Below are 144179 nucleotides of genomic sequence, written 5' to 3'. Positions count from 1 at the left end.
GGAGTAGGCCATCCGGCCCCTCAAGACAGCACTACCCTTCACTGTGATCATGGCTGATCATCCACAACCAGTACCCCATTTCTGTCTTCTTCACATATCCCCTGACTCCGCTATCTTTAAGAGCTCTATCTAACTCTCTTAAAACATCGAGAATTGGCCTCCATTGCCATCTGAGGCAGAGAATTCCACAGAATCACAACCCTCTGTGTGAAAAAGTTTTTCATTTCAAGTATGTCCTTCCTCAAATTAGGAGACCAAAACTGCACACAATACTCCAGGTGTGTTCTGACAAGGGCCCTGTCCAACTGCAGAAGGACCTCTTTGCTCCAATACTCAACTCCTCTTGTTATGAAGGCCAACATGCCATTACCTTTCTTCAATGCCTGCTGTATCTGCATGCTTACTTTCAGTGACTGATGTACAAGGACACCCAGATCTCATTGTACTTCTCTTTTTGTAACTTGACACCATTCAGTTAATAATCTGCCTTCCTGTTTTTGCTACCAAAGTGGATAACCTCACATTTATCCACATTAAACTGCATCTGCCATGCATCTGCCCATTCACCCAACCTGTCCAAGTCACCTTGCATCCTCATAGCATCCTCATCACAGTTCACATTGCCACCCAGCTTTGTATCATCTGCAAATTTCCTGATGTTACTTGTAATCCCTTAATTTAAATCATTAATATACTGTATATTATAAAGAGCTGTGGTCCCAGCACCGAGCCTTGCGGTACCCCACTAGTCACTGCCTGCTATTCTGAAAGGGACCCATTAATCCCTACTCTTTGGTTCCTTTCTGCCAACCAATTTTCTAACCATGTCAGTACTCTAGCCCCAATAACATGTGTTCTAATTTTGCCCACTAATCTCCTATGATGGACCTCATCAAAGGCTTACTGAAAGTGCAGGTACACTACATCCGCTGGCTCTCTCTTGTCCATCCTCAAAAAAATCCAGAAGATTAGTCAAGCATGATTTCCCCATCATAAATCCATGCTTACTCGAACCGATCCCCTTACTGTACCCCTACGCGGCCATACGATGCCCGTACACCTCAACATGATCATGAGGTCACGTAATTTGCGTGCCTAGGACACGTAAGTGGGACAGGCCCTTTGTTTGTCTCACCCATTACTCTCTAACTGAAAAAGGGTCTGGACCCGACACGACACCTATCCATTTTCTCAGAGATGCTGCTTGACTCGCTCAGTCACTACAGCAAGTGCATCTACCAGAGGAAAGTAACTGGCAGTCAGTGGGATTCAGTAAACTGGGGAGTGCACACGGTCTGCCCTCGCCCATTAATTAGGCAGGTTCAGGAGCCGGAGAAACTCGGGACCTCTGCGGCAGTCTCACTCACCACACACCGCCAGTCGGACTCTTTCCTGAGTTTCACCTCCTGAACTTGTTCCAAAAGTCACCTCATTTTCACCAGTGTCCTCTCCCCGTGGATCACGGATTAAAAGACTGAAATTCCCGCGGTGAAGAGTTACCCGTCCCGTGTAATTGGCGTAATAGTATTCAATGTTCACATTCGTGTCTCGGCGCTACCAAAGCACCCCATAGAATAATATACAACTACCTATTATTGAACACAAGAGGGCGCTGTTACTTTTTCTAATTAGTTTAATTAATTAGTGTGCAACTTTTTGCACTGACGAGTTATGAATTCCTTCTCAATGATATATTATCTAAATCTGTGCCAACTTTCAAGTAGATATCAGACAAGGGTCACAAAAGTTAAATTCTAGATACATTTTCGATGTTCAGCCCACGGCCTATGAGCGTATTCACTGCTCACATTTATATAGAGCGGGGCTTTGCACCGCTGCGCACAGTCCAGATCAGAGAGTCCGGTGTGGCTCCAACTGGTAAACCAATGGCACCAGTCCCATTACCACATTGGACCCGGACGTTCTGGGCTGGGGGATGCGGTTTTGGGTTTTAAACAATGGCAATAATAACTCATTTTGCAATTAATTTACTTTGTACTTTCGCTATTTTATCATGCTCATTCAGGTAAATTTTATAAGATATTGTAAAGAGTCCCAGTGTTACACAGTGTGGCTTTTCTCCCAAATAGCACCTTTCTACATCTATCTATCTATACTATTACTAAAACTCTCATCTTGACCACTTAGCTTTTTAAAAAAAAAATTGTGCAAAACAGGTATCCTTTATCGCTTGGATTTTTTCACCACCTTAACAGCCTGTCCCACTGCGGCGACCTAATTCATGAGTTTAGAAAAGTTTGCCCTCGACTCATACTCGCAGCCTGGTCGACACGAGGTCCTAGGAGGCAAAGCTCGTTGGGAATAAAAAGGTAAGTAAACCGACCTGTAATGTTAAATTCTCGCTAAACTTTATTAAAAGTTGTCTGGCTTCTTAAAAGTGCCTCCACTCTTTCCCCCCCCCCCCCCACTTCCCCTTTCACTCCCCTTCTCTCCCCTTCTCTCCCCTTCTCTCTATCCCCTCTCCTCCCCCTCTCTCCCCCCCTCTCTTCTCCCCCCTTTCCTCTCCATTCTCCCCCCCCCCCCCCCCCCCCCCCCACCCCACCCCCCCCCCCCCCCACCCCCCCCTCCTCCTCTCCCCCCCCCCCCCCCCCCCCCTGACTCCGTGCTCTCTAAATGACTTATGGTTGCTGTGCTAGCCATCTCTGTAAGATGCCGGCCTTTTTTTCTGGACCGAGAGAACTAACAGTAGTGATTGTCACGGCTGTGTATATTCCACCTGACGCCAATGTAAACAAGGCGCTCTCTCTCCTGCTGAACACCATTAACGAACAGCAGCGGGATCACCCCGAAGGTGTTCACATAATCGCAGGGGACTTTAATAAGGCCAACTTGAAGACTGTACTGCCGAAATTCTACCAACATGTCAAGTGTTCTACTAGAGGGGTGAACACGCTGGACCATGTCTACACCAATATCAAGCACGCGTATAGAGCCATCCCCCTCCCCCAACTCGGACAGTTAGATCATCTCTCCCTCCTGCTCTCTCCAGCCTACACCCCCCTCAGACGCAGTGCCAGGCCCACCATAAGGTCTGTTACAACCTGGCCTGAAAATGCACTCTCCAATCTACAGGACTGCTTTACACAGACAAACTGGGACATATTCGAACAACAGGATCTGGAAACTCTCACAGAATCGGTGCTGGACTATATCAAGTTCTGCATCGGAAATGTGACTGTAGACAAAAACATACGGGTTTTCCCAAACCAGAAACCCTGGATGTCCAGCCAGGTCCGCACACTCCTCAGAGCCCGCGATGCTGCCTTCAGGTCAGGTGACAGAGCTCTGTACAGGGCTGCTCGAGCCGATCTGAAAAGTGGTATTAAAAAAGCCAAGGCGGACCATAAGAGGAGCATAGAGTCCCACAATAATACACGGGAGGTATGGCGGGGCATACAAGACATTACCAACTACAGAGGCTGTGCCACAAAGTCAGAAGACCTGAGTGCGCCGCTGGCAGAAAAGCTAAATTGCTTCTTCTCCCGCTTTGAAACACCACAACAGCAGCACTCACCTGCTACAGCCCTGTTTCCACCCTCACCTAGCTCCTGTACTACTCCACTCACTGTCAGGGAACACGATGTCAGACGGGTGCTCCTGGCAGTGAACCCCAAGAAGGCTACCGGCCCAGATGGAGTCCCTGGTAAGGTGCTCAAAGCGTGCGCCCACCAGCTCACTGCCATCTTCACCAGAATTTTCAACCTCTCCCTGGCCCAGGCAGTTATTCCGTCCTGCCTAAAATCAGCCACAATCGTCCCTGTGCCGAAGAAGTCTACCATCACCAGCCTTAATGACTACCGTCCTGTGGCCCTCACTCCGGTAATCACGAAGTGCTTCGAGAGGTTGGTCCTCCAGCACATCAAGGACTACCTACCACCAGACTTCGACCCCCACCAATTCGCCTATCGCCAAAACAGATCCACAGAAGACGCCATTACCGTAGCTCTCCACTCTGTGCTGAGCCATCTGGAGCAGGGGCAGAGCTACGTCCGGATGCTCTTTGTGGATTTTAGTTCAGCCTTTAATACTATCATTCCGGACATTCTCATTGGTAAACTGGTGACTCTCGGCCTCCCCACTGTCACATGTGCCTGGATAAATGATTTCCTCACAAACCGGCCCCAGACTGTGAGACTCGGCCCCCACCACTCCTCCACTCGCAGGTTGAGTACCGGTTCCCCACAGGGCTGTGTGCTAAGCCCCCTCTTATACTGTCTCTACACCTACGACTGTAGTCCGGCCCACAACAACAACCGCATCGTCAAATTTGCTGACGACACTACTGTGGTCGGACTTATTTCAAAGGGAGACGAGGCAGCCTACAGAGAGGAAGTCCTGAAGTTGACAACCTGGTGCTCAGAAAACAATCTGGCTCTGAACACCAGGAAAACAAAAGAGCTCATTGTCGACTTCAGGAGGCACAGCACCGACTTAGCCCCCCTACACATCAACGGCGAGTGTGTGGAGAGGGTCAACACCTTCCGGTTTCTCGGCGTCCATATCGCTGCTGACTTCTCCTGGATGGACAACACGACGGCGGTCATCAAGAAGGCTCAGCAGCGGCTGCACTTCCTGAGGGTCCTCAGGAAGCACAACTTGGACTTTAACCTGCTGCTGACCTTCTACCGCTCGTCCATCGAGAGCCTGCTGACATACTGCATTACAGCATGGTATGGCAGCTGCACCATGGCAGACAGGGAGAGGCTTCAGAGGGTAACCAGGACAGCGCAGAGGATCATTGGCTGCCCTCTCCCCTCCCTGATGGACATCTACACCTCCCGCTGCCTTAGCAGGGCAAAGAAGATCATCAAAGACAGCTCCCATCCTGCGTTTGGACTGTTCGACCTGCTGCCCTCTGGAAGGCGCTATAGGTGCATCAAATCCAGGACAAACAGACTCAGGAATAGTTGCTTTCCGAGAATTATAACTACTATAAATTCAAATTCACACATGCACTGACTACACCGCCCAACACGGACTTCCATCTGTATATATGTATATATGTATGTAGCGCCGCAGAATTTGTGCACCTATTCCCCCACCCCCCCCATCTCCCTTCTGTTTTTTGTTTTTTCTGTTTCTTGTTTTTTGTGCTAAATTGTATGTATGCACTGAGTACGAGCAGCTTTCAGTTTCACTGTACATGTATAGTGACAATAAATGGCATATCTATATCTATATCTATCTATCTTTTACCTTCCTGTTCATCGTGGATGTGAATTTCAGACAGCATTCCCCTGCTTTCCCGGGCCCCCGCTTTTGCGATGTGTTTGTGTGTGAGTATGTGTGTGCAGACGGTTGATCTGGCTCGTGGTTTCATCGCTGACGGTCGATCCAGCTCGAGGTTTTTCAGGCGAGTGAAGGTCGAAGACTGTCGCTGAAAAGTCGCGTTAGGGGGGCCTTTAACTCACCATTCTCCTCTCTCTAAGCATACCAAATTTGGTTCCAATTGGAGGAATTATACAAAAGTTCAACAGAATGGTCTTCTCGCCTGACAGTCACCATGAAGGTAACGTCTCTTCCGCTGGAGAATAAAGTCCCGGAGGCGGGACTGAGTCCGTGAGCCACGCTGATTGAGTCCGCAAGTGTGGAGTCGGGACAGCCGCTGAGTGGAGTCGGGAAAGCTGCTGTGTGGAGTTGGGAAAGCCGCTGTGTGGGGTCTGGGAAGCTTCTGTGTGGGGTTGGGAAAGTGCAGTATATTATCTTTTATACCAATACCTTTGTATCATTTGTAACTTTTATACTTTTTTGTGTATTTTATACTCTTGTATTGAAAATTAGTCTCTGATGACTGAGAGACCTCTAAAATAACAGTGGCTGGGTCTATAGCTTTGTGTATCAGAGCTATCACATTCCATTGCTCCGTGTAACACCACTGGTGAGATAATTAAGAGCAATAAAGAGGCCCAGGATCTATGCATGCTTGTACTAGCTTGCCTCTGTTAAGATAAGACTGAAAAGGGGCCTCTGGGACAATAGTGGAGTATGTGGTTGGGATCTCTCCCCCTAGAGATAACATTGGATTTTGTGTCTAAGACATTCCTGTGTAGTTACATCAGAGCGATAAGGAGGCCAAAACATCGTGGAACACTGGATGTTAGCCTAGCAAGAAGCAATTAGCATAAATCAGTTTGACAGTTATATGAGGCAGGCGAGACCAACAAAGAGGGTCATGTGATATAACCATTACGAGTGGACACCAAGGTTATAGGTTTCTATAAACCACAGAACTAGTTGTGCCTCGAGACAAGCTGTTCTAGTATAGCTATGTGGCTGGCATCTCCCTGAAATGATGGACATTTACCCAACCATATCATGTATATAAAAAATACAGGATGAATCCAAACTGCCCAGTGTCCATCATAAAATGCTCAGTTTGGTCTCTGTCACTAAATTTTATAACAACCTTGATCCAGAGACAAACAAAATAGCTGAATTCCAAAGGTGAGGCGAATGTGATTGGCATTGATGACATGACAGTATTTAACAGGGAATGAGAATATGCAGGAGTGGGGATGCTCTGGGAATGGAAGATAACTGATTAGAATTAGCTTCACTAGTGATTCACGTAGTTAAGACCCAATTCCCCAAATCCTTGTGATTAATTTCCCCATATCCATGTGACCCATTTCCCTGAAGCCAGGTAATGATTCCTGATAAGTTTCAGTTTGAGTATTTGAGTAAAGGAGCAGGGAGGTTCTACTGCAGTTGTACAGGGTCTTGATGAGACCACACCTGGAGTATTGCGTACAGTTTTGGTCTCCTAATCTGAGGAAGGACATTCTTGCCATCGAGGGAGTACAGAGAAGGTTCACCAGACTGATTCCTGGGATGTCAGGACTTTCATATGAAGAAAGACTGGATAGACTCGGCTTGTACTCCCTAGAATTTAGAAGATTGAGGGGGGATCTTATAGAAACTTACAAAATTCTTAAGGGGTTGGACAGGCTAGATGCAGCAAAATTCTTCCCGATGTTGGGGAAGTCCAGAACAAGGGGTCACAGTTTAAGGATAACGGGAAAATCTTTTAGGACCGAGATGAGAAAAACATTTTTTTACACAGAGAGTGGTGAATCTCTGGAATTCTCTGCCACAGAGTGTAGTTGAGGCCAGTTCATTGGCTATATTTAAGAGGGAGTTAGATGTGGCCCTTGTGGCTAAAGGGATCAGGGGGTATGGAGAGAAGGCAGGTACAGGATACTGAGTTGGATGATCAGCCATGATCATATTGAATGGCGGTGCAGGCTCGAAGGGCCGAATGGCCTACTCCTGTACCTATTTTCTATGTTTCTATGTTTTGTTTCCCTGTATATATATGTGATTCTTACTGTTATGTGTTTCTGATTGGGCTACAAGGTTACCACCCTCTGTAAGTTGCTGCCCACTGTATCGATCTATATAAATAGGTGATTAGTTCATTTGCACTTGCTTGCTTTTCTGTGCTGTCTGCGCGAGGCTACTGAGATTTGAGTGAGTGGATCAGAAATTAGTCGGGCGGTGAATAAAGTGTTTGTACTATAGTATTCGACTCAGTGTTTTATTGAACCAGACTGTGGGGTACAAGAACCGGAATCGACACCCGTATACTTCAAAGTAGTTATATAAAAATAAATCAATAAACTAGCAAGAACGGCCTTAGATTGGAGCAAAAGGACAATTTATTTAAATAAAAAAGAACCTAGCAAAGATAAAATGGGAGAATCGCATTGCAGATAAACCTGCATTTGAAGTTTTGAATACGTTTATTGGCCCAGTATATATATATACAAGGAATTAGCCTTGATGCTCTGCAAGCAACAACACGACATACAGTAACAATTAAGAATGAGACATAAAACATTAAACATTAATAACAAAACATTGCAGTTTAAACCTTTGAATGAAATAAAATGCCAGAGCAAAATAAAGCCACTGACGCTTGGTTGTTGAGTAGAGCTAGTACTCGTGGCAAAAAGCTGTTTTTTTGTCTGGCTGTGTCGGCTTTGACAGTCCGGACTCGCCATCCAGAGGGAAGTGCTTCCATGAGTTTTTGGCCAGGGTGAGAGGGGTCAGAGATGATCTTACCCGCTCACTTCCTGGCCCTTGCAGTGTACAATTCATCAACGGGGTAAAGTTGCAGCCAACAACCTTCTCAGCTGATCGGACAATTCACTGCAGCCTCGGGATGTCGTGCTTGGTGGCTGAGCCAAACTAGGCTATGAAGGAGAAGGTGAGGGCAGACTCTACGATGGCAGTATAGAATATGATGACCATCATTGCCTGTGATAGATTGTGTTTCCTCAGCTGCCACAGGAAGTACATCCTCTGTTGGGACTTTTTGACTGTGGAGTCGATGGTGGTCCCCATTTTAGGTTCTTGGAGATGATGGTTCCAAGGAACTTAAAGGACTCCACAGATGCGGCTGTGGTGTTGTTGATGGTGAGTGGGGGAAGGGGAGGGGGAGCTCTCCTAAAGTCTACTATCACTTCCACCGTCTTAAGAGCTTTGAGCTCCACGTTGTTACGAAGGCACCAGCTGTGTCACTTCCTGTCGGTCGGCCGATTACTCCCCAATCTGGATCAGTACAATCAGGGTTGTGTCGTCCGAAAATTGAGAAGCTTGACTCCTCTGTCTGTGGAGGTGCTCAAAAGCTAGCATTCAAATGAGAAATTACAAAAAATCAAGGCCATCATGTCAGCGTAATTGTGAATGTTACGTGTAATAAGTACAGGGAACCCAGGAGGTTTGCATGTAGAGGGTTGGATAAAGTGAATAAAAGGAAACATTTGGGACATGTAGCGAACTATAAATATGGGAGGCCCATTGAGAGTATAAAAACTGTAGGGAATGCTTAAAAATAAATCAGGAAGACAAAGGGAGGTCACAAAATACTGGCTGACAGGATTAATGCAAAATCCAAAGGATTAAGGACAATTAAATAACTGGAGAAAGAAAATGGCACATTGGGAACAATCTCTGTGTGAGGCCAAATGGCAAAGTGAGGTCTTAATTGAATATTTTGCATCAGTATTTACAAAGGAAACAAGGTTTTGTATTTGAAGAACTGCAAAGAGAAAGATAAAATTCTGGTGCAAATGATTGAGGGTCTGCAAGGAGGAACAATGGAGATTTAAAATAAACAGCATGTTTCTGACAGATCCGGACCCTGGAAGTGAATAAAAAGGGAGGCAAACTCTAGCAGAAGAAATGTGTAGGAAGGAATTGCAGATGCTGGTTTAAACTGAAGATAGACACAAAAACAGGAGTAACTCAGCGGGACAGGCAGCATCTCTGAAGAGAAGGAATGGGTCTGAAAATGGGTGATCCATATCTCCCCTAACTCTCAGTATGATGAAGGGTCGCGACCCAAAATGTCACCCACTCCTTCTCTCCAGAGATGCTGCCTGACACTCCAGCTATGATTGTCTTGAGCTCTAGCAGAATAGCCATTGTGAGAGAGGCTGTGAGTGTGTGTCTTCAGTGAGGAGGATAAACAATGGAAATGTAAAATAACTTAAGGTCTTTCTTACTTTTCTGTTAAGCATTATTGCAGTCAGGATTGTAGTTAGGGTTGTTTCTGCTCAACCTGCAAGGTGAGGTGAGGTGAAATTCCTGACTCACTGGTGATTCCATCTGTGATGAAGTGTATCCAGTTGCATCAAGCAGTCAGAGCTACAGTTAGAGCCGGTCTGAAGCAGCCATGAGGCTGCAATCTTTAGAGATAGGAATTTTAGTGAGGTGTTTATACCCAAGGTGCAGGCGCCAGGTAGCTGGGTGACCACAAGGAAAGGCAGAGAGGATAGGCAGAAAGTCCAGGATCTACCTGTGGCCATTCCTCTCATTAACAAGTGTATTGTTTTGGATATTGTTGGGGGACGATGACCTTAGGGGACAGTGGATTGTCCAGTGAGGCTGTATGGATGGATTTGCAAATTAAAAAGGTTGTTGGTTATTGTAGTACAGCCCCTTCTTCCCCTACCCCAAATAGTTACGGGAATTAGAGGAGGAAAAATGTAGGGAATTCAAAGACAGCTGCAGGAATGTTAGGGTTGTAATATTGGGAGATTTTAAACTTCCAAGTGTCGACAGTGACTGCCATTGTGCTAAGAGCTTGGATGGGGTGGAATTTGTTAAGATTCTTCGTGATAGGCTGTTCTAGATTGCACGGCATCCAGGGAGAGCTAGCTGGCTGGATAGAGAATTAGCTTCATGAAAGGTAGGAAAGGATGATGGTGGAAGATTGTTTTTCAGGCCGGAGGCCCATGACTAATGGTGTACCTCAGGGATCGGTACTGTAAGATCTCGTGAAAGTACTCTAACTTAAAACATTATCTAGACTTACAAGAAAGTGCAGATGCTGGAATCGGGATCAATAAACAATCTGCCGGAGGAACTCCATAGACTGAGCTGCATCAGTGGAGGGAAATTGACTGATGACATCTCAAGTTGAAACTCTTCATCTCGACTGAAAGAGTAGAGGGGAGATAGCCAGAATAAAGCAGTGAGAGGAGAGGTGGAGCAAGAGCTTGTACATGGTTGATGGATCCAGGTAAGGAGGGATTCATTGGCAGATTGAATCAGATGGAAATAGTGATAGGGGGTTGATACGTGAAAGTGAATTGGACAGAGGGGAAGTGGTTGAGAGGGCGCAGATGGAAAGTGTGAGGTGCACAGATGCAGTGGACGGTGAAGGGAACATAAACTAGGTTAGTGTGGGCTGTGTGTGATTGGGAATGGTGGGGAGATTAGAAGGAGTTAAAGAGTGTCAGAGGGAGGCAGGATTCTTGAAATTGGAAATTCAGAATTCTTGAAACTCAGATTCTTGAAACAGAATCTGAGCTCCTGGTGCTCTTGCTTTCATTTCCCCCCTCCCTGGATGTGAAGGAGGCCGACGATAGACAGATCAGTGTGGGAATGGGATGACAAATTAAAATGGCTACAGGATCTCCATTGCCGTTGCAGACAGAGCACAGCCATTTGGCAAAACAGTCGCCTATTTTACACATGGTCTCACCAAAGTATAGGGGACTACATTCAGAATGATAAAGGTGTGATTGGAGGATGTGCAAGTGAATCCCTGCTTCACCTGGAAGGGCTATTGAGGTCCATTTGTGCTGTTCAAATAGCACAATAGCTTACACATAGGCAACATCTGAACATTACACAATGCAAATACTGGGTTCTTATGCCTGTTCAATCTGTATGAGAAGCTGTTGAAATAACTAGGAATTCGTTGACTTATTTCCCTTTCCCTCTGTGTTGTTGGAATAGCTACCCAACTAGTCCAGTGTTTAAAAGGAGTGAACTGGGACATTTTGTTTTATGGGAAAGATGTAGAAGAGAAATGGAGGACATTTAAAGGGGAAATTTTAAGAGTACAGAATCTTTATGTTCCTGTTCGGTTGAAAGGAAACAGTAAAAATTGGAAAGAGCCCTGGTTTTCAAGGGAAATTGGACATCTTGTTCGGAAAAAGAGGGAGATCTACAATAATTATAGGCAGCATGAAGTAAATGAGGTGCTTGTGGAGTATAAAGAATGTAAAAAGAATCTTAAGAAAGAAATTAGAAAAACTAAAAGAAGATATGAGGTTGCTTTGGCAAGTAAGGTGAAAGTAAATCCAAAGGGTTTCTACAGCTATATTATTGCAAAAGGATAACGAGGGATAAAATTGGTCCATTGGAGAGACAGAGTGGGCAGCTATCTGCAGAGCCAAAAGAGATGGGGGAGATATTGAACAATTTATTTTCTTCGGTATTCACCAAGGAGAAGGATATTGAATTATGTGAGGTAAGGGAAACGAGTAGAGTAGCTATGGATACTATGAGTTTCAAAGTAAAAGAAGTACTGACACTTTTGAAAAATATAAAAGTGGATAAGTCTCCAGGTCCGGACAGGATATTCCCTAGGACATTGAGGGAAGTTAGTGTAGAAATAGCCGAGGCTATGACAGAAATATTTCAAATGTCATTAGAAACGGGAATAGTCCCCGAGGATTGGCGTACTGTGCATGTTGTTCCATTGTTTAAAAAGGGTTCTAAGAGTAAACCTAGCAATTATAGACCTGTTAGTTTGACTTCAGTGGTGGGAAAATTAATGGAAAAGATACTTAGAGATAATATATATAAGCATCTGGATAAACAGGGTCTGATTAGGAACAGTCAACATGGATTTGTGCCTGGAAGGTCATGTTTGACTAATCTTCTTGAATTTTTTGAAGAGGTTACTTGGGAAATTGACGAGGGTAAAGCAGTGGATGTTGTCTATATGGACTTTAGTAAGGCCTTTGACAAGGTTCCTCATGGAAGGTTGGTTAAGAAGGTTAAACTGTTGGGTATAAATGCAGGAATAGCAAGATGGATTCAACAGTGGCTGAATGGAAGAAGCCAGAGGGTAATGGTGGATGGCTGTTTGTCGGGTTGGAGGCAGGTGACTAGTGGGGTGCCTCAGGGATCTGTGTTGGGTCCTTTGTTGTTTGTCATGTACATCAATGATCTGGATGAAGGGGTGGTAAATTGGATTAGTAAGTATGCAGATGATATCAAGATAGGGGGATGTTGTGGATAATGAAGAGGATTTCCAAAGTCTACAGAGTGATTTAGGCCATTTGGAAAAATGGGCTGAAAGATGGCAGATGGAGTTTAATGCTGATAAATGTGAGGTGCTACACCTTGGCAGGACAAATCAAAATAGGACATACATGGTAAATGGTAGGGAATTGAAGAATACAGTTGAACAGAGGGATCTGGGAATAACCGTGCATAGTTCCTTGAAGGCGGAATCTCATATAGATAGGGTGGTAAAGAAAGCTTTTGGTATGCTAGCCTTTATAAATCAGAGCATTGAGTATAGAAGCTGGGATGTAATGTTAAAATTGTACAAGGCATTGGTGAGACCAAATCTGGAGTATGGTGTACAATTTTGGTCACCCAATTATAGGAAGGATGTCAACAAAAATAGAGAGAGTACAGAGGAGATTTACTAGAATGTTGCCTGGGTTTCAACAACTAAGTTACAGAGATAGGTTGAATAAGTTAGGTCTTTATTCTCTGGAGCGCAGAAGGTTAAGGGGGGACTTGATAGAGGTCTTTAAAATGATGAGAGGGATAGACAGAGTTGATGTGGACAAGCTTTTCCCTTTGAGAATAGGGAAGATTCAAACAAGAGGACATGACTTCAGAATTAAGGGACAGAAGTTTAGGGGTAACATGAGGGGGAACTTCTTTACTCAGAGAGTGGTAGCGGTGTGGAATGAGCTTCCAGTGGAAGTGGTGGCGGCAGGTTCGTTGGTGTCATTTAAAAATAAATTGGATAGGCATATGGATGAGAAGGGAATGGAGGGTTATGGTATGAGTGCAGGCAGGTGGGACTAAGGGGAAAAAGTTGTTCGGCACGGACTTGTAGGGCCGAGATGGCCTGTTTCCGTGCTGTAATTGTTATATGGTTATATGTTAGAGGCAGGGGAGCACGCTAGAGTTGCTGCCTTACAGCGCCAGAGACCCGGGTTCGATCCAGACTACGGGTGCTTTCTGCATGTTCTCCGCGTGATTGCGTTGGTTTTCTCCGGGAGCTCCGATTTCTTAGTTAATTTAAGTTAATTTTCTTAGTTAAATTGTAAATTGTCCTTAGTGTGTGTATGTTAGTGTAAATGTGCGGGGGTCACTGTTTGCGCGGACTCGGTGGATCGACGGGTCTGTTTCCGCGCTACATCTCTAAACTCAACTGAACTAGGAAAATATATGCGAACAGAAATGTAATAATAATCCGACCACAACGTGTCATACATTCATTCTCTGTGGTATTTATATCGGTTTATGTCGCCTAGGCAGCTACTACCAGCTGTAAATTTAACACCTACTGCATAGAAATAATGTTAAAGGTTGGACATCCGAATCCAGTTTGGTGCCGGAGGGCATACATCTCCTGCTAGAAAAAACAAGGTGTTGTCTTTAATGTCTTTACATGTGCTTGATATATCAGTAATCACTCCGAATTACACTGATTACAATCTACATTTTTAAAGCTAATTCAATCACTTTCGGCAAAATTGAAAGGAAACATTTTCTTTGAACTAGGTTTCCAAATCCCGTCGTGACAAGCTGCAGAGACAGTAGCAATGTTACAAAATTTTGAGATTTAAAAAATCAAGTCTGCAATTTATCCCATCAGATAAAGCATAACAATAAGTTTAATTTGACACCTAATTCACTTTCATATCTCAAGCAATAAAAAAGTTATGGCCATTTTCATACTCGGAAATTAGCATCTTGTTCCCTATTGATTTTCTATGGACATAACAAAAAAGCTGTGATCGTGGACAGTCAAAAGCCCATAACCTTCTTAAAAATTAAGAGAACTGAATGAAATTTTCAGTTATCATAGATTGAAGCATTCTGAAACAAATATAAAATAATCTTACTTGGATGACCTGAAATTAAAGCATATAATTTGTTAGTTACCTAATTGTAGCTAATTTCAAACTTCAATTACTAGTCTAAACATCTATCCATTTCTTAATAAATGATTAACATTTTTAAATAGCCTAAGTGTCCAAATAATATTCACAAGTAATTCACAATAAAACATGATTTTTAAATCTCATTTATATCAATTTATAGCTGCGGATCATTTGCTGTAAATGAAGCGGCTTTCTAGTGGGTTCTGTGAACGCGCTGGTTTAGAACATTCACATTGCGCTGGATATCAAGTGCCCAGAAAAATACGGGGGTTTAAAGCGCCGAGCTGCTCGCTATAGAAAACTTAAATCACAGAGTTATATACAAGCCCCATTAATGTGTGGCTCCATACCTGGTAAATAAAACCCTGGCGCTGCGTGCGGAGTGAGAGAGTGATTTTTAAACACATAAATATTATACAAGGCCATAAAACTAATAATACCTTTTGCGACGGGGTTTTCAGCGATTTTCCGGGGGCTGAACATTTTCGATAAACAAGTAAAAATGGCAGCAATAATTAAACAAGGGGTGATGCTCAGCCACGATTCTATTTTTGTAACATCCTGCTCCGCAAGGAGCCGCCGAGGGTAAAGACGTCCCACTGCATGGTCGTAGGCCGGGACTTTAGTCCTACGAGAGCCACAAAGATGTACACTTATAGAGCGGGGTTTCACACCGGGGCTGTTGATCACAGAGTCCCCAAAAACCAGCGCCAGTCTACCATTTGGATTTTACAAATTTAAGACGGCCAATATTTTGCATTCCAACCTCTTGTATCCTGCTCCGTCGTGCACCTCGGTTGTAAGGGACGTTTAAAGAGCAAGAATGGACCTGACTTGGAGGGGCTTTTGCCCCAAATAGCAATGGGCCATTGGAAGGAGACAAATGTCGGCCACATTTTGCATAATCTTGTATAACTTGCGACCTCGGTTGCCCGCTGTGGAACTGAATAAGGGCCTTTGGGATTATCATTGCCTTAGTTTATCATTGCCTTAGTTATCCCCCCCTTCACCTTAACCTATAACCCATCTTGATTGTGGGAGATCAATCATCAAATTGTAAAGCCTTCCATTTCTATTGTTGTATCTGATACTGCCCTATTTTTCTGTTAGGGGAATTGCAAATGGAAGGCTTGACAATTATGTACAAACAACCCTACCTCTGACCTCATGATGAAGGGAACATCACCAATGAAACATCTGGAAATGTTTGGGTTCAGACACAACCAAGATGATTGGTGTCTCCCACAATTAAAATCGACTTCATCTGTGCAATGTGTACCTTCAGCCATGGGCATGCTTTCCACTTGACCGCCATTGGGTTCACTTTTCCAAGGACACGTTGATGCCTCACTCTGTTAAATACCGTCATTTCATCAATGCCAATCATACTCACCTCGTCGCTGAAGTTCAGCTCTTTTGTTTGTCTCTGGATCAAAGTTGGAATCGAAGTAAGGATGACAGTGCCCAAACTAGGCATTGTCAAGCAGGTTAACAGTGAGTATGTGTCACACAATGTAACTGTGCATGACATCTCCCTTCATTTTGATGATGGGCATTGGGCAGTTGGGATTCATCCTGTTTTTTTTATAAACAAGATATACCTGGGCAAATGTGCATAATTTCAGGGAGACGCCAGCCATACAGCTGTACTGGAACAGCGTGTCTAGAGGCACAACTAGTTCTGTGCTTTATTGGAACCTATAAGCTTGGTGTCTCCAGTTAATTTAGCTGATGTTGCTACTTGTGGACTAAACTGATGATGAAAGGTTCACGTCCGTGACGAGGGGAGAGGAACATAATCATTGGGCACTGAAATTCCTGGGATCCAGGGAGTTTTGTTTAGTTTAGTTCATTATTGTCACACATACTGAGGTACAGTGAAAAGCTTCTTTAAGAGAAGACTACATGAATACAGTCAAGCCGTCCATGGTGCACAGATAAAAGACAAAGGGTACAACATTTAGTGCAAGAAAAAGTCCAATTATACATAGTTCAAATGTCTCCAATGAAGTAGATGGGAAGTCAGTACCTCAATCTAGCTGATGAGTGGACCATTCAGTTGCCTGATAATTGATGGGAAGAATCTGTGCCTGAATCTGGAGGTGTGCATTTTCAAACCTTTGTACCTCTTGCCTGATGGAAGAGGGGAGAAGAGGGAGTGACCAGGGGGGGGGGGCACTGCTCCTTGATTATGCTTCTTGATGCTGAAAATACTCATGGCAGCCAACGCTTTTAGTTTGATGACAAGGGGTTTGAGAAGGAGATTATGATCCTCTCCTCTCTCCCGGCCGCCAGCAGATCAGGGCCGTGAACTCTGGATTCCAGGCCCAGTTACCCACCAAGAGTCTGAGAAGGGTCTTGATCCTAAACGATACCAATCCATGTTCTCCTAACCCGCTGAGTGAACCAGTTCTTTGAACCAGCAACTTCTTTGTATCTTTGCTTCTCAAAATCAGTATTCTTGATTACACCAGCAATACAAGGGACATGCAAAATGTGGTCATATTATATGAAATGAATGCTAATGTAGAAAGGTGCTCTGCTAAAAGGTATACCACTGATAATACCGTACTTGTTTACAGTACAGACAAAAATCGGCATTAACGACATAGCAAATGATTTGAATAAATAATAATAAGTGTCCGGGGGGGGGGTGGTGATTGGCAGTCACCGTTGTTGAGTAGAGTGACAGCCCCCCCTCCCTGCTGGTTCCAACCTGTATGGTCCGTTACAAAACAGAGGGTTTAGGCTGAGCGCCCTCCGCAGACCGCTGCTTCAGACTCAAAAGGGGAGCGAGGAACCGGTCAATTTTCCCACCCTTTCTTGAGACGTTTGCCAGGCCAACAGAGGTGGTACGATGCAGGTTATACCAAGGGACAGATGAATGCAAAAAGAGACGCTGTGGTCATCATATAAATATATGAAATGAATGCTAAAACACGTTAGAAAGGGGGCTGCTGGCTCCGAAGGTCCTTGGGTGCAGTGCAGCGTACCATGCTGCTAAGTGCTGACTCCTCCCTGTATAACACATCGTTGTTGCAAGGCAATTTGTACCTGAAGATGAGTACCATGTAGGATATTAGGTGAAGAGGGAGTAGGCAGTCATGTGCGAAAGGTTAAACCTCACAGATTGGGGTCTGCCAGTATGTTGCAAAATCCAAAACAGTTTTGATGGTATAACCTCTCCCTTAGTGTCTCGAAGGGCGGAGTGAAGTCCGTTACAGGATATAATACCAATGTGGTAATGGGACTGGCGCCGTTGGTTTTTACCAGTTGGAGCCACACCAGACTCTCTGATCTGGACTGCGCGCAGCGGTGTGAAGCCCCGCTCTATATAAATGTGAGCAGTGACTGCGCTCAGTACCGCTGATCCGCAGCAGAACCGCTGATCGGGTCGCAGGAAGAAGAGCACAGCCGACTCACCCGGACTGATCGACCATGCAGTGGGGTGTCTTCACCTTCATCTGCGGCTCCTTGTTGCTGTGTCTGCAGCTTGTCGTGGCGAAATTCGGTAGGTAGTCAGAAATAATCGTTTTACTGGGAACGTAGCGGAAAAGAATGGAGTTAGCTTAAATAAAATGTAGATTGTGATCAGTATTGATTCTGACACCAAAGGTACTGTCTGACTCACAGAGTTAAGCCCCTGTTCCACTTGGGCAACCTCCACTGCGACCTCTGGCGACCTTAAGCGACTAAAAAAAATCTAGGTCGCGGTGACCTACGACCTCCCATGACCTTCCTCGACTATGTTGAAGACCTCCCTTGACCATGAAGAAGACTTCCTTCGACCTCCTTCCACTATGTTGAAGGCTGGCTTCAACCATGTACGTTTTACTCGAGGATGGTCTCTGGCAAATTGGTCTGTGAATGAGCACGACCCCCTTCCGACTCAGAGGACCACACCGAAAACCAACAATGACGAGTGACGAGTGTCTACAGCTCAAATGATCACCTGATAAAATGATGTTATATCTGCATTTTTTTCTCACTAAAAAATGACTCCCAGGTTTTTTTTAATAATTCTGAACCAAGCAAGCAAGGAATCAACCAGTTTGGAGGATGTTAGTAAAAATACAACTACTGCTGTTTGCAGTAGCCCTTTTGCTTCAGCAGCCTATTAAGAAAGTGAGAAGGGGAAGAGCAAGGATGAAGAGGAAGCACAAGAAAAGGTCTCAATGGGTGAATGGAGATGATGTGATGGACTGTCCCAGTACACCAGATGACTGGAAGAGAGTGGCGCTGGGCTTTGACAAAAGATGGAACTTTAAGCACATGTGGGGCAGTGGATGGCAAGCATGCCATTCTTGTCCCTGTCCCTGTACCCCTCATTTTCCTTTTCGTACAGGATGGCATTCTGCTGGAACCATTCCTCAAGGTCCCCCTCCTGCTGCCTGGTGAAGGTGCAGGGCATAACCTTCCTCCAGCCCTCCCTCACCACCAATGGGGCATCTGCCTCTGATGCTGTGTCAGACAGCTTTGCTGCCTTCAAATGAGGCAGTGAAGGATGGGGTGGTGGTGGGGACATATACTACTACCCTGGTCTCCTCCTCCAGGGGTCCCTCATGCAGGGCTACCTCCTCCTGCACTATCACCTCCTGTGGCATCACCTCCTGCCACTCCTCCTCTTGGGTGGGCAACACCTGCATGGCCGGCTTTTTTCCGGGTTCTGCCCTCCCCCTGCGCTACTGCTTTTTTGATGCCATCACACGTCTCCTCTCCAAAAAACTCTCCAGCTATGAATGAACATGCCTTGGAGTGACAGAGGTGATGTTCTGCAGTTTATATTACCTTTTTTTATACTGATCTTTTTTTAACCCCAGAGCTATTACCTTCGACTACCTTCAATCACCTTCAACTACCTACGACTAGCATCACGACCTACTATGACCGGCTTCGACTAGACCTATGACAAAAAGAATATTGATTTTTCCCACGGTAAACCTATTTTTAGTCCCGGTCAATTTTTAACATCTTGACAAATACACCGTGACCTCGCTGAAGCCTCGACTATGGAGACCACTCTCGACCATGAAGGAGAGTGACGAAGACCTCCTACGGCCTCGTCGCGACAACGGGTCGCAGGCAAACTCGCCAGAGGTCGCGGTGGAGGTCGCCTAAGTGGGACAGGTGCTTTACTCCATCTTTTTGTGTTCATTTTTTACATTCCCTTGATTTGATTTAATTTGATTTGTCGTTTTCACACACTCTTCCATATCTCATGTTTCCCTCTCCATTGACTATCAAACTGAAGAAGATTGTCGACCCGAAATGCTGCCTGACCCACTGACTTACTCCAGCAGATTGTGTCTATCTGCAGTGTAAACCAATATCTGCAGTTCCTTCCTACAAATTGCATTTCAGTTTCTTTGCCTGGTGTTACTTTCATTTATTAGTAAAGATTTTCATTGAGATGTATTCATCGAATGCATATCAAGATTTGATTTATTGATTTATTAAGCAATTTTAGGCAACATCTTGCATTTTCCTAGAGGGGTCTGCCTGCCTTCCGCTTCCCAAATGGGATTTGGATGTCCAAGTTTCAACATTATTTCTATACAGACATGTGTTAGGTTTATATACAATAGCTGCCAAGGCGACATAAATTGATGTAAGTAACCACAGAGAATGAATGGATGATACGTTGTGGTCGAATTATTATTACATCCTTACTCGTATGTTTTTGCCTAGTTTAGTTTAGCTTAGTTTAGAGATTCAACGTGGAAATAGACCCTTTTGCCTGCCGCATCCAACCAGCGATCCACGCACATTATCATGCACACACTAGGGACAATAAGTTAACCAATCCAATTAACCTCCAAACCTATATGCCATTGGAGTGTGGGAGGAAACCAGAGCTCTGGGTGAAAACCCACGAGGTCACGGGGAGAACATACAGACAAGAACTCGTAGTCAGGATCAAACCCAATTCTCTGGAGCTGTTTAGGCAACAACTCTATCGCTGCCTGACTGGTTGCAGTCGACTAGTTGTACAGCTATTCCAACAGCACAAAGGGAAAGGAATATAAGGCAAAGAGTTCCTAGTTATTTCAACAGCTTCTCATAAAGATTGAACAGCCAGGAAATTGAATAGCACAATTGTTGCCAATAAACACATATTCTGCCATAAGAACACAATATATATTTGCATTGTGTAATTTGCAGATTTTGCCTGTTTAATCTTAAAATAGTGAGCAACATCATCCTTTGAAATGTTGAAGTGTTGTGATATAGCTTCAGGAAATCTAAAACCCAATTTGATGCGTCGCAATGTTAAATTCGGAAGAGTGACTCCAAAATGTGAATATTCCCATGACTGAACTGGGACAAATTAGAATAACGTGTATTGACTTGCCACATCTGAGATTCTGTCTATTTCAGGAAACAAATCTACACCCCCCCAAGCCCCCCGCCCTAAACTGCCCCCACCCACTCGTCCACCGCCCTCATCTCCCTCATCCCCTGCTCTTCTGCTCCCTCTCTCTCTCTCTCTCTCTCTCTCTCTCTCTCTCTCCTCCAAGACAGGACAAGGATAACAAAAAAAAAGACCCGATGGAGGGACTCAGTGATCTGACAGCATCCTGTGGAGTGAAAAGAACAGTCAATGTTATTTTTGCATTGAGTCGTTTCATCTGTATTGAAAGAACTGAGGGGAAATAGCCACTATTAAGGTGGGGGAGGGAGCGGGTGGAGATATGGAGCCAGAGTTGGCAAGAGGAAGGTGGATACAATTCAGGTGCTTTTTGTTTTGCAGGTAACAATCAGGTGTGGGAGGGAAGAGTTGGGAGAGTGACAGAGGCTGTAGAACAAATGTAGAACTAGGAGGTGTAAGATGTGGCGTGTAGGAAAGAAACTGCAGATGCTGGTTTAAACCAAAGATACACACAAAAAGCTGGAGTAGCTCAGCGGGACAGGAAGCATCGCTAGAGAGAAGGAATAGGTGATGTTTTGGGTCGAGACCCTTCTTCAGACTGGTTAGTGATAAGGGAAACGAAAGATATAGACAATGATTTGGAGGGATAAAGAACATTGAATGAAAGTTATGCAAAAAAGTAACAATGATAAAGGAAACAGGCCATTTGTTGGGTGAAAACGATAAGTTAGTGTGACTTGGGTGGAGGAGGGATAGAGAGAGAGGGAATGCTGGGGTTACTTGAAGTTAGATAAATCAATATTCATACCACTGGGCTGTAAGCTGCCCAAGCAAAATATGAGATGCGGTTCCCCCAGTTTGCATTTAGCATCTCTCTGACAATGGAGGAGACCTAGGACAGAAAGGTATAATCCCTTTTGCATACCGATCTGTCTATCCACAGCATCCTCCACTTCCAGGGAGAGGGCAAATGCAAGTAAGAGCAACAGGAGTTCAGATTCTGTTTGTCTAGTCTATGAATACTCCAATTTCAAGAATCCTGCGTTCCCTCTGTCACTTTTTACCTCTGTCTGTATCTGTCCATCAGTCTCATATTCTTCCCGCAGGGACCTCTCATCCACTTCCCATCTGTCAAAACTCAACTCCCTTTCTTTCATTTCATTTTTCACCCTCATTTCCAATTAAATTCCATTCCCTCCTTCACCTACCAACTCACTATTTCCAACTGATTCAATCGGCTAATGAACCCCTCCTTACCTGGATCCATCTATCCTGTGGCAGCTCTTGCTCCACCGCTCACACCCTTTGACCTTATGACCTTCCGTGCAACCTCCCTATTCCAATTGTTTCTTGGCATCATGAACTGTGCTTGTTGAACAATTATGTACTTACACAATTGCTACAATTACATGCTTTGTATTTTTTAGGGGAATCAAATCGTTGCTACGATGGGCTGTCTCGTGGAACCTGCCACAGATCCATAACTCGCTACTACTTCAACCAAGATCGGCAGTGTGCAGAGTTTAGATATACTGGCTGCAATGGCAATGATAACAATTTTGAAACATTAGCATCCTGTAAATATTATTGTGAAGAATCATAAATGTATCTGTTGAATGATGAGCCCCATACACAGCGGTAATAACTCATAGTCTTTATTGAAACACAACCGGAGGAAACATTACATGCTATTGTCTCCATGGTCAGCATCTAGTCTGGAAGTGAGACGGTGACATGCTATATTAATAGTTCAGGATAGGGATGAAGATCTGGACTGGACTACATATGGTATGTGCACCATGCATAATATGTGTGGTGATAGATATAGCAAAGGCAGACGAATATGGTTAATCTACATCCTTCCTCTTAAGGAATTAACCCATAATAAAATAGATATCATAATCGCGTGCAAAATATATGTACCACTGATTACATGTGGTAAGTATAAGTAAGCTGAAGGGAATAATACCAAAGGCCGTTCAAACGTAGTCCTGGTACTTTGGGTTCGGCCTGCAGGTGAGACCTGCACGTGTACGGTACAGTCCTGCATTTCCTCCCTTCTCTGGAGATGAGATCGGTGCAGGAGAATGAAGCAGCATCCCCGGCGATAAAACCGGAGATCTTGGCAGGGGTCGAGGTGGCGTGGTCATGGGCGAGACGATCGGATCAGAAGCAGATGGCAATGGTGGTATGATCAGGCCTACTACAACCAAGATGGTATGATTGGATGGGGATGGAAGTGTGCGTGTGTGGTCAGGATAGTACAGAGGTGGTGCTGGTTCATTAACAGGCAGGATGTGCTGTCTATTACGTCTGTAGGTGCTGCCATCAGCATTGACCAGATATAAACGTGGTTCAGGAGCAGTTCCAGATATTATACCGAGGCGGTCGTGACCCTTTTCTGTTTGTAGACGGACCACCTGTCCCATGGCTAGTGGTGGAAGTGGCCTGCTCGTTTTGTCATACCATCTTTTTTGGACGTCTCATTTTTGTTGTAGCTTGAACTGGATTTCGGATGGTCATGGCTGTCCGAAGGGGGGGGGGGGGGGGGGGGGGGGGGGGGGTGATGGGTGCAGTCGCACCCCCCTTTGTTTCCACAGTAAAAGATAAAATCCTGAGTGAAAAAAAAAAAAATTGGGGCACAATCTTTTTTAATTCTACACCAGGACAGAGGGAGCCTTGCCTTTGGGCTCTTTGGTCCTCTTGCTGCGAAATATGAGGGCAAGGCTTTCGAAGATGGCGGCAGTGGCAAACTTCTCCCTGGCCACGTTCTCGATCACCTTGGGTTCGAATGTGCAGTGCTCGAAGAAACTGTCCAAGCCCGAGTACGCTCGGGAGAAGCGGCAGCTGAGGTTGGAGTGTGAGCACCGCAATCTGCCTTCACCAACCCGCCACTTGAGTGGCTCCTTGGAGCGACCTGCTGCTGCTTCTCAGGGCACTGCTGGCATGGTTACTTGTGCACCCTGGGATACTGCTGGCGTGACAACAAGGGAAGAGGAGGGGAGAGGAGGGGAGGAGAAAGGAGGGGGGAGAGGAAGAGGGAGAGGTGGGAGAGAGGAGAGGTGGGAGAGGGAGAGAGGGAGAGAGAGGAAGAGGGAGAGGTGGGGAGAGAAGGGGGGGGGGAGGAGGGGGGAGGGAGGAGGGAGAGAGGAGGGAGGAGAGGAGGGGGGGGAGAGGTGGGGGGAGAGGAGCAGTGGGGAGCGGGGAGTGGGCGTCAACCAAAGGAGGAGGGAGGGGGGTAACGACATTCGCAGCATGAACAAGACGGCACAGACTTCAAAGTTTGTCTGATTTTTTAAGATTTTCATCAATAACTCGAGAAATAAAGCATGACATTTTCAGCTAAGGCGTTTTGGACTCCGCGTCGTTTTTTCGAGACGATGTGATTATACACAAACAAACACACACATGAACAAACACACACACGAACAAACACACTCACATCCAAGATCAGATTACTAGACCAAGTGGGACCCGTTGGGTCCCATCCTCTCAACACATGGTTGTGGGGGAGGGGTGGTGGCCTGTGGCATCACACACACACTATCCAACCCCCCCACAGACACACACACACTAACCCCCCCCCACACACACACACAAATTAACCACCCCGTTGATATTATATTAATAGTATTCATTTGCTCCTTTTACCCCATCCCCGCTATATCCCCTCACGCATAGCTCCCCAACTCACAGGCGCATCTAGAGAGGGAGAGGGAAAGGAGGAGGCGGAGAGAGGGGGGAGAGAGAGGGGGGGGGGGGGGGGCAGAGACAGCGAAAGTGAGGGGGGAGAGAGAGGGGAGAGGGGGGGAGAGAGAGAGGGGTGAAAGAAGAAGGGGGTAGAGATAGGGGGAGTGAGAGGGAGGGGGGGGGGAGAGGGGGGAGGAAAGAGGGGGGTGAGAGGGGGAGGAGTGAGGGGATTGAAAGGAGGGAAGAGTGATGTGGAGAGAGAGGGGGAGAGAGAGAGGGGGTGGAAGAGAGAGAGGGGAGAGGGGGAGAGTCCCGGGCTGAGCCGAGGCGGGGACAGGGGAGGAGAGAGAGGGGGGAGAAAGGGAGGGAGAAAGGGAGGTGAAATGTTCAAATGTCTCCAATGAGGTAGATGGAACGTCCCGATCCAATGTGGTAATGGGACTGGCGCCGTTGATTTACCAGTTGGAGCCACACCGGACTCTCTGATCTGGACAGCACGCAACGGTGCGAAGCCCCGCTCTATAGGGTGATTTCACGAAAGGTCACTGGAGTGTTGATCCGCACCCACGTGACCGAAAATTTGAAGTGGAGTACATGCTATGCCTCCGGTACATGTTAGTGAATGGGAAAACACGCACTTTCACATGGTGTGTGTGTATGGGTGTGTGTGTGTGTGTGTGTGTGTGTGTGTGTGTGTGTGGGGGTGTGTGTGTGGGTGTGTGTGTGTGGATGTGTGTGTGGGTGTGTGGATGTGTGTGTGTGGGTGTGTGTGGTGTGTGTGTGTGTGTGGGTGGAGTGTGTGTGTGTGTGTGTGTGTGTGTGTGTGTGTGTGTGTGTATGTATGTGGGTGTGAGTGTATGTGGGTGTGTGGTGTGTGTGGGTGTGTGTGTCTGTGTGTGTGTGAGTGTGTGTGTGTGTGTGTGTGTGTGTGTGGGTGTGGGTGTGGGTGTGTGGGTGTGGGGTGTGGGTGTGTGTGGGTGTGGTGTGTGTGTGGGTGTGGGTGTGTGTGTTTGGGTGGGTGTGTGTGTGTGTGTGTGTGTGTGTGTGTGTGTGTGTGTGTGTGTGTGTGTGTGTGTGTGTGTGTGTGTGTGTGTGTGTGTGTGTGTGTGTGTGTGTGTGTGTGTGTGTGTGTGTGTGTGTGTGTGTGTGTGTGTGTGTGTGGGTGTGTGTGTGTGGGTGTGTGTGTATGTGTGTGTGTGTGTGTGTGTGTGTGTGTGTGTGTGTGTGTGTGTGTGTGTGTGTGTGTGTGTGTGTGTGTGTGTGTGTGTGTGTGTGTGTGGGTGTGTGTGTATGTATGTGTGTGTGTGTGTGGGTGTGTGTGTGTGTGTGTGTGGGTGTGTGTGTGTGGGTGTGTGCTTATAAATACTATTAACAATTCCAGCAACGATAGCTTCTGGAGAAAGGTCATTTAGCAAACACATGCTGATTAAGAATTATTTAAGTTCTACAATGTCTTAGGAACGTCTTCTGGATTTGGCCAGGCTAAGTATTCAAAATCAAAGTCAATTTTATTCGTCACATACACCCGAAGGTGCAGTGAAATGAATTTGCCAGCAGCGATACACTTAAAAAGAGCCCACAATACACAATAGAATTTAACACAAACATCTACCACAGCATTCTTCACTGTGGTGGAAGACAATAAGGTTCAGCCAGTCCTCCTCCTTTGTTCATCCGTGGTCGGGGCCATAACCCCTCCGTAGTCGCCACTACAGATGGCCCAATGTACAGGTCCTGTCGTTGGGATGATCCAAACTCTGGCGTCGGGACGGACAAACATATTCGCGGCTTGGAGGTCCCGACTCGGCACTTTCCTAACGGAGACCGCGGTTTCAGGATGTTATAGGCCACAGGCCGGCGGTCGGAGATCTTCTATGGCGATCCCCGGCGAGGGATCCCAGGCTCCGGATGGTAAGTCCACGCCACGCCCGCAGCTAGAAGCTTGGCAGACCACAGCCCCACGATGTCAACGTATTGAATCAATACTATTGAATCAAACATTGCCAGAACTATAAATTATCTTGCTGTGTTTGAAATTTTTCACAAAAAAGGCCAGGAACTCTTTATTTTAAGTCTAGTATTTACTTTATTTAAAGTAAATTCTAAACCTATCTACCTTCTTTTACTTTTTTACTTTTTACTAATAATTATGTATTCTGATGATCTGATCTGCTATGAAATATAAAAGGGTGTTTAAATGTGATTTTTTTTCTCCTTATCTATATTGCAGCATTAACAAAGATGTTCAAAACACATGTGCTTTCTGATCCTTTTATTTTATTTATATTTATCATGGAGGGATTAGAGGAGCATAAGGCCTCAAATGCAGAAAATCAACAGATCGCTCAATTCCAGCCCTTACTCATCATCCATACCCCTTTTTGCTTTGCAGGCTACAGCTCATGTCATAAAGCTGCAGCATAGTGGATAAAATAGGATGACTAATGGAGAAGGGGAAGGGGCCTGAAAGAAACTTTGTACCCACTGATAAAATTCCTCTGAGGCCCTGCATATACACACACAAACTGTATGTGTTGTGAATCATGTCTTCCAAGACGTGCACGTATAGTGAAGCATTTCTCAAGTTCAGCTTCACAAGCATTGTTCAAAGATCCGTGGTCAAGCCGCAATGTGTTATCTGTGCCAAGGTTTTGAGCCACGAGAGCATGAAGCCCAGCAAACTGAAGATCCATTTGGAGTCTTGTCACAGCAACCTGGCGGGGAAGGGCGTGGACTATTTCAAACGAAAAGAAGCCGCACTCAAGGGTTCCCACATCGATTCGATGGGTCACTGCGCTTGTCAAATTGAAGCAGAGTTGGAGGCTTCATACCGGATTGCTTATCGAATCGCATAGACTAAGAAACCTCACAGCATCGGTGAAGATCTGGACTCCTCTCTGGTAAATCTTCCCTTAGATGACGGCTCTCCTGGATGCTACGCCAGATACTGAATGCCACTTCCACGACCACCTTCTGGCAATTACTTCCCCGGACTGGACGACCGCTCTCGAAGCAGCAAAGCTGATGCTGGGGGAACAGCAGTCAAACAAGTTCAGGCAGCTATCCCTTTCGAATGACACAGTCAAAAGTCGAATCTCGGATACGAGTAATGATATTCTGTTGCAAATAATGAGCGCTGTGAAGAGCAGTCCAGTGTATTCACTGCAACTGGACAAGTCACCAGATGTTGCCTCATGTTCCCAACGGCTAGTCTACATTCGTTACCTTGATGGAGAAGCCATGAAGGAGAAGTACCTGTTTTCTGAACCATTGGCTACTGCCACTCGGGGAGAAGATGTGTTCAGAATGCTGGAAGACTTCGTCATCAAACATGAGCTTGGCTGGAATGCCTTGTTGGGGTGTGTACAGATGGGGCACCTTCCATGGTTGGTTGCAGATCCGGCTTCAAAGCCTTCATGAAGGATGTCGCTCCCCATGTCTCCTTCACCCACTGCATGATACATCACCATGCTGTAGTGATGAAGACTCTCATTCCTGGTCTTCGAGAAGTGCTTTCGGATGTGGTGAAGCTTGTTAACCACATCCGAGGGAGCGCAACAAACTCAAGAATCTTCAAAACGAAGTGTGAAGAAATGGGCACCGATTTCACTGTTCTGATATTCCACACAGAGGTGCGCTGGCTTTCGCGTGGTAAAGTTCTCAATTGTGCGATCCAACTTCGAGAGGAGATAGCGCTGTTCTTGGAGACAGGGTGTACTGAGAAGGAGAATCAGCTTCATGAAAAGATGCAGGATGAACTGTTCATGGAACGTTGCTTACTTGGCTGACTTCATCGCCGAGGTGAATTCTTTGAACCTGTCGCTTCAAGGAAACCTCCCAATGCTACAAACCGCTCGTGACAAAGTGGCAGCGTTCAGGAGGAACCTTTACCAGAGAAAAGTTCAGGACGGTGACACGATTATCTTCTCTGAGATGACGACTCTCCTGGATGCTACGCCAGATGCTGAATGTCACTTCCACGAGGAGATCTCAAACCACCTTCTGGCAATTAGTGAAGCCATCGAACGTTACTTCCTGGACTGGACGACCGCTCTCGTAATGAATGAATCATCCGACCCTTTTCCGGTGAAAACAGTACCATCAGCAATATTGACGTGATTACGAAGATTGAATTTTACCGAATTCGTGAAGATGCGCAGCTCAAGGGTGACTTAATGGAACAAGAGCTCGCCAAATTTTGGCTGAAAGTGAACGACTGTCCTGTTCTTTTCAATAGGACCCTGACCCTATTGGTTCAGTTCCCCTCAACCTATTTCTGTGAGGCTGGCTTCCTAACTATGGTAACTCTGAAAATGAAGGTATGCAAGAGGCTTGTGATCGACGCTGACATGAGGTGCTGCCTGTCGAGCATTCGGCCTCGTTTTGATTGCCTGATGGCTGCAAGGCGATTCAGCCATCCCATTGACTGGGCATTGGCAGACACGTTTTATTAATCGGGCTGTTTTTTTTCCAATTTTTGTTTCGGGGGTCACGGTACTGACCAAGAATATCTGATGGGGCTAGACCAGGCCTCTGCACGACGGGTTAAACCTTTTCTACTCGCCCCCCTGGCGGTCCAAAGCAAGCGCTGTCAGCGGAGGGCGCTCAGCATCGCCAAGGACTGCTCTCACCCCAACCATGGACTGTTTACCCTCCTACCATCCGGGAGGCGCTACAGGTCTCTCCGTTGCTGAACCAGCAGGTCGAGGAAACAGCTTCTTTCCGGCGGCTGTCACTCTACTAAACAACGTACCTCGGTGACTGCCAATCACCTCCCCCCCCCCGGCCACCCCCCCCCCCCCCCCCCCGTCGGACACTTTTTTTTTTTTAATTCAAATCGTTTGCTATGTCGCTCTTCAAGGGAGATGCTAAATGCATTTCGTTGTCTCTGTACTGTACACTGACAATGACAATTAAAATTAAATCTTGAATCTGAATCTAATAAGTAAGAGGCCCCTAAGGCCCCACTCTTACGTAGGTTTGGCCTCAGCGAGGCCGAGCGGGCGACCCAAATCTTGCGGATGACTGGCCTGGGTGACCGCCGGTCATCGGCCCTGCTGGGCGATATGCTGGCCCTTATGGGCGACCACAAGCCCTATTTTATCTTTAAACATGCCTCCCTGCAGCTGCTCCTGTCGGACATCCATCCGCCTGCAGCTTACCAGCGACCCTTTCACTGACATGCGAGCGTGGGTGGGCGAGCATACCGATCAACTTTGGATGGCCCATCAGCAGGCCCTGGATGCACTGGAGATCCTCCCGGCAGCGCCGGGCAGCACACAGCAGGTCGGTGTTCCAATTGACCGCATCTCTGCCGCGCCTAAACGCCCTCCGCGGCGGGATCCGGCCACCATTGCGCACCCAGGCGCCGGCGTAGTCCCAGCGTAGCCTGCTGTCAATTCCTTTGGAGGCCACCAGAGGTTGCTGGGGGTTAGAGCAGCCCGCACCTCCACCTGTTTCTTCAGACGCCAGCAGGGGGAGCTGGTGCTACTATCACAGCCGCTGGGGGCCTGCAGCTCGTCAGTGTCGGCAGCCCTGTACTGTCCTGGCAAACGAATGGGCCGGCTGTCAGTGACTGCTTCAGCGGTCGGCCAGATTCATCGCGTGCTTGTGTGGGGTCACCACACTGGGGCTCGTTTCTTCGTCGACACCGGGGCAGAGATAAGTGTGCTGTCCCCTTCTAATGGCAATGTCTGTGCCGGTAAACGCTGCCCCCTCCTCACCGCGGCAAATGGGAGCCCAATCTGCTTATATGGGGTGCCCACGCTCTCCCTCCACTTCGGGGATGGGCGCGTTTCATGGCCCCAAGGCGGACGGTGGTTGGCGCCCTTGTGGGGACTATTATCGGCTTAATGATGCCACCATCACTGGCAGGTACCCAGTCCCCCACATTCAGGATTTCAATGCACACCTAGCCGGGGCTACGGTGCTCTCCAAGGTCGGCTGGTGCGTGGTTACAATCAAATTCCCATCCACCCCGACGACATGCCCAAGACGGCCTTCATAACACCATACGGCCTTTTCCAGTCCACTGCCACCCAGCTTTGTGTCATCCGCACACTTGCTAATGTTGCTCCTAATGCCCTCTTCCAAATCATTAATATATATAGTAAACAGTTGCGGCCACAACACCGAGCCTTGCGGCACTCCGCTCACCATTGCCTGCCATTCTGAACAATTTAACAAGATTAGGGTCAATCTGATTGTAATCTCAACCTTTCATGCCCGACTACCTATAGTAGATGTTTCATATCTTTATTCCATATATGTACCAGAATAACAGTTTCATTGAAAGATGAGGCATAATAAGACTGTTCAGCCTGGCATGTGTGTTTGGACCCTGACAGATCTATTAAATAATTCCGTCTTTTCTGCCTTTCCCTCACAGACACAATTTAATCTCCACCATGAAGTTATTGTTGGATGTGCTTCCACCATCCTTTCAGGCAGTGTATTCCTGACCACAGTAACTCGTTGCACAGAAGACAAAGCATGGTAGTATCTCCAGGAAACACTGTATTGAGTCAAGAGGACAGCCCACTATCATCATGGGGACTGCAAACTTAAGATGGTGGGGGCAACGCGTGGAGGAAAAGATCGATGCCAGTAAGAGGGCTAGTGACTTACCACCTGTGCCCTCAGAGACACACTGGGTTGACTGCAGGTGGCACCCGGGGTACGGAGTCTGAGCGATGGCGCCGGAGGCAAAGGTATATCACTGGCTGATGTCAAGAAGGTGTGGGAGTGGGTTGTTGGAGACCCTGCAGCAGCCTGGGTCTTCATTAGATCGGGCACCACTCCAAGTGGACGGATGAATGGATGCGGCCTGCAGTGGCTCGGAGCAGTGGAGCAGCAGTGGAGGACATCGACACTTCACCTGGTCAGGCCGAGCCCTACAAATCTGACCCAGTGCTGCCGTCTGGACAATGGGCCTTTATAGCCAGGTTAGGTTAATATTTTTCAAACTTTTCGGACCTGAAGGGTGCAGGGCGGTGCCAAAAATGTGGTGATTTTTGTGTACTGACTCAGTGTGGTCTGTCTTACACTCTTATACCTAATATGATTGTGCAGCACATTTCGTGGGATTGTCACTGAACTGTATGCAAAAAAATAATTTTACTCTATTTAGGTACACATGACAATAAAATAACATTGTACATTGAATCATTTGAATGTGATGGGACTTTTAGGACCTTATTTACTCCAAGGAATGAGGCAGGATCTTATAGATGTGTATAAAATCATGAGGAGAATTGATAGGGTGAATGCACAGAGTAGTTTACCCTGGGTATGAGAATCAAGAATGAGAGGTCATAGGTTTAAGGTACGAGGGGAACGATTTAATAGAAACTTGAGGGATAACTTTTTTCATGGAGAGGATGTTGGGTATATGCCAGAGGGGGTTGCAGAGGCAGGTACATAACAACATTTAAAAGTCATTTGGACAGGTACATGGATAGGAAAGGTTTGAGGGATATGGGCTAAACGTGAACAAGTGGAGCCAGTGTAGTTGGGGCATCTTGGCCAGCATGGACAAGTTGAGACGTTTGGCCTGTTTCCGTGCTCCATGTCTTCAAGGCAGATATAAATGGATAATGTATTTTAACCCAGTCAGCATACCCAGATTTTGAAAATAAATAGGTCAATTAATCTATATTTTAAATTATAGCATTTGTTTCAGCCGGTATCAGCGTTTTACTGATGAAGATACAAGGAAATGCAGATGCTGATTTACAAAAAGAGACACAGCGTGTTGGTGTAACTCAACGGGTCAGGCAGCATCTCTGGAGAACATGGATAGGTGATGTTTCTGGTCAGGGCGTTTCTTCAGACTGATTATGTTGCGGGAAGGGGGAGAAAGCGGAGAGAAAGGAAGAGAAGAACAAAACCTGGTGAGTGATAGGTGGATACAGATGAGGGGGCGGGGGCAGGGGAGGAATGTGTTGATAGGCAGATGAACATGGACCAGAGATGAAAAGATGTGCATTATGAATTGTGAAGCTAGAGGAAGCGATACCAGTAGAAAGAGAGGGGAGGGGAGAAATGTGTGCATGTCTCGACAGGGCACAGAGAAGAGAGGGATGAAAGGAGTGGTGAAAGGGATGGGTTATAGCTTAGTTACCTAAAATTGGAGAATTCAATGCTACCCAAGCAGAATATGAGGTGCTGTTCCTCCAATTTCCATGTGGCCTCACTACGTGGCAATAGAGGAGGCCTGGGACAGAAATGTTGGGATGGGAATGGGAAGTCCAATTGAAATGGTTAGCAACAGGGAGATCCAGTAGGCCTTGGCGGACCAAGTGCAGATGTTCGTGAAAAATGGTCGCCAAGTCTATGCTTGGTCAAGTCGATGAAAAGGAGGCCATATCGGGAACACAGGTTACAGTTGATGGGGATACAGGAAGTGCATGTGAACATCTGTCTCACCCAGAAGGACTGCTGACATTCCTGGATGGATGTGAGGGAAGAGGCATAGGGTCAGGGGTTATATCTCCTGCAGTTGCAGGGGAAAGTACCTGAGGAGGAGGTGACTTGAGTGGTAAAGGATGAGTGAACCAAGGAGTTGCGGATGGAGCGATGAGATGTTGTAACACATCTAACCTCGCCCATACTTTGACAGCTAGGCACCTGTCAAAGCAAAGCCACTGTTCGGTCTGAATGTCTGTTTTTATTTCAATTTTTAGGCCTATTTTAGATATGGTAATTTTAATTTTTAAAGCTATATGTATTCTGTTTTTATTAACCGCACTGATGGGAACTGATTGAGAAACAATTTTTTTGTTTCATCTGTGTATGTAAGTACTCAGTTAAAATGACATTAAAGTAAATACTGAATACTAACTGGTGGCGGCATCACGTTGAAGGTGCCAGAAATGTCGAAGAATGATGTGTTGGATACAGGGGCTGGTAGGGAGAAATGTGAAGACTTGTGGAACTATATTTGTTCTGCCCGGCCTTTAACTGATATTAATTTCCTTAAACGAATTGAAGAAGTTATAACAGGAAAAAGAACAATGTTTTATTTGTGCCAAAAATAGACTTTAGACTAGAGATACAGCATTGAAACAGGCCCTTCAGCCCACCAAGTCCACACTGACCATCAATCACCCTGTACACTAGCACTATCCTGCACACTGGGGACAATTTACAATTTACAGAAGCCAATAAATCTACAAACGTACTTTTCCCTGAAATGTGGGAGGAAACTGGTGCACCCAGAGAAACCCACGTGATCACAGGGAGAATGTATAAACTCTGTACAGACATCACATCACCCGAGGTCAGGATCGAACTCTGGTCTCTGGCGCTGTAAGGTAAGCTACCACCACGCCACTGTGCCGCCCTGACACCACTTTGCCGCCCTGATTCCACTTCTTCTTCTTCTTGCGTGTGGCATGCACAGCCTAAAGTTGTAGGACAACTTGTTCCATTTGACCTTATTTGATTGTGCACGCCGGGTTGATGGCATTTGTCGAAACAGGGCAGACCACTGAAGATTACAATCTCCCACCCCCTGACATCAGTGCCACCCTGACACCACTGTGCTACCCTGTAATAGATTTTTACTTTATCATACCTTTTCTTTATTATATCTAAGCAAAATGTTTTTTTGTATTTTCTCACCTTTATGATTTTCCCATTGTTGTAGATGCTAAATCGGGAAGATGGAAAGGACCATCACATAGTAAGGGAGAATTGATTGATATTCCAATTCCCAGGTGCATTTGGGATATTTCCAGCAATTTTTGATAGTTGATTAAGGCACACATCTTGGACTCACATGTTGTTAAAACTGTTATAAAGAACTTTGAATGTCTCTGAAAATTAGAAATATTCACAGCTACTAAATCCCAAATTAATCTTATGTTTGAAACATTATTAAGGAGATTTTATTTGTTGCTCAAAATAAAATACAAGGAAATACAAACAATTGAATACATATAACTTAACTATTAATTCAAAAATGTAAATTATTAAGGCGGTATCTACCTTATTTGGTCATTCCTATCCATTGAAATGGGTGGTGTCACTGACCTACTTCAGATTCCATCTGGAATCCTTGAGAAATCCAACATTAACTGGAGTTAAAATATAATAAAAAAGGAACTGCAGATGCTGGTTAACCAAAGATGGACACAAAATGCTGAAGTAACTGAGCAGGTCAGGTAACATCACTGGAGAAAATGGATAGATGACATTTTGGGTCGTGGCCCTTCCTCAAACTAACTACTTCAGATGAACTGGATTAACCAATTCAGATTAACTGGAGTTATACTGACAGCATCAAGGACACTTCAGGATGATGGAGCTTTTAGGCCAACAGCTATATCGTAAATCTGGCCCTCCACACAAAAGATTATGCTTCACAACTCTAAAGTATGAGGGATATTGATCCATAAACTGGTACCTGCAAGATTCAGATCAAGGTATTTGTTGCTTTCAATTGGCCTCATCCACTTCCACTACTCCCTTGTGATCTAAGCGACCCTGCACCTGAATAGCAAAGTGAACAGTTCATTTGAAAGGGAAGCAGAGGTGTTTGAAAATGTATTCAATCAACCCCATACAGAGCGTGATGTACAAAGTTTGTACATTCTCCCCGTGACCACATGAGTTTTCTCTGGGTGCTCTGGATTCTTCCCACACTCCAAAGGCATACAGGTTTGTAGGTTAATTGGCCTCGGTAAAAATTGTAAATTGTTCCCAGTGGATATGTAGGATGTTGCTAGGGTACTGGGATCGCAAGTCAGCATGGACTAGGTGGGCTGAAGGGCTGTTTCTGCGTTGCATCGCTAAATCTTTTGTTTGCTTTTCACCTCCAGCCTTTGTCACTTACTCCACCCATCCGCTAATCACTCCCTCTCACGCACCTGCATCAACCTATCACTTCCCAGGCTTTGTCTCACTCCCACCTTTGTTCCAGTCCCCCCACCCATTCTATCAATCTGAAAAAAGCTTCCTGGGCGAAACCTCGTCTGTCCATTCCGTCTACAGATGTTGCCTGACCTGCTGAGTTCCTTCAGCGCTTCGTTTCTTTCTCTTTAAGGGAGGGATGTAGAATATTTCTGAGGGACGGAAGAGGCAACTATGGTACATTGGCAGGCTCCACCAAATCTTCTGGGAAGCACAGGAAATTCAGTATGCTTCTGTGAAATTGAATTTTAGCGAAGGAGCCTAAACCATATAACCAGTCCTTATTTTCACCTGCAACCTAATGCAAATCTGTTTTGGGTGTCAGCCAAAGAAATTTCAAAAAATTGTCTAATTCATTAGTGGAATAGTTATTTTACAGACATTTGGTGTTAAAATTGGGCTTCTCTAAATCTATTTTATGCTTGTAAATTGGCAAAGCGAGATCCATTTCTATTCAATGTTATTACATTTAAACATACCTTCAATAGATATTACCGCTGAGTAAAACTGCATCTTCAACGTTGAGTCAGTAGACTCTGTCATATAGAAGACGTATTTTTGTTGTGGTTTTGAACAAACAAAAGACGAATATTTAAATCTGAGTCTATGCTTAGCAAAGAATGATTGTTAATCCAGTATTAGTGTTGTGTACAATGTTGTAACTAAAGTGCGTGGCTTATTATAAGTGACTGGGACAGCATGAATCAGGTGGCCAGTCCAACAGATGTTAAAGAGGCGATAAACACAATGATAACGGACTTTTGCAGCTTAGGGCTACTGACGTCAGTATGATCCACTTTATTAATAAGTGTAATTTTAAAATAAACATAAAGTATGTTTACAGGAAAGCTGACGAACCAAAGGAAGGATATGTGGGTTTTTAATAATATATAAATATATATTCTTTGGAAGGTGCGTATGCAATTCTAAAACAATATGTTTCGTAAGAAAATATTTTCTCTCCTTCCACTTAATGAACAAATCTGTTAAAGCTCATGATTTAATCATATTACAGATTAAAATATTATGGAGGCCCTTTAAAAGAGCTGCCGGTAGGCTGAGGGATCACTGGCTGTGGCAGTGAAGTGCGGGAATAACGTGGACAGCAGCAGCAGCAGCAGCAGCAGCAGCAGCAGCGGAGGCGGCGGCGGGAGAGCATCGGACTTGCATCGCTTGAAACTGGTGAGCCCATCCAATGCACTGTCCGCCTCTTCGCATCGTGACATGGTTTCACCGTTTCCCTTTTTTGTTTTAATTCTTGGTTCTATACTTTTAACATTGCAACTGTTTTGACAATTTTATGAACGGAAGTTTGTTTATTTTTTAAGACAACTATTAGAACCTGGGATGGAGGAGTTGACAGATAAAGACCGTGCGAAAATGGAAGTAGACCAACTTAAGAAAGAATTGCCTTTAGAGAGGATGCTGGTAGGAACTCATGTTTATGATTTCAGAATGATAGCATGCCAATTCTTGCATTTCCTGTTGCAGCTTTGAGGAGTTGTAGATATCTTATATCACCCAATTGTTAACATTAATTTCAGCATTTACAAACAAGTTGCCCAACTGCATTAATGAATTCTGCTGAAAGATCAAGAATGTGAGAAACTAATTTATATTTCATGCAAGTCTGATACAGAGCTAATCTTATGGCATGGGTTGAATCGACATGCCATGTATTACTAACAACTGTAATCTTGTGTAATAAGGACAATTACTAATAGCCACTCAGCATAGAGATCTATCTGGCTGATCCTGATTAAAGTAGGCTTGGTGTGTCTCCCTCCTCCCGACTTACAACACATATAATGTCACACATGAAGATAAATATAGAAATGCTGGAATACAAACCATATATTCACATCGCAAATTATAGTAATGCTGCACTATTCATACCATAGTATCTGAAACATAACCGTTACCCTGTCCCACTTAGGAAACCTGAACGGAAACCTCTGGAGACTTTGCGCCCCACCCAAGGTTTCCTTGCGGTTCCCCGAGGTTCCCGGAGGTTTTTGTCAGTCTCCCTACCTGGTTCCACTACCAGCAACCTCTGGCAGCCACCTGCAACCTCCGGATAACCACACGGAAACCTTGGGTGGGGCGCAAAGTCTCCAGAGGTTTCCGTTCAGGTTTCCTAAGTGGGACAGGGGCATAAGGCCCATGTTGCATTTACCAGTTGTAACTGGCACTCTCATAGTAATAGGTGAGAGAAAACTATCTCTAAGATCCCCATGATAATAACCAGATAGTCTGGTTTAGTGATGCTGGTCATGCCACCAGGATTAACTCTCATCGCAAAACCACACGGTCTACACGATGCCCAGAGAGGTCGCGTTTGGTAGTCAGTACCCCCCTGCCTCCGCGGGCCTCACCCCCTGTCTTCTGAGTCCCTCCGGGGGCTTTTCCTACCGGCTGACCAGGGGTATCGCACTAGGTGTAGCCTCCAGCCCCCCCATCCCAGTGGCCCAGCACCCATTCCTGCCGCCCCACCCCGATCTGTTTCTTGTAGTGACTATCTTGTTATTAGGCCACCTGTTCCTCATTGCTGTGTTGTTGTTGTGCTCAGTTACCTCTCACCCCCCCCGACCTGTTTTGACCCAGTACCGTAGTGCGAGTCTTGACACGGCCCCCGGTGCCAATGCCTAGGCGCACGCAGATCCCGACTCCAAGTCGTTGTACACCTCCGTTGATCCCTCGCCTGGGTCATGGGGGTAGACCCCCGCTTTTGCTACCCCCGTCAATCCCTCCTATCACGGTTTGTGTTGCTGCCTGGTTGCTGCCTGTGATGGTCTGTGCGCCCCTCCCTAGCACAGGTTTCCTCGTCTTCCTTTTTGTGCTGGCCCTTCTTTTGCCCTGACTTCCCCCATTGTCTCCTCTTTGATCCTTGTGCGCCTCGGCTGCTCGGGCACCGTTGCTTCCGCCACCCCCCTTCTTTATGCCGGCTTCACTTCGCTTCGCCGACATATCGCGATGTACCCCCCTGATGACATACGTTCATCGTTCACGTGCATGGAGAGACTTCGTCTGGACGATCGCAACCTCGCCGTGCCTGGGTGGCTCAGGTAGTTCCAACCTCGCTGGTGGTCTTTCCGTATTTTCCTCCAGCGAAGAGTTGTACCCCCTCAGCGTGGGGCCTGTTATGACAGTGTTTTGACTAAGTCCTGCCCACAACCTGTGTAGAGCAGCCCGCGTCTCAGAGCTTCACGTCTTTGTCGTCCAGTCAGCAGTAGCCTGCCTGTCTATTATTAGGTGTGGTGCAGCCAGCACAGCTGTTCACATCTCGGGCTCAACGCTGCCCATCTATGTAACTACCCCCCCCGGGTCCCAAGCCATCGTATACCCCTCCACGAGAACTTCAGCCTCGTGCATCCTGCAGGCGCAGTCGCATCTGTCGAGGGGAGGATGAGATCCAGTACAACTTAGCTCGTGACGGCCGTTTTCCTTGAGCAGACACCCAATGATCCCACATTTAATCACAGACTATTTTCGCCGGACTTTAACTGGACGCGCCCCCGCTGCTGCATACACCGACTGCCACGGTGGGGAGAGCAGGGACAGAGCACGCCGTTGAAAGGAGTAAAAGCCAGATGGCCACCCAACTGGAGCCTTCGCCAGGATTGTAGTAAATGCTAAGGATTAATTTCAATTATTCGATTTAAAACGTTAGTGAGGTCAGGTTTAGGTGGGACTTTTGGGGGAATGCTCGGGTCGCGGGGCCAATCGGCATGATATATCTCCTTAGACGCATATGGAAATTAATCTGGTGAGTGAGATTATAAATATGTCGACAAGGCACCTGATGTATGATTTGGATCGTATATTTGAACTCGTGTGCTGACTGATACTGGCGTCGCGAAGACACGCACTCGCGCGGACTGGCTGCCCCCCCCCACTACCGCCGTTCCCCAGGGCCCCCCCACCCCCCCCCCAGCCACATAGAGGCTTGAGTGTCCCAAACCACTGGGCGACGCAAAAAACCGAAGAGAGTCCCACCTTGCCACAGCCACTTAGAGGAAACTTTGTACACTTTAGTGCCTCATGACGATCAACAAGAGGCTTGTCGGAAGACAGATAGCCACCTTTTGGGTTGTGGTGTGACATCGCCAACACCGTCAGCATCAGTTGCCCCAGTGCCAAAATCACGTGCCACCCGTTGGACAAGCAGCATGAACTGGCTACAATAAGAGAAGACTAACAATCCGTTAGCACTGAATGGCATGCCTAGTGTCAAAATTATAACAATTAGCCATTTGTTCGTGTCCCCCCAAATCCGAATTGCTACGACTTTTCCCCGTCTTGGCCTCGACCGCAGGCACTCCTTGATGGCCGTCGGATGCCACAATGGTATATCATTCGTACTCGTCAGCACGCGAGTTCGTGTCCTTTACTCACGGGGCCAACCGACTGTGTGACGACTTTTCCCTGGGGTGGAGTGACAAGCACGACGGGGATGGTTTGGATTGACTGGAAAGAGCTCAATTTGGAGTGTTGAGATGCTAGCACGGATGAATGTGTGCCTAACGCTTGGCATAACCAACGCCGCACCACCGTGTCGGGCTGTGAGTGCAGGCTTCTATGTGCCACCACAGGGGGACAATGACTGATACACCCCCCGTTGTCCACGAGACGCGAGACCCTGCTGACCCCTACCTTGCGCGCGACGCTACACCCATGCGAGAAATGCGGGAGGGCGTCGCACTTTGTTCCTGACCGGGTCCTGTGTGGATGAGCACAACATCTTGCCATATACAAACTTACCTGGACTTGACCCAGAGGAATCTTTTTGGTGAGCGTCGTTGTCCGGACGGAGGGGGGGGGCCCCCGATGGTTAAGGTTACAGCCGATTGTCAGAGCATGGATTACCCTGTACGTGTCCTGCTGAGCTGCTCGCGCCGGACTAGTTGCGCTGCTTGCGCCTTTTCTGTCGCTGTGTCCTGGGGCGTGCCTCCAGGCCCAGGCCCACTGGAATCGAACCCTGAGTCAGAGACTCTGGAAACTTCAAACATCACCCTCACCCCCGCACATTCCACGTGCACTATGACCCACTAGCAATTTTGTTATTATCTGCTTTCCTCTTGGGGGAACCCTCTCTACACACACCGGTTTGCGGACGCCGCACAATGTCACCACCTGCCCCCGGGGTGATACAACGTAGAAGCCTCGTAGAATCTCCAGCTAAACTGCCCCCTAGCGACAGCCAGGTTAGAACGTGCGATGCCCAGGTTGGCAGCGACCGACGACCCAGGTGTTGAGAGTATACCGATCCACATCCCTTCGTTAAGAACCAAAATGCAAAAATACACCCCAATACAGACAAGAGTGTTATAAAAACAGAAAATGTTATAAACACTAAGCAAAGCAAATTTCCAATCTTTCTGATCTTCCAATCTACCTCCTTGTGGCTCTTGCACTTTTTTTTTTTAAAGCGCCCTTTCTTTGTAGCTGTAAAATTATATTCTGCACTCTATTTACTTTCTCTTTCACACAACCTGATATACTCATGTATGGTATAATCTGCCTGGATAGCATACAAAGTAAAGTTGTTCATAGTATCTCAGTAATGGGACAATATAGACCAATACCAATAGCAGGCAATATCTGTTTAACGGAAATTAGGGTTAACATTTTATGTCAAAGACCCTTTGTTAGAACTGGGAAATAAGGAAAGTGAGTTCATTTTAAGTTATAGAGTGGGTGGGGGGTGGGTAAAGCAATCCATACATCAATTCCATTACTCTCCCGTCTCTGCATCTTAAACTTAACTTGTTTCCTTTCTTTGTAACAGTTTTTCATTGAATATTCATATAAGACCTGTGTGTGTTTCTAGCCTTTTCTGTTTTTATTTCAGATTTCCATCATCTACACTATTAACTTTCTATCAAAAGTGGTATGCAGGCAATGCAGCAGTAATAGGATATTGCTTTATTAGTTAAAGAAATAGGCAATTTTGCTAAAAGTCCACTATCTCTACACATTATGTATCAGGATAAAGTATAATAGAAGAGAACAGAAATCATGACATGCCAAAAATCACGACATGCCAAAAATCACTGACATTGGACAAAATGAACTATTCCTAGGAGTAACAATTAGGACATATTTTTTATTTTTAAACAGCTTTATAAAATAGTAAGAAGGAAAAAAATTACATTTTCTAGTATCGTCAAAAGTTTCTCTCATTTCTTCACAGCTAATTAGGTATTTAGATTAGAGGTTAGTTTACTCTAGAGATGCAGTTTGGAAACTGTCCACGCCATCACCCATACTCTAGTTCTATACTACACACTAGGGACCATTTACAGAAGGCAATTAACCTACAAACCTCGTATCTTTGGAATGTGGGACAAAACTGCATCATCTGGAGAAAGCCCATGTGGTCACAGGGAGAACGTGTAAACTCCGTACAGACAGCACCCATAGTCAGGATCGAATCCGGTCTCTGGCGCTGTGAGGCAGCAACTCTACTGCTGCATTACTGTGCCACCCTCAAGTGTTTTTTTAAAATGTGATCACAATGTAACTAATGAAATTGAATAGTTTAATTATTCATTTCATAGTTCCACCCCGTACTCTGTTACTTGTTATTGGTACAGTGGGCCTAATCTCATGGAATGTAGCTGGGCAAGTGGTTAAAGTCTTAATGAATTTTGGAGATTGCAACCATAATCAAGGTAGTTATGGAAAGAGACAAAGAAGGTCCAGCAAATAACATGCTCAGTCCTGATACAGTGATTGCAACCCAAAACGTCAAATATCTCCCCTCCTCCATAGATGCTGCAGGACCCTTTGAATTTCTGTAGCGATTGTTTATGGCTCCTCAATTTTTCTCTTCCACTGAAACTTTAAACACTCACCTAACTACATTCCCTAAGATTAGGCCCAATGTTGTCCCTTCTCTGGTAGGACTGGCTCCAAAAGCTCTCCTCGATGCACTTTTAATATTCCACTCCATTCCCTGCATATCCATGTGCCTATCCAAATGTCCGTTGAATGCCACGATTGTATATGCCTCCACCACCACCCCGGTAATCTCAGCGCAATCTCATCTTTTTTTTATCTATGTTATTAACACCAACACTAGGCAGCATGGTGGCATAGTGGTAGAGCTACTGACTTACAGCGCCAGAGACTCGGGTTTGATCCTGACTATGGGTGCCTGTCTGTACGGAGTTTTGTACCTTCTCCCCGTGACCTGCATGGGTTTTCACTGAGAACTTTGGTTTCCTCCCACACTCCAAAGACATCCAGGTTTGTAGGTTAATTGGCTTGTTATAAATGTAAAAATGTAAAAATGTACAATTGCCCTTTGTGTGTGTAGCATAGTGTTAATGTGCGGGGATCGCTGGTCAGTGCGGACTCGGTGGGCCGAAGGGGCTGTTTCCATGCTGTATCTCTAAACTAAATAATGAGAAGCACAACCTCTGGAAGTTTGCCTTGTTTTGGAATGCAAGGATCTGTGACATTCTTGACTCTGGGAGAGAACACACCATTGTTGGAATACCCTTTACTGAGTCTCAAGATTGGTGGTAATTAAGAAGAGAAAACTCTCTTCCCAATGTTTCTCATGATTATATGGTACTTTGACCATTAGACTATTGCTGTGATCTTAGAACATTGATCTTGGACAAATCACACATCTTTTCACTTTAATGTCAGGAAGTCTTTGTTTGGATTTTGTTGAGTGGGGCCCAGTGATCACTTTGATTCCTCATTGACCTTCACACTTATCTGGTTCAGATCCATAAAGCTGATATTGCATGCTGAGTACATCCTGTACCAGAGTAGCTAGTCAAACCTGTCAAGTTTTTGGAAAGATTCCATAACATATTTTATTCTCTATGTCTCAGTTTGAACCAGACTTTATGGAACCTTTGTATCCTGTTGATTTTGATTGTAAGGATAAATATAACTCAATGTTATGGGAGGCTTCTTATTTTGGCCACGGTTACTCAATTTCCATTATAATACAGCAAAGAAATGTTCCTTGTTATTCTGATCAATGAATCAATGAGTAAAGTGTGTGAAGAAACATTTGGTTGCAGTCGGACATATGGCAAATGACTTCCTAACTGATCACTTGCTGGGAGAATGCAGGATTATCTTTCCTTGACCTAATGGCTTAGCTCCTCCTTCATCTTCAGAGCCCAAGGGAAATATCAAGGGATAGGGGACTCAGTTCCTTATAGCACCAGAGTCGAATATTTGGCCACACACAGATGTGGTGATGAAGGTGAAGCACAGAACATTTGACAGTGAGAGACTATATGTTGCAATGTATCTACCGAGCAGCCCATATTCCCTCCCATGGTCCAGACTCTGAAAGTATAATTAGCATACAGGAAGATCATGCTGCATGCTGTCAAATAACCATTTTTGCAGTTGCGATACATCGTTTCAAGAGTTTCTGAGGAAAATATTTGGGTTAACAATCTTCATCAATGACATTCCTACCAATATCTAGTTAGTTCTGTTCAGTTGTTTGATATTGAAGCAATCCAGGTCGTATATAGCAGGACCTGGAAAACCTGCTGGCCTCAGCTGGTAAACAGTAAGTAAAATTCATGGTAAGCAGGTGGCACAAGCATTAACCATCTCCAACATAACACTTCTAATCTTCCTTTTCAATCTTCAATGGCACTGTCATCATCATATCCCCCTCCATCAAATTTTTGAAGCACCATCACTGATGCAAAACTTAATTAAACCAATCATGCCAATGCTACGGAGACAAAAAAGCTAATGAGTATTCTCTATTGCATATTTCTCAAGATCCTTCAAAACTAAGGTCAAGTCAGAGGATGATGGTAGACTTACCATAACACAACTCACAACACCATTCAAGACCTAGTCCCCAAGGTGGAAGAGCAATGTAGCTGTAGGATGTAATGCAGCTACACACTAAGATTACATTGACATTGCATTCCTACACTACAAACACTACCTCTGAGAAAAAGAACAATAATGTAGAAATATTATCATCTAATGAGTTCTACTATTGTAGTAGTAGTCATTCTAACGCTCATGTCTGGTATAATTCCTTACATCGTACTAGGAAAGGTGAATCATAGCCATAACAATTTAGGGGTTGGCATTAAATGAACCCTCACTAGCCTGGTTTGTACCCATCCAACCCTATAAATGGGCTTAATGTTGTCAGGATCTGGTCATCATTGAAGACGACTGAGAGGGTGAAACGATGGTCAATAGCAGGGAAGGGCAATTTGAGACATTCGCAAAATGGTTGGGAGTTGGGAGTTTCTATAAATAAATATCACTAGCAATTTGTCCTGGACCAGCCCCACATCGAAGCTCTGGCCAATAAACCACACCAATGCCTCTACTTCCTTAGAAGGTTTAGGAAGTTCAGCAAATTCCTAACAACCATCACCAACTTCTACAGATACTCCGTAGAAAGTATTTTATCAGAGTACATCACAGTCTGGTTTGGGAACAGCTCCATCCAAGACTGCAAGAAATTGCAGCATAGTAGATGTAGCCCAGTCCATCACGCAAAGCAATTGATAAAGGGTCTCGACCTGAAACGTCCTCTATTCTTTTTCTCCAGGTATGCTGTCTGAGCCGCAAAATTACTACAGCTTTTTGTGTCTATCTCCCTTCCACTAGCTAAACCTACACAAAGGTGAGTCTCACCCTGGTCACTCCTTCTTCTCCCCTCTCCCATCAGGTAATAAATATAGTACAGGTGCACAACCTTTTATCCGGTGTTCCGGAAACCAAAAAACTCCGAAAACCGGCCATTTTTACCAGGATGTCATCTGCACACCAAAGCTCGCGTTTGGCGCCAAACTTGACCCGAAACGACCCACGGTCAACCCAGGTCTGTATTACTGTAACGGCTGCCTCCTCCCCGGAGACCGGGGAGACACTTAAACATCTGTAAATCATTGCTTAAATGTTAGTCAGTTATTTTGGAGGGCTTTTATGTGAAGGGGGGGGGGTGAAGGGGGAAACTTTAATTCTTAGTCCCTACCTGGTCGGAGAGGCGGGGTCTTACCGGGTCGCCGTGCAGTAAGCTCCGCAGCGCTGTGGCCGCCAACTCCCAGCTGGGGCTGCGGGCGTCCGGCCGCGGGCGGCGCCGGTTGTAGCTCCGACCCCGGCAACTCTACCCCTGGCTGCGCGGCGCTCCAAATCCAGCGCGGCCCGCGGCCGACGGCTGCAGCCCCAGCTCCGTGATGTTGTGTGTCGACGGCCACAGCGCTCCGGAGCTTACTGCACGGCGACCCGGTAAGGCATTGACCGCTCCCCGCCTCTCCGACCAGGTAGGGGACTAAGAATTAAAGTTTCCCCCTTCACCCTCCCCCCCCCCCCCCATAAAATCCCTCCAAACTAACTGACTAACATTTATGCAATGATTTACAATGATTCCCCGGTCTCCGGGGAGGAGGCAGTCGCTCCAGACTTTTCAAGCCGCCTGCGCTACCTACCTAATCTACGCTAAAAATCTTCCATTCGGAAATCCAAAAATGTCCGAAATCCGACAAGTGTCTGGTCCCAAGGCTTTCGGATAAAAGGTTGTGCACCTGTAGTTTGAAAACACACCTCCAGATTCAGCAACAGTATCTTCCCAGCAGATAACTAAATGGTCCTCTCATCATATTGTGTGGTCCTGATCTCCCATCTACCTCATTGAATCCTTTGACCTATCTTTAATCAGACTTTAGGAGATTTTATCTTGCACTAAATGTTGTACCCATTATCCTTTAATGGGTACAACATTTTGTGTCTTGTGAATGGCTTGATTGTAATCATGTATAGTCTTTTCTTTGACTGGATAGCACACAAACAAATGTTTTTCCGTACCTCAGTGTACGTGGCAATAATAATAAACTAAATTAGTTAGTCCAGCACTTTGTGTCCAGACAGTGCCTTTGTGAGATTATTACAAAACAGATTAGATTTTAAAGCATTAGCAAGGAGCAAATTAAATCAGTTTGGCTTTAGTGAATTCATTTTCTGTCGAAAACTAACACAGGAAATGTGACAATTAGGGTGTAAAGTAAATGAAAGAAAACAGCAGATGCTGGAAAAACTGGGAAAAGGGCAGCACAGTGATGCAGCTTCACAGCTTTAACCCTGACCATGGATGCTGTCTGTGTGGAATTTTCATGTTCTCTCTGTGACCATTTTGGATTCTTCCAGGTGGTTCCTGTTTCCTCCCACATCCCAAAGACGTGTGGTTTGTAGGTTAAAAGGCCACTGTCTATTGCCCATCATGTGTAAGGAGTAGATAGGAAATTGGGATAGAACAAATGTGAACGGATGATCAATGGTCAGCGTGGTCTCAGTGAGCTGCTTTACTGCCTGAATTTAGTTTAGTTTAGAGATACAGGGTGGAAACAGGACCTTCAGGAAAAAGTGGAATCTGTGGAAAAAGAAAAGAAGCTAACATTTCGGGTCAACTGCTATTCCTCACAAATGGGGGAAGAGTGGAACAAAATTAGTGCTCTCATTCTATATTGAGAAAGAATGGATCTTGGTGCTGGGCTTGGTTTAGATTTATCTGTAAATAACCATAAATGTACACTTATAAAATGCCTTAATATGAAAAATCTGCCCCAATTAATGCTGAGAAGCAAAAGTAACTGATGCCAACAAGTGGTCTAAAAGCTTGAAGGAAAGTGTGGAAAGAATTATCCATGATGTTCAACAGGTCATTGATAACAGTTTTGTTTGTTAAACTCGTTGGATAAAGGTATTAGTAAGTAAAAGAGTCCGTAAAATGGTATGTTAATAATAGTGTTTTGTTGAGTTGGAAAATCTGATGATTGAACTGCAGAAAACATAGCACTTAAATTCTGGTATTGACAGATAGCTTAGTATTGAAATAAAATAGCAGATGAAGATTTAAAAAGGATTTGTATGTCAAAGACATTTCAGCATATTTATCATACACAAAAGACAACAAGGGTATACATTTGTTAAATTACCAAGGTAATTTTGAAGGTAATTTTGAAGGATCAATATTTTAGAGTAAACTCTAAATGAATGAAGGACTTCAGTCAATCCAAGCTCCTCTCTCTCAAAGTAATCTTAGGTGAACAAGCTCCCTCTAATATCTGATAATTGCTTTAAAACTAAATAGGTTTTTTGCCTCATCTGTCTCTTCTTTTCCCCGCTGCGAACAATTTCTTACAATTCTCACTCCACAAGAAAATTGTGCTTTGTTACATCAATTGTCATTAACATTACTCACAACACTCTTTAAAATGAATCATATGGAATATCTGCAGATATCATTTCAACTTCCATCAGGCATAAGTACATCATAGAATTGTAGTATTGTGATGTAGTGAAAGGCTAGAGCTCCAGTCTCCTGCTCCTGCTCACAAGTACTATAATTGTGGAGAGGTGCATCGTGGTTTCACTACACTTTCCAAAATCTCACTGAATGTCAACCCAGTAATCAGAGATTAGACAGAATGAAAGTGAGATTGAAACCTTAATATTTTGACAAAGGATGTTGCCACTGAAACACAGTTATGTTTGTCATTAGCAAAATGATGATGTGGCTGTCAAAACATCGAATTGCTCGAGAAAAGTTGATGATAAGGAACTTGCTAAAATCACTGCCTAATTAATATTTTCCAACATTGTTACTATTTAGGGAATTCCAGGATTTTGATGAAGCAATGAGAAAAGTGTCATAATGGCCCAAATCAGCCAATGGTATAAAACACAATGTGCTGGAGGAAATCAGGGGGTCAGGCAGCATCTGTGGGGGAAATAGACAGATGGAGCTCCTTTGTTATCTATTATCAGTTGTCTGCAACCTAAAAAGATTTTGTGCAGATATTTCCTGACTCCAGCTCAGGTATGTGTCTTAGACTCAATTTTACGTCAATTAGATGGCTTGTTGTCCAAATCACGTCTTTTTAAATTGTAGGTAGATTTCAAAGCATTCTGGCCTTTGTTAATCTATTGGTGTCTGAGGAAACAAAAGAGGGACAGAGTTTCTTTCAGTGTCGTACAGTATGCAGAAAGGCCATTTGGTTCACCATGTCCCCACTGACCATTGGCATACATCTATACTAATCACTTTTGCAAATGATAACTTCAAAGAAAGTGATGTGAACATAAGCCAGACTGTCAAAGCTGAGACAGATGCTACATAGGATTGTGCAAGGTCTAATCAAATTCAATATAAATGCATTCACCTAGCTGCCACATCCTAATTTTAGATTTAGTCATGTGCGATTCAGCAAGTTTAATTAATAATCTCTTGGTAAAGCATCACCAGGGAACAGCATTATAATGTGAAGGAATTTCACCTTCCACTTGAGAGTGAGAAACCTAGGTCTCAAACTATTTTCATAAGTAAAGACTTCACTAAAGTATGAAAGTAGAATTGAAAAATGATCTCCTCCTTTAAGAACTGAACTACCTCCACCTGCCTAAATTATCTTTCTGCCGAAACCTAAATCTATAGCACAACTTGTCAGAACATGGCACTTCTTTATGTGGTCTTCCCAGAAAATGATATTCTATCATCTGATACAATCACTCTAATCTTTTAACTCGCTTTTCTATCTGTAAGTAGAGCATCATTTCTAAATATTCCAATTATATTTTATTGTCCATTCTGTATCTTCCCCTTTGCTCAATCTATTGTACTTGATTTTGTCGATTGTATTTCTGTATGGTATATCTGATCTGATTGGATAGCATGCAAAACAAAACATTTTACATCTCAGTATACATGACAATAATAATAAACCCAAGTCTAAATCTAAGCCTAATCTTCTCAAATTATGATTTATTGGCTCGCAGGCCAAAATCTACCGACAAACAGCTCCCATCCATGACCTCGTAATTGCAACCCTCTCCCAATTCAACATTTATATTGCCCTGGTAAAAATCTATAGAAGTTACTGAAAATTTGAAATAAAAACAGATATACTGGAAACGTTTCACTGCAAAGACATCAAATGTGGAAAGAGAAATAATTAATGTTCCTGATTTGGGAACCTTTCCCCAGATCTGGGAAATAAATTAATATTTAGGTAGCAGACAAGACGGGTAAGGAAAGGGTAGAATAAAAGGTGTTCCTAATGGAATTGTTGGTTGCAAGATATACTCTCATCTATTTTCACACCCCTGCTCATCTCCTCTACTAGACTAAGCAAGAACAGAGCTCTCTCGATCTTTACCTTCCATTCCACCAACCTTTGCATTTAATGGATCATTCTTCACTATTTCTGCCATCTCCAACAGGATTCCACACCAAGACACATATTTCCTTCTTTTTCATTAGTTCAAAGGGTTTTCAATCTTTGCAAATCCCTGATCTGCTCTTTTTGTCCACTTTTCACACCCCACCTTATGACACGTTCCCATGCAACCGCATTAGATATGACATCTCTCCTTTCATCTCTTTTCTTCCCATTCAGGGCCCAATTAGAATTCCCTGATGATACAGCAATTCACTACCACTCCTTCTAACTAGGTATTGCATTTGGTATTTACAATTCATCTTCCTCTACATTGGAGGAACTAACACAAATTGAGAGATTACTTTATGGACCATCTGCTCTCAGTTCACAGAGTGAACAAGAGCTGCCAGTTGTCATCCAAAATAAATCACCATCATGTTCCCACTCTGACCTATCTGTCGATGACCTTACAACAAGCCCCAACACAAGCTTGAAGAACATTATCTCATCTCCTGTTTGGACATGTTACAGCCTTCAGGGGTCTATATTGAATTCACCAACTTTTGGAAACATTCATTTGTTCTTTCTGTCTGTATCAGAACTAATTATTATTACCTGTCATTGTTTTGGCTTTGTGTTACCCTTAAAAAAAATGTATAATCTAGTTTACTGAGCATGTCCCTCAGCTTTAACATCACATAGACAGAAAAGCTTAATCTGATCTCAACAGCTACTTAAATGCCATATTATGTCACCTGGCCTCACCCTATCAGACATCCCCTTTGTTATAACCATCCTTCCCCCACTTTATCTGCCACACCAAATTAAATTGTTTACTCATTTCCCTAGTTATGATCAAGGAATTTGGATCTGAAACATTTACTGTTTTTCTTTCCCCAGATGCTGCTTGATCTGCTGGGAAATAGTAAAATAAAATTTTAAAATTTAATCTATATATCTATATCTATCTATCTTCTATCTATCTATCTTCTATCTATCTTCTATATCTATCTATCTTCTTATATATATAAAACTCAAATCAGTCCGCCTGCCGCCGTACGGCGTCCGCCGCGTTTCTTCCTTTGACGCTCCGCAACTCCGAAACCGGACGCAGAATCGCCGACGTCTTTTCCATTTCTGTAGAGATTTCGGTTTTCTTTCTAAGTATCCGCTCCTCGTTACATTTCGTCGTGTTTAAGTACGCTTTTTTAATCAAATCCTACACCCCCCCCCCCACCCCCCACCACCTCAATATTTCAAAAAGAAACTGGTTTCACATCCACACAAGCAGCTCCCTGTGAACGTTCCATCGTGTGATGTCACAATGCCCGATGCTCACAGATGGCCAATCGGATTGGATTCATTTACATATGCCTTTGCAGGAGCCCAGCCCATGGTGAACATTCCATCGTGTGATGTCACAATGCCCAATGCTCAAATACATTGTTGCCATATTGGGAGTACAGAGAATAGGCGGTGGGCCGAGGAGCTTTATTCATCAGTTTCGTGACCCAAGTCACCAAACTACAAGAAATTGTCACATATTGTGTAAAAATATTTATATAAATCACACCTGAAACTCTGGAACTCTCTGTCACAGAAGGTAGTTGAGGCCAGTTCATTGGCTATATTTAAGAGGGAGTTAGATGTGGCCCTTGTGGCTAAAGGGATCAGGGGGTATGGAGAGAAGGCAGGTACGGGATACTGAGCTGCATGATCAGCCGTGATCATATTGAATGGAGAATGGTGCAGGCTCGATGGGCCGAATGGCCTACTACTGCATTAATTTCTATGTTTCTATGTGTCCCTCTCCTCACCCCTCTCCCTCTGCCACCCATCTCTCTCTCCCCACCCCCCTTCCCTCTCTACCACCACCCCCTTCACTCTCTACCACCACCCCCCTTCCCCCTACCCCTCTGTCCCTCTACTACCACTCCCGCTACCCCCTCTACCCCTCCCTCCCTCCCCACTCTTCCACTTCTCTCCCACTCTCTCTCCCCCCCCTCTCTCCTCACCCCTCTCCCATCCCTCTCTCCCCCACCCCCCTTCCCTCTCTACCCCACCCCCTACCTTCTCTCCCCCCACACCCTTCCCCTATCCCTCTGCCCCTCTTCCATCATTCCCGCTAACCCTCTCCTCTCCCCCCTCCCCACTCTTTTCCCCTCTTTCCCCCCCACCCCTCTCCCCATCCCACCCTGCTCCCCTCCCTCCCCATCCCCCCCCTCCCCCAAAGCTCTCTCCCCATCCCTCACCCCCTACCCCCCCCTCCTTTCACTCCCAAATCTATCCCGTTTCCTCCTCCTCCCTCCCCTCTTCTCACCTCCCCGCAAACGCCGTTGGGGAAACAGACCATAGAGGGAGTACAGAGAAGGTTCACCAGACTGATTCCTGGGATGTCAGGACTTTCAAATGAAGAAAGACTGGATAGACTTGGCTTGTACTCGCTAGATTTTAGAAGATTGAGGGGGGAACTTATAGAAACTTACAAAATTCTTAAGGGGTTGGACAGGCTAGATGCAGGAAGATTGTTCCAGATGTTGGGGAAGTCCAGAACAGGGGGTCACAGTTTAAGGATAAGGGGGAATTCCTTTATGACCGAGATGAGAAGAACTTTTTTCACACAGAGAGTGGTGAATCTCTGGAATTCTCTGCCACAGAAGGTAGTTGAGGCCAGTTCATTGGCTGTATTTAAGAGGGAGTTAGATGTGGCCCTTGTGGCTAAAGGGATCAGGGGGCATGGAGAGAAGGCAGGTACGGGATACTGAGTTGGATGATCATCCTTGATCATATTGATTGGTGGTGCAGGCTCGAAGGGCCGAATGGCCTACTACTGCACTTAATTTCTATGTTTCCCTCTCCTCACCCCTCTCCCTCACCCCTCTCCCCCTCTCTCCCTCACCTCCCCCCCTTCCCTCTCTACCCCACCCCCTTCCCTCTCTCCACCCCCCCCCCCTTCTCCCCTACCCCTCTCCTCCTCCCTCTCACTCCCCACTCTTTCCCGTCTCTCCCTCCACCCCTCTCCCCCCTATTCCCCTCCTCCCCATTCCCCCCTCCCCCCCACACTCTCTCTCCCCATCCCCCCTCTCTCACCCCCTACCCCGCTCTCCTTTCCCCTCCCAAATCTGTCATGTTTTCCTCCTCCTCCTCTCCCCTCCCTCCCCTCTCCTCTCTCCACCACCCCCCCCCCCCCCCCCCCCCGCCCCAACCTGTGAGTTTGGGGGGTGGTTAATTTGAGTGTGATGCCGCAGCCCCTACACCCCCCCCTCCCACCTCCTCAATATTTCAAAAAGAAACTGGTTTCACATCCACACAAGCAGCTCCCTGTGAACGTTCCATCGTGTGATGTCACAATGCCCGATGCTCACAGATGGCCAATCGGAATGGATTCATTTACATATGCCTTTGCAGGAGCCCAGCCCATGGTGAACATTCCATCGTGTGATGTCACAATGCCCAATGCTCAAATACATTGTTGCCATAGAGAACGCTCAGCGATTATGCAAATTCTTCACTAACTGTCATTTCTGATTTTACTTGTGAAGTGAAAAGTCCTGAATTGCATTTGTCTGATGCAGGAAGATTGTTCCAGATGTTGGGGAAGTCCAGGACACGCGGGACACAGTTTAAGGATAAAGGTGAAATCCTTTAGTACTGAGATGAGGGAAACATTTTTCACACAGATAGTGGTGAGTCTCTGGAACTCTCTGCCACAGAAGGTAGTGGAGGCCAGTTCATTGGCTATATTTAAGAGGGAGTTAGATGTGGCCCTTGTGGCTAAAGGGATCAGGGGGTATGGAGAGGGGGGGAGCTGTGAGGAGGATGCTAGGAGACTGCAAGGTGACTTGGATAGGCTGGGTGAGTGGGCAAATGTTTGGCAGATGCAGTATAATGTGGATAAATGTGATGTTATCCATTTTGGTGACAAAAACGGGAAAGCAGACTATTATCTAAATGGTGGCCGATTGGGAAAGGGGGAGATGCAGCGAGACCTGGGTGTCATGGTACACCAGTCATTGAATGTAGGCATGCAGGTGCAGCAGGCAGTGAAGAAAGCGAATGGTATGTTAGCTTTCATTGCAAAAGGATTTGAGTATAGGAGCAGGGAGGTTCTACTGCAGTTGTACAGGGTCTTGGTCAGACCACACCTGGAGTATTGCGTACAGTTTTGGTCTCCAAATCTGAGGAATGACATTATTGCCATAGAGGGAGTGCAGAGAAGGTTCACCAGATTGATTCCTGGGATGTCAGGACTGTCTTATGAAGAAAGACTGGATAGACTTGGTTTATACTCTCTAGAATTTAAGAGACTGAGAGGGGATCTTATAGAAACTTACAAAATTCTTAAGGGGTTGGACAGGCTAGATGCAGGAAGATTGTTCCCGATGTTAGGGAAGTCCAGGACAAGGGGTCACAGCTTAAGGATAAGGGGGAAATCCTTTAAAACCGAGATGAGAAGAACTTTTTTCAAACAGAGAGTGGTGAATCTCTGGAATTCTCTGCCACAGAGGGTAGTTGAGGCAAGTTCATTGGCTATATTTAAGAGGGAGTTAGATGTGGCCCTTGTGGCTAAGGGGATCAGGGGGTATGGAGAGAAGGCAGGTACAGGATACTGAGTTGGATGATCATCCTTGATCATATTGAATGGTGGTGCAGGCTCGAAGGGCTGAATGGCCTACTACTGCACTTAGTTTCTATGTTTCCCTCTCTTCACCCCTCTCCCTCTCCTCATCCCTCTCCCTCACCCCTCTCCCTCTCTCCCTCACCCCCCTTCCCTCTCTACCCCGCCCCCCCCCCCTTCCCCCTACCCCCCTCTCCTCCTCCCTCTCACTCCCCACTCTTTCCCGTCTCTCCCTCCACCCCTCTCCCCCCTCCTCCCCTCCCTCCCCATTCCCCCCTCCCCCACATCTCTCTCCCCATCCCCCTCTCTCACCCCCTACCCCGCTCTCCTTTCCCTCCCAAATCTGTCATGTTTCCTCCTCCTCCTCTCCCCTCCCTCCCCTCTTCTCACCAACCCCCCCCCCCCCCCCCCCCCTCGCCCCCACCTGTGAGTTTGGGGGGTGGTTAATTTGAGTGTGATGCCGCAGCCCCTACTCCCCCTCCCCCCCCCCCCCCCCCCCCCCCGCAAACGCTGTTGGGGAAACAGACCCAACGGGTCTGCACTTGGTCTAGTATATATATAAAAAACTCAAATCAGTCCGCCTGCCGTCCGATTGCCGCCCGGCTGCATTTCTTCCTTTGATTAATTGCCACGCCCAATCCAGACGCTCAATCTCCGAGATATTTTCCATTTCGGTAGAGATTTCGCTTTTCTTTCTAAGTATCCGCTCCTCATTTCATTTCGTCGTGTTGAAGTACATGTTTTTAATCAAATCCTTCTCCCCCCCCACCCCCAAAGTATTTCAAAAATAAACAGGCTTCTCCATTTACATGTCAGCTTCCAACACACTTCGAAACAAAGTTGCAAGAGAGGAACACTGAACTTTTCACTGCTGCAGCAGGCAGGGGAGGGCTGCAATCTTACATTTGGCAACGGGCTCAGTTCCAATGGAGGAGACGGGTGCATGGTGGAATATTGGGTTGGGGGATCACACCATTGGGGGAGCAGACCCAACGGGTCTGCACTTGGTCTAGTATATATATAAAAGTCTGTGGCTGCCGCCTGCCGTCCGGGTGCCAGCTGCCTTTCTTCCTTTTGATTCGCTGCTCCTTCCTGTCAGCTTCCAACACACTTCGAAACAAAGTTGCAAGACAGGAACACTGAACTTTTCACTGCTGCAGCAGGCAGGGTAGGTGCCATTGGATTTTTTTTTAAAGAGGCAGGGCAGTGCTGGAATCTTACTTTTGAGAACGGCTTCAGTTCCATTGGAGGAGACGGGTGCATGGTGGAATATTGGGTTGGGGGATCACACCATTGGGGGAGCAGACCCAACGGGTCTGCACTTGGTCTAGTATATTACTAAAACTCTGTTCTTGACCGCTTTTGGCGATCTGTGCTGCGATTTCCGAGAGAACGACGCCACCTACGGCCGTCATTTTTGGCCACCTCGCTCAGAGCCCCCCTCCGCCGCATATGTGCCGAAGATTTTTCCAGTCGATGAAAAATGACAGATATTAATGATTTTACAAAATTCCCCATTCTCTCTGCTGCCCCCGCTGGCGGCAGGGGGGAGGGACTATAAAACCAGGAAGTGGTGTGCCTCACTCACTCTTCAAGATGGAGGAAGGCAGAGGGTCACGTTTCTCTGAGCTGTGAATAACACTGAACACATGTCTACTCAAATGTAAGTGCCCTTAGTGATTCTAAAATGCTTGTAGAATGTGTCTATTGGTGCAAAAGCTTTCAAAAAAATGTCTATTGGTTCTAAAGCTTGCAAAAAAATGTCCATTGGTTCTAAAGCTTGCAAAAAAATGTCTATTGGTTCTAAAGCTTGCTTGCAAAAAAATGTCTATTGGTTCTAAAGCTTGCAAAAAAAAAGTCTATTGGTTCTAAAGCTTGCAAAAAAGAGTCTATTGGTTCTAAAGCTTACTTACTGCAAATGATGGCTTCGGTATGGCTTGGATGTGGCTTGAAGTTGAAAGACACCACTTACTGCAAATGGTGGATTGGGAGCTTTGGCTTGAAGTTGAAAGGCACTACTTACTGCAAATGGTTGCTTTGTTGCTTTGGCTTGAAGTTGAAAGGCATCACTTACTGCAAATGGTGGCATGAGGTTGAAAGGCACTACTTACTGCAAATGGTGGCTTGGGTGCTTTGGCTTGAAGTTGAAAGCACTACCTACTGCAAGTGGTGGCTTGGGAGCTTTGAAGTTGAGAGGCACTACTTACTGCAAATGATGGCTTGGTTGTGGCTTGAATTTGAAAGACACCACTTACTGCAAATGGTGGCATGAAGTTGAAAGACACCACTTACTGCAAATGGTGGCTAGGTTGCTTTGGCTTGAAGTTGAACGGCACTACTTACTGCTAATTGTGGCTTGGGTGTGGCTTGAAGTCGAAAACCAGTACTTACTGCAAATGGTGGCGTGGGTGCTTTGGCTTGAAGTTAAAAGGCTTCATTGATTGTATATTGATTTTAGATAAAACGCTACCACTTGCCGCTGTGATTTTTGGCCATCTTACTCAGTCCTCCTCCACTGAACAGATGCAAAGAATTCTTCCCATCAATGAAAAATAAAAGTGTTATTAGTTTTCAAAAAAATGTTGAGAATCTCTCTCCTGTCAATCACTCCATGAAAGCCACACCTTTTCCAGTGGGGGGTGGGGCGGAGGGGTTATAAAACCCAGAAATGTGGGTGTGGCTCAGTCTCTGCAAGATGGAGGAGGGAGAGGTCACGACTCGCTGTCTTTAGTGACTTTGCACCCTACTTCAAATGGTATGAAACTGCACTTGAATTTGGTGTCCTTGCACCCTGCTAGAAGTGGTAAGAAACTGCACTTGAATTTGGTGGCCTTATACCCTGCTTGAAATAGAATTTCAAGGATTAGCCGCGAATCAACTACCAGCCCACCAGCCATGAGTGAGTGAGTTGCCAGCACAACAGGCTTGATTGACTGAGACAATTTGCATACTATCCCTCTAGAAACCAGTCCCGTCAGCCCACAACACCCATACTAGCGCTCCAGAAAGCTCCCCCCCACCCCCCAACCGGCCACCAATATTATAATTGGTGGAGAGGTGGAATATTGCGTTGGATGACCAGCCCTCCTGTGTGATGCTGGGACCCAATGGGTCTCACTTAGTCTAGTATTTTTATAAAAATAATAATTCCAACATGGTTTTATTTTGAAATATTACAAAATATTTTGCAATCAACACCATATCACTGGATAAGCTCAACCCTAAATGTCTGGATCTTGGCCTGGAGTCCTCCATCTGCAAATGGCTTCTGATTACTTGACTGGCAGACGTCAGTCAGTTAGAAAATGGTTATACAGATTAGTATACAAACTTAAAGCACAAGGCATTGGGGGTTCAGTATTGATGTGGATAGAGAGCTGGCTGGCAAACAGGAAGCAAAGAGTAGGAGTAAACGGGTCCTTTTCACAATGGCAGGCAGTGACTAGTGGGGTACCGCAAGGCTCAGTGCTGGGACCCCAGCTATTTACAATATATATTAATGATCTGGATGAGGGAATTGAAGGCAATATCTCCAAGTTTGCGGATGACACTAAGCTGGGGGGCAGTGTTAGCTGTGAGGAGGATGTTAGGAGACTGCAAGGTGACGGATAGGCTGGGTGAGTGGGCAAATGTTTGGCAGATGCAGTATAATGTGGATAAATGTGAGGTTATCCATTTGGTGGCAAAAACGGGAAAGCAGACTATTATCTAAATGGTGGCCGATTGGGAAAGGGGGAGATGCAGCGAGACCTGGGTGTCATGGTACACCTGTCATTGAAGGTAGGCATGCAGGTGCAGCAGGCAGTAAAGAAAGCGAATGGTATGTTAGCTTTCATTGCAAAAGGATTTGAGTATAGGAGCAGGGAGGTTCTACTGCAGTTGTACAGGGTCTTGGTGAGACCACAGTGTTGGTCTCCAAAGTGCGTACAGTGTTGGTCTCCAAATCTGAGGAAGGACATTATTGCCATAGAAGGAGTGCAAAGACGGTTCACCAGACTGATTCCTGGGATGTCAGGACTGTCTTATGAAGAAAGACTGGATAGACTTGGTTTATACTCTCTAGAATTTAGGAGATTGAGGGGGGACCTTATAGAAACTTACAAAATTCTTAAGGGGTTGGACAGGCTAGATGCAGGAAGATTGTTCCCGATGTTAGGGAAGTCCAGGACAAGGGGTCACAGCTTAAGGATAAGGGGGAAATCCTTTAAAACCGAGATGAGAAGAACTTTTTTCACACAGAGAGTGGTGAATCTCTGGAACTCTCTGCCACAGAGGGTAGTTGAGGCCAGTTCATTGGCTATATTTAAGAGGGAGTTAGATGTGGCCCTTGTGGCTAAGGGGATCAGGGGGTATGGAGAGAAGGCAGGTACGGGATACTGAGTTGGATGATCAGCCATGATCATATTGAATGGCGGTGCAGGCTCGAAGGGCCGAATGGCCTACTCCTGCACCTAATTTCTATGTTTCTATGTTATAACATTTCCTCCAACCTGACAATGGTGCCCTGCAGGGTCATGTACTCAGTCCCTTTCTCTACCACTTGTACACCCATAACTGTGTGGCCTCATGGAATGGCAACTTGATTATTAAGTTCACCAATGATATCACTGTGATCAGCCAGGTCATCAACAGTGATGAGATGAAGTACTGGGTAGAGATCAAGAATCTTGTGTCATGGTGTAAAGCCGACAACTTAGATGCAGAATGTTTAAGAAGGAACTGCAGATGCTGGAAAATCGAAGGTACACAAAAAAGCTGGAGAAACTCAGCGGGTGCAGCAGCATCTATGGAGCGAAGGAAAAGGGCAATGTTTCGGGCCGAAACCCTTCTTCAGTCTGAAGAAGGATTTCGGCCCGAAATGTTGCCTTTTTCCTTCGCTCCATAGATGCTGCTGCACCCGCTGAGTTTCTCCAGCTTTTTTGTGTAACTTAGATGCAGATGCTGGTTTACAAAAACAAGACACAACATACCTGAGTAACTCAGCGGGTCAGGCAGAATCTCTGGAGAACAAGGATAATGTTACGGATTGGAAGCCTTCTTCAAACAAAAGAGTTGACCTAAGAAAATCAATGAGTGAACACAAACCTGTCCTCATAAATGGAGCTGCTGTGAAGATGGTCGACAGCTTCAAGTTCCAGAGCATTGTGATGTTGGAGATGACGCCAGGTAAATAATGACTACACCAACATTTGCAGTGGGTGAACTCACGTGATATCATTTATTTATAGTGAAGGACAATAGTGACGAGAAGGTCCAGGACCGCAAGGGAGTGCCGGCCCTTATCGTCAGTGTCCATGTGACATGGCACTGGCAATGCAGGGCTTGGCTGTGCAGCTCAGTCTTAGCGTCAAAGGAGTATGACTGTCTAGAGCTTATCCCGGTGGCTTTGACTTGAAGCGGAGGCATTGGTGGTCTCAGGATTGTCCTGGCAGCTCAGTCTTTGCCTCGAAAAGGAGGAGATATGATGATCTCCGACTTATTGCGGCGGCTCAGTTTTGACCTTGAGGTGGGGGGTGGGGTGGTATGACGTACTGGAAAGAGATTGAGAATCTAATGTCAATCGAGCCATCCACAGTGTGCAGATAAATGATAAACAGAATAGCTTGAATAACGTTTAGTGCAAGATAAAGTCCAGTAAAGTCCGATCAAAGATAGTTTGAGGGTCTCCAATGACGTAGATATCAGTTCAGGACATCTCTCTAGTTGATGGTAGGATGGTTCAGTGCCCTGATAACAGCTGGGAAGAAAGTATCCCTGAATATGGAGATGCGTGTTTTCACACTTCTTTACCTATTGCCTGATGGGAGAGGGGAGAAGAGGGAGTGGCCGGGCTGCAACTCATCCTTGATTATGTTGGTGGAGACAGCGTGAGATGTAAATGGAGAATGGAAGGGAGGTTGGTGTGCATGACTGACTGGGTTGTGTCCACAATTCTCTGCAATTTCTTGTGGTCTTGGAGCTGTTCCCAAACCATGTTATGATGCATCCTGATAAAATGCTTTCTATGGCGCATCCGTAGAAGTTGAGAGTTGTTGGGGACATGCCAAACCTCCTCAGCCTTCTAAGGAAGTAGATACTTTGGTGTGCTTTCTTATGCATTGTTTCAATATGGGTAGTCCAGGACAAGTTATTGTTGATAGCTTCCTAAAGTCGATCACTTTCTCCACTGCTTTCCTGACAGTAGGAAAGGTTGTTGTTTCAACACCAGGTCACAAGGTTCTCAATCTCCTTCCTGCACTCCATCTCATCATTATTTGATATCCGGCCCACAATGGTGGTGTCGCCTGCGAATTACTTCTCCTGGACCACCCATGTTGAAGCAACATCCATGAAAGCACACCAACGCCAACTTAGAAGACTTAGGAAATTCAGCATGGCCGCTACAACTCTCACCAAATCCTACAGATACACCACAGAAAGCATTTTATCAGGATGCATCACTGCTTGGTTTGGGAACAGCTCCATCCAAGACCTGCAAGAAATTGCAGCAAATTGTGGACGCAGTCTAGACCATCACGCATACCAACCTGTGTAGGAAAGAACTGCAGATGCTGGTTTAAATCGAAGCTACCTGATCTCCTTGTGGCTCAGCACTTCAACTACCCCCATTCTAAATCTAACCTTTCTCTCCTGGGCCTCCTCCATTGTCAGAGTGAGGCCCAGCACAAATTGGCGGAATAGCACCTCATATTTCGCTTGGGTAGTTTACACCCCAGCGGTATGAACATTGGCTTCTCTAACTTCAGATAACCCTTGCTTTCTCTCTCCATCCCCTCCCCCTTCCCAGTTTTCCCACTAGTCTTACTGTCTCCGACTACATTCTATCTTTGTCCCGCCCCCTCCACTGACTTCAGCCTGAAGAAGGGTCTCGACCCGAAACGTCACCTTCTCTCCAGAGATGCTGCCTGTCCTGTGGAGTTACTCCAGCCTTTTGTTTCTAAATAAACCAACATCCATTCTATTGACTACATTTATACCTCACACTGCCTCAGTAAGGCCAGCAGCATAATCAAGGATGTCACACTCTGGCCACTCCCTCTTCTCCCCTCTCCCATCAAGCAAACGGTAAGTATGAAAATGAACATCTCAAGAATTAAGGACAGTTTCTTCCTAGCTGTTATCAGGCAACTGAATCATCCTACCACAACCAAAGAGCAGTGGTGATCTACTATCCATCTCATTGGTGACCATTGGACTATCCTTGATCAGACTTTGCTGGCTTTACCTAGCACTAAACGTTATTCCCTTATCATGTATCTATACACTGTAAATGCCTCAAATGTAATCATGTAATGTCTATTCTGACAGAATAGTACACAACAAAAGCGTTTTACTGTACCTCAGTGCATGTGACAATAAAGTAAACTGAACTGAATTTGTAAATTGAAGTGAATTCTTCTCGCCGCTCTTGTTGGACATAAGACACAGAAGTTTAAAAGCGTGCACCATTAGACACAGGAACAACTTATTCCCCTCCGCTATCAGGTCCTTCCATATGCTAGAGGACAGTCAGATTCTCGTCTACCTCATTGTGGACACTTTTTCTTCTTGCGTATGGCGTGCACAGCCTACAGTTGTAAGTCAACTTGTTCTATTTGATCTATTTGTTTGTGCACGTCAGGTTGATTGCATTAGTCGAAACAAGGTGAACCACGTGAAGGTTGCAATCTCCCACCCCATTGAACACTGGAACTGTTGTTCTATAATGCTGAGAACTATATTCTGCACTCTATATCTTTATTTTTGCTCTACCAATTGTACTTCAGTGTGGCTGAATTGTATTTATGTGTAGTATTATCTGATTATATTGGATAGCATACAAAACAAAGCTTTTTACGGTACCTCGGTACACGTGACAATAATAATGAACCTAAGCCTAAGCTTCTCCACCACGACAACATGGCGACCCTCATGAATATTATCAGACTCCCGAAACAATCACATCTGTCACATGCTCTTCCTGGAGATGCTGCCACAGTATTGTACCTCATTTATGGTATTGTTATTATATTTTAATATTTTTTTGCTCTACTTCAAATTGCACTATAATGCACAATTCTTCTGATTTGCACTCAGTTGTATAACTGTATGTAGACTGTTTACTGTGAGGTTCATGAAAACAAGGAACTTCAATGCACCCTGGTGCATATGAAATAAACTAACCTGAATCTGAAATAGCTCATTACTAATTTTATCAAAAGTAAATATATAACTCTTATTTTGATCTATAAACACCTGTCATCTCATCTTTGTTTCCATGATTCACCTGGGGAACTGAAAAAATGGCTTTTCAATTGCATTTCAATTAATTTCACAATAGCATGTTAGTTCTGTTTTCACAATAACAAGCAAATACATTGCAACATAGAGCTGTCAATATTAAGGAAATAGTCTAATAGTATAGACTTTGAACTCATTTACATTTTTAAATTGGCAGGTTGAATAACATTTATTTTGCAAAAATAAAATACGCCAAATGAGTTAAACTTTAAACTAAAAATGAGTCGCTCTCTGTTTATTTGTCATGGCCTTGACGTTTCACATTGTTTGTTCCTTTAGTGCGCATCACACTTGCACGCCATATCAGTCATGTGTATTAACCTCCCCCATCTAGATTTAAATCAGCAATACAGAACTCCAAGGTATGTTTGCAAACGTCACCAGTTTGAAGAGATCCTTATTAGAGCTTCCCAGCATCTGGATTTATCAATTTTAGCAGATTGGTGGTGGGAATGCTGCTACTTTTGCTCAGGCCCACCAGTTTTGTAGCCTGAATCCAATGAGAACAAGGTAGATGAGTCAGTGTTCCCATTTTACTATGTAATACCATCAGTTATCAGTGAACAATTTGAACTGTTATGTCCAGGTTTACATATGTAAAGACAGTGGGATAGCTTTAGAAAATAGTCTGCATTGATGAGTAGTGTACGATCATATCAGGAAGCTCAAAATGTGCACTTCCATATCAATTCTCTTTTGAGTAAATTATACATACAAATCAATCAGTTACAGAAATTATAAATGCGACTTTAATATCTCGCCTCTTGCTGATATAACTCCATTATGTTGGCATCTGTTCTTGCAATTCCCCCATCTCCTTGTAATAATGTCAATGGAAAAAGGTTGTCTTTCAAATCTTCAAAATTACACAAGTATCTATTAATAATCTTAGCTCAATTGAGAAAGTACCAAACCTGCTTCTGGTTGTGAATAGAGTGCCATTCCCAATCATCGGTTCCATCCCCGATGGGGTATAGCGTGCTTGTAATACAATTATTGCATTCTACAGCATCTCATTTGAAGGATGTATTCATAAGTTCGTACGTTATAGAAGCAGAATTAGGCCAACCGGCCCATCATGTCTGTTCCGCCATTCAATCATAGCTGATCTACTTTCCCCCTCAACCCCATTCTCCTGCCTTCAACCCATAACCTCTGATACCCATACTAATCAATCTCTGCCTTAAAAATATCCATTGACCTGACCTCCACAGATTCGCCACATTCTGGCTAAAGAAATTCCTCCTCATCTTTTTAAAGGCACATCGTTTTATTCCGAGGCTATGGCCTCTGGTCCTAGATTTTCATATGAGTGGAAACATCCTCTCTGCATGCACTCTATCCAGGCCTTTCACTATTCGGTATATTTCAATGAGGTCCCTTCTCATCCTTCTAACCCCCAGCAGGTACAGGTCCAGTGCCGTCAAATGCCCATCATATAGGGAGATTTCACGGCAGTCGGGTCACGACCTATGACCCGTACTGTTTCTACGCTACTCCAAGTGGAGTACACGCGATGAACTGCAGGTAGGCACTTACCATTGTTTCCAGCGTAGCGGGCCCGTTAAAACCCGCTGAAATTGTCAATTTTTGCACTGTAAATAATTATGGAAATCGGGATAAGTGTGAGAGACATTTAGCCTACCTCAGAATTCCAAAAGTGAGAAGAAATGACGGTAGATAAAAGCGAGAGCTGATGGGACAACAAAAGCCAAAGTGCTTAGCGAACATTGGCCGTTTGCTCACTGCATTTCATCAACTAAGGCATTATTTGTGTTTTTTCTTGAGTTCTTTGGCATCTAAAAAGTTTCAGAAGTGATAAATCTGGTTGCAAATTTTTTAAATCTCCCATGGTTCGCAAGTGGGTTTTTACATACAAAATGAAAACGCATCGGAAGAAAATTTTACAGCCAGATTTATCACTTCTGAAACTTTTTAGATGCCAAAGAAATCAAGAAAAAACACAAATAATGCCTTAGTTGATGAAATGCAGTGAGCAAACGGCCAATGTTCGCTAAGCACTTTGGCTTTTGTTGTCCCATCAAGAAAAAACACAAATAATGCCTTATTGTTGATGAAATGCAGTGAGCAAACCCGATAATTCCCAATATTTTCAATTCCGATATCTGCACAGCCAATGTTTACCAAGCACTTTAGCTGCTGTTGTCCCTTCAGCTCTCGCTTCTATGTACCTTCATTTTGCTTCACTTTTGGAATTCTGAAGTTTGGTACATGTCTCTCACACTTACCCCGACTTCCACAGTTTTTTTTCAGCGCAAAAATTCAACATTTTGGCGGTTTTTAACAGGTAGGAAAGTACGCATTTCTTGCATTAATAACATATACCGGAAGTTACGGATGTCCTCCAGATGGATTGAGCGGCTCCATGCGTCAAGTCCTATGACCCAGTGACCTTACGTGCAACCCTCCTATATTAACACAATCATTCTTGGAATCATTCTGGACCCTCACCAGTGCCACATCCTTCCTCAGTTATGGGACCCGAACCTGCTCACAATATGCAGTCTGACCAGTGCCTTATAAAGCCTCAGCATTATTCCCTCTGTATTACATAAATTTATCTCCCTTGAGAGCAATGAGAAACAATAATATCTTCGATTTGGTCTACTCCTGTTTATTTGACACAACCAGCTTAACAGACAACGAGAACTCTTCCTTCTATCATAGTTTTCATCCTTAAACAAGTGATTTCCAGTTCATTAGGAAGTTATGTCTGTTCAGGGATGTACGGCCTTTTCTTCTCCTCTTGCAGTGACCCTCTCTGATTGTCTATTTTTGCACCGATCCAATCGCCACTTAATCTTGCGTTGATCTTGTCATTTGTTATGTTTCCAAAAGATCGGTCTTCAGCTTATCAGTCTGAAAAAGGGTCTCAGCCCGAAACATCACCAATTCCTTCTATCCACAGATGCTACCTGTCCCGCCGAGTTACTACAGTTCCTTCCTACACTATCATCCTACACTCTTGAAATGTGTTCGCCTATATTCACCTTCTTCTGCGTTGTTTTGTATTTCCCTCAGTCTTTCCTTGGCCCTAGAATTCCCTACATTGGTAAAAATGCTGTTGTTTCTTTCTCGTGCATTGATCCCCTCCCCACAGATGCCCTGATTGCATCGCCTCAGTGCAATGCCCCAGCCAAAGATTGCTATGGGATCTTTGCTTTGGCACCAGCAGCTGCTGCAGCTCCCGCTCGCGCTCGCGCTCCCCCCGCGCTCTTTGCTGGGGATGAGGAGAGCGAAGCCGCGGCGCATGCGCATGAAAGCGCAACCACGGCGCCATGGCCTCCAGCTGCGTTCGGACGTTGCCGTGGAGCCGCAGCTCAGCCCCTTGGATGCTCAGGCTCAGGCCCAGGCCCAGGCTTTACAGCTCAGCCCCTTGTGTGCCCGGGCCCAGGCTTTACCCAGGCTTTACAGCTCAGCCCCTTGGGTGCTCGGGCCCAGGCCCAGGCTTTACAGCTCAGCCCCTTGGGTGCTCAGGCCCAGGCTTTACAACGACAAAGCGACACACAGAGATGTTTCCTCCCAGCCGACCCGGGGCATGATCTACACCGAGGAGCATTGCAATTTAAGAGAGTCGCTTAATAAGGTAACGCTAGCTGCGGCCCAGTGCCGTGCGGGCTCGAATAAAAGCCAAATCCAAACGTTTATGTTGACAGATGAGAGCCACGGGGTCACGCAGCGCCCTCGGCACCACTCGTCCATTCCGACCAAGATGCCCCGTCTAAACTAGAACATTTTGTCCGCGTTTCGCGCAGATCCCTCTAAACCTTTCCTACCCATGCACCTGTCCAGGTGTCTTTTAAATGTTGCTAGCGTTCCTTAACCACTTGGCAGCCTGTTCCATATATCCTCACCCTCTGTGCAAAAGTTGCCCCTTTGGTTCCTATTATATCTTTCCCCTCTCACCTTAAACTTATGTCCTCTAGTTCTTGATTCCCCTATTCTGGGTAAACGACTGTACATTTGCCCAATCTATTCCCATCGTGATTTTATACATCTCTACAAGACCTTCCCTCAGTCTCTTATGTTATAATGAATACAGTCCTAGCCTGCCAAATCTCTACATATAGCCCAGGCCCTTGAGTCATGGCAACATTATTTCAAATCTTCTCTGCACTTTTTCCAGGTTAATGACATCCTTCCTAAAACAGGGTGGCCAATAGTGAACACAATACATTAACTGCGGCCTCATCAGCATCTTAAACAACTGTAGCATAACTTCCCAACTTACATACTTAATAGCCTAACTGATGAAGATCAATGTACCAAAAGCCTTCTTTACCACCCTATCTTCCCGTGACACCGCAAATTCAAAAAATGATGCAATGCACAGTAAATGCGTTTACAACACTCGCCAGGGGCCTACCATTCACTGTGAAGGTCTGACCTTGGTTTGACTTACACCTTGCACTAATCTGCATTAAAACATTATAGCCATTCCTCAGTCCAGTTGCCCAGATGTTAAAGGTCTTGCTGTAATTTTGATAACCACCTTCATTGAATATGATACCACATACTTTAGTTTTATCTGCGAACTTATTAATTGTGCTTTGTACATACTCATCCAAATTGCTGACATAAACCACTAACATCAATGAGCACAGCACCAATTCCTGAGGCACAGGTCTTCAGTCTGAAAAATAACTTTTCATCACCATGACCCTCTGCTTCCTTCCATGAAGCTAATTCTGTACCCAGTCAGCTAGCTCTCCCTGAATCGCATACAATCTAACCTTCTAGGACAACGTACCATGCAGAACCTTATTAAAGACCATGCAGAGTTTGTTTTGACAATTTTCTATGCCCCTGCCCTCATTGGTTATTTATTCAAAAAGAACAGTGTAGTTTATAACCATATAACAATTACATAGATAGATAGCCTTTTATTGTCATTCAGACCGAAGTCTGAACGAAATTGCATCAGTCATACATATAATACAATACAATAAAACAACAATAAACACATATTAACATCCACCACAGTGAGTCCACCCAGCATCTCCTCACTGTGATGGAGGCAAAAGTCTTAGGTCTGCAGTCTCTTCCCTCCTCTTCTCCCTCTGCGCTGGGGCGATAACCCCCCCCCCCCCCCCCCCCCCCCCCCCCCCCCCCGATGTTTAAAAACAGTCCCGCGGCCCGGGGTGGTTGAAGCTGCCGCCCACCAGTCCTGCAGACGCAGCCGCTGGCCCACGGCCGAACCCCGGACTCAGGCCACCACCGCCAGAACACCGTCCCAGCCACCCTCACGTGAGTACTGTGCCGTCTTCAGCCTCGGGCTGGGCCGCCCCGACTTGGGCGCCGAACCTCCCCCAGACCGGGCCGCCCCGACTTGGGCATCGCTTCTCCCCCGGACCGGGCCGCCCCGACTTGGGCCTCGCTTCTTCCCTGGGCTGGGCTGCCCCGACTTGGGCGCTGAACCTCCCTCGGGCTGCCAGCACCGCACCTTCCCGAGCTCGGCCTCTCCGACGGGAGCCTCGTTCCACCCTCGGGCTGGCCACCCTCACGGGAGCGTCCCAACCTCTTCCAGCCCTGAGCCGGACCACCCTCACGGGAGCGAGCTCAGGGCGAGTCTTGACGGTGCTCTGCCTCCGGAGCCTCGAGGTCGTCAGCTCCATTAGGCCTCAGCACAGACGGAGGCAGAGAAGGGGAATACGGCAAAAAGGTTGTATTTCCCCGCAGGGAGAGACTGCAAACCCCGTTTCAACCCCCCCCCCCCCCCCCAAAACTAGACTAACCAAAACAAAATAAACAACATAAAAAACACAAAACAACGGGACTGCCGGTAAGCCGCTGCAGCCAGAGCCGCGCCGCCACTCCGCCACAGCACGGAAACAGGCCATCTCGACCCTTCTTGTCCGTGCCGAACACGTATTCTCCCCTAGTCCCATATACCTGTGCTCAGACCATAACCCTCCATTCCTTTCCCGTCTATATAATTATCCAATTTATTTTTAAATGATAAAAACGAACCTGCCTCCACCACCTTCACTGGAAGCTCTTTCCACACAGCCACCACTCTCTGAGTAAAGAAGTTCCCCCTCATGTTACCCCTAAACTTCTGTCCCTTAATTCTCGTCATGTCCCCTTGTTTGAATCTTCCCTACTCTCAGTGGGAAAAGCTTATCCACGTCAACTCTGTCTATCCCTCTCATCATTTTAAAGACCTCTATCAAGTCCCCCCTTAACCTTCTGCGCTCCAAAGAATAAAGCCCCAACTTGTTCAACCTTTCTCTGTAACTTAGTTGCTGAAACACAGGCAACATTCTAGTAAATCTCCTCTGTACTCTCTCTATTTTGTTGACATCCTTCCTATAATTAGGCAACCAAAATTGTACACCATACTCCAGAATTGGCCTCACCAATGCCTTGTACAATTTTAACATTACATCCCAACTTCTATTCTCAATGCTCTGATTTATAAAGGCCAGCACACCAAAAGCTTTCTTTACCACCCTATCTACATGAGATTCCACTTTCAGGGAACTGTGCACAGTTATTCCCAGATCCCTCTGTTCACCTGCATTCTTCAATTCCCTACCATTTACCATGTACGTCCTATTTTGATTTGTCCTGCCAAGATGTAGCCCTTCACACTTATCAACATTAAACTCCATCTGCCATCCTTCAGCCCACTCTTCCAACTGGCATAAATCTCTCTGTAGACCTTGAAAATCTACTTCATTATCCACAACCCCACCTATCTTAGTATCATCTGCATACTTACTAATCCAATTTACCACACCATCATCCAGATCATTGATGTACATGACAAACAACAGTGTACCCAACTCAGATCCCTGTGGCACCCCACTAGTCCCTGGCCTCCAACCTGACAAACAACCATCCACCATTACTCTTTGGCATCTGCCATTCAGCCACTGTTGAATCCATCTTGCTACTCCACTTTTAATACCCAACAATTGAACCTTCTTAACCAACCTTCCGTGAGGAACCTTGTCAAAGGCCTTACTGAAGTCCATATATACAACATCCACTGCTTTACCCTCATCAATTTCCCGAGTAACCTCTTCAAAAAATTCAAGAAGATTAGTCAAACATGACCTTCCAGGCACAAATCCATGTTGACTGTTCCTAATCAGACCCTGTTTATCCAGATGCTTATATATATTATTTCTAAGTATCCTTTCCATTAATTTTCCCACCACTGACGTCAAACTAACAGGTCTATAATTGCTAGGTTTACTCTTAGACCCCTTTTTAAACAATGGAACAACATGCGCAGTACGCCAATCCTCCGGCACTATTCCCATTTCTAATGACATTTGAAATATTTCTGTCATAGCCCCTGCTATTTCTACACTAACTTCCCTCACTGTCCTAGGGAATATCCTGTCCGGACCTGGAGACTTATCCACTTTTATATTTCTCAAAATTGTCAGTACTTCCTCTTCTTTGAATCTCATAGTTTCCATAGCTACTCTACTTGTTTCCCTTACCTCACATAATTCAATATCCTTCTCCTTGGTGAATACCGAAGAAAAAAAATTGTTCAGTATCTCCCCCATCTCTTTTGGCTCTGCAGATAGCTGTCCACTCTGACCCTCTAATGGACCAATTTTATCCCTCGTTATCCTTTTGCTATTAATATAGCTGTAGAAACCCTTTGGATTTACTTTCACCTTACTTGCCAAAGCAACCTCATATCTTCTTTTAGCTTTTCTAATTTATTTCTTAAGATTCTTTTTACATTCTTTATACTCCTCAAGCACCTAATTTACTCCATGCTGCCTATAATTATTGTAGATCTCTCTCTTTTTCCAAACCAAGTGTCCAATTTCCCTTGAAAACCATGGCTCCTTCCAATTTTTACTATTTCCTTTCAACCGAACAGGGACATAAAGATTCTGTACTCTTCAAAATTTCACCTCCAAATGTCCTCCATTTCTCTTCCACATCTTTCCCATAAAACAAACTGTCGCAATTTACTCCTTTTAAATCCTTTCGCATCTCCTCAAAGTTAGCCTTTCTCCAATCAAAAATCTCAACCCTCAGTCCAGTTCTGACCCTCTCCATAATTATATTGAAACTAATGGTATTGTGATCACTGGTCCCGAACTGTTCCCCAACGCATACCTCTGCCACCTGACCCGTCTCATTTCCTAACAGGAGGTCCAGCACTGCCCCTTCTCTAGTAGGTACTTCTATGTATTGCTGCAAAAAACTATCCTGCACACATTTTACAAACTCCAACCCATCCAGCCCATTTACAGAATGTTTCCCAGCCTATGAGTGGAAAATTGAAATCTCCCACAATCACTACCTTGTGCTTACTACTAATATCTGCAATCTCCTTACATATTTGCTCTTCCAATTCTCGCTCCCCATTTGGCGGTCTATAATACACCCCTATAAGTGTTGCTACACCTTTCCCATTTCTCAGTTCCACCCAAATAGCCTCCCTAGATGAGCCCTCTAATCTATCCTGCCAAAGCACTGCTGCAATATCTTCAATGATAAGCAATGCAACACCTCCACCTCTTGCCCCTCCAATCCTATCACACCTGTTAGTGTCCCACATTTGGGACACTAACTTACACGTACAAAACTATCCTGAATCAGAAACTATCCACCAAAGGTTTGCCCTCTGAATCCCCTTCAGTAACCTACCTACCACTGATATTAGGCTCAATGTTCAACAGGCTTTTCCTTGCAACCCTTCTTAAATAGAAGCACGATGTTAGCCTTCCTCCAGAATTAATGTATTTCTCCATGGTAAAGAATGAAGATAAATACTCATTGAGGATCTTGCCTATCCACTCTGGCTCCACACATAAATGACTGCTTTGGTTTCTGAAGGGACCTATTCTCTCTCTAATTACTTACTTTCCTTAAATCTCTCTGGATTCTCCATAATCTTATCTGCCTGACATGTCAGCACCACTTTACTTGTACCCTTGCACTTTGTGATTTTAACACATCCATATTAGATCTTCCTATAAATCAACTACTATTGTGATTGGCTTACTATTGTCACATGTAGCAAGATACAGCAGAAAACTTTGTTTTGCATGCTACTTCAGCAAATCATACTGTATTCAAGAGATTCAAGATTCAAAATAGTTTATTGTCATGTGTCCCAGATAGGACTGAAATTATTGCTTTGCTTCAGCATAACAGAATATAGTAGGCATAAATAAATACAGAACAGATCAGTGTAACCATATACTATTGACATATATATATATATATACACACACACACACACACACACACACACACACACACACACACACACACACACACACACACACACACACACACACACACACACACACACATAAATAATCAGATAAAGTGCAATGGGCTATTAATGTTCAGAGTTTTGTTTGAGTTGAGTTTAATAGCCTGATGGCTGTGGGGAAGTAGCTATTCCTGAACCTGGATGATGCAGATTTTAGGCTCCTGTACCTTCTACCTGAAGGCAGCGGGGAGATGCGTGAGTGACCAGGATGGTGTGGATCCTTGATGATGCTCGCAGGTTTTTTTGAGGCAGCGTCTGCGATAGATCCCCTCGATGGTCGGGAGATCAGAGCCGATGATGGACTGGGCAGTGTTTACAACTTTTTGCATTCTTTTCCGCTCCTGGGCGCTCAAGTTGCCGAACCAAGCCACGATGCAACCGGTCAGCACGCTCTCTACTGTGCACCTGTAGAAGTTCGAGAGAGTCCTCCTTGACATACAGACTCTCCGTAATCTACTCGGGAAGAAGAAGCGCTGATGTGCTTTCTTTATAATTGCATCAGAGTTCTCGGACTAGGAGAGATCTTCAGAGATATGCACGCCCAGGAATTTGAAGCTCTTGACCCTCTCCACCATCGACCCGTTGATATAAATGGGACTATGGGTCCCCATCCTACCCCTTCCAAAGTCCACCAGTTCCTTGGTTTTGCTGGTGTTGAGAGCCAGGTTATTATGCTGGCACCATTTGGTCAGACGGTCGATCTCACTTCTATACTCTGACTCATCTCCATCAGTGATACGTTCCACAACGGTGGTGTCATCAGCGAACTTGATGATGGTGTTCGCACTATGACCGGCTACTCAGTCATGAGTATGGAGTGAGTACAGCAGGGCGCTGAGCACGCAGCCTTGAGGTGCTCCCATGCTGATTGTTATCGAGGCTCACATTTCCACCAATACGGACAGACTGGTATGTGAATGAGGAAGTCGAGGATCGAATTGCAGACGGATGCGCAGAGACCCAGTTCTGAGAGTTTGGTAACCAGCTTGGAGGGGATGATTTTAGAAACATAGAAACATCGAAAATAGGTGCAGGAGTAGGCCATTCGGTCCTTCGAGCCTGCACCGCGATTCAATGGCTGATCATCCAACTCAGTATCCTGTACCTGCCTCTCTCCATACCGCCTGATCCCTTTAGCCACAAGGGCCGCATCTAACTCCCTTTTAAATATAGCCAATGAACTGGCCTCAACTACCTTCTGTGGCAGATAATTCCACAGATTCACCACTCTCTGTGTGAAAAATGTTTTTCTCATCTCGGTCCTAAAAGACTTCCCCCTTATCTTTAAACTGTGACCCCTAGTTCTGGACTTCCCCAACATCGGGAACAATCTTCCTGCATCTAGCCTGTCCAACCCCTTAAGAATTTTGTAAGTTTCTATAAGATCCCCTCTCAATCTTCTAAATTCTATTGAGTACAACCAAAATCTATCCAGTCTTTCTTCATATGAAAGTCCTGACATCCCAGGAATCAGTCTGGTGAACCTTCTCTGTACTCCCTCTATGGCAAGAATGTCTTTCCTCAGATTAGGAGACCAAAGCTGCAGTCAATGAATAACAGCCTGACATGTGAGTTTTTGTTGTCCAAGTGGTTCAGAGCGGAGTGGGGAGCCAGCGAGATTGCATCCACCGTTGATCTGTTGTGGCGATAAGCGAACTGCAGTGGGTCCAGTTTTTGTCGAGGTAGGAGTTGATTTGCGCCATGATCAACCTCTCAAAGCATTTCATCACCACATGCGTTAGTGTCACTGGTCGAAAGTCATTGAGGCACGTCACCTTGCTCTTCTTGGGCACTGGTATTATTGATGCCCTTTTAAAGCAGGTGGGAACCTCAGACCTCAGAAGTGAGAGGTTGAAAATGTCCGAAAAAACTCCAGCCAGTTGGTCCATACAGGTTTTTAGAACACGACTGGGTATGCCATCAGGTGCAGGCACTTTCCAAGGGTTCACCCCTCTGAAGGATTTTCTGACGTCGACCTCTGTGACCGTGACCGAAATACCATCACAGCGAATGGGGGCTCGAGAAGGCACATCGGTGTTCTCCCTATCAAAGCGTGCGTAAAATGCATTTAACTCGTCAGGGAGTGATGTTTCGCTGACATGTGCTGCCTCCTGATTTTGCCTTGTAGGAGGTGATTGCATTCAGGCCCAGCCACAGCCTTTTTGATGGCTGTATGAGTACACTCATGAGTACTGTATGAGTACACTCATGAGTACTGTATGAGTACACTCATACCATACGTGAGCAAATCAGGTAATGCAAAAGAGAAAGGAAACAGTACACAATATAGTGTTCCAGCTGTATTGAAAGTAGAGATAGAATTTCACAACCTTTCTGGATCAGTTCATGGGTGATATCGTGATTTTGTTTTTGTAAGGCAGGGAAAACAGGTGACTTAAGAGACTGCAGATGCTGGAATGGGAGCAACAAGCAATGTTGGTTGAGCAGGTAGACCCAAATTGCTGGAGTAACTCAGCGGGAGCAGGCAGCATCTTTGGAGAGAAGGAGTGGGTGACGTTTTGTGTCAAGATCCTTCTTCAGACTCGAGGGTCAGAGCAGCATTTGTACGTGGTTGATGTTTCATCCCTTTCTAACCACAGTCCTGATGCAGGGGTTCTTTTCCCTCTCATAGGTGCTGCTTGACCCGTTGAAACTCTCCAGTATTTTGGGTTTTGCTCAAGATTCCTGCATCTGCATTTTCTTATTTTCTCAATGGGTTGTTTGTTGCTTTTTAAAAACAGGTGAGAGAGTGGAGAGATTTATTGTCTTGAAAACAGGGTTGGTAGGTCAAAGTCTGCATGAGTGGAGAAAGACAGAGTAGACATAAGCCAGAGGAAACAAGGTGATAATGAAGTCATGGACATATTTAAAGTTGAGGTTGAGTATTTTAATTTTGTTGCAGTGTATAAACACCAAAGCAACATCAGCAATGACAGTATGTATGAATAAGTAGGACTTAGTTTGAGTCTGATCATGGGTTAACTGAGAAATGCACTGGGAGCTAATTAGAATGGGAAGATTTTGAGATTGATCAATATTAGAATTTGGACGGGTTTCTGAAAGAGGTGGCTTTAGAGATTGTGGATGCATTAATAGTGAAATTTCAAGAATCACTGGAGTCAGGAGTGGTTCCAGACAATTGGAAAATTGCCATTATTACTCAACTATACATGAAAGTAGCAAAGCAGTAAGGTGGAAACTATAGGTTGGTTAACCTGACTTCAGTGGTTGGTAAGATGTTAGAGTCAATTAAAAAGGATGAGGTTACATAATTTATTGTCACACGTACCCAGGTCCAGTGAAATGCTTTGTTTTGCATACAACCCGGTAAAATCATATTGCAGACATCACCCAGGCAGTACACAAGTGTCGCCACGTTTCTGGCAAAGAGGAAGGTAAAGGGAATTCTGTAAACCAGCGAAATTATCTTTGAATTATTTTGGAAGAAATGTTGACGATTTAAAATATTATATATTAACATATATAAGCAGGTAGAGAACACAGAAATGGATATGGGAGGTGAGGAAAGTGACATCATCCAGTTCTGCTTCTTTGCCATTGAACCTGGGTCTGGTATTGGTCGGCATGTTTAAAGAATGTAGCCAACAAAATCTATAAAAATATGAAAATACCAGCCATTTTAGAATACACTTACAAATGCATACAAAATTAAAATTAGAACAATTGAGTGAATTTGATATAGAAGGTAGTAATGAATCTATATTTTCTGAATTAAACTGTTTGATCCATTACAGTGCACAGGCCTGCTTAAAAGATTGGTGCATAATAAATAAGGTTTATGCATCCAGGATTTAAAAAAAATGAAAGGCATAATATCAAACTATTCCTTTTTATATATTTCCTTTCTAAACAGAATTGTGGATGATCAAATGTTATTCTGTATAAACTAACAGTTAGAATTCATATAAATATACAGGAATTTCCTTTATTTTCCTGTACAATAAAAAGTTGTTGGCCAGTACCATTACTGTCAGTTTTCATTTAATGCACCTCCATTCATTTTTGTTTGAAGTTGTGATTGTGCGTAAAGGTGCTGATTTACATTTGGTACTGCTCTCCTTGAATCGTAAATCTTTAGTTTCATTCTACTTCTTTGATCTGAGGGAGAATCTATGCTCATGCAAAAGCGAGTAAGTTTGGTTTTAGATTACTCATTTGTAGATGAGAAGATCACATGGTAGTGTGTTGAAGAGTAGTTCAGTTGTATCTGGTGTTTTGAATTGGTCCTTTAATCTATGCTGAGGGAGAAACATGGCTATAAATGAATTTGAGGATATTCTAGTGGTAGCAATGGCGCTTTATGTGCATTTATTTTCACTGGTTTGCCTTGTACCTTTTATAGCGTTCGTAATCTTAATCATATCTGGGCAGAATGAGTCGTAATTTACTGGGAATTGACTCTCCTAACCCTCAATTCACTTGAATTTGAATCTAGGCATGTTCTAGTAGCATCACCTTGTGGTCTAGAACTGAATGGCTTATCTTCTGTAAATCATAAATCTTGATCAGATGGAAGCATTGGCAGATCAAAGTTGATCATCAAGTGTAAAGTGATGCATTTTGAGGTCAGAGTCATACAACGGAAACAGGCCCTTTGGCCCAACCAGTTCATGCCAACTAAGATGCGCCATCTATGCTGCTCCCATCTGCCTGCCTGCCGTTGGCTCATATCCCTCTAAACTTTTCTTATTTATGTACCTGTACAAATGTTGAGAGTGCTTAAGGAATGTTGATGAACAGAGGGACCTTGGTGTTCATAGTTCCCTGAAAGTACTAACACAGGTAAAAAAAAATGCATATGGCATGCATACCATCCTAGGCTGAGGCATAGAACATAAAAGTTGGGAAGTTATGTTGGGAACAACTCATAGAGGGTCAGGGAGCATCTCTGGAGGACATGGATAAGTGGCATTTTGGGTTGGGTTCTTCCTACAGACTGATTGTGGTGGGTGCTGGATGCACATGAACCTCTATCTCACCTGGAAAGATTGCTGGGGTCCCTGAATGGAGCTGAGCTGTTACATTGGTGCTTAAAATATCTGGTAGAAGTTATGAATCACATGCTGCTTTAATCTGTCAACAATGCTGATTATAGAGGCAGCCCCATATAATGGGGAGAGGACTGTAGATGCTGGTTTAGACTGAAGATATCTCCCTGGCTCAGTCTGATGAAGTGTCTCGACCCGAAACGTCACCTATTCCTTTTCTCCAGAGTTAATCCTGCATTTTGTGTCTATCCCATAAAATGAGGGTTGTGTTCCTCGAAAACGAGTCACATTGTAATTTTGGAAAACATCATCTGTATGCATCAAGAAACATGAGTTGAAAAAATAATTGTGTTGATTTATTTACTTTCTTTTCCCCACATAAATTCTGTGAGAGCAATTTTATAATGTATCGATTTTTTGGATAATGATTTGTGAATTCTGTAAGGGTAAAGTTCAGTAACCCAAGCAACTGTAACATGAGGAATTGCCTAGATTATTAAGAAAATAGATTTATCAGAATGCAAATTTTCCAAAAATGTAAAATTGCTTGAAACTTTTAAAATTACAGAAAAGGGCCAAGTTTGTATTTTATTGTGTCATTCTAAAGCTGTATTCGATTTAGGTTTGATATCAATGTAAACTTCTGTCATATTTTCCATGTTCCTGTGTGCACACCTACAATGGAAAATGATGTTGTACTCTTTGTCATAATGTAAATGCATCTCTTTATGCCCCCGCCATCCCATACATTATGACTGCATTGTAGTATGAACAGTCTTATTTTAGTTTTGCTCATTTACCATCTTCCAATTCAATGTTCAAATTAAAAGCAGTTTACCAACTTCGATGCTTATTATTGTTATTGATTTTCAATTCATTGCTGTCAATAACACATGAAGAAATAAATTTATACAAAAAATGAGATTTGATAGCTCTCCTTTAGCATGCCACCAGCTTGCGATTATTTAAAGCACCTCCTTATTATTCTTGTTTTGAATCTTTCAGCTATCTATTCATCAATATCGTCATAGTAGCTTTGTGTGTCGAACTTAATGAATCACTTTCTAAAAATGTAAATATATCCTCTACATTTATGTTCACCGTATGTTTGATAATAAACACAATTTAAACAAGTTAGTCATGCATGATCTCCCACTTACAAATCCATTTTGAAGGTCCATGATCATTCATTCTTCATTGTTATAACAATTAGGTTTTCAAATGACGTGAGATGAGTATAATTATCTGCAACTATTGACACGGATATCAACAGAAAATATTTTTTACTGTTTGCTTTTTAATTTGAACATTGAATTGGAAAGGAATTGACGCAACATTTAAATTGTGGAGTTACTGCCGATGGAAACACTTCCATAAAAGTCCACAAACATTTAAAACATAACCATATTCCATCAATATTGGCTCTCAATTGATTAAAACATAGATGTTGATTATAACAACATAATGGTTTATTCCTATCTGTGTCAGGAACTTGTATGTGGCAGTTGTGGATTGGTCACTAGCATTTTTATTTTTTGAGTCTGGAGATAATGTGTTCCTAAAGGAGATCTTTATAGAAAACTTCAAAATTGCAACAAAACTGGACAGATTAGCTGGAAGAAGGAATTGTGGTGGTTCCAGCATTTAGTAATGACTTCAGCTTCGCATGAGAATTGTGTCAAACCTTTGCTTTTCTCCCCTTGAAAGTCCTCCCACAGATCTGGCATGTAGGGGTTCTAGTATTTACATCCAGTCGATGAAAAATTGCAACATATTCTAAGCCAGCATGTGACTTGGAGGGAAGTTGTGTGTGGACAGCCGTTTTTGTCCCTCTCTATCTCCCCCCCTCTCTACCCCCTCCCTCTCTACCCCCCTTTGCATCCCAGAACTTGAACTAAATTCAGTCTTGTTTTACTGGGTTTTTTTCATGGATAATTGACCTAATTCAGGACTAGCTTTGTGATGTGGCTTAAATAGTACTGGGCACTTTGTTCATTGTTGGATAACTTTAATCAAATACTCCCTCTACCACATGGTGACTACTGCATGAACAATTGCCAAAATACAATCCATTTATTTGCTTATGCTATTCCAACAGCACTCTCAACCCCATGACCTGTACAATCAAGATTAGCAGGGACAGTAGGAGCATGGGAACATCATCACTGTCAGTTTGCCTCCAAGTTGTTTACTACCTTGATTTAGAAATACATCACAGATCATTCATTGCTTGGTCTAATACCTGGAATTTCCTACCTAACAGCACCATGGGAGTACCATCACCAGAACTACAATGAATCTTGGCAGCAGCTCACCATCACTTTCTCAAGGGCAATATGGATTCCAAATATATGTGTTCTTGAATTTAAAAAAATGATCATCACTTGTCATTTCTGAAGATTGTTGCTTATGTTTTGGACTTGTCTTTGACAAATGATTGGCTCCAAGATCAGTTGTTCCTTTGGCATCTTCATATTTGATTGATGGTGGCTATTTCATTGACCACCACCACTAATAATTGCATGTGGCAAGACTTTTACCAAACCCATTTATTATCTAAGTTTAGTTTTGTTTTGAGATACAGAGTGGAAACAGGCCCTTCAGCCCACTGAGTCCACACATCACCTGTACACTAGTTCTAATCTACATATTAGGGACAATTTACATAAGCCAATTAACCTGCAAACCTGCACATCTTTGGAACGTGGAAGGAAACCAGAGCACCCAGAGAAAGCCCACACGGTCGCAGGGAGAACATACAGACTTCATACAGTCAGGATCAACCACGGGTTTTTGGCACTGTAAAGCACCAACTCTACCGCTGTGCCACTGTGCTCTGTCCAATTTGATCTGTCTGGTCATAAATAGTTGAATGCAATTGGGTGAACTGAGTGCTGATATGTAAAAAGACGTCTTGTTAACAAAACAAAATGCTTGTCTAATAAAAAACAATTAATTGATGCTCTGAGTAAGACAAGAATTTAAATCTGCAATCTAATACATCAGTGTCAAACACCAAGCAGACAGAGGGGAAGATTTGGCCTGGATTGTATTTGGGGAAAAAAGGGTGGATAAATCAGCCTGAAGAATAGATCTAATTTATTACCTAATGCATTGCTTTTCCTTTTGTATTTGAAAATCAAAGTGAAACTGATTTCTGTGAAACTGGGAAATCTGAAATTAAGCAAAGAAAATTTTCGAAACAGCGAGCAGGCCAGGTGATCTCTTTGAAAAGAAGAAACAATTAACATTTCAAATTGAAGATCCTTATCAGAACTGGGAAGATGAAATACATTTTAATTTTAAGTTGAAGAGAGGGTGAAGTTAAGATTGGATAAAACAACATATCTCTGATAGGGAGATGCCAAGGTTGTTGAGTTGATATGCCTGACTGCTGAATTTCCTGAATTTTCTATTTTGATTACTTTTTATGATTGATAGGTCAGAATTGTAATTCTATCCTATCCTTGCACGGTGAGCATGGAAGTGGCAAGAGATTAAAAATTAAGAATTGTAGAACACAATCTCAATCTATTTTGTATGCACCTGCCTTTGGTTTTATTGGGATGGTGGCAGGATGTTTAAGTATCAGGATACAGATCAAGCTTTCACAGAGCATTTGAGCAGTACTAGAACTTAAGGGAGATGGGTACATTTGACCGAGACATGATTTTGAGAGCACTCTGGATTAGGGGGGAGAGGAATGATCATTCTAATGCGTCAACTTTAACAAAATAAGTGTCTTTCCAATGACATCTGCAATACTTTCTCCTCCGGACTTTCTGTCCTGGTGGTGAGCCAGGCTGCTCAGCACTCTTCATTTAACATAGGAATGTTAAACCTATTCTGTCAGAATATTCCATGTTACCGAGAGTCATACAGTGAGTGATACAGTGTGGGAACCGGCCCAACTTGCCCACACCGATCAACATGCTCCAGCTATACTAGTCCCACCTGCCAGAATTTGGTCCATATCCCCCCAAACCTGTCCTATCCATGTACCTGTCTAACTGCTTCTTAATTGTTGGGATAGTCCCTGCCTCAACTACCTCCTCTGGCAGCATGTTCCATACATCCACAACCCTTTGTGTGAACAAATTATCTCTTAGATTCCTATTAAATCTTTTTCCCCATCACCTTAAACCTATGGTTTTCGATTCACCTACTCTGGGCTAGAGACCCGGTCTATACCTCTTCTGCTCGTTTACTGTTTTGTTAACTGTGATATTTAACCACATTTGACTGGCAAACTAATGATTATTGTGTATGATGCCAAGAACCTCAAGCTGATGGTATGTTTTATTGATGGTCTGTCTATGTTCAGGATAGATCACAAAATCAAAGGGTAACATGCTATTTTAGATGTGATAACTGATTAATTAACAACCTTGAACTCAAAGGTGCCCCTGGGAAAGTTATGATCATATGATATTTTAAGATTACATTTAGTCATATTTTGTACTGGATTTGTGAGTGGTTTTGGTATATCTAAAATATCTAAAATTGTAGTTTTAAATCTAAACAAAAAAGCCCTCCAAATAAAAAGAAGATATGAACAGCAAGTTGGCCAATATGGATAGCAGAAACTAGATTTTTAAAAGTACAATTGTAGTCAAGCAAGGGTTAATCTTTTTGGAACAAATATGCATTTGCATTAACAATAATATCCTAAAGGAAAAGTAATTCACTGTCTTAAAAAGAAAGATTAAATATAATCTGAAGAAGGGTCTCCACCCAAAACGTCACCCATTCCTTCTCTCCAGTTAAATAACTCCAGTTAAACACCTACGACAGCAAAAATTGTCACCACTATCACACAAAAAAATCACCTAATTGGGACAGAATTACTTATCTGATTCTAGCACTTGTAGTGGGGGAGATTTAAAAGTTTTAAAGTGACATGTAAAAGTTGTATTTCTTCAAATCTGTACTGACAGTTGGGCAGTTATGACATCACAATGCCCTATCGGCTACGATGTTTCTATCCCAGAACACTGAGTCCTTCACAGCAAATGTCCTTCAGGAAAATAATCTGCCAGCCTAACCCAGCACAGCAAAGTTTAATGATTCAATTTGGGTAACAAAATATGGCATTGTCGGTAGCACCTACATCAAATTAACTTAATGCAATTGCATTTCTTTTTAAAGTTTAAAATGACCTGCACAGTTCGGGGCTATGGGTGAGTGGTGGGACATTGTATTGGGGGAAAGGGTTGCGTTGGGGGAATGGGTAAGTGGTGGAATCTTATGTTGGGGAACGGGTTGCGTTGAGGGACCAGGCCTCCCATGTGACAGGGACCCAACGGGTGAGTGGTGGAATCTTATGTTGCGGAACGGGTTGCGTTGGGGGACCAGGCCTCCTATGGGGGCTATGGGTGAGTGGTGGATTATAGCTTTGCGGGAACGGGTTACGTTGGGGGAACGAGTTACGTTGGGGGAACGGGTTGCGTTGGGGGACCAGGCCTCCTATGGGGGCTATGGGTGAGTGGTGGATTATAGCTTTGCGGGAACAGGTTACGTTGGGGGAACGGGTTGCGTTGGAGGAACGGGTTGCGTTGTGGGAACGGGTGAGTGGTGGATTATTGCTTTGGGGGACAGGGCCTAACGGGTCACACTTGGTCTAGTCTCGTCTTGTTTGTCTTCTGTCTGTCTGTGATCTCAGGAGCTACGCCAAAACGGTACACAATAACGCAAACATGTTTTGCAGAATCTTACTCGGCTTTTTCCCGTGCTCGTTTGTACAAAGTTTCTTCATATTTGATTTTATATTTCACGTTATTGATTTTTCAAGGTTTAAAGAAGCCAACTTTCACAAGATTTTTTTCTGTTAAAATCCTTCCTGCAGCTTCCAACAAACTTCGAGGTTGCAATACAGGAACATTCTGTGCTTCAACCAACTTTTCACCTGAATGGGATATCACCGTCTTCCACCTGACATTTGCAACAATGTTGCCATCATACAACATTTACGCCAGCTTCTGGCAGGACAAGAGGGGAAGGGTAAATTTGTATTGCAATTGGGGAACTGCAATTGGAATTTTATTTAAATTCCAGTGCTGGGTGAGGCAGGGGAGTGCTGGAATCTTACGTTCGTCAACGGGTTCATTTGGGGGACCACGCCTCCCGTGGGAGCTACGGGTTAGTAGTGCAATATTGCATTAGGGCTGTTCTAAAAGTTTTGAGCTGCTCTTCTGTTGTGCTAATGTTAGAAATATAGTTTCAAAGTTAATTAATTCTAATATTTGATTTTAGTACTGAAGTCAAACTTAATGTCCCATTGTGATTCTGAAAATGGATAGCTGTCAGTTTTAAAAAGCATACTTGTATTTAAGATTAAATTAATAAGCTTAGTATGCTATTTAGGTCATGCTTAACAGGGAAGATTTTAAATCATTGCTTTGTTTAATGGATCAGTCTCGACATCGAGGTATCAGTGAAGTACGTTATTTCATGATAACAAGATACGTCAGATAAACATTGTCAGGCCATAATGACGACATTATTCTTACTCTTTGTTTTGGACCATTCACTTGGAGGCCGGAGATACACCATACAACGGTAAATAAATCCCTTGGTCCCGATCGGGTATATCCAAGAACATCTGGGATGCTGGAGAAGAAATTACAGAAACCTCGGCTAAGATGAATGTATCATCGTTAGGCAAGGGTGAAGTGCCGGAGGGTGGCTAATATGCCTTGATTTAGAAAAATCTGGCATCGGTAGACCAGTAGATCAAACATTTGTGATAGATCAGTTGCTGGAGGGGATTCTGAGGGTTATATATGCATTTGGAAAGACATGGGTGATTAGGGATAGTTAACATTGATTTCTGTTTGAGAGTCTGGAATTCTCTGCCTCAGAGGGCAGTGGAGGCAGGTTCTCTGGATGCTTTCAAGAGAGAGCTAGATAGGGCTCTTAAAAATAGCGGAGTCTGGGGATATGGGGAGAAGGCAGGAATTGGGTACTGATTGGGGATGATCAACCATGATCACATTGAATGGCGGTGCTGGCTCGAAGGGCCGAATGGCCTACTCCTGCACCTATTGTCTATTGAGATAATGTTTCACAAATTTGATTTTAATTTTTTGAAGAATTAAGAAGGTTGATGAGGGCAAGCAGTGTATATATGGACTTTTGCAAGCCCTGATAGGATTCTGCAAGATAGGTTGCTTTAGAAGGTTAGATCACATGGAATCCAGGGAGAGCTATTTGATGCTAGTAAGTATCGGGTGGTGAAAGGTGTATTTCAGAGTGGAGGTCTGTGACAAGTGGTGTGCCACAGAGGTCAGTCCTGGGGCCCATTGTTGTTTGTCATCTATATTAGCCATTTGGATGGGAATATGCAAGGCATGGTTCATAAGTTTGCAGATGACACTAAAATAATGTAGATGGTAAAGAAGGGGTAATCCAGAATCAGAGTGGGATTTTGATCAGGTGGGAAAATAGTAACTGAAGAATGGCAAATGGAGTTTAATTCAGTTAAGTGTGATGTTGCATTTTCAGAAGTCAAACCAAAGGAGAACCTTCACTGTGAATGGTAAGCCTCTGGGAAATATTGTGCAACAGGTGGAGTGAGGAGTCCAAGTACATTGTTCTCTGAAAGTGGTGTGACAGTGTAGACAAGTGGTAAAGAAGGCCTTTGACATCCTGGTCTTCATCAGCCAGGGCATTGATCATCAAAATTGAGATGTAACGTTACTGTTGTACAAGACATTGATGAGGCTGCACAAGGAGTTTTGTGTTAATTTTTTATTACCCTGCCATAGGTAAGATGCCTTTAAGCTGGAAAGTGTGCAGAAAATATTTAAGAGGATGTTACCAGGACTTGAGGGACTGAATTATAGGAAGTGGTTGGGCAAACTGGGACTTTATTCCTGGGAAATTAGGAGACTGAGGGGTAATCATGTAGCAGTGTATAAAATCATGTGGGGCATAGTTAAGATGGATGCACATTTATTTTTACCAATGTTGGGGAATCAAGAACTAGAGGACATAGGTTTTAGGTGAAAGATTTAAAATTTAATAGGAACTTAAGGGGTACATATGTGGAACAAGTTGCCAGAGGAAGTGGTTGAGGTGCAATGACATATACAAGACATTTGGACAGGTACATGGACAGGAAAGATTTAGACATATATGAGTCAGATGCTGGCAAATAGGATGGGCTTAAATGGGTATCTCAATGATGATACTTTATTGTCACATGTACCTAGGTACAGTGAATTGCTTTGTTTTGCATACAACCCGGTAAAATCATATAGCAGACCTCACATAGGCAGCACACAAGTGTTGCTACGGTTTGGTGCCCACAAGGTTACAAATGTTCATCAAAGATTCCTGTTGGCGGCGCGACTCACCCGTTGCAGCGGCCCCTACAGCCTGTCTGTCTTTTTTTTATTTTTTGTCTAGTTAAATGTAGTGCTTGGTGTTTTTTAATAGTATTTTTAAATGTGTAAATGTGGGGGGCGGGGGGGGGGGGGGGAAAACTGTTTAAATCTCTTCCCTGTCCGGGAGACCCGACTTTTTCCCTGTCGGGTCTCGGCTGTCGTTGGGGCCTAGCACCGTGGAGCAGCCTCCAGCCTGAACGACCCGGGGGCTCCAGTCCCGGAGACTGCGGATCTGCGGACTCACCATCGTCGGGGGTGGCCGGCCTCGGAGCGTGGGGAGCGGCGGTGACTCGCTGCTGCGACTCGACTCCTGGGGCCCGGAGGCTCCAGCAACGCAGCCGCAGGTCCGGTGGACTGTGACATCGGGAGCTCGCGGGTCTGGGAAGAGAGACCGCTTCCCGGAGCTCCCGCAACGCGACTTCTCCAGCCCGTGTCACGGGGTTGGAACAACCCGGACCGGGACAGTATATCACCCGGCACGGCTTCATGGCCGTGGGACTCACCATCGCCCGTGGGGGTTCCAACCTTGGACTTTCAGACCGGGAGCGGGGCCGTAAATCGCCCCGCGCGGCCTAAAATGGCCGTGGGACTCATCATCGCCCGCCTGGGGCTTGGACATCGGGAGAGACACGGAGAACAGGGGAGAGAAAAGACTTGCCTTCCATCACAGTGGCTTCACTGTGATGGATGTTTGTGTGAATTTGATTATGTGTATGTCTGTAAGACAGTGTCTTTGTTTGTATGGCTGTGGAAACAACATTTCGTTTGAGTCTCACTGGGGCTCAAATGATAATAAATTTGTATTGTATTGTATTGTGCTATCTATAGCCTGCCGCCGCATGCGGCTGAAGCACCCCAAGTCTCCCCTTCGTTCTAGACTTCCCAACCCATCCCCACTGGGTCTTCCATCGATCTTGGCAGTTCTCCCTCGGCTCTCCGGAGGCCCTCTTCGCTCTGCGGCAGCCCTCCTCGCTCTCTGGAGGCTCTCCTCGCTCTCCGATGGCCCACCCTGCTCTCCGGTATCTTGATTGGCATGGATGAGTTGGGCCGAAGGACCTGTTTCCCTGCACTGTGACTCTAGCATGTCTTAATTCGATCTGTACGAGCATTCATGGGAAACTTTTTCAGAATATCAGAGTACATTCACTTTTACATATTTTGAATCAAAAACAAGGATTGACACCTGAGGAAGTGTTGTTACCATTCATGTGTAATGCTAATGGATGAGTGACCTTTTTATCAACCCTCTGGTCCTCCGTGTTGTCCTCAATACCTACACATAGATCATGACATGAGGTCATTATCTTTTACCCAAACCCCATCTTTAAGACATTTGTGCTGCAAGTCCTACCTTTACACTTACCTCCCGCTTCTTTAGGCAGCAAAGCAGTTTACATTCTCGTGCCAAATGTTCTTGTCCAAATGTGTTATGATTATCTTGAACGGCTAGCTCTGAGCTCATGACTCCCATGCCCCTGGCCTTCTAAAACTTTTACATTGGTTAATTGTCGCAAACAACTTTGCAATTTTGTTCACAGCCTTTCAAAAGTGCACAGTATAGTTTAAAGACTAGCCTACACAAATAATAGATTTATATAACCAAAGCTCGCACAATTAGTAAATCGATATTGCATAGATATCTATATAAAGTGGCGTAAGAATGGTAGAGGCTAATGGTTATGGTTGCATGGGAATGGAAAGGGGGTTTAAAAATGTTAGCAACCGGGAGATCTAGCAGGCCGAGGTGGTTCGAGCACAAATGTTCTGCAAAACTGTTGTCTAGTCTGTGCTTGGTCAACACGTTGTTTGGATATGGATTTACATGGATATGCCATTTTCAGCCGAGGATAATTTTGGTGTGAGTGCGAGTGTTTGCACACACGTGCACCCGGGTGGGGTGTTGAGAGAGTGTAAGCATTAATGATGGATTGGGAAAAATGAAGCATTTGTAATGGGCTCACCGTTCTTCTCTGCTCTTGTAGTCATATTCCAGATGAGAATAGCTGTCGGGTTATAATTATCCATAATCAAAAAACAACTTGAGGTGAATGCTCAAGCTTCCAAATGTACAGTTCATAGTGTTTTAGTCATGCAGTGTCTACTCGAAAGAGAAATGCCATTGTCTGCAGCTAGCTTTAGGGGAGGCTAAGACCTCCACAGTTCCTTAAGATGCTTAAGTTGTATTTAATTACAGCCCGAACCTAGGCTAATTCTTGATCAGGCTAATCACTTTTGCTCAAGGTGTGTGGCATATGTGATGCAATGGATTAAGGCCACTGAATCGCAGAATGATTCAAGAACCACAGAGTTTGTACTTAATGTAATCCAGTTTCTATGTGCAGTATATGATTTTTAAAACAAAATAACACTAATATATGACTCGCAACAGATGAGGTTTGAATGACAGTTGGTAATTTACTCAGAGATTGGTCTATAAAGTATGATACTGCAAGTGCCTAGCTTTACATTTTCAAATTCTGAATCCTCTTACATGGATGGACAGAAACTCCTTTATTGGCATTAACCATCCAACAGCTTACACAAGGACATTGACAAACAAACCCATGCACAGCACCAAGAGCTCTTCCCCAGTAGAAAAAAAGAAATCCTTTTTCAAAGGTTCAAAGGTATTTTATTGACACGTGTACCGATTAAGGTGCAGTGATATTCGATTTACCATACAGCCATGCTTAAAAAAAAAAGCAACAAGACACAACTACATAAAAGTTAACATAAACATCCACCACAGCGGATTCCCCATATTCCTCACTGTGATGGAGGCAATAACGTCTAATCTTCTTTCCTCTTTATTCTCCCGCGGTCGGGGCAGTCAAACCATCTGCACTCGGGGCGATCGAAGCTCCCGCGTCAGGGTGATCGAAGCTCCTGCATCTTGGAGCTCCTGAAGTCAGTCTCTAACCAGGGACCACAAGCTCCATGATGTTAAAGTCCGCAGGCTTGGAGCTCCTGCAGCTTGGAGTTCCAAGTTCAATCATTGGCAAAGGGATCGCAAGCTCCACGATGGTAAGTCCACAGGCTCCTGTGGTTGGAGCTCCCGAAGTCGGTCTCCAGCAGAGGCCGCCAACTCCTGGATGTTAGGCCGCAGTGTAGACTGAGATACAATACGGAAAAAAAATCGCATCTCCATCGAGGTAAGAGATTAAAAAAATGTAAAGAACACAAATACATACATTTAACACATACTAAAAAACAATAAAGAAGGAATGGACGAGACAGACCGTTGGCGAGGCAGCCATTACTGTCGTCACCCGATGGATTCAAACTGCATGTTTGTTGTGATTGAACAATTATTAAAGATACAAGATACAAGATACATTTAATTGTCATTTGGACCCCTTGACGTCCAAACGAAATGCCGTTTCTGCAGCCATACATTACAAACACATAGACCAAGGCCAAATAAACTTATCTCTCCACTGCCACTGCCCTCCCCCCCCCCCCCCCCCCCCCCCCATGTCAGAGTCAAAGTCAAAGCCCCCGGCTGGCGATGGCGATGGTCCCGCGGCCATTAAAGCCACGCCGGGTGGTGCGAGGTCGCACACCGGGTCTTGGTGTTAGAGCCCCCAGTGTGCGCCTGCAGAGTCCCGCGGCCATTCCAAGCCGCGCGGGGCAGTGATGTAGGCCCCGCTCCAGGAGCTCTTCGACCCCGCAACTCTGGCGGGGGAAGTCGCCGTTGCGAGAGCCCTGAAAAGCGGTCTCCCTCCAGGGAGCCGCGGGCTCCCGGTACCGCCGTCCACAGACCTGCCATTGGAGCCTCCGACTCTCCGCTCGGGCCGCAGCAGCAGCAGCAGCAGCGCTCCTCCACCGCTCCCCCCGCTCCGGACTCGGCCAACCCCGCGACGGTGAGTCGTAGCACCAGAGTCCCCGGTCTCTTCCTGTTGGAGGCCGCTCCTCGTTACGGCCCCAACGACAACGGAAACCCGACGAGAAAAGGTCGGGTCTCCCGTGCAGGGAGAGATTTTAAAAGTTTCCCCGCCCCCCCACACACACACCCCAACAAAAAATAACAAAAACTACATAAAAACACAGACAGAAAATAATAAAACGCGGACAGACTGCAGAGGCCGCTGCTGACCAGAGTCGCGCCGCCCACCGGATTTTTTTAAAAGTTGCTTTAAAAAAAATAATTGAACTTTTCTTTTCGATGGTTCTCTCCATCTTTTTATTGACCATGCTTCTTTGACTTCAAATACCAATGGACTGAATCGGTCTTTAACCGAATCTTTAACCGAATACATCAACCTGGGCAATATTCTAAACTGAAATAATTTATTTTTGCTGCAATAGCTTCCTGAGTTATCCTTGTCGAAAATGTTAGTAAAAGCTTATTTTACTTCAAGTAGATAATTGAGAAGAAAATCAATCCCTTTGTTGACAAATGGGAAGAAGCAGGAATATTCCCAGCCCATCGTATTTTCAAAATTCTTGGAGATGCTGGATTCCTCGGTGTTAACAGACCAAAAGGTAAACGTTTCATGTTCTATATAGTTACAGTGCCCTCCATAATGTTTGGGATGAAGACCCATCATTTATTTATTTGGCTCTGTACTCCACAATTTGAGATTTGTAATAGAAAAAGATCACATGTCGTTAAAGTGCACATTGTCAGATTGTATTGATTATTTTTATACGTTTCACCATGCCACCTTAATGCAGATATAAGAGAGCTCTCAGCACCTAGTCTTTCATCCAGTCTTTCCATCACCTTTGGAAACTTTTATTGCTGTTTATCAACATGAGGACCTAAGTCATGCCAATAAAAGTCAAATAAACCATTATGAGACTGAGAAACAAGAATAAAACTGTTAGAGACTCAGCCAAACAGGCTTACCAAAATCAACTGTTTGGAACATCATTAAGATAAAGAGAGCACTGGTGAGCTTACTAATCGCAAAGGGACTGGCAGTCCAAGCTGATGACAGAAGAATTCTCTCCATGATAAAGAAAAATCCCCAAACACCTGTGCAACAGATCGGAAACACTCTTCGGGAGTCAGGTGTGGATTTGTCAATGACCACTGTCGGCAGAAGACTTCACAAACAGAAATACAGAGACTGCAAGATGCAAACCACTGGTTAGCTGCAAAAATAGGATGGCCAGGTTATAGTTTGCCAAGAAGTACTTAAACGAGCAACCAGTGTTCTGGAAAAAGGTCTTGTGGACAGATGAGACGAAGATTAACTTATATCAGAGTGATGGCATGAGCAAAGTATGGAGGAGAGAAGGAACTGCCCAAGATCCAAATCGTACAACCTCATCTGTGAAACATGGTGGTGGGGGTGTTATGGCCTTGGCATGTATGGCTGCTGAAGGTACCGGCTCCCTTATCTTCATTGATGATACAACTGCTGATGGTAGTAGCATAATGAATTCTGAAGTGTATAGACACATCCTATCTGCTCAAGTTCAAACAAATGCCTCGATACGCATTGGCTGGCGGTTCATTCTACAACAAAACAATGACCCCAAACATACTGCTAAAGCAACAAAGGAGTTTTTCAAAGTTCAAAAATAGTCAATTCTTGAGTGGCCAAGTCAATCACCCGATCTGAACCCAATTGAGCATGCCTTTTATATGCTGAAGAGAAAACTGAAGTGGACTAGCCCCCAAAACAAGCATAAGCTAAAGATTGCTGCAATACAGGCCTGGCAGAGCATCACCAGAGATGACACCCAGCAACTGGTGATGTCCATGAATCGCAGACTTCAAGCAGTCATTGCATGCAAAGGATATGCAATGAAATACTAAATATGACTACTTTCATTTACATTACATTGCTGTGTCCCAAACATTATGGTGTCCTGAAATGGGGGGACTATATATAAACACTGTTGTAATTTCTACATGGTGAAACCAAAATGTATAAAAATTGCCTTTATTAAAATCTGACAATGTGCACTTTAACCACATGTGTTTTTATATGTATGACAAGTCTCTCTCAAATTGTGTTCAGAGGCAAATAATTAAAGAGTCAAGTCAAGAGTGTTTTATTGTCATATGTCACAGATAGAATAATGAAATTCTTACTTGCTGCAGCACCACAGAATATGGAAACATAGTATGATATGACAAACGAGAGAGAAAAGAAAAGCTCAGTGTGTATATATACACATACGCACAACCCATACACCCATATACACACATGCTCAATAAACAAACAATACAGTTCAACAATAATAATAATAATAATAGTCTATTGTAGTTCAGAGCCTATATGATGGGTCTGTTCCAAACATTATAGAGAGCACTGTATGTGATGTGTGCTTCTTGAACATGAGAAATTGGAATATGATGATTGCATTTAGACCCCTTTTAAAAATGACACCTTAAAAAAAGTATAATCTGAAGTGTACATTATCGTCAATATGTAAAACCCAAGTACATTTTAATTTATGAACATCTTGGTGCAGTGGGATGTTTCATTTTATAGCAGGTCTGTTCAGGTCAATGAAAAATAATGGAATCTGATGAAACAAGAGTTTTTGAAGATGTTTGAGGGGTGTAGATTGTATTAACACATTTAGTCAGCAAGTTGAAAAGTAGCTTTTAATAATTCCTCTACATGAATATAGGGAAACCAGTTTTCTCTGTTTTCACCAGATTGACGGTTTCCTTTTCATAAATAATCTGAAAATCATGAATCAAGAAAGAAAATAATAGTTTCAAATTGGTTTATGATAATAATGAATATTTTGGGTCAAAATATACTCGTCCATGTAATATGAATAAAACTTTGCACCTGTTTTGCTACTTGTTTAAAATAGTATGGAATAATAAAAGGCCTTTTGATTCATCGATTGACATTTGTCAGTTGATATGTAACCTGAAATATAATTTCCTCTTACCAGCTTATACTTTTATTAAAGTCCTATAGATAATATAGAAGAAATCACAAAATGTTAATGAGATCCTGCAACCACATACATACTTGGATATAACTGTATAGCCCTTCTCATTTTTTTTGGGGTTCTCATAAAACTAAAATGTTTTCAGATGTGCTCTGGTTACCTTGATTAAATAATTCTGCATGCTTAAATCTAGATTCTGAATTTCTGTAATGCATTTGATTCTGGAGATTTTCCAACCAAATGCACTTCTTTGCACACCCAAAGCCTTCATGCTCAAACAACTATATCATAAACTTGAATGCTGGCTGAATTTCCTTTGTGCTGAATTGTGTCTGCATCACTGTGATGATGTAGTGATTTGCTTGAGGAAAATATTTTCGGCATTAAAATCAAATGCAAAATATTAAATGGATGTATAACCTATTAATTAACAATTTCAAATTCAGTGTTTCTCTTTATTTACATGATTGCAAATAAACTGTTATTGATTTAAAAACTTGTTGGGTCTTTTGCAGCTGTATTCCACCTTGCCCTCTTTCACTTGATTCATTTCTGGCTCTTTCTTTCCCTTTCTGGGTCTCTCCATCTCAGAAGATAGACTAGCTACCAACATTCGCTACGAGCTAACACACTCGCACAGCTACCCGGATTCTAATTCCATCCATCGTTCCTCCTATAAGGACCATTCTATTATTTCAGTTCCGCTGTCGCATTTTCTGTGAAACATTCTGCACAGGTGCTCCTGAAATTATCTCCTCCTTCTTTAACTGTGTTTAGTTTAGTTATACTTCTCTCTACCATAGTGGACAGAACCGTTGATCACATCTCATCAATTTTCTGCAACTCTGCTCTCAACCTAGACTGAACAAACAAAATTCCCTAGTTCCTTGCCTTCCACCCTATCTGTCTGCACATTCAACTTATCTTATCAATTTTTCCAGGTCCAACAAGATTCCCTTTACCTCGGGCTCCACTATCTTACCATGAGCAACTCATTACACTTTCCAAGATATTTAATGTGTTGGTAATTGCCATCATTAAGCCATTTCAACTTGTCATGTCACAGACATTTCCTTTATATACACATGCCTTCCACACCCTTTCTCCTTTTGAGCATTACTCTTTCCCTGTTCTGACAGGGGCTGCAGGCTCAAATTGTTAACTGTTTCTCTTTCCATATTTGCTACCCGATCTGAGTTTTTTTTTCAGCTTTTTCTGTTCTTGCAAAGTCATCTACAATTTATGATTATTTGAAGTTTTGCTTTTAATCACTGTTGTATTGTAACATTAACTGTGTTATTTTTTCGCAATAAGCAGTATGCCTCAAATTGCACTTCTACAACTAGAAATGTGATTTTGCTAGCCTAGCAGCAGATACTTTTGAAGTGAGTGCTTTCAGTGGCCCATGATGTATGAAAATTTACAACTTGAAACTCATTTTCATTATGGAAATCAATAATGCAGTTTGAATTATTTTTTGAGGGTATCAGAGGAGCTGCTTTTAAATGTCAGACTTTAAAAGCAAACTATTGTCTTGTTTTAAAGGTATTAAATACCATAGCATTTTTTTTAAATTGGACCATTCTGTAGCCTGCCACTTCAATTTAATTGCATGGAAGGTTCCTGATCTCAGACACTGGAAAATGAGTTGTAAGCAGGGACATTTTAAAGAAACATGTAATCTGGATTTCAGATTCAGTAAATAGAAAAAGAACTGCAAATGCTGGAAATTTGAAATAAAGATAGAAAATGCTGGCATGAGTTAATATTTCAAGTTCAAAACCCTTTAGAACCTTCTATGGGTCAACCATGCAGGTTTAACTTTGGTTTCAGTGAATCAATAAGATGATTGGGAATGGAAGAATGAATGTGCTATATTCCTTGTACTACTTCATACGTTTCATTTTCCCAACACACGGTATTCAGAAAATGCATTAGAAAGCGATGATGCCACCTTGAGGATTATCATTTGTAACTGAGTGGTCTGAGCAGTTTATTGACTACTCTGTAGAAAGTGGTCCCTGTAAGATCATCTTATGTATAATGTAAGAAAAGCTCTTCAGCAGGTTCAATGCAAAGATGAAGCTCTACCTCTTCATAGTATTTTACTGCATGTTGGTACAACAGACTTTTGCAAATGCAGATTGAAGTAAATTTCACCTAATGCAAGGTTACATAATGGAACCAGTAATGAAGAGTAACCATGAGAATTGCAGATTTAGTAACTAGTAAGTGATTTGACAGTTTTGCCTGAAAATCCACCTGTCTTGGTGAATTCTATAATTATTATGTTTTATGATCTTACAATTTAATGAATATATACGACATCTATACCTCTAAGTGTTTTGTATGTTTGTTGCTGACCTACCACCTTTACTTAAATTAATGTTAGTTTTTCTAGCTGGATGAAACATTTTGGTTTCTTGTTACAGAATATGGGGGCCTTGGTTTGGATTTCAGCTACAATATTGCAGTGGCAGAAGAGCTGGGAAACATCCGGTGTGGCGGAATTCCCATGGCTATTGGCGTCCAGACTGATATGGCAACACCAGCTTTAGCCAGGTATGATTACAACTTTAAGGGCAGCATGCAACATTTTGGATAGCTATTTGATAAAGGAAATTAGGAATGTCATTAAATAATTTGATGGTTGAACACCAACATATTGAGTATAGTCCCTGTAATGTTAAACGTGCCACAAGGCACTTCACAGGAACAAAAACATCATAATTTGACACAAAGCTGCATAGAATGATAATAGGGCAGATGAACAAAAGTGTGCTGAATGGTATGCTTTAAAGATTGTATTAAAGATTTTTTTTAAAGAGCAGCAGTATTGAGGGTGTGGGAGTCCTGAACACATTTCTAATGGTGGATTAAGAATTGAAAAAGTCTAGACAATCAGAGGGTTACAGGGTTGAAAGGATTTGAAAAATATTGGGAGAATTTCAGAACTGAGGCATTGTTTAACTGGGGAACCTGTGAAATTAATGAGTGAACAGAACTGTGCAAGTTAGGACACAGCAGTAGAGCATTGGGTTTCCTCAACTTTATAAAGTAGGTCTGTTGGCATAGAAATCTGAAAATGCAAGGATGAGGTTCTCAGCAGCAAATTAATTGAAACAGGTAGGGTGTTGGTCAATATTATGGAGATTAAAATGTGCAATCCTGGAGAAGGTGCAATCCAGTTTCTAAGCAACAGTTTATTCTTCAAGAATAGTCATCAAAGATAGAACACAATCTCGTCACATTTCTAATTTCTTGCAAAATAATTAATTTATTTATTTTGGGGGACATTATGTGCATTATGGGGGACAAAAAAAACACTCATTTCTTTCCCAGATTTGGCTCAGAAGAATTGAAACGACAATTTCTTCAACCTACCATTGCTGGAGACATGATAGCCTGTTTGGGCGTCAGTGAAGTTGGAGCTGGATCTGACGTTGCAAGTACATAATATATTTATTGAATAAATAATGTGCAACATGACAGGACAACTAATTTTAAAAGTTTATTTAAGCCATTGTGGGACCAGTAAATAGTTTTAAGTTTATCACTGCTGGTGTTGCTTAATACTATGAAGCATACCATTTTCCAAATATTCATAGTAATAAAGAGAAGAAGGGGAAGGTGGAGTGCCAGAAATCAACTTATTTATCAGGGTATTATTGACTTTTCCACAATCAATTATTAGATTATTTGGCAATTACAAGCTCTCTTTGACCCTATTGTTCCACTGGATGGGCTAAAGTTGAAACCACATTAGTTTTCAAATTTTGTATTTTCCATTAACTGCAAACTGCTTGTTGAGTTTAGTTATCAAAGAATTGTATTTTTCCAGGTTGGGAGATGGGATAAGGACAGAAAAAAATGCTAATTTTTTTTATGGCGAACGAAAACATTGATAGACAAATCAAAAAAATATGGTTAAAATGTAATTGATTAGATGGGGAACTCATAGAAAATAAATACACTGAGAAGCAAAATGGCAGATTATAGTTCTTGCCACCTGAAGCACAAATGTTAATATCACCCCTATATATTTCAGCTAATTTTTGTTCATTGAAATATTTATTCACCCCAAAAATTATTGATGTGAAACATTGAGTAAGGGTCAAAAATGAAATTATGACAATGTTCATATTCAATTTTACTTCGGAGTCACGTGAGTGATTCCGTGAAGAAGCCCGTCCCAGGACGCGTTGCGGCATTACGTTTCAGCAGGCCAAGCGGCAGCGCGGGAGACAGGGCTCCCGCAGAAACGAGAAAAGCTAAAGTTTAGGTAAGTACTTACCTTTACTTTACAGCCTTTGCGTCTGCTTGTTTCCCTGCAGGGCATGCAAGCGGCCCCTTGGACTCCGGGAGGAGTTTTTTCCGTTGTCGGGAGGGGAGGAAGACGCAACAAGGACTCACCGGCGGACCACGGTGCGGCTGCCGGTAACTGTCCACAGGACAGCGGCGCGGGGCTAGCACTGCGCTGGGGTTCCCCTCAGTCCTCGCTCGCCCTCAAAGACTGTCCAGGTGAGGCAGGCAGGCGGGCGGGAGGAGGCTTCCGACTTTTGCGGAGCCGTTAACGGGACCCACGGAGCAGTGCTGGCGTGGAGTGCGCTGCAGCCCGAGTACAGCAGCCCGAGAACAGAGAGATAGAGAGGGGGAGGACCGCTAATCAGCGCCCCGCTCCCGACTCTGTACCAAGCCCGTCAGCATCAGCTGCGGGCTGGGAGGGAAATGCTGCACCTGCCCGACGAAACGACGTCTTTGGGCAGCAACAGGCGGTAGGACCGCTTAGTGGGGCAGTCCACAAACCCGACACCGGGACCGAGCCAGCCCGCTAGCACCTGACCACGTCAACGGCAAAAGGGAGCGGGCTGGATGTGTGGAAAACCCGGCAGTGGAACGACATTGGACTGGGAAGTCTCTCCACCCAGGAGGGGGAGAGACAGCTGCCTGAGCTGCAGGAACGACTCTTGGGCATTGGAAAGGTGAGTTTGCAGTTGTGTTTTATTACAGAGTTCAGGACCACAACGCAGAACTCGCAAAGAGGAACTGCCCCGCTCCAACTCTACCAGCGGGGCAGCAACCGGCGGCAGCGTCGCTCGTAGAGCGTTTTCGCTATCCCTGAGACCGAGCCAAGCCAGTCTCGCCATAGCCTACACGGCGGACTGGGAAAGCGGACAGGAAGCAAAACGGCCGGTCGTCTCCGACTCGTCGGAGGTGGGGGGAAATGTCCACCCCAAAGCGGGGGAGAGACAGCTGCCTAAGCTGCATCCAGCAGCTATTGGAGGGGATGGTCTACCGAGAGCAGCAGCGCTCTCGGACAGACAGGACAGGCGCCCCCTCCATGGTGCTGAGTCCGGCACCTCCCTTTGCGACCTCGGACCAGGAATGGGAGGTTAGCATCGGTGACATGGGGCAGGCTGGTCTGAGTATGGGGCAGGCGGAAGGAGCGAAAGAGAGCAGGGTGTGCAGGAAGAGCTGCTGGGGGTCGTAAGCCGATTCGTCGCTACCCCACGGGTTGGAGCACCACTGGAGCCAAGGATGGCTGACAGCATAAACCATCTCTCCAACAAACCACTGCGGGAGAAGGTGCTCGCCCAAGTGCTTGAGGAGCACACAGCCCCGGATAATTGTGAGGCCCTCAAGGTCAAGAGCCTCAATCCACAAATATGGGGCAACGTGGGGGGACCGATTCGGACACAGGAGGTCGAACTCCAGCGCATACTTCGCCTCCTCACGGCGGCTATAACAGCCCATGCGCGGGGTGTCGAGACTGTAGATATGACATCTCACCAACAGGATGTCCTGGCACTCATGTGCACGACACAATATGAGCTGAATAACCTGAGAAGAGACAACATCAGGCCGGCCCTCAATCCTAAATTTGCAGGATTATGCAAAACTCCATCAGTAGAGACCGACTCATTTTTATTTGGGGAGGACTTGAACAAACAGCTCAAAGAGATGGAAGAGGCGTCTAAAACCTTTAGCCTCATGAGGGCACCACCGGCAACGAACATACCAAAGCTCTTCATTTCCACCCAGGCGGCAGCACACCACTGTATCTACCAGTCGGCGTCCCGAATATGCGACTGGTCAAAGCTTGGGGCCGCACTATCCCCAGAAACCTTTTTAGGTCAGGGCCTGCAGCGGACCCCCTGGAAAATGCGCCTTTTTCCCCCAACATCGCCAGCACGTCGACAGGGAAGAACACTCAAAAAGAAAAAACACAACCTCGCCAATAACCATGGAGGTAGGTGGGTCTGGTTTCTACCAGCAAATAGAGCGCTTTCTTGGACTATCTTGGCTTTCATATTAATTCAGTCCACGTAACTTTAATGTTGCCAAGAGACAACATAGTTGAATTGGCACAAACAAGCGACAAATTAATGGTCAAACTACCAACTACTCGACAAATAACAGAGTAATTGGGGGGTAAAAAGGTACCATTTTTCTATCTACATGATTCAGATGTTAGTATCAAAATCAACATATAGGTTGTCATTGAGCATCTCATGAAGTTACCCACTGAAATAATATTAGAAAGACAGTGGTGGGGTTACCTCTTATACTGGGCATTAAGTATCTAAAAAATGCTCGGGTGAAATTTATGAGTTTAAGCACTTGCATGTATGGGTATAAATAAGACTACACTATGGAGGTGGCCTATATTAACCATATGGCAGCATAAAGTCGGTATCATATGACAAGTTGGTCAAAAATAATTTGGCAATGGTATATCCATAGAGGTATTGGACTATCAACAACTTACCTGCCTGGTAAGAAAAATAAAGTGACAGACACAGGTCACATAACATTAAGGACAACATCAATTAGATGTTTTCATATAAAGTTTAACAAAACTATCAAGCTATATGATGCAACAGATATTAAGGCATTTTCATTGTCGCTGTACTGTACACTGATAATGACAATTAAAATGGAATGTGAAACTGATATCGATTATTTGCATTAACGCTATATCACCAGGTGTTTGGGGATGTCCTATCTATGTCGCGGGGAGAAACCAGACCCTGGGCCAGTGGAATCCTCATTTAAAAAAGTTTTCTCTGGGACAGATAGTTCCAGCAGAAAGATCGTCAGCTATATATATTAACTTTTGGCCTATAGGTCATGTTGTCATTCAAGAATGTATTTATTATATTGATAGACAAATGCGTTCACGCTGCATTGGGGAATTAATTTATGTATTTTTCCCTTCTGCCTCACCAATCGAGAACAACGCACAGTACAAAAGGATTCTGCTTCAGGTATTTGATACTACCTGACGGACTTACGCAGGCCTTGTTTCACTTCACGCCATGACATGGTTGTTGGAACTTGGATGGTGTTTTGCCAGTACCCAGAATTATTAATATCGGAGCCGGGCACAAATCAACTGTGCCATGAGAAATAAGCTCCTGAGCTGCAGATTCTGCGCAAACTTCTGGGACTGGGATTGTTATACTGAATAATCAACACCATGTCAGCATCCTTTTGAACATCCACTGGACTACAACACTTGTCCAGCATCAAGAGAAGTACTACAAGGATAAAGGGGAAAACCTACTCATCCGATACAGGTACTACGAACTGGAATTCCTGGAGAACCTTCATCATGATGAAGGATTCGGCTACAGTGCCATCAACACAGCTAGAATTGCCCTGCCTGTTCTTTTTCAAAACAGCTACAGGACAACAAGCCATGGGGTCACTGGCTGGTGGTAATTTGAAGGGTATTAAAACTCTAAACCCCTAGATAAGGTACACCTATATATGGGATGTCACAGTGGTAAACCACACTTCAGGGGATCCCACCAGCCAGAGTCCAAAACCTGAACCTTCTATGCACTAAAAACATATGTAAAGGCACACTGAGCAGCACATAGGGTCCAGTCACTACTCCTATTTCAACTGGACACCATGCTCACAGCTTCAGACCAGATCTCAATCATTTGTTTAGGGTATGGTCAAACCAGACCAGGAACACCTTATCCAGTCATAAAACCGGGCTACCCGCCAGAAAACAAGGTATGTGCCAAGACCCTATTACCTTATATAGACACAACCTAATTATGCGAGGGAGATGAAAAGCCTTGTGGGTTGGTCACAAAACACCTTGTGGTCGGGTAACAAGCCTTTTTTTAAATGGCTCAAGCAGGTTAAAGCTCCTGGGAATAAAACTAACATGTATAAAGTTGTCATCCCACAGGAGAAGCTTCCACGTCAACGGCAAAAGAATGGACGTGCCTGTAAACCACATCCTGGCTGCAGCAGAATAGTGGGGGTAAACGTTCAGAGAGAAATAAATTATAAACTGTTGACAAAACCTGTTTTTTATTTGCAGGAAGATTCCAATCTGCAAATATTCAAATTAGCCAAGGGGAGCATTTTTAAAATTCTTCAGTGTTATTGTAAAATACCATGGGTTTTTCTATAAACAGAATCATTGGTTGATTATGATAACACGCTTCCTCCCTCAAAGGCTTCGGCAGCGAGTGATATAAACTGTTACACGGTTTGAAATCACAGAGCTTTGAAATCTTCACGGAATCACTCACGTGACTCCGAAGTAAAATAGTAAGATTAAACGAGAACTTACCAGTTTGAAGTTTGATCTGTATTTTATGAGGAGTTACGATGAGGGATTACGTGCCCTCCGCTCCCACCCTCATTACATGGATCAAACTGATAATTGATGTCTCTTTGTTCTTTACTATGTTACTTCAAATACGTGTCTGTCTGTGATTCCACACCGCTGCTTTGAAGTTATGCCGCAACGCGTCCTGGGACGGGCTTCTTCACGTAATCCCTCATCGTAACTCCTCATAAAATACAGATCAAACTTCAAACTGGTAAGTTCTCGTTTAATCTTACTATTAACATTGGTTACATTGAAGGCAAGATTGTCAACACTGTGTGGACTGCAAAGCATAAAAGTGCTACTAACATTTGTGCCTCAGCAGTTCTGAATTTCTATTTATAGTTTGTGATTATTGGATCCTCAACATTTCTGTACTAATTTGATAATTAAAAATCAAATTTCCCAGCTCTTTCTTTTCTCAAATGACCACGAAAGGAATGAAAAACATAACGTAAGATTCTTCAAAACATCCTACTGGTCCAGATTTCATGGTTGGATTAACGCTCTACATGTTTCACATGGCCTCAATTATGCATGAAGCTCCTATTCTTGATGAAAAGAAAGATTAAGTTGTTGAAATAGTTTTTTACATGAATATTATAGACATTTCACGGAAAACATGTCCATTCCATTTCTTCTGGTCTATCAGATTTTAAAAAATCACCCTTTTCCCTTCAACTGAGGCAGAAAATGAAGAAATATTAATAAATAGATAGAGACAACGTGACAATAAACTAAACTAAACGACATTTTCTTGATCACTGCATCTGTGTGAAGGGATGAGGTTTGGTTGCAGGTGAAATGGAGACCTAGGAACTTGAAGCTGTTGGCCATCTTTACAGCAGCTTCATTGATGAGAGCAAGTTTATGTTCACCATATAGCTTTCTAAAGGTAACAAATTTTTTTTTTGTCTTGCTGATATTAAGGGCTAGGTTGTTGTCGTGAACCATGACACAGATTCTCGATCTCTTTACTGTGGTCCGTCTGATCTTTTAGTTCATCTGTTCGACACATGGTTTTGTTGGTAAACCTAAGGATCCCATTGTCTTACTGGGGCCATTATCAGAATTTCAAAACACTTTATTATAATTGATGTTAGAGCTACTGGGCGGTAGTGATTGAGACAGCTCACTTTACTTTTCTTGATAAAGGTTTCCTTGAGTCAGATAGAACAGTAGACTGTTGAAGCGAGAGGTTGAACATGACGCTGGCGGCCAGTTGATTGGCACACGGATTCAGAATCCATCCAGGGACTCTCTCCGGACCAGCGCTTGCTGAGAGTTTACCTTCGTGAAGGTGGATCTGACTTTTGCCACCAATATGTATGGGACAGCGCCAGTGGGGTATGGGGGCAGGAGAGGAAGGGCCTAGATAGCGGCTGTTCAAAATGGGTGTAAAGGCATTGATTTCATCCAGTTTTGCCAGAGATCACCCTCAATCGTAGCTCATGATGGTACTTTTGTCCTGCCTCAGTTGCCTGGCATCTGATACAGTGAATTGAGCTGTTAGCTTGTTTTGGACGTCTCTCTTGACACCATTGATAGCCTTGTGGAGATTGTACTCTGCCTCGTAGAGTGTGGAATCATCCTCCTTAAAAGTCTCGGATAAGGACTTTAGTAGAGAATTAATCTCTCTGTTCACCCAAGGTTTCTGGTTAGGATAGACCGCAGTTGTCTTTGTTGGAACATGGTTGTCAACGGATTTCTTGATAAAACTGGTGACAACTGAGATATATTCATTCGGGATGGATGTAAAGGTCTTTAATATGTTCCAGTCCACCAACTCGGACTGTTCTGAGGTAGAGCCTTGGCCTTCTCAGACCACTGTTGCACTCCTCTTTTCAATGGTGCCTCCTCTTCAGTCCCAGCAAGCCAGCAGGAGAAGCACCAACAGATGATCGGCCTGGCTGAAGGTAGGGAGAGGGATGGAGCAAAAGGCATACTTGAGTTTATTTCCTAAAATGCAAATTCAAGTCCATTGAAATCCAGCTGATATTTTTGTTTCAAGGAACAGTTTCAATTTATACCAAGTTTTGGATCAACATATTTTGTAAATCTTATTCAATTGCATTTCATATCTTAAATGTTTATTCATCCTTGCAGATATCAAGACAAAAGCTGTCAAGGATGGGGATGACTATATAATAAATGGAGGAAAAATGTGGATAACTAATGGTTGTCAAGCTGACTGGATGTGTCTTCTAGCAAACACCAGTAAAGGGCCTCTTCACAAAAGCCAATCTCTCATATGTCTACCCATGAAATTACCAGGTGAGAATTGAAGTCAAGTCAAGAGTGTTTTATTGTCATATGTCCCAAAATGGGGCAATGAAATTGCAGAATATCAAATACAAGTAAGATTTGTAAGAAAGGTTTATCAGAGTTTCCTCTGTCCCGTACGCTGCTAACAAATAGATGGACATTAGAGAATGAATAAATGAATGAATAATGTGTACGTTTATTGGCCAAGTATGTATACATACAAGGAATTTGCCTTTGTGCTCCACTCGCAAGTAACAACACGGCATACAATAACAATTAAGAATGACACACACAGCATTAAACATTAATAATAAAACATTACAGTTTAAGCATAAGAATGAAATAAAATTATGTGAACCATTTAACCCACACTTTTTAAGTGTGAAAATGACCTTCTTAATGTTGTTCTTACCCCACCTGTTCTTCCTGTTTACACACCAAGTCCTGCATTTTAGTGAAACCCTCGTAATTATGGACCGCTTTATAACGGTTTTTGTTTTATACCTACCGACCTTCATCGCCAGGCCGGGCTGCCAATGTCAGCCCTGCCCCACACCGCCTCCCTGGCCGCATCCAGGTGGTTTGCCAACGGCACCTCTGGCCTGCATCGCCTTCCCAGCCACAACCAGGCTGCACCTACCGACCGTCACTGCCAGGCTGTGCCATCTTGCACTGCCTCTCCGCATACTTCCACGCTGGATCTGCCGGCCCACACATCTTCCATGGCCGCTTCCAGGCCGCGCCTGCTGCCACCATCACCGACCTTTACCTGCAGTACGGCCGCCGTGGGCCTCGATCAATGACTGTGTAGTTCCTCGCCCTCACCTGGATTCCAGGCCCTTTGCCAGACCTAGAGTTTGAAGAAGGGTCTTGACCTGAAACGTCACCTTTACATGTTCTCCAGAGATGCTGCCTGTCCTGCTGAGTTACTCCAGCACTGGGGATCATGACAGAAGCCTCCTCGTGGCGATCCCTGGAAGCGACGACGTGATGCACTCTGTGATGCGTCGGGCGAGAATTCTGTCAACATGTTGGACGACGACCAAAGCCAACAGCGAGTTACATCGTCTGACACATGAGCAAACAAACTCCAGCACTTTGTGTCCTTTTGTGTATTAACCAACACCTGGAGTTCTTGGTTTCTACCACTTATACAATAATACTCTATTACTCAGTAATCCCTTGCTCGATCATAGTGAAAAATTGGCAATAATGGGCACCTTCTTCCCCCCATGGTCAGTTATGACAATGGTTTACTGTATTCTTTATAAATACTTGAAGTAACTGTTGGTCCATTAGGAAGTACTATAATTCATTTTTCAGATGTAATATATGTGGTTTATACAGTTGCTATTTTAGTAAAAGATTATTTTGAGAAAACTCAGAATGGTCATTGATCACCCAAACTGCTTTGAGAAATATTTAATGCATACTATTTCTTATTAGTTGTTTTATATATTAGGGGCGCTGCACTGGCAGCAGCCTCTACCTACAGCCTGTCTGTCATTTCTATCTTTTTTTTAATTTTCAGTTAGTCCAAAGTCTGTTTTAGGGGGAAACTTTTACTTTTCTATGTGGGCGGAGGGGGGCAGGGTAAGGGGGAAACCGTTTCCCAGTCTCTTCCTGGCGGGGACGCGACTATTTCTCCGAGTCGCGTCCTCGCCCCCCACCTCGCGGCCTACCAGCTGGATCGGAGCGGCCTTTCCTGCCGGGGACCAGGAACCGGACCAGGGTTGCTACAGCGGCGGCGCAGCGCTGGAGTCACCGTGGAGCGGGCGATGCCAACTTGGGTCGCCGTTTGGAGCTCCGGAGCATTGGGCCGCTGCTCCAACATCGTGGAGCTTTGGTGCGGAGAGCTTCCAACGCGGGCGGCGCTGAACAACATCGTGGAGTCCTGGGGCGCCTTGCAGAGGGTCTCCAGCAGCAGTCTCCACCCGGGTTGGCCTACGGACTTTGGAAGCCGCCGACTCCGGTAGGAGGGGGCCGACTCTGGTATCCCCGCCGCTGAGGACGTCCCGCAGCCCCGACGTCGGACTTGTAACATCCTGGCGAGCGGTCCTGGACATTGGGCCGCCCGTAGCTGCAACTGCGGAGGGCTTGGGGAGGCCCTGAGTACGGGGAACAGTGGAGGAAGAAGACTGACTTTGGTGCCTTCCCACACAGTGGGAAACTTTGATTCTGCTGTGTGGGGATGTTTTGTGTTAAATTCTATAGTGTGTTGAGTCCTGTTTATTTTTATTGTATGGCTGTATGGGAATTCATTTCACTGTGCCATCTGGCACATGTGACAATTAAATCTATCTTGAATCTTGATCTTGAATCTATTCAAAATTATTTCTAAATGGTGAAGTATGTGTATACTGATGCAATAAACCTCTCCACTGGAGTGGAATTTCATGTCTTCATTCAGGCTTCTGCTTACAAAACGAGTAAAACAATAATTTTGCCTAAAATTAAAATCTAACGAGTTTGAATTTTTCAGCCTCAGCATCCAAATTATAGTTAATATCCCTGAATTCAACACTATTACCCACACAGTTTTAGTTATGAATTATTCTTTCTGGTTTCCTAAATTTCAGCTTGCATTACTTAATTATTTTGTGATTTATAGAAACCATAAAAGTGAGTAGAAGAGTCAATGGGACCTGAGCGACTTTAAAAACAAGTAGGAAATGGAAAAGGAAAGCATATAAAGAGTTTTACTTTGACACTATTGTATATGTGCCTCTGTTGATTATAAGGAAATTTAATTGGAAAGACCTTGTTTCATTTCTTGTTTCATTTTTCAACTTGATTAATTAAATTGAAGTGAATTGAGCTAACAAACTGCTGTGTAGGAAATAGAACCAAAACAAATGAAGGAGAAATTATGGCCATTTGCTTCCTCCCCCTGGGGAGATTAAGATGTTGAAATAAGAAAACACGAAGCTTAATAAATTCTGTGTGGTACATGTAGAGATAGAGATAACAAGATAGGAAAGGCAGGAAATTGATGAAAGGTAAAGAGAGGATAATGCAAATGGGATTAAAGCGGTGAGTGGTGTTTTGAGCAATGGGGGAGCAAGTTTTTACATACTTGGCTAATAAATTAATTACCATACAATAAAAAAGAAATACCATGTTGAGAGCTACTTTTTTCAACAGTTTCACCTGACGTGGTGTAAAGTTGCTGGTGGCTTTCTTGCTCCCACTATGCATTTGCATTAATTGCCTTGGAACTTCACAATGGTCTGATAGTAGCATTGAACATTTTATGTCCACTGAACAAAAATTTGAAGACTGATATCGGTATTGCATGGAGGTGTTAGCAAAGGTTATGAGCTTACATTTGCAGAGAGGTCTGCAACTTGTAATATGTAATTGATTGATTGGTTGACTAAGTACCACTATTCATTGTTCTAAATAAAAAATATATTTCTTCAGTACATTAAATGAAATTCAAAATACTTTGTGACTAAATTAACTAATATACATAATATTTTCCAGGAATTAATGCGACTAGGAAGATCGATAAGTTGGGCATGAGATCATCTGATACAGCAGAGGTGTTTTTTGAAGACGTCAGGGTTCCAACAAAATATCTCATTGGAGACGAAGGAAAGGGTTTCACCTACCAGATGTTGCAATTCCAAGAAGAACGAATGTGGGTAGTTGCAGGAGGTAAGAAGTTTTTGCTGTACAACTGCAGATTAGATGGCTTTAGTGGGACTTAAATGGAAGGTGGGGAACAAACGTTGGGATCTTGAGTTATAACTTCTTGAAATGTCTTTCAAAGCAAGAACAACCATAGCAAATTAAAAGGTAATGCTGCAGTTAAGGTAATGTGAATCATTCCAAGTATAATTCTGAACAAAGGGGATGCATTTACCAATTGGAAAAAATGGCATTTAGTTAATCGGAAATTCAACAGCAATGACAGGAAATATTACCCTCAAAAGATTCTTCAGAGGAAAAGAGAAGTTATTTATTATTTTTCAGGTTGCTTTAAACATCTACTGTTACACAGGTTGAATTGTATAATTTGATAAAGATCACAATTTTGGAACATCAGAAGGCTTTCCCATATAGAGAGAAGGTGTGATCATCAGACTGTGTAACTGCCTGAACACATGGAACTGCAGCAGATGTTGGTTTACAAAAAAAACATACACATTGCTGGAGTAACTTAGCGGATCAGGCAACATCTCTGGAGAACATGCATAGGCTATATTTCAGGTTAGACTCTTCTTCAGACTGGCAATATTTCCATGTCCTCCAGAGATGCTGCCTGCCTGCTGAGTTACACCAGCACTTGGTGTACAAATGTGTGGTATTTAGTGATTGGGCAATTTTGTGGAATGTTTTCCTTTTGAAATCTAGTGAGTCTTTGCTAAACAAGCTGACTACCAGTGGAAAATTGTCCTATACAGGGACACATGACAATAAACTCACTTGAACTTGAACTTGAGAATTATCTAAGGTATGTAGTTGCAGAGATTCTATGGACTACTCCTTTTACTGACCAAAGGAAGGTGTTCAGCAAAGTGGTCCCCAGACTGCGCATGGTTTCTTGGATGTAAAGACCTCAAAGTGAGCAATAAATACTGTTATATTCCTGTAGAATCTTGGTAGACGTGCAAGTGAATTTTCTTCATCTGGAAAGGCTGTTTGGGTCCCTGGAGGGTGGAAAGGTGTAAGGCGAAAGATCAGATGCTGCATCTCCTGTGTTCGCAGGGGAGAAAAGTGGGAAGATGGCAGATGGGGTTTAATCCGGCATATGGTTATCTTGCGTTCAAAGATTGGAGCTATGAATATAAGAGTCAAGAAGTCATCATGCAACTTTATAGGACTTTGGTTAGGCCACATTTAGGGTATTGTGTGCAGTTCTAATCGTCCCATTACAGGATGTGGAGAATTTGGAGAGGAGGTTTACCAGAAAGATGACTGTGCCCCCTCCTCCCCCCCGTAGCTTCCTCCTAACCCGCGACCCATCCTCCCCACCCCGCAGCCCTTCCTCGATGTCACCTAGCCATGTTCTCCAGAGATCCTATCCCGCTGAAATACGCCAGCACTTTTTGTCCTTTCGGTGGTTGATGAAGGGTTCACTGGTGCACCTTGTGAGGCGGGACTGGACGGATTCGGGGGTCTAAACAGGCGGGGATACAGTGCAGGCCGGTGATGTGTCAGCACGTCCGTCCGCTATATCCAACATCTGTTATAAGGAGGTCATTAAAACGAGGGTTTACGGTATTGTCTTTGCGAAGCAGTTAGGAGAGAAGATTGAGAGCATAGTTGGTTCTTTCATAATGGAGGGGCATAACCTACAAGACCGCTCGTCACTCATGATGCCATCTTTGGCCACTCATGGAATTTCAACAGAGCTCTCATAATTTTGTCAAGATTATAGGGGCGGGTTGACCATCAGTTGCTGGAAAATCGGTGTTCAACTGCATATAACATTATGAGAGGCATAGATAGAGTAGACAGTCTGAATCTTTTTCCCAGGATGGAAAAATCAAAGACTAGAGGGCATAGTTGTAAGGTGATAGGGGCAAAGTTTAAAGGAGATGTGTGGGACAGGTTTATTTTACAGAGAGAAAGGCGAGTGGCTGGATCGTGCTACTCGGGGTGGTGGTTGAGGCAGATGTGGCATTTAGTGGCATTTTAGAGATTTATTGATACTATATAGAATGTTGAGGTTGATGGAGTGGAAAATGAGGAGCTCTATCCTTGTTTTGGCTGGGAGGAAAATGAATGAGAGAAGTAGTGCATGAAATACGAGTATCAATTGAGGGTTCAGTCATCACTAATAATAATAATAATAATAACTTTATTTGTTAAGCACCTTAAAAACAACCAAAGCTGACCAAAGTGCTGTACAGAAAAAAGAAAACAAGCAAGACATCATAAAACAGGCAGAACAACAGAACATACAACTAACACGAGGCGCATAAATTACATACAAAAATCCAAACAATAAATTAAAAAAAACATAAAACACAAGTACGAACAACGCAGCAAAACCAAGCAAATAAAGTTAATAAACAATTCAACACCTCACTGGTCTACAAAGGCCATGGAGAATAGATATGTCTTCAGGAGTGATTTAAAAACAGCTAGAGAAGGGGCCTGTTTAACGTGCAGAGGCAATTCATTCCACAATCTCGGAGCCGACACAGCAAAGGCACGGTCCCCTCTGAGCTTCCGCTTAGTCTTTGGCTCAATCAGGAGCAGCTGATCATCTGACCTGAGAGAGCGGGAGGGCGAATAAGGGTGAAGAAGCTCAGATAGGTAGGACGGGGCAAGACCACTTAGGGATTTAAAAGTAAATAAAAGAATTTTAAAACAAATCCTATACTGAATAGGCAGCCAGTGGAGAGAGGCCAAAAGGTGTGAAACATGATCATGCTTTCGTGTGCCAGTCAAGAGACGAACAGCTGCATTCTGTACCATCTGGAGACGGGCGATGGAGGACCGACTAACCCCCAGATACAGTGCATTGCAGTAATCCAGCCAGGTGGTAACAAAGGCATGGATTACCGTCTCAAAGTGCTGCCTTGACAAAATCGGCTTTATTTTTGCCAGCTGCCTCAGATGGAAAAAAACAGATTTAACAACAGCCCTTACCTGACAGTCAAATCTAAGCTCAGGGTCCACTTTAATCCCCAGGTTCGTGATGTTAGGTTTGAGATATGCAGACAAAGAGCCTAGATCAACAGGGGGGGCCCCAGAGGTGCCACCAAAGATCATTACCTCTGTCTTGTCGTCATTAAATTTTAAAAAGTTCAGTGACATCCAGGCCTTTATGTCACTGAGACACTCAAGCAAGAGGCCGACAGAGTGTACACCCCCCTTTCCCAGAGGCACATAAAGCTGACTGTCATCAGCATAAAAGTGGAATGAAATCCCGTGCTTCCTAAGGATGGAACCGAGTGGGAGCAAATAGAGTGAAAAGAGGAGAGGGCCAAGAACTGAGCCCTGTGGGACCCCACACGAGAGAGGAGCTGAGGAGGATACAGAGTCCCCAAGGCTGACACAAAAAGTTCGATCAGCCAAGTACGACCTGAACCACTCCAGTGCTATGCCCCTGATACCCACCCACTGCTCCAAACGGGAGATCAAAATTTCATGATCCACTGTGTCAAAGGCAGCTGACAAATCTAAAAGCACGAGGACAACACAGTCACCTTGATCAGTAGATAATAGATCAGAAGTCAAGGTTAAGCAAAAAGTAAGAGATCTTAGGGGCAATGGTCTCAGCACCGAATCCTGTGGGACATCACTGATCTCAGGCTGTGATTCAAAAAAGTAACCCATATCTATCACCCTCTGCCCCATTACCAAGCCAATTTCTGACCCAATTTAGCGCTCTTACCTTTTGGATCAGTCATCCAAATGGGACCATGTCAGTCCATATTGGCCATAGTAGATTTTATCAACTGTGCTACTATGATTTTATCAACTATACTACCATGATTTTATCAACTGTACTACTACAGATCATGATGTTCGTTCATTCAGAAAATTCAGTTAAATGAGTCAGGCAGTATCTCCCCAGACAAAGGCATGCTGATCTGTTCCTTGCCTTTCCATGTTTAGGTTCTTCCACCAAAATTTTGCTGTAGAATAATTCTCAACATCTTTTCCATTAACTTATTGATTGAAGACTTCGAGGCATGTAGTTACCTGGCTGCATACATTTTTTAAATTGTTTTTCAGCTTTGGCTCCAATGCAGAACGTCGTACAGGAAACAATTGAATATACACGACAACGTAAAATTTTTGACCAACCTGTGTTGCATAACCAGACAGTGCACTATCGCCTTGCTGAACTTGAGACCGAAATTGAACTTCTTCGTTCCCTTCTTTATCGTTCTGTTGGTAAGAAGTTTTAGTAACTCAAATCATTTCCAAATTCAAACAGTGTTGTTTCAGTTGAGTAGATTTCAGTTAATGTGGTATTAATTTTAAAAGGACAGTGTGAGTACTTGGGAGTACTTTCCTCAACATACTTGACAAATTCCACCCCATTTAAGGCCTTGACACTATACCAGTCCCTGTCTAAATTAGGGTGGTTAAAATCTCCTACTATGACAACCCTATTAGTTTTATAGTGTCTGTAATCTCTCGGCATATTTGTTTCTCTAATTTCCTTTGACTATTTGTTTGCTTATAGTACAGTCCCAGCAAGGTGATCATCCCCTTTTTATTTGTAGCTGAACCTCTTTAGCCTGACTGCCGTGATGTTATTCTTAACCAATAAAACACCTCTCTTTCCTCTATTACCCCAACCTCTATCTCGCCTGTATAGCTTGTACTCTGGAGCATTAAGGTGCTGGTCCTATCTGCACCACACCCCCCTCCATAGCCAAGTTTCTGTAATGATTATAATGACCTACTCCACACCCTGAGTGTTTCTGCTTTACCTGTAAATTCTCTTGTATTGAAATAAATGCTAGTTAATCCAACTGTCTAATCCTCTTGTTTAAGAAGGAACTGCAGATGCTGGAGAATCGAAGGTACACAAAAAAGCTGGAGAAACTCAGCGGGTGCAGCAGCATCTATGGAGCGAAGGAAATAGGCAACGTTTCGGGCCGAAACCCTTCTTCAGACTGATCGGGGGCGGGGGTGGGCGGGGACAAGAAAGGACAAAGGAGGAGGAGCCCGAAGGCTGGGGGATGGGAGGAGACAGCAGGGGGACTGAGGAAGGGGAGGAGACAGCAAGGACTAACAAAATTGGGAGAATTCGATGTTCATGCCCCCAGGATGCAGACTCCCCAAACGGAATATGAGGTGCTGTTCCTCCAATTTCCGGTGCTGCTCGCTGTGGCCATGGAGGAGACCCAGGACAGAGAGGTCGGAGACGGAGTGGGAGGGGGAGTTGAAGTGCTGAGCCACCGGGAGGTCAGCTTGGTTATTGCGGACCGAGCGGAGGTGTTCGGCGAAACGATCGCCCAACCTCCGCTTGGTCTCACCGATATAGATCTGCTGACATCTAGAGCAGCGGACGCAATAGATGAGGTTGGAAGAGATGCAGGTAAACCTCTGTCGCACCTGGAACGATTGCTTGGGTCCTTGAACGGAGTCGAGGGGGGAGGTAAAGGGACAAGTGTTGCATCTCTTGCGGTTGCAAGGGAAAGTGCCCGGGGAGGGGGTGGTACGAGAGGGAAGGGAAGAATTGACAAGGGAGTTATGGAGGGAGCGGTCTTTGCGGAAGGCAGATATGGAGGGAGATGGGAAGATGTGGCGAGTGGTGGGGTCACGTTGGAGGTGGCGAAACTGACGGAGGATTACTTTTTGTATGTGACGGCTGGTGGGGTGAAAGGTGAGGACTAGGGGGACTCGGCCCTTGTTGCGAGTGGGGGGATGGGGAGAGAGAGCAGTGTTGCGGGGTATGGAAGAGACCCTGGTGCGAGCCTCATTTATGGTGGAGGAGGGGAACCCCCGTTCCCTGAATAATGAGGACATTTCAGATGGCCTGGTGTGGAACGCCTCATCCGTGGAGCAGATGCGGCGTAGACGGAGGAATTGGGAGTAGGGGATGGAGTCCTTACAGGAAGCAGGGTGGGAAGAAGTGTAGTCCAGATAGCCATGGGAGTCAGTGGGTTTATAGTGTATGTCGGTCAGAAGTCTATCAGCTGCAATGGAGATAGTGAGGTCAAGGAATGGTAGGGAAGTGTCGGAAATGGTCCAGGTGTATTTGAGTGCCGGATGGAAGTTAGTGGTGAAGTGGATGAAGTCAGTCAGTTGTGTGCGGGTGCAGGAGGTGGCACCAAAGCAGTCGTCGATGTAGCGGAGGTAGAGGTCGGGGATGGGGCCCTGGTATGTATTGAACAAGGATTGCTCGACGTAACCGACAAATAGGCAGGCATAGCTGGGGCCCATGCGTGTGCCCATAGCTACGCCTTGTATTTGGAGGAAATGGGAGGAGTCGAACGTGAAGTTATTGAGGGCAAGGACCAGCGGAGGAGAGTGTCAGTGGCTGGGTATAGGTTGCTTCTCTGGTCGAGGAAGAACCGGAGGGCTTTGAGACCATCGTGGTGGGGAATGGAGGTGTAGAGTGAGGTCTAATCCTCTTCTCTGACAAGTTTACAATTTTGTGTTTCAATTTTAATTGCCTTTAAAAGGGAATCGTTTCTTCCTACAAGATCGATAAAAAAATATTAATACCTACTCATGAGACAGTTTAAATAATTTATTAAAGTACAACCCTGAATTATTGTTGTTGTGTTGTCTGACACAATAACACAATTCATTAAATTGCTGGATTCATCAGGGGCATATACGTGTTCCTGATATTACTCGCTATAAAAAGTAAGCGATGGTACTCGTTATAAAAAATGTTACAACATTTTTGATTCATACATGTTGCAAATAACACAATTTAGAGTTTGTCCAACGCATTGGGGATGAGGTGACATTTCACATATAATGGAATGTTAAACATTAAACATGATCTCTCCTCGTATCATCCACTAGCAGGTATTACATTGTTTTTAAAATAGTAAATTAGATTCTAGTTTAGTTTATTTATTTAAAGGTACACTTTAAAAACTTTTGTTTGTGCCGTATCCAGTCAAAGAAAAGTCTATACATGATTACAATCAAGATTGCACTAAAAATCTAATTCACTTTCTTTATTCAGCTCAATATATTCAAGGAGACGATGTAACCAAATTAGCCTCAATGGCAAAGTTGAAAGCAGGCCGCCTAATTCGTGAGGTTGCTGATAGTTGTCTCCAGTTCTGGGGAGGAATGGGTTTTACTAATGAAGTGTTGGTCAGCAGACTGTATAGGTAAGTAAAACATTTAAAAAACAGGAATGAACTGAGTTTAATCATGTTTTTTTTCCACTTTAAAGGAAACCTTTAAGCAAATTACTATCTCCATTAAAATTATTATTTTTTAATTAGATATTTCAGCAGTGAACTAGGGGGTTGTGAAATGTATAAATCATCATTAAAGCAGTTTAATCATTGAAGTCAATAGAATAATTACAGTAATGCCCTTTATTGATGCTTTAAAAGTAGGTTTTATTTGACAGATAAATTGCAAGTTCAATATCATTTCAATTCAATTATACGGAGCATTCCTGTGCTGGTGCCAGTACTTTCTTTTATGGCCCTTATATGATGCACTAAGTAAAGGGCCTGTCCCACTTGGCCGTCATTTGCGCCTCATTTACGCGTCATATGTAAAATAGGTCGACGTGTCGTTACGTGCAAATCACACATCATGATGCCGTCTGGTGTGCGTGACGTCAGATTACCCTGCGGCTCGCGGCGACGCACGGTGACGTAACCATACATCACCATGCGATACACCTGAGACGTCAGGATGCAGCGTGCGACGCCAATGCATCAGCGTGTGTACCCAATGCATCAGCATGTGTACGCGATACGTCACGCAGGTGGCATACAAGGATTTCATACAGCACGAAATTATGGAGCACCGCGCGATACTGCGCCACACTCCTCCACGCCTCTCCATGCGCCCATCCCGCGCTACCCACACGCCACCCGTGCGTCACAACGCGTCGACCTATTGTACATATGACGTATAAATGAGGCGCAAATGACGACCAAGTGGGACAGGCCCTTATAGCTCCTCTCACCACATTACATCCAATTTCAACCAGATCATTGGCAATGTATGAATTTCAACAGATAAATATTTGAGATAGTGAAAGCAATACATGTTGGCTCATTATTTTACACGGCTACACTTTAAGCATGTTTTGGATGCAGTCACCAAATAACCGATTATTTTCTTATTCTTTTCCTTAAGGGATATGAGATTGATGTCAATTGCAGGAGGTGCCGATGAAGTTATGTTGTCTATCATATGCAAATATATGGGAACCTTTCCTGAAAAGAAATAATCAGTGAAAACAATAGCTAAATTAACACTGGGACATGAAAACAAAATTTGATTGCATTAATTATTTTTCGTATTCTGTGACATTTCATGATTTCATGAAACATTTACGAAACAAATATATAGTAATGTTTGTAAATTCTGTACTGTATGATACACAGTCTTTTCTATAATGATGTTGCCTTCGTCATGAAATATCATTTTCACTTGTATTAAATTTTGCAAGACAAAAAGGAATAATAATAATTTTTATCTGGCTTAACTTCAAACTTGCAGAGGAAGAAGCATAACTTCCTTTTCAAAGTACTTATACCTGAGTGTCAATATGAAGTAGTATGTTATACCAAAAGTGAGAGATTGTAATGAGATGAATCATTAGGACTATTTCAACTCGCATAATAAAGCCTAAAGTAATTTCATGGATTTTTTATGTAGGCTTTAGACAGAATGGAATAAAAAGAGTCATTTGTAGAAGTCTTCAGTTTAAATTTCTGACTGGTTAAATTGAGAGAGAGAGAGAAGCCACAGTCCAGATAAATACATGATTATTGAATCTGAACAAATTTGAGCTATTTGAATATACTTTAAATTCTCCCAGCTAAGAGCTGGCACAGCCGAAAGTGCCTTAAACTTCACATTTTACCTTGTTTGAAAAAAAAACAAACGTTTTTGCTTGCTTCAGTTTGGGATTCTCCTTAAGCTCAAAGGAATTTATTACAAGAGTGTAATGTTGGAGAATGACTCCATTCAGTTTGTGAAAGTTATCGCTCAAAATGGCTGCCGTCCAATCTGGGACAAGATCCTGTACCCTGAAGGAGAGTAGGTAGCTAACCAAGCAATTCCAGTGCAGGGCCAAAATTCTGATCGCACATCGAATGATTAGAGTATTTCCGAGCCTTAAATAATGTTAAATGCCAAAGCAGGAATGGCAGTTTGTGATCAGGGATCTTTGTGAAGCTAGAAAATAGCATATACTTCTCAATGTATTAAGATCATTCTTAAGGGAAAGTTTTTTGGTGAAAAGATTTAACACCAAGTATTCAGAAGGTTCAATGTGGTGGTCATGCTGAAATCCACTATTCAAATGTAAAAATCACAAATCTGTCATTCAGATTTTGGGAATGTGATTGAAATATTTTGTGGCTGGGTTTGTAATGATTTGGCAAACTGTTGGATGGGAAGAATATGACTGAATGTAAACCATGGGTAAAATGTACATTTTTTTGAGCTGCAAGGAAAAAACTTTGCAAGCTCTCTCCTATGCAATACTGAAGGCAAAAGTTGAATGTTTCCTACTGGGTTGTTTAGGTCAATACAGTGGGCCTAAGGGCTTGTTTTCTGTGCTGTATCTCTAACCCAAACTAAATAAAGAGAATGTGGAAACTGCACAGACAGTGCCAGAGGTGAGAATTGAACCCAGATATAAAATTCTGTGACTATACCTGGTGTCATTTTTTGAACCTGCAGCTGTTGGAAATCTAAAATAAAACCAGAAAATGCTGGAAGGTTTCAGCAAGTCAGGCTGCATCTGTAGGAAGAGTAACAGTTAATATTTCAGATCAAATATATAATTGTTTTTGAGCAAAATGCTTGCAATGTGGAATTAGGATGTACTCTTTGCAATGGTATGGATTCAAATACACTATTAAAGCTTGTAATATATAATAGCCTGATCAAATTTGGAATATTATCAGTTTATTGCTTGACAAAACATACCAGCTCATAAGACCTAAATGTGGAAATTGTGGTATTGACTTCCCAGCTGGTTTCTTTTTTTAAGCTTCTTGACTATGATTATTAAAGACTCTTGCCCTCGGGTGGAATTGCTCTAATGTGCTTGTATGTGGAAAGCAAGATTTTATTACGGGTTAGCTTTTGTTTGTTTCTCTGTCATTGGGACTCCAAAAATGAACGCAGGAGACTGCAAACCTGTTCTGATGGAAGGTCACTGACCTGAAACATCGGCTCTCTTTCTTTCTCAGATGTTGTCTGATATGCTCGGGTTATTTTCCTTTCTGTTGATAACTGTTTCCCTCTCTTGGATGTGGCTAAGTAGAGTCATTTGATGACCTTAGCACATCACTAACTGCTTTACAACCAATAAAATAATTTTCCGAAGTGTTATTACTCTTTCAACACAGTCAACATGTGATTAAGTTTTCACAGGAAACTCCCACAAAGTGATGCAACAAAACCTATATGGTACCTTTTTAATACAAAATATCCTAATATGCAGCATTATTACTTTTTTCTGGACAGAAGAAGGAAGCACATTAGAGCAAATTATATGAGAACAGCAAATATATGTATGAAGGCTTTAAGGGCCTATCCCTAAAGTCTACTATCAATTCCATTGTCCTAAGAGAATTGAGCTCCAGGTTGTTACAAAGGCACCAGGACACCAGCGGTCAAGCAGTCATTGTATGCAAAGGATATGCAACAAAATAGTAAACATGACTACTTACATTTACATGACATTGCAATGGTTGCAATACTGAAGGCAAAAGATGAATGTTTCCTACTGGGTTGTTTAGGTCGACATAGTGGGCCTAAGGTGCTGTATCTCTAACCTAAGCTAAATAAAGAGAACGTGGAAACTGTACAGACATCCAAACGTTATGGTGCCCTGAAATGGGGGGGACTATGTATAACCAATGTTGTAATTCCTACAATGTGAAACCAAAATGTATTAAAAAGGCCTTTATTAAAATCTGACAATGTGCACTTTAACCACATGTGATTTTTTTTCTGTTACAAATCTCAAATTGTGGAGTACAAAGGCAAATAAATAAATGACGGGTCTTTGTCGTTTTGGACAAATTATGGAGGGCACTGTAGATCAGCTACAGAAATAGGTGGAGAAATGGCAGATGGAGTTTAATCCAAGCATGTGTGAGGTGCTGCACTTTGGGAGGTTGAGTGTAAGAGAAAAATATACAATTAGCTAGACTAAGTGGGACCAGTTGGGTCCCTGTCACATGGGAGGCCAGGTCCACCAACGGAACCCGTTCCCCAATGCAATATTCCATCACTCACCTGTTCCCCCAATGCAACCCACCCCCCCCCCCCCCCCCCAACGCAATATTGCACCACTCACGCTTAGCCCCCAACTGTGCAGGCACGGCTCATCCCCAGCACTCTCTCCCCCACCTCTTCACCCTCACCGCCTCCCCTCCCCCAATCCTTCCCTCACATCCCTCCCTCTCCTTACCCCTACCCTCAATCACTTCCTCCATAACACCATTCCCCTTCCTACCCCCCTCCTATCCCTCGATCCCCACTCCTCACCTCCCTCTACCCCCCCCCACTATCTCTCCTGACTTCCCCCACTACCCCCCTCCCTTTATTCCCTACCTCCCCCACTCCCCTCCCTCTATTCCCCCTCCTCCCTACATACCCCTTCCTCTCCCTCCCTACCAAAGATTCTAGAGGAGTTTCGATGAGCTGGTGGAGATGTCTTCCGAGAAGGCCGTGTGGGTGAGTTACCGCAACGGTGGAGGAGATGGACCCGGGGGGACGGACGGGACCGCCATTGCCGCAGAAGGCGGGCGGGGGAGAGGGGTGAGTGATGAGGGAGAGAGACGGACCAGGGCCTCCACTGAACCCCCCCCCCCCCGGCTGCTGCCGGTGGCGGGGAATACGATAGACAAGTTACTGTGAGAAGGGGAGAGAGACGTTTGTAAGTGAGGCGGGACAGGCCGCTGCCAGTGGGGCAGGAAGGGGCGTTGCCATCCTGTCCGTGGCATTGACTGCAGAAGAGTCCAATCTGTGTGGCGCTGACTGAAGGAATCTGCAGTGCAGTTTTTAAGATTTTTCAACCACGATAACTTACAATTTACCAACTTACAGAATAACAGTGAGTAACCTGGCGAAAAATCTTAGTGTTATCGCGTACTGTTTTTGCGCAAATAGAAAAACCGCAAACTGGAAGGGCACAAGATCAGAGTTTTAGTTATGTAAAGAGAAAGAGATAGATGACATGATCCTTAACAGCATTGATGTACCGAGGGATCTTGGATTCCAAGCGAATAACTTCCTGAAAATGAATAACGGGATAGAGTGGTAAAGAAGGCATGCTTGCACAGATTTGGATTGTTTTTTCTGGAATGCCGGAGGGTGTGGGGAGACCTGATAGAAATATATAAAATTATGAGAGGCACTGATAGGGAATACAGTCAGAACCTATTTCCCTAGAAGGAAATATCAAATACTAGAGGCATTAGGATGAGAGAGGCATAGTTTAAAGGAGATATGCAGGGCAAGTTCTTTACACAGAAGATGGTGAATGGCCGTGGGTGTCTGGAGCTCCAACGTCGCGGAAGGTTCAACCAGCCCTGATGCGGGGTTCGAAAGTCCGGTGCAGGGGAGCTGACATCCCCCCCGAAGCAGGAGCTGATCGCATAGACGAGGAGGGCCCGCTGCTAGCTATGTAGGTATGTTACAATACTTACCTTCAGCGGCGCTGCAATTCTGCCACTGGCCGTGTGCGTGATTTTGGTGCGTTTGAGGGGGGAGGGGCGGGGTTAAAACGGCCTGGTTTTTCCGACCTGGTCCTGAATTATATTTTGTTGGAGTGCAAGATGTTGCTAAAGAATCGTTCCTACAGCCGTTCTGTGTGTTTTTAAAAAATATTCACCTGACAAGTTAATCGCTGGAATGATTTTTAAAACAGCTTCTGAAGCCGTCAATGCCGACAACGGGGACGGATTTTATGGAGGACCAGGTAAAAGAAAGTAGTTTATTTTTATGTATAAAAGTGTTTCTTAAGATGTATTTAATTCACATTTTAAGTTGCGAAACGGTGATTTTTTCCCCCGAAGAACCGGCAGTGTATTTGCTGCGGATATCGGGGACTAAATTCACCGCAACCTGAACGTTCCAAATGGTCCCGTTCCAGAAAATCCCACTCACAAGCTGATTTAAATAGCCATTAATTTACAGGTATTAAACATTAAATTCCTTCCATTTGGCCTATAAACCCATGACAATGAGATTTTAAAATTATGTGATATTCTGAATTCTTGTGTGAATGTTATTTGGACACTTAGGCTATTTAAAAATCTATTCTTAAGAAATTGATAGATGTTTAGATCCAGTAATTGAATTTTGTAATTAGCTACAATTAGATAACTAACTAATTATATGCTTTAATTTCAAGTCATCTAAGTAAGATTGTTTCATATTTGTTTCAGAATGCTTCAATCTAAAATAACTGAAAATTTCTTTCAGTTCTCTGAAATTGTAAGAAAGTTATCGGCTTTTAAATGTTTTCGATCACAGCTTTTGTGTTAAGTCAATGAAAAAGCAATAGGGAACAAGATGCCAATTTCCGAGTATGAAAATGGCCATAATTTTTTAATACTGATGATATGAAAGTGAATTAGGTGTCAAATTAAACTTCTTTTTATACTTTATCTGATAAATTAAAGACTTGATTTTTAAATCAAATGGAAGAGAACTTTTTGTTGCCTTCCATCACAGTGAGGGTGGGGGGGGGGGGGGGGTTACTATGATGGATGTTTATGTTAAATGTGTTTTGTGTGTTCCGTTGCTTTTATTTGTATGACTGACTTGGCAAATGAAATTCCTCGTATGTTGCAAAACATACTTGGCTAGTAAAGTATTATTGTGATTGTGGATAAGGGCGGTTCTTGGCATTATGTTCCGCACAGGCGACTATGTGCATGGAATATTATGGATGGGACGGGTATGGAGGGATATGGACCAAGCGCAGGCAGGTGGGATTAATGTAGCTGAGACATGTTGGGCAGTGTGGGCAAGTTGGGCCGAAGGGCCTGTTTCCATACTGTGTCACTCTATTATACTTGCAATGTTGCCCTTGTCATGAGCTTTTCTACAAATAACTATTCTTTTCGCAAAAATCTCATCAAATTATATTTCTGAAATTTGCCTCATTTAGGATAAAAAAGACTATAAAACCCCGGATGCCTGGATGTGACTTGGTCTCACTGCAAGATCACGAGGGAGAGGCCACGACTTTCATTCTGCTGTGAGTCCAAAGAACACCGAGTCAACTGAACTGTGAGTCTGCCGTTTATGTGCTTTATGTGGTTATGTGCTTTATGTGGATAACCCTATGTGCTTGCAATAAATGATTTGTTAGCCAGCAATGTGCTTGCAATGAATGATGCTTTGTTAACCCTTTATTGTACTTGCAATAAATGATTTGTTAGCCCTTAATGACAATGCCATGGGTTGTTTGGCCTGCTGCCCTGCCTGTGCTTGAAACTGCAATGCTTTATTAGGTCCGACTGTGTTTGGAAGGAATAAATGCTTTATCAGGTCTGACTGTGTTTGGAAGGAATAAATGCTTTATTATGTCCGACTGTGTTGGAAGGAATAAATGCTTTATTATGTCCGACTGTGTTTGGAAGGAATAAATGCTTTATTATGTCAACTGTGTTTGAAACAAATAAATGTTTTTTTATGTCCTACTGTGTTTGGAAGGAATAAATGCTTTATTAGACCCGACTGTGTTGACTCCAAAGGTCCCGCTCATTTCGTGACTTCCGCTTAGTGGGCAGATCGCGCTGATTGGGTAATTTCCGGTGAGTGCAGAGGTCACGCTGATTGTGGAAGTGCCGCTTACTGTGGAAGCCCCACAGTGCAGAGGTGGTGCTCATCCGTGTGAGTATGCAAGAAAGTTTACTTTTGTGTGTGTGTGTGTATATGTATGTGTGTGAGTGTATATGTGTGTGAGTGTGTGCGAGTGTATATGTGTATCTGAGTGTGTGTATGTCTGTGAGTGTATGTGTGTGTGTGAATGTATGTGTGTGTATATGTGTGTGAGGAGGAGCGTGTGTATGTGTGTGTGAACTTGCTGGTCTGCACTCCGCTTGAAATGCTGTGAAATTCGATTTGCTGGCCTGCACTCCGCTTGAAGTGCTGTGAGATTGGATTTGCTCCCGCCCTCTGCTTGAAATGCTGTAAGATTGGATTTGCTGCACGCCCTCTGCTTGAAGTGCTGTGAGACTGGATGTGTTGCCCGCCCTCTGCTTGAAGTGCTGTGAGATTGGATTTGCTGCCCGCCCTCTTCATGAAGTGCTGTGAGATTGGATGTGTTGCCCGCCCTCTTCATGAAGTGCTGTGAGATTGGATTTGCTCCTGCCCTCTGCTTTAAGTGCTGTGAGATTGGATTTGCTGCCCGGCCTGCACTCTACTTGAAGTGCTGTGAGATTGGATTTGCTGCCTAGCCCGCACTCTACTTGAAGTGCTGTGAGATTGGATTTGCTGCCTGGCACGCACTCTGCTTGAAGTGCTGTGAGATTGGATTTACTGCCTGGCCTGCACTCTGCTGTAAGTGCTGGGAGATTGGATTTGCTACCTGGCCTGCACTGAATGATGACTTTTGAGGTAAATTCTCAGATTTTCTTTGTTAAAATTTGACCGCTCAATCTCTCTATATTAAAATTGTCTTTTTTTTTATCAACCAAAAAGAGCCATCAAGAGGCAGTGAGCAGCAGAACACAACAAGAGACATAACAAGAAAGAACTGAACTTAATAAATCTCATCTTTAACATTTAAATTGTTGTTATATTTTAAGTCATTCACGTTTTAAACTTTAATAAATCCTTTTTCCGCTTGCCATGCCTGCGTGTTCTTCATCAAAATGGGAACCGAATAGGCAGGAATGGCTGTGCTGTCGGAGAGCCGCTAAGAGTGCATGGGGTGGGGGTTGAGGGGAGATGGACTGAATGCGTGGGGGGGGGGGGAGGGGAATGGCAAGGAGCAGAGTGGGGGGGTGACTGAGTGAACTGCCACCACACCAGCTGTGAGTGACTGCATTGCCACCGCACCAGCCGTGAGTGACTGGATTGCCAGCCCACCAGCTGTAAGTGACTGAAGTGCCAGCCCACCAGCCATGACTTAGTGAACTGCCAACCCACCAGCCATGACTCACTAAACTGCAAGTCCAAGAATCCATTCAGTCTACAGTGTCCATACTATCCCTCTGAAAACCAGTCCCTTCAGCCCACAACACCCATACTAGCGCTCCAGAGATCCATGCAAGGATCCTCCTTCATTGCTGTGATCCGTAATAATAGATGAAAATGTCTAAAATTGATTCTCCACCCTCTCCCCCTTCTCTCTCATAGAGTCTGTCACCTGATTACAGCAGAATTTCTGGCAGTTTCTGAGCTGCCAGCCCGAGTTACTGAGTTGCCAGCTTGCCAGGCCTGAGTGGCTGAGCTGCCAGCCTAACAATCCATTCGGCACACAATGTCCATACAAGCCCTATGGAAACCAGTCCCTTCGGCCCATAACACCCACGTTAGCGCTCCAGAAAGCCCACCTCCCCCCTCCAGTGGCCAGCAAATATTGGAATTAGTGGAGAGGTGGAATATTGTGTTGGGGGACCAGCCCTCCCATGTGAATCTGGAACCTGATGGGTCCCACTTAGTCTAGTGACAATTAAACACATGTCTCTCCTCTTGAAAGTGGCAACACAGGTAGACAAGAAAAGGTGATTGGCACGCTTGTTTCATCAGACGGCATTGAGTACAGGAGTTGTGACATCATTTAACAGCTGTAGAAAGCACTGGTGAGACTGCATATTGAATATTGTGTGCAGTTATGCTCACCATACAATAAGAAGGATGTGATTAAACTAGAGAGAATGTAGAAATGTTTCACAAGGATCTTGTCGGGACAAGGGGGCCTGAGTTATGAGGAAATACGAGATAGGCCGGGACTGTTTTCCGTGGAGCTAGGGAGGGAATAACCTTATTGAGCGATAACATTATGAGAAACATAGATATGATGAATGGTCACAATCCAGAGGACATAGTTTTGAGGTGAGAGGGGAAAGATTTAAATGGGGCTCGTGGAACAATCTATGGAAAGATAATTGGAATTAACATTTCAGGTCAAATTCTTTCATTGGAATTGGGAAAGATAGATAATTAAAAAAAAACAATCAGGATGCAGGGATGGTTGTGGGAAAGAATGATAAGACAAAAGGGATACCTGTGACAGAGTAAAATAGCATTATCATAAGAATATCCTAGATTTTGTCCTAAAATTGACAAATTAAGAATTAAAGAATTGTCCTAGATTTTCTGCTCTTTTGATTTTCAACAGCTAACCTACAAGTTATGCATTTCGTTGTCTCTGTACTGTACACTGACAATGACAATTAAAATTGAATCTGAATCTGAATCTGAGACCAGTGCTAACGACCACTGTGCCACTTCATCCATTCGTACATCGGGTACAGTAACATATGCTATAATGCTGACGATGGGTCTCGACCCGAAACGTGACGTCATCCATTCCTTCTCTCCAGAGATGCTGCCTGTCCCGCTGAGTTACTCCAGCATTTTGTGTGTCTTCGGTGTACACCAGCAACTGCAGATCCTTCCTACATAATAACACGTTCCTCTGTCCATACGGCTGACGCTTTGCAATTTCTACACAAGATACTCCCCGTGGCCGTGCAGCTGAGCTTTGCAATTTCTACAGAAGATCTTATTATCCCTAACGCAAACAATGTGCATAACGGAAACAGGACGCAAGAAGGAACCTCCCCCGAGGTGGCGATGTTCAGGCAACTCATACGTCCGTACAGTCCAGAAGCCCACGGGCGTGAGCGTGGTGACAGAGTGCAGGCGGTGAGCTCTGGGAGGTGTAGTCTCGCTGCTGGAGAAGGGGTGCGGGGGGCAGCACTGGTGACCGCGGAGGAGGCGGTCGCGGATCCGGGGAGCGCGGCTCCTTCTCTTGCAGCCGCGGGACGAGACGCGCGGCGCCGGCGGGGCGCGAGCTGCCGGGGTTTGGAACCCGGTGCCGGCCGTCGGACTGCACAAGATTCTCCCAGCAGCAGGCGCGCGGCACCGCTGCACCGCGGCCGCCGCCAGAGTGATGTCGTGGCGCTGCCAGGAAGTCGGGTACAGAGTTCAGCATACAGGGGCTGGTGTGTGAACCATCCTGTGCTTAGGCTGCCATCGTCACAAGAGGGCATAAAATAAACCAGACAGCTGGGGAAAATGAGGCGTGCAGGTTTAGGTAAGACGAGGATATTTTGTTGTTTGTTAAAATGATCACCATGTACTTGTTTGTGGGTGATAGTTTGTTTGTCAGATGGAGAACTCAAGTTAGCTGAAAACTGCAGTCATATTGGTCTGAGCTATTCCCCGTTAACTCGCCGGCAGTACTTAGTCATGCAATTTACGGAAAGAAGCCAAAGGATTCTGAGTAAAGATCAAGGGTCTCGACCCGAAACGTCACCCATTCCTTCTCTCCAGAGATGCTGCCTGACCTGCTGTGTTACTCCATCACTTTGTGTCTACCAAAGATCTTTGGCGTCTACCTTCGATTTAAACCAGCATCTGCAGTTCTTTCCTACACAAAAATCAATAGCTGTTTGGAGGTACGACTGGTTGCAAGTAATTCCCAAACTGCAGAAATTCCCTCAAATACTTATAGGGAGGTTGACCCGTACTGTTGCCACGCAACGCCTTCTGGAGTACAAGCAGAGAGCGGGTAGGAATCAGTGTTGGGGTCAGATATGGTGGTGGGGGGGTGATTCACCCTGGTGTTGGGTCAGGGGGTGAATCACCTTGGTGTGGGGGTCGGGTGCTGGTGCATCGTGGTCAGTGACTCTGGGCTGAGGGACCAGACTGTCCCCAACTCTGCTGCAGCTGACGGGGACGTTGCTGTGTTTTTGGCACCGTGTGTCCACGGCCCCGTTCCACCCAGCCCCGTGTGTGTGGGCGCTGCCAACCCACAGCCCGTCACAGTGCAGCTGCACAGGGGGAGACTGGGTGGAGGGCGGCCGTGGCTGACCCGAGGGGAGAGTGGGTGCTGTTCCAAGTGATCCGCACATTTGGCCGCTTCCACCTTGGTGCTCGGGTTCAGACTGGAGGGTGACTCCAGCCCCGGGCGGTCGTGGGTCAGGACTTGCCCTCAATCCGCCAGCACGCTGCTCTTTCGCAAGTCATTGAGCAGCAGTGATTTTGCCGGTTGTCTCTCACGGTTACCCCTATTTCCACAATATATTACAGCGCAAAAATTGACCATTTTGGTAGTTTCTAACAGGTAAGAACGTACGTGTTTCGTGTGTTACTAGTGTATGCCGGAAGCTGCCTTGTACTCCAGAAGGATTGAGCTACTCTGTGCGTCACGCCCTTTGACCCGATGATCTTACGTGCAACCCCCCTATTTAGCTGTTGATGCTATAAGAACAACGTGTGCCATAAAAATATATATTTAGTTGTTGATAATATACACTGAAATAATTCACGTATCTGTACAAAGTATTTAATTCTCTCCTCGTTCTTTATTTACATGATCTTTTGTTCTTCTCATTCCAAAGATGAGCAGGTTTGTAGGTTAAGCATTGGCTTCTGTAAATTGCCCCTAGTGTGTAGGATAGAAGTAACAGAGAGGTGATTGCTGGTTGGTGCGGACTTGGTGGGCCAACGGGCCTGTTTCCACACAGTTTCTCAAAACTAAACTGAAATCTTTCTGACTATCTGTTTGCTTTCATTCCCTAAAAATACTAATTTAAATAATTATTTGAACAGTTATGGTTGTCTGCTCCATGTGTCTCCTATATGGCAGTATTTGTTAATGTTTCTTTGTAACACACAAACAGGTTGCTTTGATGTAAGTTTTGTACAAATACTTACTGTTGCAGTGTCTGAAAATGACCCAACACATTTCACAGAGAGAGGAAAATAGACAACAAATCAAAGAAAACAAGCTATTAGGATGACAACCACTTTATATGACGTTTAAGGAGGCTTTTAAAAGAGGTGTTGGAGGGAGGAGACTGAAATATGTACAGGGTACTTATTTTAGATGCAATTTGTTTCTGTGCAAATATTTGTAATTCATCTCCATAATTAATTTTCTGATTCCCAGGGGAAGGATACGCTGGAGGTGGTTATAGTGTTTATGAAGAGGAAAATGATAACTTAACCGAAGGCCTTCGAGAAAAAGTGACTGCATTAAAATCAGTAAGTTCAAATACTTCTGAATAATTTTGTTCCTGTAAACTAACAATGATTTTGAATCGTGTATTTTAAATTTTTCATTATTTATCTCCTTGCATTCATATTCTTTGGTACTGATTCCATGAATTCCGAATACAGTGTTAATTTTTAAATGGTTGATTTAAACTTAAAATCTACAGAGACACTAGCTATCGTTTTTTTTTAAGTTTGATTAATTAAAACTTTCACGCGGTTGCTTATTGAGAATAACACGTCATTTTATTTAACGGTTATATTTACAATTGACTTTATTGTAAAAAGAGTGGAGTTCTATAATTTCTAAACTACATTTATTATAAACTACACTAAGTGGGACCCATAGGGTCCCATGTTCACATGGGAGGGCTGGTCCCCCAATGCAATATTCCACCTCTACACCAATTCCAATATTGCTGGCCAGTGGGGGTGGGGGTGGGGGACTGGTTTCCAGAGGCCTAGTATGGACATTGTGGGCCAAATGGATTCTTGGGCTGGCAGCTCATTCACTCAGAGCTGGTGGGCTGGCAGCTCAGTCACTCAGGCCTGGTGGGCTGGCAGCTCAGTCACTCAGGCTGGCAGCTCAGTCACTCAGGCTGGTGGGCTGGCAGCTCAGTCACTCAGGCTGGTGGGCTGGCAGCTCAGTCACTCAGGCTGGTGGGCTGGCAGCTCAGAAACTGCCAGAAATTCTGCCCAAGAGAGACTCTGTGAGGGAGAGGGTGGAGAATCAATTTTAGACACTTTTCATCTTTTTCTGCAGATCACAGCAATGAAGGAGGAAAGTCTATCCTGGCCTGGATCTCACAGGGAGCAAATGAAGGGAGGGAGAAAAATACTGGAGTGAGGTTTAATACTTGCAGGGGGAATACTTACTGATGGGCCGTAGGGACTCCTGGGCCGAATGTGCTCTTTAAAAAAAATAAAATCCGTGTGAAATATGTGAAAGGCACTTTTTCTGGACTATTCCTGGCCTGGCACGGGCCTTTTGGGCCAAAATGCTCCTTCTGTGCTAATATGGGCATTTTGGGGACAGGGGACTGGTTTCTCAGATAATAGGGGCCTTGTGGACCAAAATTAGTGGTTTCAGGCAGGCCAAACAACTCATTTCATTTCCAATTGCATGGCAGTTTCAAGCACAGGGGAGGCCGAATAGCACATTGCATTTTCATTTCACTTCCATTGCCATTGCAGTTTCAAGCACAGGGCAGGCCAAGCAAAACAGCTGATTGCATTTTCACTTCATTTCCATTGCCACTGCACTTTGGGTGGGAGATTGCAACCTTCACGTGTTCCGCCCTGTTTCGATGAATGCAGTCAACCTGGTGTGCACAATCAAATAAAACAAGTTGTCCTACAACTTTAGGCTGTGCACGCCATACGCAAGAAGAAGAAGAAGCCACTGCACTTTCAAGCACAGGGCAGGCTCAAGCCAAACAGCTGATTGCATTTTCACTTCATTTCCATTGCCATTATCAGGGCTCTCGCTTAACTTTTTTTCCCTGTTGCCAGCCGGGCAACCTTGGCAGCTTTTTAGGTTGCCAAATGACAGTTTAGGTGGTCATTTAAGACGGCTTACATGACGCGTGCGATAATGTGCTCGGACGAAGTGCGTAGTTACCAGTCAGAATTATACTCAATGAAGCATTCACATATTATTTCTGCTTCAAATAAAGTCACAAACTAAACATTCACCAATCAAGACATGATATATCCCACAATGACATGCAGTGAAATTATAAGACAGTATCTCAACTCTTTTTACACATTGCAATTAATGCAATTTCTATTAGTTCTTTCCACTTCCAAACAAAAATGTGGTTGAATTATTCAACCTGTGTCAATAAATCCTGGACCATGGTAACATATATGCGTACGTATAGTGAATATTGCTCATTAAATAACAGTACTGATATTCCATATTAAGAGCATTGATTTGCCGTTAAAATGAATTCTGTAATAATGTGTCAACGGTAGCCGTGACAATCGAACACTGCGGTTTTAATGTTTCACGTGTTCACAATATAATGAATTATTAAAACAAATAATAACATTGGGAATTAAAACACATTTGATTGCATTCCGTTATCAAACATAGTCAATGTTCGCTCTGAAGACATTTCCAGGACAATAGGGTCAGGGAGGGGGGTATGTGTGAATCAGTGTGGGGTGGGTAGATGGCGGGGGGGGATTAGAAGGCAGCCGGTGCAGAATGGATGGATTGAGGAAGGTGAATTAGTACGTGTTGGTTGGAGGAGGAAAAATTGTGAGGGGAGAGCACGGGGGATGTCAGTGGTGTTGAATGGGGGGGTCAGTACGGGATGGATGGGGGTAGACAAAAGTGCTGGAGAAACTCAGCAGGTGAGGCAGCATCTATGGAGCAGAGGAAATAGTTAATGTTTCGGGTCGAGACCCTTCTTCAGACTGTTCCCCCCATTCTTCTTGAATGGGAGGATCAGTACAGGATGGATGGGGGGGGGGGGGGAAGAGAAGAGATCAGCGCAGGATGAATGGGGGGGGGGGGGGGGGGTCAGTACAGTGTGGATCGGAGGGTCTGTGCAGGATGAATGGGGGATCACTACAGGATGAATGAGGGGAAGGTGCAGGGTAAATGGAGGGTGGATCAGTACAGGATGGATGGGGGATCAGTACAGGATGGATGGAGGAGGTGCAGGATGGATGGGAAAGGGGTAAGTACAGGGTGAATTGGGATGGATGGGCGGGTGGCAGGAGAATCAATGTGAGGTGGATAGGGTGATCAGCGCAGGATGAATAGATTGGGGGGGGGGGGGGGGGGGGGGGGGGGATGGGGAAGGGAGCACAGGGGCACAGGGGATGTCAGTGAGAACTGAATAGAGGCGGAAATGGGGATCAGTGCTGGATGTAGAGGAGGGGTCCCAGGATAAGGGGAGGGGGTGGAGGGGACGTGAGAGAGAAAGAGAGAAGGGGGGCGAGGTGGGGAGGAAGGAAGGTCAGCGCTCCTCGGACAACATAGCCCGCTGCCTTGGCCGTTGGGAACTCCTCGCCACCGCCTCCCTCTTCCGCCAGCCAACAGCAAGGTGCGGGGCCAAGCGATGCAGCTCAAAGATCCTATAGCTATAGGATCTATGGTGCAGCTGCTTCAGAAGTGTCGCAGCGAATGACGGGTCCCGCACAGCTACCGAGACAGCGCCTCCATACCCTCCTCCTGCTTGCAAATCCGCTAACTGCGTACTTTCAAACCAAACCCTCCCGCACGCCGAGGCCTCCTCCTCCTTCCAACCCTCCTCCCGGCCTCGGCGTGCGGGAGGGTTTGTTTTGAAAGTGCGCCATTAGCGGCAAAGAACCTATAGCGGATTTGCAAGCAGCGGACCGTATCAGGGCGGGAGGGGGGCGGGAGGAGGAGGAGATGGAGCCGCTGTCGGTGTTCGGGGCCAGTCATTCGCTGTGACCATTCGTCACTCCGCACCTAGTATCGTTCCCACGCATTACAGCCGACACAAAACGTCGCATTCCTTTTCTCCAGAGATGCTGCCTGACCCGCGGAGTTACTCCAGTTTTTGGTGTCCATCTTCGGTACAAACCAGTATCTGGTTGCCAAGCCGGGCAAAATGACTCTGTGTTTAGTTGCCCGGCGGCGCTTTGAATGGTCTGTGGCACCTGGGCAACCGTTAATTTCGAGCCCTGCATTATACTTTCAAGCACAGGGCAGGCTCAAGTCAAACAACTCATTGCACTTTCACTTCATTTCCATTGCCATTGCAGTTTCAAGCACAGGGCAGGCCAACAACTAATTTCATTTTCATTAAGGGCTAACAAATCATTTATTCAAGTACATTGCATACTCACAGTGTTCTGTAGTTTCCCAGCTCAGACAGAGAGTTGTGACCTCTCCCTTATCATCTTGCAGACCGGCTGAGCCACGCCCACACTTCCAGGTTTTACAGTTCCTCCCCCCTCCCACCGGAAGGGGTGTGGCCTTCATGGCGGTGATTGACAGGAGAGAGAATCTCAAGATTTTTAAAACACTAATAAGTCTTTTATTTTTCATTGATGGGAAAAATCTTCGGGGCCTGCGCAGCGGAGGAGGACTGAGTAAGATGGCCAAAAAAATCACAGCCATATGTGGTAGCATTTTTTTGTAAAATCAAAGCACAATGCAAACAGGAAGTGGTCTAGATGAGAGTTTTAATTATATAGATGCTAAATTAATTTCATCCAATTATTCAGTAATTAGTAAATCACTCAATAACTAATAATATGAAGCAAGGATTCTCTTTCTTTTTGTAAAGAAAAATCTGATTTTTGTAGTTTATTGAATTGTGCTTGCTGATTCTTGTTTGAAAATAGATTTTTACAAAATTGGGTAAAATTCCCTGTGGGATGCACAACATAATTAGTTTAAATACAGGACACTTATGACTTTGTAGTAAAACGTGAACAAAGTGTATTGAATTGGTTTAACCTCCGTAGAGTGCCCTCCAGTATGTTTTTTTTTGTATTTTTCATGCTCAAAATGTATCTAGAGGTTGATATTATGTACAGCCTCTGTTGCAACTCTAACTACACCATGACTGCAATAATTGTTTTATTTTTATATTAAATCACATACACATTCCTATAACTGTGCATCATTATTATTATGCATAATAATTGCACATATAACCGTGCATAATAATTAATGCATGAATAATTATTTGAAACGAGATTTAATGCAAATAAGTGAACAATTCCAATGCATGTGTACTTATCGGTTTGGATATTTTTAAGGTAGAGATAGATAAATTCTTGATTAGTACAGGTGTCAGAGGTTATGGGGAGATGGCAGGAGAATGGGGTTAAGAGGGAGAGATAGATCAGCCATGATTGAATGGCGAAGTAGACTTGGTGGGCTGTATGGTCTAATTCGACTCCTATTCCTGTGACCTTTGCTCTATACCTTTTGGAAATACGTTCTGGCCTCTGGGTACAGAGATGGAAATAGAATTAAAACACAAAGAGAACAGTTAAAGAAGCCAAAATTGGATTGCATGAAGAATGCATTGAACTGACTTTGCAAGTGAAGAGAGTTTAATGTAATGTAGTATGTAATCATTAGGCCCAGCAGAAAGTTATCCAAGACTTTTCATTCTCTTTGTTCAGGAGGACCAACTTTGTGAGAAGGCAGAAGAAACAGTCCTTTGGCCTAGCAGCTAAACACTTGATTAGCAGGCACCCATTGCCAATAAAGCCAATTTAATTTTCCCCAAATGTCCATCATTTTCTCCTTGATTCTACTGCTCACTTAAACCACCAAGAAGAATTGTCCGATTACCCTATCCACCTATAAATCTTTGGGATGTGAGAGGAAACCGCTGTAAAGGCAGAACACACAATCAGCACCAGAGATCAGGATTGAACCCAGATCACTGGAGCTGTGAGGCATCAGCTGTATTGGCTGTGCCACTATGTCATGAAAATTTCCAGCAACATTTTACTGTGCTGCTAGATAGACACCAGAAATGTGCTATTAAATGAAAATGTGATCATCATAATTTATAGCACACCTATTGGAATTTAGAAACATGAAATAACACATCCGAGGACAAATAAACATTTCGTATTTTGTTATATCTCCCCCTACTGACAGCTTTCCATTGATATTGGAACTGAAGTGAAGTACCACAACAAAGTGCTGGATGAAATGGTACGTGTCAAGTACACTCTCAATCAGATATCAGTAAAAATGTATTGTCTGCATGCAACATGCAAAGTGCTGGAGAAACCAAGCAGATCAGGCAGCATCCATGAAGGAAAATGGACAGCCGGTGTTTTGTGTCGGGATCCTTTTTGAAGTATGTGTCGTTGATGCATAGTTCATTTTCTAATTTCAGCAGTTTTGGTTTAAGCATTTTGATATAATGGAATTTTAATGAGCATGAATCAGCTACAATATCACAAATACTTTATTATGTCAGTAAGGGGATTGTACTGGAAATTATTTATCCCACTGATTCTTTATGTTGGTCAAGATTTGTCATTTCTTGACTTTGCAGTCATTGCAAAAAAATAAGCAAATAAGTATTCAATCAAATATAAAGCCCCTGCCCCATGATGCGAGTTTACCAAAGAGCTCTCCCGAGTTTAAAAAAAAAATCAAACTCGTGGTAAGTATGTAGCGGGTACGTCGGAGCTCATGGATGTCTCGTAGCGGCTCGTAATGTTAACTGCAGGTATTCGGGAAACGCGGAAACTCGTGAAGTTTTTCCAACAGTGTGAAAAATTTCCACGAGTAAAAAAATACATGAGTTTGATTATTTTTTTTTAACTCGGGAGAGCTCTTGGGTAAACTCACATCGTGAGACAAGGGCTTAAGTGTACAGCTAGGTGGACATAATGGTAAAGCTCTTTGTTGCTTCAGTAGTTAATGTCTGCAAAACTAATGTGTCCAAATAATGAAGAATGCTTGAAAGGTAGCTTGAATTGTGTTGGTATATATGAAAGCTAATAAATTATGAGAGGAATTGAATAAAATATGTTTGCAGTAAAATGATTTTGTACAAGGATTCATAGGCTCTTGAAACAGATCCATGATGTTCACGGCTGAAGGTGGCTGATGAAGGATCCCGTCCTAAAATGTTATCAACCCTATTTCTTCAGTGATGCTGCCGGACCTACTGAGTTACTCCAGCACTTTGTGTCTATCTTCATTAAAAAAACCAGCATGTCCAGTTCTTTTCTCCACAATGATGTTCATCAATTTGTTACTTGATGTAAATAACTATTGAAGTGTGGTAATTTTTCAAACCTTTGTTTTTAGATTCGAACTTTGATTTTACATTAAAATAATTGCTAAAGCACCTAGTAGTGTTAAAAGTTATATAATCCATTGTATACTTTGGAGGTGTATTTTCAGCTATGTATCCATACTCTTCACAGGATTCAGGATTTGAATCTACAGGTGGCCTGCTAGGAGCAACCATGGGTCGACTCAAACATTTATCTCGTGGGAACCAAACAAAAGTCTTGTGTTACATGATGCTTTTTGCACTTTTTGTCTTTTTTGTTCTTTATTGGATTATTAAACTAAGGTGAAATAAATTATCCTATTCCAGTATCTGGATCTAAATTATTACACATTACTGTATAGGCCCTTCTCTGTAAGATAATTGATGTGATTATGTTGTAGACTATTTCTTAACATTACATTCACATTGTAGACTGTTGTTTCATTTTTTTCAATGTTTGTTTATCAGAACGTTCCATGTTTATAAAATGAGAAATGTCAGTAGTAGTCATCTTCTGAAATAATCCCTTGGGGTCATAGATAACTTTGCTTCCACAATGGCTCTGTGGGTTCAAAGGTGATCAATGAATCACGTGAGGAATGCAATTTTTGTCACAATAATAGCATGACATTTATGATTACTTTTGCTAGTCATGGGACTATTATGGAAAAAATAAATAGCACCTTTTTGTAAACTGTACCATTGATAACTCTTTGTGCTTTTGTGCCAATTGGATTTGAGCATTTTATGGTGGTGCAGCATATTAATGAGCTGCTCAGTAGCAGAGCAAGGGATAGACCCTTTCTCTGATGCTGCATGTTATTTTTCACTCGCATTTCCAACTTATTTTGTAATTTGGAATAAGAAGGAAAATCAGGTAATGCTAAGTTATTCCGTGACATTCCATGCTAGATTTTATTACTTTCGCTTGAATAAACTTGAATCTTTACACAAAAGATTCTATTAAATTACATTCACAATAGTTGATGATTTTTAACCGTGTCTTAATAAATTTCAGTTGACTTGTCTGCATCCCAAAGCAGACCAAAAGCAAGATTGTCTCCCAAGCTGATTTAAGGCACATTCAGAAGAGAGTGCACCACTAATGGGGTTGCCTGGTTATTGAGAATCCAATATGATGCAAAGGCCTTTTTTTGATTAAAAATATGAACGTATTCCTCAAACCAACTTTATTGTACGCTAATATTGTTTACATGTTCTTTGTAAGATGCAGTGCTTGTTTCATGAGATGCTTGGAAATTCAAAAATAATTGTGGAAAGCCATGGGTATGGAGTGGGCAAAGATGGCAGGTGAAGTTGGTTTCATTTCTGTACACAGAAGTGAAAGGGTGATGCAGAGGAACTCTGAGGAGAATGGGTAAATAGGAAACAAAACAAAAAGATTTATCCGAAGATATTTTGAAGAAGGACCTCGACCCGAAACGTCACCTATTCTTTTTCTCTAGAGATGCTGTCACCCACTGAGTTACTCCAGGTTTTTGTGTCTATCTTTTTGTTGAGGATGTTTCCTTGAATCATTTCAGTTGCAGTTGGCTGAGCAGTTTTAACTAATTTTACAGTAGTGATTTTAAAGGAAGGTTGATTTCCTATCATGCTGGTGTTTTGTTTAACTCTTGTTTACTTCAACTCTGTTCATCAGTTACGTGTAAAATAGTTGGATCAGCATTTGCGGCAACCAGTTCTTTGGTACAGTTTATCCCTTCATGTTTTTATTGGAACCTATGTAATTGCTTTTGAAACAAAAATCCATCTTATAAATGATTTTAAAATTCCTGGCATGAAAAATGCTGGAATTGGTCAAAAGGCCAATTTCAATCCTGGTTTGCCTAACCTTTTATATATTATGTTAAGTCAATGTGAGAAGGATTCATTTTGTTCCTGGTGAGGACTGGCTACACTAGAATATTGGAAATAATTTAACATCAGTGAACGCTTGCCCTGATTTATAACTGTTGTGGTAACCACTTTTTCTCAAGTTATGCTTTCAGAATCTTTTCTCAAAGAAAGCTAATTATACATGTCTAAAATGGTGGTCCTTGGTTGTGACAACAAATAAATAAATAAATAAATAGAAGAGCCATACATTGGATGCAATTATTATTTGTATTCAAATGTCACCAAAATACTTTACAATTAAATTTTTTGAATTTTCTTTTACTTGTCATAGTTTATTTCTACTGATTGTGGACAGTATTTTCAGTTGAACATATATTAATGGCAAGATAATGTTTTTGAATATCCCTATAAATAGAGGAATGGTGGGGATATGATCCAGTTGTAAACCTCCAAATGCTTTCCTGTTCATGAGCAAAGTACTATCCAAATGTGGTTTTATTTGCACCATTTGCATTTTTAAACATTTTAATTATTTGTGGTTGCAAGCGTCTTTTGAAAGTTATGTAGTCCCAAGTTATTTGCAGGAAGAAAGTGACATCCAGGAGTTGAGAAAGTTATGGGAAGCAACTAAAGAGGTCAGAGAAAAGGCATTGTTGTATTTAGAAGCGCAAAGCGCTATATCAATCTATAACCATAACAAGATCCTTGGCACACAACTGTATTAGAGGGAGATTAAGAACAAGCTACCCACAGCACCATTTCAAATAAATTATAGAGTCATCGAGTGATATAGTGTAGAAACGGGCACCGGCAAACATGTCCCAGCTACACGAGTCCCACCTACCTGGGTTTGCTCTATATATCCCTCCAAAACCTATGCTATCCATGTACCTGTCTAACTATTTCTTAAATGTTGGGCTAGCCTCAGGCTCAACTATCTTCTTTGGCAGCTTGTTCCATACACCCTCCTCCACCCTTTGTGTGAAAAGGTTACCCCTCAAATTCCTATTAAATCTTTTCCCCTTCATCTTAAACCTCTGGTCCTCGATTTACCTATCGTGAAATTGCATTGTATTTCTGGAAATAACTTGTATTTTGATGGCAGAAGCATTTTGAGATCTGTTATAGATAATCAAAATCAACTGAAAAGAGCAAATGATACCTCTATTAGTAATGTTTTTTGAAACAATTTTAGTAGGTACGGTGATTGCTTGAATGTTCCATCATTGTCTATTATAATATTGCCAGAAACATTATTTGTTAAAAATGTTGATATAGCGGCAATACAAGATTGTATTTTCCCAGAATATCAGGCTTGTTCCTGGTGCCATTAATTCCATTAGCTCTCCACAGCACTGTGATTCATAGACCTGAATATCGAACAATGCTCTTGCAGGAAAGTGGAACATAAGTTTGCAGTATTAACAATGTCGAGATCTTGTTGCCTGATTATATTCATTTAAGAATACATACAGAAGGATGCTTTTGTAGGACCAAAAGGTTGTGACAATAAATGATCCGTGATAGCATTTATATTAAATTGTAAATGTCATGGGGTATAGAAAATGTTACTTGCATTATGATTTGATGATTGAATGTAAAATAGCCTTAAGCATAGCCTGAGAAGCAGATGAAAATGAAAGATAGAAGATACGTTGAAAATACTTCCCTACATTAATAGAATGAAAGTTTAGAAAACTTTCAATAATAGTAGTGCCCTAAAAAGAATTGCAATTATTAATGTTATGGAACAACATACATGATGTTTGTGACACATACGGTGCATTCAGAAAGTATTCAGACCCCATCACTTTTTCCACATTTTGTTACGTTACAGACTTATTCTAAAATGGATTAAATTCTTTTTTTTTAATCATCAATCTACTCTCAATACCCCAGAATAAAAATGTGAAAACAGGTGTTTAGAAATTTTTGCAAACTAATTAAAAAGAAATAACTGGAATATCACATTTACAAAAGTATTCAGACCCTTTACTTAGTACTTTGTTGAGGCACCTTTGGCAGCTATTACAGCCTCAAGTCTTCTTGGGTATGACGCTACAAGCTTGGCACCTGTATTTGAGTAATTTCTCCCATTCTTCTCTGCAGATCCTCTCAAGCTCTGTCAGGTTGGATGGAGCGTCGATGCGCAGCTGTTTTCAGGTCCCTCCAGACATCAGGTTCAAGTCTGGGCTCTGGCTGGGCCACTCAAGGACATTCACAGACTTGTCACACGGCCACTCCTGCGTTGTCTTGGCTGTGTGCTTAGGGTCGTTGTCCTGTTGGAAGGTGAACCTCCACCCCAGTCTGAGGTCCAGAATGCTCTGGAGCAGGTTTTCATCAAGGATCCCTCTGTACTTTGCTCCATTCATCTTTCCCTCGACTAGTCTCCCAGTTGCGGCTGCTGAAGAACATCCCACAGCATGATGCTGCCACCACCATGCTTCTCCGTAGGTATGGTATTGGCCAGGTGATGAGCCTGGTTTCCTCCAGACCTGACGCTTGGCATTCAGGCCAAAGAGTTCAATCTTGGTTTCATCAGACCAGAGAATCTTGTTTCTCATGGTCTGAGAGTCCTTTAGGTGCCTTTTGGCAAACTCCAAGCAGGCTGTCATGTGCCTTTTACTGAGGAGTGGCTTCCGTCTGGCCACTATACCATAAAGACCTGATTGGTGGAGTGCTGCAGATATAGTTGTCCATCTGGAAGGTTCTCCCCTCTCCACAGAGGAACTCTGGAGCTCTGTCAGAGTGACTTCTTGGTCACCTCCCTGACCAAGGCCCTTCTCCCCCGATTGCTCAGTTTGGTCAGGCGACCAGCTCTAGGAAGAGTCCTGGTGGTTCCAAAGTTCTTTCATTTAAGAATGACGGAGGTCACTGTCACCATCCGGTCCTGCAATGCTGCAGAAATTGTGTTATACCCTTCCCCAGATCTGCGTCTCAACACTATCCTGTCTCGGAGATCTACGGACAATTCCTTCATCTTCATGGCTTGGTTTTTGCTCTGACATGCACTGTCAACTGTGGGACCTTACCTTATATAGACAGGTGTGTGCCTTTCCAAATCATGTCCAATCAATGTAATTTACCACTGGTGGATTCCATTCAAGTTGTAGAAACATCTGAAGGATAATCAATGGAAACAGGATGAACCTAAACTCAATTTTGAGTGTCATAGGAAAGGGTTTGAATACTTATGCAAATGTGATATTTCAGTTATTTCTTTTAAATTACTTTGCAAATATTTCTAAACACCTGTTTTTGCTTCTTCATTCTGGGGTATTGTGTGTAGATTGATGATAAAAAAACTTGAATTTAATCCATTTTATATAAGGCTGTAATGTAACAAAAAGTGAAGAGGTCTGAATACTTTGAATGCACTGTATACTGGAATAAATTATAAGTGTATCCTACCGTGAAACATTTTCAAGGTTTATTGAAAAGACAGAAATGAATTTTAACTTATTGATCTGGGCCAGATGATCTAGAAATTCATTTGCATTGTAGCCAGTTTTCAAAGTAGGCTGTAAGAAGTCAAAGTTGGCAAAAATGGCCTAAACCTGTTGAAATACTTTGGCTGCTATAATGGATTGATGCTTCACGAAGTGGAAGCATGAAAAGATATAACAAATAATTGTTAAACTTAAAGGGAAATTATATGAATCTTTCACTTTAAGCAAAAAAATTAGCTGTTGGAGGAACTCGGTCAATCAGGCAGCATCTGTGAAAGGAAATGGGCAATTAACATTTTAAGTTGAGACCCATCATCTGGTCAGAATGTTCCAGATTCCAGCAGCTACCGTCTCCTTTGTCTGTCTTTAATTTTTTTTACTAAATTATATATTCTCCTAATGCTGAACTTTAGTATGTGCACACTTATGGACAAGCTCTAAGCTATACAAAAAAATGAACTTTGCACTAAACATTCATAACACAAAAGGCCTTTACCAAGCTGTCCTTTTGCTCACCCCGCTCTACACAGCACTGCACCACCAATTAAATTCCATGGCTATTGTATAGAAAGCATTACCTTCTCATATCTTGGGAGCTTCCTATTAATGTATTGACGATTTTAAAAAGTTAGGTTTGGCTTCTGCCTGCTAGTGTAGGTTGTGGCCATTGAAAAGATGACTTGAAAAGTAAGTAATTAAGCACAGCAGACAACTCATGGTCTGCTAGGTATTAGTGATTATTCCCTTCTCTGTCCGCTTCAGATACATGGATTGCCTGGAACCGGTATCTCAGAAAACTACAAAAGTAATATCAACAATTTTTCTACAAAGTATTTAAAATCCATTGACAGGGTGAGCAAAGTAAAGTAAGTGTCATATTCCTAGATGAACATTCAGGCATCAATGGTTTTCTTACAATTAGCTGATATAATGGACAGACCGCAGTCAAGGCCAACGACGAATAGGTGTACAAAAAAATAATTCAAGGCTGCACTCAAAAGCTCGAAAAAATTGCAATACATCTATTGATTCATAGGTTTATAGCTGTTCAAATGCCCTTGTCAAACGACTTGGAGTCATATAGAAACCATGCTAAAGTGGGGAAAGGAGTAATTGCCCACCTCTTCAGCCCTTTAAGTGCCTCATCTGTGATAGTGACCAGGTCCCACACTGGCCTCATCAGCCACTTAAGCACTCACAGAATTTGGAGTGGAAATAGCTCAGACTCGATTCTGTGCAACAGCCAAAGATGAAGTGAGGCAAGAAATTTGAATCAGATCCAGTTATCACACAGTGCCCTCTACAGTGAATAGCTGTTTAACCAAGTCACTCTACCAAATAGGTCAGCTATTAATTCTAAACCTGAGTAATACTTCTCATCTAAACTGGTCAACTCATAGAACATAATTTTCAGTCAGGGTTCCAGACCCTCCATCACCATCTCCTGGTCCATCCTATTACATTTGTAGCCAGACGAATTGGAGATAATGGCAAGGTGGAATAGAGTTGAGAGGGTACAGCTCTGGAAGGTCCCAACATCAATTTCATGATGCATGGTTCCACATCATCAGGTTGGTATAGAGAGGGAAACCACTGATTACCACTGCTCCATCTCAGGTGAGTTAATGTTTTCCAGCTTGAGCACTGCAATAACCACTGAAGGGCACGATATATTCTGAATGTGCCCCTCTCTCAATCATCCATCATTACTCCTTCAATTGACCTACCATTAATTGCATAATCTCCATTTTGCCGCAGCCATGTATATCCTCCTATTCATTATAAAGATTATTATAAGCCAATTGCAAACCAGCAACCACAAATGGGCAATATAATTTATCTTCTTTGACAACTCAGTAGAAACTTTCATTTACATTTTCTGCACACCAATTGTACAAAAGATTCTCTGGTCCCTTCTCTAAATATCAGAAACTCTTAGCTGATGAACTTTGCATTTTAGACCCAACGTTGTTCCTCCCATGTAAGGCCAGGGCCAGTAATGTAGAGATGAGGCCGTATGTCAAATGCTGACTAAGGTTAGGAACAATAGATGAGAATTGAAAGCCTGCGCTTCCATTACTCCTTTGCCATCGTCCCATTTATGGCTCAGCTGAATATCACCACAACTAATCTAGCTGGCAAGATCATGGAAGCAGATCCATGCAGCACAGTAAGGCCGATGGCGTGACATTGAACATCTTTTAGATGCTGATGGATTTATTAGCTAACATGCTGTGCACAGCTGTGGTGAAGTCATGCATAGATACATTTGATTGTCCAGCAATGTTAACCAACTCACTCATCTATTTTCTCTTCAATCACAATCAATCTATTCAGAAAACGTTCTTGTTTATTTGTGTCTCTGCCCAGTGGAGAAGAACTTGGAGATTGCTACATATCCTGACAAGGACTCATTATAGCCAGCCAACAGCACTGGCAGTTTACACTCACTTATGAATCTGCAGGTGAATATCCAAGTAAAATTCTATCTGTTCTCACCAAAAAGCACATTTCTGAGCTACTGCATCTGCATGGTATACATGAGATCCCTAGTATTGCAGCTTCCCTTTCGGAAGGGACGAGCTCTTCCGAAAAACTAGCAGAACTGCAACCTGCTATTGCACATGTGAAGATCTGAGATAAAAAAATCTATTTAGTGTTGAAATGGTAAGATTGGTGCAATAAACTAATGTAGATAGATTTTCTTCCCTGCTGCAATTGTCATTATGACAATTATAGATAGATTAAATATCGGTAGATTCCTGATTAGCATAGGTGTCAGAGGTTATGGGGAGAAGGCAGGAGAATGGGGTTAGGAGAGAGAGATAGATCAGCCATGATTGAATGGCAGAGTAGACGATGGGCCGAATGGCCTAATTCTACTAACATATGATCGTATGGTTACTGAGCACTAATACCTGTGACAGGTGACTGAATGTCTTTCTTTCTCTATATCTCAGATTCCACCGATCCTCACAACCTCCCCATGTACTCATGTAAGATAGAATATTTATGGTTTCAGTCTTTATTTTAATGGTTGGATGTGATTTAAGAAGCATTTAGACAGACACATGAACAGCAAGGTATAGAGGGATACAGACTAGGTACAGGCAGATGGCATTCATTAGATTGGCATCATATATCACTTCATATTATTTTCTGCTTTGGTTTATGTGGGGGAAGGGGTCAGGGAAACATTTTCAGTTTCTTATCGTGCCGGTGATGTGATTATTTTCCGGATTGCACTCCAGTCGCTCTGGGGCCTACCATCGACGGAGCTGCAGGCCTCCTCGGACTGACTTGAGCCCCACTGCGGGATGTGGACTTAACATCGGAGTCGATCCCTTGCCTGGGATCGTTCCAACCGTGGCCTGCATACTTTACATCAGGAGCTCACAGTCTTGGGAGAGGTCAGTCGGGAGCTCCGACATCGTGGAAGGTTCGACCACCCCCGACGCGGGGTTCGATCGCCCGGCGCAGGGAGCTGACATCCCCCCGATGCAGGAACTGATCGCCCCGATGCAGAGGGCCCAAACGCCGCCGGCTACGGGAGTCAAGATCGTCCCGCCAATGGAGGGCTCGAGGCCCCTGACCGCGGAAAAGCAAAGAAGGGAAGAGATTTGAACTTTTTTTTTGCCTTCCATCACAGTGAGGAATGTGGAGGAGTCACTGTGGTGGATATTTATGTTAAAATGTATTTTGTGTGTTCCGTTGCTTTTTATTTGTATGACTGACTTGGCAAATGAAATTCCTCGTATGTTGCAAAACATACTTGGCTAATAAAGTATTATTGTGATTGTGATTGATTAACAGAGCTGGATTTCTTTGCCATGAGATAAGCAGTTAAATGTCACTGTGAAATGAAATGCAGAGATTACGTATTTTTTGCTGAAAGCTAATTATGAACAATATTAAGAAGATGTCCACATTTAGATACCATTCCTATGGAAGTCAAAGAACTGCAGCCTGGGCCTTTCTTCAGACTAATGGATTAGAAGTGAGGAAGCTGATTAAAAAGGCGAGGGGAAGGTGGGGTAAGAGTCAGCAAGTGAAAAGTGGATGAGGAACAGTTGATTGTCAGATGCATCAAGTGGGGGAAAGAAGGGTGGAGATGTCAGATGGGAGGAAGGATTTATCCACTTAGACATTCTCTCTCCGACAGGAGTTCTGTGAGACACTCTCTCACTTCTCCCCCTCTGTAATTCCTGCAGTTCTCCTGCTCTTTGCCCATTCTCATTATTCCCATCACTTCTTTCTACCAACTATCTCCCCCCTGCTTCAGTCTGAAGAAAGATCTCTGGAGAGATGCTGCCTGACCCGCTGAGTTACTCCAGTATTTTGTGCCTACCTTTAATTTAAACCAGCATCTGCAGTTCTTTCCTGCACATATTGACTGTCTATCTCCCTTCACCAATGCTTCCTGACCCGCTGAGTTCCTTCAGCACTTTGTTTTTGCTTAAGACTTCAGCATCTCCAATTCTCCTGTGTTTCTCAAAGAATTGCAGCACTCGGTACTGTTTCACACACCTCACCTGGCACAGGTATGGCTCAACTTATTCTAAATTTGATAAGGTCCTACTACATTTTATAAGGTCCCACCCACAAAGGAGATTAATGCGCAAAATAAGGGCACATGGTATCGAGGGTAGAGTACTGATGGATAGAAAATTAGTTGGCAGACAGGAAACAAAGAGTAGGGATTAACGGGTCCCTTTCAGAATGGGAGGCAGTGACTAGTGGGGTACCGCCAGGCTCGGTGCTGGGACCGCAGCTATTTACAATATGCATCAATGATTTGGATGAAGGGATTCAAAGTAACATTAGTAAATTTGCAGATGACACAAAGCTGGGTGGCAGTGTGAACTGTGAGGAGGATGCTATGAAAATGCAGGGCGACTTGGACAGGTTGGGGGAGTGGGCAGATGCATGGCAGACAAAGTTTAATGTGGATAAATGTGAGGTTATCCACTTTGGTATCAAAAATGGGAAGGCAGATTACTATCTAAATGGCGTCAAGTTGGGAAAAGGGGAAGTACAACGGGATCTGGGGGTCCTTGTTCATCAGTCTATGAAAGTAAGCATGTAGGTACAGCAGGCAGTGAAGAAAGCGAATGGCATGTTGGCCTTTATAACAAGAGGAGTCGAATATAGGAGCAAAGAGGCCCTTCTGCAGTTGTACAGGGCCCTAATGAGACCACACCTGGAGTATTGTGTACAGTTTTGGTCCCCTAATTTGAGGAAGGACCTTCTTGCTATTGAGGGAGTGTAGCGTAGGTTTACAAGGTTAATTCCCGGGATGGCGGGACTGTCATAGGCTGAGAGAATGGAG

At 43.8% G+C, this 144179-nt stretch overlaps 2 protein-coding genes across 2 annotated transcripts; both read left to right on the top strand.

Moving 5' to 3' along the window:
* Positions 1-65783: 65783 nt before the first annotated feature.
* Positions 65784-117540, top strand: zgc:85777 (uncharacterized protein LOC405871 homolog; the record flags this gene model as incomplete). Its single annotated transcript, XM_055649941.1, is given in 10 exon segments — positions 65784-65919; positions 65922-66109; positions 89546-89666; positions 94484-94613; positions 95394-95500; positions 102796-102963; positions 106441-106614; positions 110653-110814; positions 113579-113729; positions 114721-117540. Coding segments are annotated over 10 exon segments (1431 nt in total), but the record flags the coding sequence as incomplete, so codon positions are not given.
* A 6905-nt stretch (positions 117541-124445) lies between these two features.
* Positions 124446-134516, top strand: bet1 (Bet1 golgi vesicular membrane trafficking protein). The gene is made up of 4 exons (XM_055662675.1): positions 124446-124834; positions 126695-126789; positions 132407-132463; positions 133696-134516. The coding sequence occupies exons 1-4, from the start codon at positions 124816-124818 to the stop codon at positions 133849-133851; spliced, it is 327 nt and encodes a 108-aa protein (XP_055518650.1). The 5' UTR covers positions 124446-124815; the 3' UTR covers positions 133852-134516.
* The last annotated feature ends 9663 nt before the right edge of the window (positions 134517-144179 follow it).

Source organism: Leucoraja erinacea, chromosome 2 (assembly GCF_028641065.1).
Source record: "Leucoraja erinacea ecotype New England chromosome 2, Leri_hhj_1, whole genome shotgun sequence".
Classification (NCBI taxonomy): Eukaryota; Metazoa; Chordata; class Chondrichthyes; order Rajiformes; family Rajidae; genus Leucoraja; species Leucoraja erinaceus.
Note: the sequence above shows the minus strand (reverse complement) of the source record. Positions and strands in the feature narration are given on the sequence as shown.

Coding starts and splice junctions, on each gene's coding strand:
- bet1 (XM_055662675.1), top strand. Junction 126,790..132,406: donor AAGTGACTGCATTAAAATCA/GTAAGTTCAAAT, acceptor CCCTACTGACAG/CTTTCCATTGATATTGGAAC. Junction 132,464..133,695: donor ACAAAGTGCTGGATGAAATG/GTACGTGTCAAG, acceptor TACTCTTCACAG/GATTCAGGATTTGAATCTAC.